General features: G+C 42.0%; 3 protein-coding genes across 6 annotated transcripts; 2 read left to right on the top strand and 1 right to left on the bottom strand.

Moving 5' to 3' along the window:
• The first annotated feature begins 5,660 nt into the window (after positions 1 to 5,660).
• Positions 5,661 to 30,875, top strand: ADSS1 (adenylosuccinate synthase 1). The gene is made up of 13 exons (XM_040066810.2): positions 5,661 to 5,950; positions 18,253 to 18,355; positions 19,759 to 19,821; positions 20,571 to 20,621; positions 20,962 to 21,028; positions 21,420 to 21,527; positions 21,882 to 21,963; positions 22,861 to 22,987; positions 23,917 to 24,071; positions 25,180 to 25,304; positions 27,039 to 27,136; positions 28,261 to 28,410; positions 29,836 to 30,875. Exons 1-13 carry the CDS (start codon positions 5,765 to 5,767, stop codon positions 29,886 to 29,888), a joined length of 1,368 nt encoding a protein of 455 aa, XP_039922744.1. The 5' UTR covers positions 5,661 to 5,764; the 3' UTR covers positions 29,889 to 30,875.
• Positions 30,876 to 43,918: 13,043 nt separating this feature from the next.
• Positions 43,919 to 46,217, top strand: SIVA1 (SIVA1 apoptosis inducing factor). 3 transcript variants are annotated; one of them, XM_040067458.2, is made up of 4 exons: positions 43,919 to 44,239; positions 44,345 to 44,521; positions 45,178 to 45,337; positions 45,810 to 46,039. In XM_040067458.2, exons 1-4 carry the CDS (start codon positions 44,122 to 44,124, stop codon positions 45,865 to 45,867), a joined length of 513 nt encoding a protein of 170 aa, XP_039923392.1. In that variant the 5' UTR covers positions 43,919 to 44,121; the 3' UTR covers positions 45,868 to 46,039. The 3 variants fall into 3 exon arrangements, with proteins under 3 accessions (XP_039923392.1, XP_039923391.1, XP_039923390.1); XM_040067457.2 differs by lacking the exon at positions 45,810 to 46,039 and adding an exon at positions 46,082 to 46,217 and having other exon boundaries at positions 44,093 to 44,239; XM_040067456.2 differs by having other exon boundaries at positions 44,093 to 44,239; positions 45,181 to 45,337.
• Positions 46,218 to 61,898: 15,681 nt separating this feature from the next.
• AKT1 (AKT serine/threonine kinase 1) lies at positions 61,899 to 139,051 on the bottom strand. 2 transcript variants are annotated; one of them, XM_040067082.2, is made up of 14 exons: positions 138,916 to 139,051; positions 132,266 to 132,442; positions 100,577 to 100,705; positions 93,791 to 93,902; positions 90,859 to 91,006; positions 84,474 to 84,605; positions 84,265 to 84,330; positions 82,361 to 82,429; positions 81,526 to 81,651; positions 80,142 to 80,270; positions 75,751 to 75,965; positions 68,476 to 68,563; positions 63,836 to 63,938; positions 61,899 to 63,259 (listed from the first exon to the last, which is right to left on the bottom strand). In XM_040067082.2, the coding sequence occupies exons 2-14, from the start codon at positions 132,309 to 132,311 to the stop codon at positions 63,180 to 63,182; spliced, it is 1,443 nt and encodes a 480-aa protein (XP_039923016.1). In that variant the 5' UTR covers positions 132,312 to 132,442; positions 138,916 to 139,051; the 3' UTR covers positions 61,899 to 63,179. The 2 variants fall into 2 exon arrangements, with proteins under 2 accessions (XP_039923016.1, XP_039923017.1); XM_040067083.2 differs by lacking the exons at positions 132,266 to 132,442; positions 138,916 to 139,051 and adding an exon at positions 127,535 to 127,677.
• Between the last annotated feature and the right edge of the window lie 2,010 nt (positions 139,052 to 141,061).

The raw sequence follows: 141,061 nt of genomic DNA, 5'->3' as shown, positions 1-141,061 counted from the left end.
ATTCAATGTCCATGAGGGAGGGATTTGGTAGCAAAGCTACCTGGTGTGAGAGCTTATAGCTCAATGAATACTCACAGACATGCAAGTGATTGCAGGTTTAGGTGACAGCTGAACAACTTCTCAAATGATGCTTAACTATTAGACAAGGGCATCAAAACAAGTGTACCTTTCAATGTATTTTTTGAGAGTTTAGGCCAAAGTCTTCAGAAAATACCTACAGCACTGGGATAGATACTGGATAGTTAGTAAAGTTGGTCTAACTCAAAGCAGTTAATGCTGAATCATTTCTGCCTAAACTCTTCTCAAAACTACCCAAGAACAGGAATCCTGGACAAGCTGCTGCTGTGCTCAAATATGATCTTTATGAGTAGTGTTGGAGCAAAGATGGTCTTATTCACAGCTTTTGTTTCAAGCTTACTAAAGTTTTACACACCTGTCCATGCTTATAAGATTAGTTTGTTAATCTAATAAAACATGCAAACACTTTTCATTTCAGCCTACTCACCACAGAGAAAATATGTTACCACTCCCTTGTAATTTGAAGCAGGCTTTGCATATTTGCTGGCTGTTATCATTTCACCTCTGGTCTTCTTTTTCCTAGACTAACACCTTTTCAGCTTAGGGCTTTCCTAGTATTTGCATCCTAAGATTTTCCACACCTGTGTTTATGTACTTGCAGATCTCTTCCTGATTTTTTTCAGCTGGTTCTCATCTGTGCAGTGATGGATCCCCAGCTGGGCAGTTCAGCAGGGCTCAGGACAGTGAAAGGACAACTGCCTGTGCTTTGCAGGTTGTTCTTCCATCTCAGGAAGATATTTGACTTCTGCAACTGTGTTACCATTTTGACCCTTATTCGGAGAGGCATCCTGCTCTCCAGCATGACAGTTGTTGCTTTCATCTTCCTTCACCCCTGCCCATTCAATAATGCATGTTTTTACATGCTTCAAGTCTTTGATGGAAACAGAAAATAAAATTGAACTGCAAACACAGCCTTTCTGATTTGATGTGTACTTTATCCAACTAACTTTATTTGCTCTTTATTACTCTCCAAGTATAGATCTTCATGTGCTTTTGCACCATTTTACTATTTTTATCAGGGATATGAACAAACAGGTGTTTGGTAAAAATGCAGTTCTGAAAAGAAACAGTATAGTTTGGGTTAATTTATTCTGAAGTAAATCTAAAGTGCACTGCTTTAATCATGTTGCTCTTATTAGTCACCCAAAAGTAAAAAGCACTGCATTTTTTAATCTGAAAAGGCAAATGCTTGTTTTGGTTTTTTTGGGTTTTTTTTCTGTGAAATTGCAAAGGTCAAGTGTTACCAGATGAATTGATTTAAATAGAGGAGCTCTGAGGAACAGGGAGCTAATCTGAGACACCAATTCTGATTGTCAAGCTAACAGCTCATTCCCTTCTTTATCAGTACCCAGCACCAGGTGACTCACAGGGGACAAGGCTGCTGCCTTCCTGTGGCCCTTACAAGTCTCATGGCACTCTGCATGACCTCACTGTTAATATCTTACTCAATTTAAAAGTCAAACATATTCTTTTAACTGAGTGTCTGATGTTAGGCAGCTTTAGACTGCCTGGTACCAGGGTAAGAAGCCCAAACAGTAAAGCCTATGCTCAAGTTGTGGCCAGACCATTTGGTGCATATTAGACCACAGGAATCAAATGTTTCAAAAGAATTTGCAGTAACTAATTCCTGTACTTGGTCTGGCTAAGATGGAATTAATTTTCCCCATAGCAGCCCTCCTAAAGCTGTGCTTAGCATTGGTAGCTGGAAGGGTGTTGATAACACATCAGTGTTTTGGCTACTGCTGAGCGGTGCTCGCACAGCATCAAGGTTGTCTCTCCAACTTTCCTCCCTACACAAGTAGGCTGTGGGAATGGACATAACCAGGACAGCTGACCCAAACTGCTCAGGGGGTCTACTCAGGTAAAGCAAAGAGAAAGCAGGAGGAAAGGGGGCCATTTTTTATTTATGACATTTGTCTTCAAGAGCAACCACTATGTGTGCTGAAGTCCTGCTTCCCAGGAAGTGGTCAAACACCATTTGCTGATGGCAAATAGAGAATTACATCTTTTAGGTTTTTCCTGTACTTGTGTGCACATGACCTTTGCTTTTGCTTCAGAAAACTGCCTTTATCTTGACCCATGATGGGTCCTATCATCTTATTTTCTCTGCTCCCATTCTGCTGAGGAGAGAAGCAATAGAGTAGCTCAGGGGGTAACTGGCTCCAGCCAAGGTCAACCCACCACACATCCTTCAAATTGAAATATTAGTCAAAATAAAAATAAAGGTTAAAATTCTATAACAAAAAATTCCAAAACCCAGGCTGGAGTCTCATCTCCCAGGCCACATTAGATCGCATATGGCATCTGGCTGTGAATATATACATGAAATGCCAAGTAACTGAATTGTACATGTGAAATGCCAATGGCAGAATGAAGCAGCAGTATTTCAGTGTGTGAGATACCAGCACTGCAGGGGGGTGTGGGAAAGGAGCTGACTCTCACCATATATGTGAAACTTGGCAAGTCCAGGAATGTCTTAGGTGAGACATTTCCATCTGAAAAGAGAATACTAATTGCCTGGTAGAAGGTAACAGGGGACTTGACATGGACCACAGTGTACAATTCTCTCTGCCCACATTCAAGAAACATGAGCAAAATTCAGAACAGGTGCAGGGCTGGCAGGTGAGAATGATCAGCAGTTTGAGAGTGTGCCTTGAGAGAAGAGCAAAAAATCTTGTCTTTTTCTGCTGAACAAAACAAAGTTGGAGACAGGATGTAATTCTGTCTATAAATAAACACATAGGGAAGGGATTGGAAGAAGTATTAAAACTAAATGGCAACATAAGAATAGAACATATGGATATAAATCGGCCAGAAGGTTGGAAATTAGCAGAGGTTTCTAACTAGAACAGCTCCGGAACTTATTCAATAGGAACAGCAAGGTGTGTATGATTTCACTGACTGCAGAAGCCAGAGAACTAGGCTCAAACATCAGGAGTTCCCTTTCTGTCTTCCATATTTATTACCTCCACTGTTCCCTGCTACACACTCAGCTGGAGCATACAGAGTGTTAAATCTTCTCTACCTATTTTTCCTAGAAAAAATGCTGCATATGCTAGAATTGAAGTAAAGCAAATGTCTTCTCCTTTTGCCATCATGAATCCCTACAAGGTGCTGGAGTCTGAATTATGTCCTATACATGCACATACATAAAAGCATCCACATATGTCTATAGGCATGGGTAGAACTTAACATGCACACATACAAGGTATATATGCATGTTTGAAGTGGGCTGTACACACTGGATATTTTTATTTCTCAGGAGATCGTCAGAGTATTCCAATAGTTTCTTTTCACCCTTCTGCCAAAGCAATAGGTTGTGGAACTACCCTTCTGCATTTTGACCACTGCACAAACCATGTGCTTGTGTGATCTCATAAAATATCACAGCATCTCAACTGAGTCAGTGTAAGAGAGGGAATGTGTCATTGGAAAATGCTGAATTTCTGTCCCTTGCTCTCTTGGTAGGGATCATATGTATGCAATTGCCAGGACGAGCACAGAAGCAGCAGCTGTGCAGCTCCCCTGCACTAAAGCTGCAGCCTGGTATGTTCTGCTGTTTTGCCTCTGTACATTTGTGTGTGTGTGTGTGTGTGTGCTGGTACATACATGCATTTATGCACCTCACACTAACACTGGTGCATGTGTCCCAGACTAGTCTGCTAACCTTACACATTTCAATTTGCTTTTATAAAGCACAGTACGCCAACACGCCTGGAGCTACAGGGCACGTGCTGTAGAAAAAGCCAAGCCTAGCCTGTGACTCGTGCGTGGGGAAGGGGTTATAGGTGACAGGCATGGTATGTTTGCCTGTCAAAACAGAGAAGTGGATGCTTAAATCTGTCCTTGTGACATAGCTCCCCATGCCTCGCTTATTTATCTGTCTCAAAGGGATGGCCCCGTGGGGATTTTTCAGGTCAGTGTGTGAGTGTATGTGTGGGTGTGCATGTGTGCCTCGCCAAAATAGTCTTGAGTGTCTCAGGCCATGGAACAGACTATGTATGTGCCTGTCAACAGGGTAAGTGCCAGTTCAGTAACAACAGTCATATGTATTTTAGGCTAGTGTGTGTGTCAGTCAAACCCAGAGTGCGCCTGCCCGTGTTTCTCAGGCCAGCGGGTGGATGTTTGTGTCTCATGATCCCCGTGTGCTGGAGCAGCTTGTGTGCTTGTCCATTCCCTTCTGATTGTCACGTATCACAGGGTACTCTGAGTGTACCTGTGCACGTTTCTGAGTGTGCAGTTCCCTGCATGTCTGACAGCAACAGTCCTAAATGCCTCGGGGCAACAACCATCTTGCAGTGACAGCGGCCTGTGTTCCTCGGGCCAGTATCTGTCTGTCTGTGGGTGACACAGGGTCATGCACCTCAGGACTCTGTGTGTGAGTGTGTGTGTGTGTCTCACAACAGCTCCTGTGCCTAAGACCCTGACACCTCGGTAACAGCGACAGTGCCTGTGAGTGTCACAGTGACAGTCTTGTACCTCAGCAGGACGTGACATGACCCCACAGGCCTCAGACCGCTCTGACAGCCACATGCCTTGAACCATGGTTCCTGTGCAGCCTCCTGGCAGAGTGACACATCTTCAGACCCCTGCATGAGAGCGCCTCACAGCCCGATGTCTGTCCATCTGTCTGTCCGTACCACAGGTTCATCTCAGACTCATGTCTGCCTGTGGGTGACACAGGCCTGCATCCCTCTGAGGTGCCCATTTACATGCGTGCCCTGGGGCTGTGCACGCCTCACAGTTCCACAGCCTCTATCAGCTGTGCCTGTGTGCAACAGCACCGTGAGTGTGAGGGGACTCCGCTTGTGTGGGGTGCTCCGTGTGCATGTGTGTGAGAAGACTGTCTGTGAGGCAGAACAGTGTGTGTGTGTGTGTGAAGGGATTGTGTCTGTGAGGCAGTACAGCGTGTGGTGTGTGTGGTGTGTGTGGTGTGTGTGAGGGGACTGTGTCTGTGCGGCAGTACAGTGTGTGGTGTGTGTGAGGGGATTGTGTCTGTGAGGCAGTACAGTGCGTGGTGTGTGTGTGTGTGAGGGGACTGTGTCTGTGCGGCAGTACAGTGTGTGGTGTGTGTGGTGTGTGTGAGGGGACTGTGTCTGTGAGGCAGTACAGTGCGTGGTGTGTGTGTGTGTGAGGGGACTGTGTCTGTGAGGCAGTACAGTGTGTGGTGTGTGTGAGGGGACTGTGTCTGTGAGGCAGTACAGTGCGTGGTGTGTGTGTGTGTGAGGGGACTGTGTCTGTGAGGCAGTACAGTGTGTGGTGTGTGTGAGGGGATTGTGTCTGTGAGGCAGTACAGTGTGTGCGTGTGTGTGAGGGGACTGTGAGTATGAGACAGTACAGTGTGTGGTGTGTTTGAAGGGACTGTGTCTGAGGCATTACAGTGTGTGGTGTGTGTGAGTGGACTGTGAGTGTGAGAGGTCCTGTGAGAGCGTGTGTGTCTGTGTGTCGGTCTGTGCGGACGGTGCGTGTGAGCGCGGCCGAGGCCGTGGCCGGGGGGCAGAGGCCCCTCACGTCAGCGCGGCGCAGGGCGGGCGGTGGCGGCGGCGCCCTTAAATGCGGGCGGCGGCGGCGCGGGCAGCGCGCAGGGCTCGGCGGCGGGGAGCGAGGCAGCGAGAGGCGGCGGTTGCTGCGGCGGCCACAGCTACCCTCCCACAGCTACCCTCCCACAGCTACCCTCCCACCCAGCATGTCGGGCACCCGGGCGTCCAACGACCGCAGCGGCCACCCCGCAGCTGGCGGGGTGAAGCGGGCGCGCAGCGAGCCGGGCGGTAACAAAGTGACGGTGGTGCTGGGGGCGCAGTGGGGGGACGAAGGCAAGGGCAAGGTGGTTGACCTGCTGGCCACCGAGTCGGACATTGTGTGCCGGTGCCAGGTGGGTGCCGGGCCGGCTCTATGAGCCACTCCCTCGGCTCTTCCCCACCCTGCGTTCCCTTCGGCTCCCGCTTTCCCCCAGCTCCCCTCGGCCTGGTGCCTTCCCCTTGCGGGTCCCCTCTGTCCCCCGCTGCTCCGCCTTTCCTCCCTCCAGCGCTCTTTCCCTCCAGCTGCCGCTCCTCTCTCCTGCGTCTTCTCCCTCCACGCTCCGTATTCCCGTTCTCTGTCCCTCTCCCGCAGCCAGCGGCGGGACGCGAACGTACCCGGGCGGGCAGTCGTGTGCCGCGCACACACACCCCGGCCCAACCCGTCTGCGCCTCCAAATGCCGCTCGGAAAGAAAAAAAGCCCTGAGCTATAAATATAAATAGCTGACCCTTCCCGATAAGCGACACTGGATCCCGAGGTGCCGGCGGGCGGGGGCCCGGGGCCGCCTGGCCGGGAGGAGCCGCTCCGGGTGCTTCCCAGCACTGCGCTGCCCGGGGAAGCCGAGCCCCGCGGCCCCGGGTGCGGTCAGCGCTTGCGGGGATGTTCCCCTGCCTGTGAGGGGGTTGCCGGGTGTCTCCGGGCGTGCGGCTGCTCCGGGGAAAAGCGCTGAGAGCCGGCCTGCGGGCCGGCCGTAATATACCTCAGTCTGCCAAAGTTTTACTGTAGGGGCTGTTTTGGACGGGCTGACTGTGTTTCCTGCAAAGTGCCTGGAAGTTTATTTTAGAAAAAAAATTTAAAGTTGAGCGTGAGTAAAGTAGGGGGGGAGAAAACCTCAAGTTATGTAAAAATAAGGATTTAGAGTTGCACGAAAACAGGAAACATCTTGCATGGCTTTGTTTATAGGTATTTTTGACTTGAATAGGTTGTAAGGATTCTCAAAACAATGTATTTGCATAATATAAGCCAAATTAGACACAAAGGTGATTCCAAATAGAATCGTAGAACGGGTTGGAAGGGATCTTAAAGATCATCCAGTTCCAATCTCCTTGCCATGGGCTGGGACATCCTCTACTAGACCAGGTTGTCTGAAAGCCTGGCCTTGGGCACCTCCAGGGATGGGGCATCAATAATGGTAATGGCTTCTAAAGAACGGTTTTCAAACATTAGTTATGAACGTATTAGACCAATACAGCTAATAATCTGTCAATTGTCCATTTAAAGTACATGAGCACATTAAAAAGTAGTCAGTTTAGTCCAGCTCAGCTGGTATGTACCATGAAATTTATTCTGCTTTATAATGCACGATAGCTATTAAAAAGCTACAGACATCCTTGAATCCAAGATAATAAATCCAAGGACATTTTTCTAATTAAGTATATTATGTAAACAAATGTTATCATGCAGGTTAAATATTAGAAAGTGGAGGAAGTATTTTCATTAGGGACATTAAACTCCCAAGATTTTGAATCACCTTGGGGAGAAGTTTTTCTGCAAAAGGTAGCTAATGAATATGCATTGCCAGGACCATAGCTTTATTTCCATATTTATTTCCCCCTTGCCTCTCCCAGTAATGTGTTGCTATGAATTTAAACTCAGGTCTTGGGATTGCTTTGAAAAACAAAATTTAAAGGTTTTAGCTGAGGAGGAGCATTTCATAAAGGCCCCTGTCAAACAGTGCATTCTCCTGGGGTTGCTGTTTCTGCTGCAGGGAGTCGTATTGGTTCTTTTTAGGCTCGATTTTGAGGGGTGCCCCAAAGCTGCTTTCAGGACAGATTTGCTGTCCATCCAGTGAGCCGCTTTGGAAGCGTGGCCCCCAGGTGCAGCCTCGGAATGCCCTCTGAAGGGTGCAGGAGTGTGTGTGTGAGCATGCCGGAAGGGTTAGTGTGTTAGCAACAGGCTGATGGTTTAATGTGCTGCTGGGCACGTTAGATCATCTTTCTGCAGCCTGATGAGACCGGGGTGGATGGAAGGCAGCTGGAGCTAGAAAAACACAGGGCTCTTTTTTGAAAAGAGTGCTCCCCAATACACAGTGTATGAGACTATAATGGGATTCCTGACATGCTGGTTAGAAGGAGATGTCTTCAGGATTAGAGTTCAGGGCTGACTATAAAGCATTTGAAATAGAAAATATGAGTCATGATTTACTTTTGAGTGGCAAATATTATGTAACTTTAAAGAGGAGTGGATTTTTTTAATATGTCGATGGGTGTTTTGTTCATTTGGTAATTTTGATTGTGCCATTTTAATAATTCAGTATTTCATCTTTTCAAAGCCCATCATGCAAGTAGATAATGGTGTATGATTTTTGCCTCAAAGTCTGTTAAGCTTTAGTAAAGATATGCACATATTTGAGCATGTGAACAGTACTGATGAGTTCTCTGTGTGATAATGGCAGGTCATTAACTTACAGGTGTAATCACTTTGAGGGGAACTTCATTAATGCTGTGTTGTGCCATGAAAAAGCTCAGTGTTTGGACCAGAACCTTGCTGCTTCACATTGCTCCTGGAAACTAAGAAGAACTTTCAGTGCCATAGCACTTGTGTATTAGAAGCAATTTCTTAAACAAGAAGCACTTGATTACTTGCTAGAGATTTCAGAGAGGATGTCAGAAAAAATCGCACCAGGCTTTTTTGTTAGAATATGGTGATTGGCAATGTTAATTATTACTTTGGATGTCTTGTCCACTCCATTTTCTGAGACATTGATGCAAATGATGTTGAACAGCTTGTTTTAGTCCTCAGTGGAGTGGAAGTAGGGAAAGCTTGAAAATTAATATCTGAAAAATTAATTTTAAGGTCTTCTGAAATAATGTCCCAGCTAGAGTAATTCTTCATCCCAGTAGGATATTCTTTGAGTTAACCTTTTTAAAAAGGTAGGGCTGCCCTCCTCTCTGTGTAGGGATTTAAATTCAGGACCAGATTTGCGTTTGAAGGGGTTTTAAAAAATAGTAATTCCCTAATGTTTCCATGAAAGGAAATAACTTTCATTAAATGTTTCTCCAATATTTTAGTGTGTTGGTTTCATGAGAATAATCTGTGACATCAGTTGCTGCAGAGGAATGAAATTCTATTTTCTGGGATACTAGAAAAAAGGGAAGCAGGTGAATGGCAACAGAAGTCCATCACAGGCACAAGGGAAAGTTTGAAGTATGTTAAGAGGAAATTTTGCATTAGAACTCCAGCCTCTGTAATTTTCCTGAGCATTCAGAATTTCACATTAATTGATGACTTAATTTGTTGACCAGTGCTTAGATTATACAGATTCTGAGTTCAAAATAATTAGGTACACACCATTCACTGACACTGAAGTATGTGAACATAATTTAAATATGAAATACTAGTCTGCCAGAAGTAATTGATTTCATTTCACCTCTATACTTATAGCATTCTTTGTGAAAGAGGATGTTTCAGAAAAGGTAAAAGATCTCTGAATGTTCTTATGGATGATGCTGTACAGAACTTTTCACAGGCTTTCATTAAAATACCAGATACACAGGTACACAAACCCATGTTAAAGAAGTAGGAAAGGTATTGCTACATAAACTAATGACAGCAGGCTGTTAAGGAACTGAGTAGGTTTAAGTTCAGGTTATTAATGGAGAACATCAAAAACGTTTTTTTTCCTCTAAACTGCTCTTTCAGCAAAGGCATTCAGAAGAAAAACACTGGAGGCCAGTATTTCTTTCTTATTGTGGCCTCCTGGGACATGGATCTGTCACATTATGCTATGCAATACTTTTGATCCCTGGTATATTTTTAGGAAAGAGTAAAAGCAAAGATTTCAATAGGAAATGTTTCATTTTGCTGTTTCTTTAAAAAAACAGGTTTTGTGTGTTTGCTTAAATCTTTTAACTGAGAGAATATTGGACATAAAGATGGGAGTTCACTTTTTATGTGGCCTCTTAGCATGTTGTCAGAGTATCAGATGAAGTCATTTGGATACATATAACGTAGGAAGAGAACTTTGGTGTTGTTCAAAACATTATCTCAGATTGTGACTTTATCTCATTCCAGATGTACATTTCTCACATCACCTCGTTCCTTGTTTTGTGTCTGCCTTCAAAGCTAGAACTGGTGGCTGCTGTTAGCTACCAGGGTTTTAATTAGCTGATTTCTCAGATCAGTTTTGGAGTATGATCAAGCAGTCACCTGTCACAAGTGCCAAGGTGCTGTGCTTCCAGAGGGCCTGCTTGGACTAGAGCTGTTCCTAAAAAGTCACACATCATAAGTTCTCAGTTAACTGAGGCCAGCTGGTTGTCATGCAGTTCTAGATGTTTCCTTAAGGTGCGATTACATAAGGTACACTGTACTAATAACTTTTCACTCAAAATGCCCCATAAACAATTTGATAAAAGATTTAAAGGAAAGGTTTTCCAAAAGTTTAACATGAAAGATAGGAAAGCTGTTGCTGCTAAGTGTGTAGAGGCCCTGTGATAATCACTTCTACTTGCCACAGGTCATATCATGGTTACTGAACAGATGTGTGAACCAGCTGCAACACAAGTGCTGCCTTTCTTCCCTTCACACCAACAGCAGTGGCAGTGATTCAGCAGCAGCAACCAGGCCAAGGCAGCTTTTAAGAAATTTTTCAAGCTGTCATTTGGCATTGCTGTTCCACTATGCCCATGACAATGCTGGATGTGTCAGTGCTGTGACAGTTCTGCCTTCTGGAAGTCTGGAAACAATCTGCCTGATGCTGTCTGCATTCCCTTAAGAACTGACATGAAACAAGCAACACTAAATAGTAAGAATGTGATTGCATTAAGAAGAGCTGTTATTAGATTTCTTAAGCTTCTCATATAAAAGTTTCTGGTTTGCATTAAATATGCAGTCACCTTTTTAAAATAATTTTTCTATCAAGTCTGTGCTTTCAAGTTAAGAATTGTTTTATTTTCAGACATAATTTGATCTTTTGAGGCACATGGACAAAAATTACAGTTGATGTTAAGAGTGAAGAGAAGCTGAGGAGGTTGAAAAGGGTACCAGAAAAACTGGCTGTTGTGGTCTTTTGTGGTTGAGTGGTTCACAGTTACTTGGCCTGAGAGGTTAAACCAAGGCTGTGGAGTGGCTTATGTTCTCTTTGTAGTGGATGTTAAATAAGTTTGAGAAGGTCTTACCAGTAAGAAAAGCCTTGCAAAGTTTAGGGTTTGAAGAAGCATTGCAACATTGGGGAACAGTTTAAGCAAGGGTGAAGGAATGTGCCCAGTGCTTCCATACAAGTAACTACTGTATATTATTGTAGGTGTCCCTATTTCCTTGTGCTAGTGTTTTCATGAATATTATGTAAATGTCGAATATTTTAGTAACAGTACTTTGAGGAATGCAACGGAAAATACAGTGGGCAAGCGATTGAATAATAAAACCCAAGCGTGGCAGAAATGCCAGACGAGTAGTTTCTCTGGGTGCTTTGGGTGTGAGATGGGGAGGTTTCCTTTGTTCCTCTGTTGCTGCTGACAGGGCATGGGAAGCAGCCACATGTTGTTGTGACTTGTCCCTATTGGTCATGGGCTACAGGAGCTTTTTGCAACAGGGATTAAATTAGGGCAGTTTTATGTGATTATGTGGAGTTACAGGGGCCTGTTGGCTACTGGTTTTTTCTCTCTGTCATGTGTTGCTCTCCTTTCAATGAGATTTAACTGTGATATTTAGTGTAATTTCTCCCTACAGGATAAAGTAGCATGGAAAGACTTTAATCTTCTAATGATTTAGTGCCTGATGATCTTCAGTGAAGAGATTGATGACCTTGAAGTCATGAGTGTGTAGTGACTGCAGGAGTGTTGTTTTTGATTTCTCAAATGTTTGGGAAGGTTGATAATCCCATGTACATACACACTCATAGAGGTTTTTGCAAGATTCCCTGCAAAAACACAAGTGGGTTTTATTTCACTATTCAACACAGCAGAGTTTTTAAGTGTGAGTTGTTTCTTTAGCGACAATGAAGTAGTCCACCTTGCCAAACTTGAAAAATTTTTTGTAGCGATGTGTCACTTCTGAGGTACTTTATCCCATTTTATTTTTTCATTATGCTTATACATACTTACATGCCACACTATATCATTTTAAGCTTTGGGACAACATGGTGACACTGCTATTTTAAACTAGCCTTTCCTTTGGGCATCAGCGAGATCATCTCAGGACCACCAGGATTATAAATACTGTATGAGAAGGTCAGGTTTAAAGTTTCCAAATCTCCATAAGAAAGCAAGCTTAATTTTCAATCCCCTTTATAAAGCCTGATGAATTTATTATCCTCTACAAGCATCAAAAGAAAACAGCTGAAAATTAAACTGAAATTACATCTGTTCTATTTAATTCCTGTTCTTAACTTGTTTACAGATATAAGAAAAGTTATGTTCATATCCTTGGATCATATTACTTCCCACAGGGACATGACTATGCTTCTTCAGCAGAGAGAATTAAAGACGAGCAGACTTTTTTCAGTTTTTTCATGTTTGGTTTCCTTTATTTTAGTATTCTGCTAGCATTAGAATATTTTTCCACTTTCTACCAATACACCTTGAATTTATATTCTTTGCATCTGTTGCTGGAGTAAAGATGTATTTTGTTATAGTGGTCTATTGTCATATGTTGTTTTGATGTGACTTGACAAAACAATTCAGTTTGAGAGAAAATAACTATAGTTTGAGTGTCTAGTTTCCCTATACTGATTGTTGTTTAAAACCTGAGTTGAATTAGACTTGGCTTTTCCAATTGCATTTTTCAGATGCTTAGGAAGACCAAGATATCTGTGTAAGTCAGGGTCATTTTTTTATAGTAAAGAAATAATACTATATTATGGGTATTTGATATTTGATAAAAGCTTCAGGTTTTTTATTTGTGCTGCAAGTAATTTTATGGCTCTTTAAAGGATAGAAAATCTTGCTCAGTTCTTCTCAAGAATGGTTATGTTTATAATCATACTAATTATCTCATGAGGTTTTAGAAGCTCTTCTCCAATAGGAATTTGGGAGTTTTTGAAGAGATCACTATTCTAGTTGGGAGAGTGGGATCATACGGATTTTGTTCCTTCTTTGAGACAGCAAAGGGGCACACTTGAACAGGGGCAGGAGTCAGAGCAGTTCTGTGTAGAGTTGTTTGTACTTGAAGTCATTGCAACGTAGTCTTGGGAAGGGAGAGACAAACTAGATTTGGCTGAAGGCAGTTGGTGTCTGGAGACAAACTTGCAACTCAGACCAGTTGTTTGTCGCTACCACAGCTTTAAAAATCACCGTTCCCTCAGTTCTTGTGGTCTTAAGGATTCTTCTGATTATCCCCAACCCACCTCTTCCCAATGGGTTGAGTTAAAAAAATAAAAAGCAAAGTTATGGTCCATCTCTTGAAACCTGAGTTGGAGTGAGTTAGATGTTTCTTGGCAATAGTTAAATTGGGGGGAAAAAAATAGCAAAAAAAAAACTTCCAGTGAGGGAAACTTACAAGCACCTATGGCAACAACCTTCCAGCTGGAATGTGCAGCACTTGCAGTCATTCACACACAGGTGGTTCAGTGACATCGTGTTGAGGGGTCTACATGTACAAAACACTTCATGTATTGTACTTGTCTGACTGGATTTTTTTAATACCATTGATGCTCTAACCTCATTTGCAATGTTGTAAACAACAAGAAATTCCGTGAAAGTCAATGGATCTATATTATAATAAAGTTCATGTCAGAACCAGTCATGCTGGTAGCACTTATTAGCTGCATTTATTCAAATTAGTTCCAATCAGTTGCTGATGTAAGTTAGAAGTAGCCGTTGTTAATTAAATTGTAAAGAGAAGAAACAGTTTATGTAATGATATTCCTTCTTGTTTATTCACATATAAAATGCTGTAATAAACTGAAGAAAATTACTCAATTTGGGTAACAAAACAAATATTTTGTAGCCTGCTTGATAGTGTCACTAGAGAGGTATTTAGCCTACAGATACAGTAGAATTTCAGAAAATGTTTTGCTCCATTGATGGATGGAATTAGTGTTATTAGGACACTTCTCATGAAGAGAGAGAGACAGAAGTCACAGCATTTGTTTTCAGATGAAGGCTTCCCAAACTGCTGGTTTGTGGCTGGTATTTCAATTCATAGATTATAAATTCATATAATAATGCCAGAGGGGGTCATCTTGTAATCTTGTCTCCGTACCAAGGACACAGTATTCTAGTAGCAGTTGCACGACTGCCAAAAGGAGAGGTAATACAATCTTTCTACTCCTACTTGATACTCCCATTTATACACACGAGGTTTGCCTCAGGCACATCAGCCAGTACTGAAACTGTGTTCAGATAGCTCCATGTGCTTCAGATATCACCTTGAACTATGTTTTTTTCTTTCTAATTTTTTTATTCAAAACCTGGTTGTGACATCTCATAGATTCACAGCATGTAGCAGTGGCTAAGGAGCTCTGTGTACTGCTGGTGTGTCACTCACTCCATGGTGATGTTGGCTGCAGATCTTCAGTAACCAGTCTGTTATTTCCCCATTGTTGACTGGAAGAGGGTGAGAACTCATCACTGTGGACCCATCAAAAATAAACCTGTTTCTTGTTCACACTCTAGTTAGTTTGAAACTATCATCTGCTTTTAAGGTTTTTTTGTATGTCATCTGATGATTTTTCATATCAATCTAATTAATCAAATTGTGTTTGGGCATTGTGAGGAGCACTGAGCAAATGAAGGATGTGCCAACCAGGAGAGCATCTGGTGACACTCCTCCACACTACCTGCCTGGCAAGAGCAGGTAGAAACACCTGTGAGCATCAGAACACAATTCCTTCCTGTTCAAACATGTATATTAGGCTAATTAGGAGAATCGAGTCCCTGCTGCAGGTACTGAACAACCTCACTGCTACTCTCAAAAGAAATTCTGTCTTGGGATGTTTTTGCTGCAGAAAATAAAGAGATTATTTTTAAAACAATACAGGCCAAAACATCAGCCTTTAAGCAGTTTGGGAAGCAGGGTTTCCTTCATGGCTTTTGTAAGTTCTACTATGAAGACAGTGACTGTCCTCTGGCAACTTGTCCATAATAATTATCTGTTCCCTGGTGCTGTTTATGCCAGCTAGAGTTGTTAACACCAGTAAAATATAGCTTCTCAGTTTAGTGTATTGATACAGTTCTGGTGTTCAAGCACTCTGGAATAGTAATCAGTGCACATCAGTGCATCAATCCAATACCACTAGTAGATCAGTACATAAAAAGCTTGGAAATGGATTTTCTTTTTAAACAAAGTGCCGTACTGAAAAAAGACCATACAGTGTTGCATGGGGTACTTTAGTTTCTCCAGCCTTTTCTAGTACTGGGACAATATGTAATTTTAAACTTGGATTATAAAATTTCAGAAAATATAGATTAAAATCTTAGAGAAAAAAAAATCAAATTTTTTCTGGGTACAGTATAGTAATTTTTTAAAATTATTTAAATAAACCCCAGACCCCACTGCATCTGTGAAAAGGACACACCCTGGAGCGGGGGAAGAGTGTGAGGAGTGTGTATGGATAGCACTGGAGCAGCTTCCCTCTTGGTGCCTTCCTGGGAGCAGCATTTCCTACAGCAGAGTGGTTTAATGGGGATGCCTAGACTACACAGCAACTTCTTTCTAGTCATACCATCATTTCACGGTACAGATCATGCCAAAATGGCACTGATGATGAATCTGTCAGAAGTTGTTGCCTTAACATTCCCTTTGTTAGAGACATTTTTTAAGAACTGCAGAAGATACCATCTCTAGGGCCCTAGGAAACTGCAAATGGTTGAAGATAAATTTCAGGTGGGCTTAGTGCTGTGTGGCAGAGTATGTATATTAAGTGGAAGTTCATGATGTTCATGTGTTTGAAACAAGGGCCAAGCAGAGGCTCCAAAAGCTTCTTGGTCCAAGAGGAAGCATCCTGAGGATCCAGAGAACAGTGTCACTCAGTGTTCAAATGTCTATTAATTATCAAATTAACTCCATATAAGATTTTAGGTTCGCTTGTGTTTTTTAGGAGAAGAAATGGCTCATGCAAGCTGTATATTGACTCTCAGAATTGGGGTGAAATTAGAAAAGGAATAGATGTCTTTAATGTTTCAGTTGTTAGGATGCCAATATGCTGTTAGAATATCTATGTAGTTGAACATGAGAAATACTGAGATGACTAGATAATAAACAGAAAATATCTCATCAGACCAGTGTAATGTTTTGCAAGTGTGGTCGTGTCTTTTGGGTAATTTAATGCTCTGCTATCGCTTCAATTATATTTTGTAAAAGTATAATTAGTTGAGCTGTAAAAATATACTTGGAAAACACTTGTTTAGGAAACATAGACCAACATCAGCAGTGCAAAATGTAGTTCCAAAGATACCAATATTAGTTTTTAATTGGAGAAATGCTGATTTAGGTGGTCTGTCACTGAATTATCTATCCAGAGGGACTGAAACTGTATCCGAGATTTTGGCCATTAAAAGATGCACAATATCTGATAATGTTTCTGTGCTGCAGCATTTTTTAGGTATGCCAGCTTTCACAAGCTGCTTGATTAACATCCCTTTTTAAGCATTTGCTAAAGAAAGAGCATTTGTCTGTGTGTCAGTTCAGGAAATTTTCCAAAAGCATAAGCATTCTCAAACTGATGTATCCCAACTTCTGAAATTTTAGGATACAAGAAAATACCTTTGACTATAATTTAGGAATGCTGTTATCTCAGATTATGAGTCCTCAAGCCTGATTTCATTTGTTCATATTCATGTTGATTAAGAAAAGCAGAGTATAACTACAGCATTGTGACAACAAATACTTTTGAAGCAGCCTGGTTCCCCATTTTCTGAGGAACAGAGGAAATTGTTAGTTGTAGTAGAGGTTAAATTGCTGTTAAATGATGGAGTTAATTCTTTTAAACTTTCCACCTTGCCATCTTCTATAGGTGAGCAGAAAAGGAAATCTGGGAGTCCCAGAAGAAGTTACTCGCTTCTTCTTCTCAGCCTGATAATACAATAAACCAGTGTTTCAACCAGTGCAATCCTCCAGAATCAGACCTCTTAAGTATCATGTAAAGTACTCTCCTGTCTGATTTACTAACCTTCTAGATAATTGAGTACTTTTAACTAGATCCAGATTCCTACAACTGGTTTATTATATCTGGGAGTCAAGCAAAATAGCCAGGATACTCTGGACAAGTTATAACTCTGCAGTAGAAAGACATTTGAGGGTTCTTCCCATCCCAAGGATGAGCTACCCAGCAGTTTTAAAGTCAAATGAAATTTGTGTGTACTATTTTTTCTGTTCTAGCTCCTCCTCAGCTTTCCCTTAGCAGGTTATCTGTTTAAAATTGATTTTTGAGCTCAAATGTTCCAAAACATGAAAATTATTTTTTGTGATGTTTGCAGACATATTTCTTAAGCTTCTCCATCATGTTGCTTAAAACACATTCTCTTTTTGTAACCCATAGTTTTTATTTTCTTAATGTTGTGTTTCAGCATTTACCTTATCAAACTTACATTGAGACACAGCAGGAAAAAAACCAGTAGACCTGTTGAGAAAACTGGACCTATAATTCTTAATCTTTCTGGTCAAATCAACTCATGACCTGATTTGATCACCTCTTTTCAAGTTTCTGTGTTGCCACATCATTCTCTTTTAAAGCTGTTTGTGGAAAAGCAGTTTAGTAAAGACAATACTAGCTCCTATTCTTGGTTCTGGTAGGTAGTCAGGTAAGTCATGAATTGTAGCAGACTCCATAAAGTGGTAACTGGGAAGATATCTCTAGACCATGTTCTGGAGTGGTCCTGTGTAGGGCCAGGAGTTGAACTTTGATGATCCTTGTGGGTCCCTTCAAAGTCAGGATATTCTGTGACTGACAAGGTCATTCAGTGAAGCTGCAAAGTCTGCAACGTGCTTCCAACCTGACAAAGAGCCTCTGTCTTGAACACCAAGAGAAGCAGTAGCTGTTTGTGGTTGGGCAAGTGGGAAGAGCTTCCATTCAAAGGGGAATACTGGGCTTAAATTCAAGGAAATGTCCATGTACAGAAGATGTTAAAAAGGATGGGCTTGTGTAGGCATGTCTGAGACAGGACTCCAGGGGCAGTTGTTAATTCCAGATTCTTTTCCCTGAAAGCTTCAGTTCTTGTCTAGCTTATGCCACCACTCCTGCAGTAACTCCTGCTCTGCCCCAGCCCTGCCTTGACTTCATGGTATCCTTCTGCTTCATAGTTCTGCATAGTCCTGATGAACTCCTTTAACCCTCTCATTGTCCTGTCTGAACCCTTTTTACAATGCTACAACATGTTAAGAAAGTGTAAGGTGGAGAAAGCAGTGACTGAAGAAGTGTATAAATTAAAAAAAGATGATCTTGCCAAATCATCTGCTGAGAGTTTAGACCATTATTCTTCACATGTTTCTTTCTCTTGCAGGGTGGGAATAATGCAGGTCATACTGTGGTTGTTGATGGGAAAGAATATGATTTTCACCTATTTCCTAGTGGCATCATTAATCCAAAGGCAATTTCTTTTATTGGTAAGACATTTTGGAACTTACTATGAAAAATGACATTGTGTGGTGGATAACTGCAACTGTACTTTGTAGTAACAAGGAAAGAAAAATATGACTCTCAGTTAGATTTACTTCAGCCGTTTGACTTTTATTTCATTGCTGCTTTAACATGAAGAGTTTCTCTACTGTCAGTGTCAGTTTAGTTTCCACGGCTAGAAAACTGAAAGCAAGAACATCTTATCATGTTCCTTCTTATGCTTTGTGGTAAAGTTTGGACCCCACCCTCTACTTGCACTCTCTTTTTATACTTTCAGAAATTTATGTGCTATTCTTTGAGCACACAAATGCCAGGACTTAGCTGAATAAATAATAAAAATTATTTCTCACATCTCTTTACTGACTTCCCAAAAACAGGCCCCAAAATGCAGGGCTCTGCTTAGGAGATCATCATCCAGTTCCCTTTTTGTTCACATCACCAGCTGTTGAGGGTGATGTTGTATTTTGCTGTAAAGGTACTTGGTGCAGAGTGCATCATAAAAAGATTTTCAGCATTGGACATTAAACTCATATTTAAATGGTAGGCAAATTTAAGCCTCTTGTCCAAAGTTTTGATTCTTTCTGAGAGAAATTATGTACTGACTGTTCAAGAAATGAGTGTAAGTTCAAGTGAGTCATGGAGTTTCAGTTTTGTTCCATTTAATAATTTCCAAGTGGATAACTGGACTCTATTAAACATATTTTTTTCTCTCAGCTAAATATGGTGTGTTGTCTTGCTTTCCTATTTGCTTCCTTGTCAATTAGTAACGACTATAACTTGAGTTATGCTAAATTTAGGCTGAGACAGGCTCTTGCCTATATTTCTGACATTCCTGAGAAGGAGGCAGCAGCTGTTTCCAGCCCACTGCATCGCTAATCCTCCATGTCTCGCCAGTACTGCTCTTTATCGCTTGTGGGTTCTATTTTGTGGCTCAAAAGCAGGGGGGAGGCATTGCTGATGTATCACAGCACTAGTTTGAGCTAAGTTTAAAACAAAAACCTGAATATTGAAGATGATTTAAATACTTTCACACAGGTTTGTCAGTGTGGAAAGGCCAGGGACTTCTTTGGGCTTTTCCCTGTGAACAATTGAGGCTGAAGTTGCAGGGCAAAGTCCACCATGAACAAAGACAAGAATCCGCTTACCTCAGCTGGCTGCGCAGCAGCCTGGCGTTCACGCCTGAAACAAGCCTGCTCCGGTTTTCCTGAGTTTAGCAGCCCAGTCGCTGCTTACCCCAAATCAGGGTTTATCCAAAAAGTTCTCAAGATCACTTTGTGTAAAATCTCATTTTATTTTTTAAATAAAATTTTAGACAGCAAGTGTTTACAGGCTTTAAATCCTAAAAATATTTTATTCCTTGCTTTAAAATAAATCATTTATGTTCCCAAAGGTAATGGAGTGGTTATACATTTACCAGGCCTGTTTGAAGAAGCTGAAAAGAATGAAAAGAAAGGTCTGTATCAAGTAATTTTTAACCCACCTTTATATTGGTAGCCAGATTGAGGGGTTTTGTATGCTGTTTTTTGTGACTGTAAGTATTCGGTGAAGTAATAACATTCTGGATTTTAAATGGGAAAACAGTATTTAAAATGTTGAAATGTGTGGTAATCTTTAGGTGCATTTTCAAAAGCAGTCTTTTCATGGGTTTCATGGCATTTTATGGCATTTGATGCCACATTCAATAGAAAATAAATCCTAAAGTGTGTGCTAAGCTTCTCTTGACCTCAAATACAGATGATTTAACCCAAAATTTCTGTGTCCAAATATAAACTCAGTTGGGTCTGCTTTGAACAAGGCTTTAGACCCTATGACCTTCCAAGATCCTCTACTTCTTAGAATATTTTATGTTTCTATATAGAAATTCTCTATTTTGGGGGGCACAAATGGAGTTTAAGTGTATTGTGTAACAAGTTAAACAAGAATATTTATTTAAAGAATATTGTGTAAGCCACATCATTCTGGAATTTAAGAAGTGTTTTTATCCATACCAAAATGAAAAGGCTGATAAGTCAAAAATGAGAAAAGTTTCTCAACAGAAATATTGCTGATATTTGATATTGTCTTGTGGTTTATGTATTTTGTCTATAGTTATCTTAACAAGAAGCCATGTAAACTAGCAAAAAGACAGAAAAAGTCAAAGCCAATGTCAAAGCTCGACCAATCAGCACAACTGAAATCCTACCTTTCTTTGTCTTTTCACAGGTTTGAAAGATTGGGAGAAAAGACTGATTATATCAGACAGAGCACATATAGGTAAGTGAAGATTGAAGGGGGGAAAAACCCTCACACCATGGCTTAGCTCATGATGCTAAATTAAATTATTATTCCTCAGAGCAGCTATGTATATGATCTAATGCAGCTTCTTCTGATGTTGTGTAATCTGAAGCATGATAGAATCTGTATCCACTGAAGAGTGATGTTTTTACATGTTTTCACAATGTTTAAGGAATACTCTCTCTGTTTTCACTTGGGGAGGCCTGTGCACTGTCAATGACAGTAGAGGCACTTTGTCTTGAAATTATGGATGTCTGTGATTTAAAGAATATTTTTCTCCTTTGTTCTCTCACTATATCCATTTGATTTTCCACTGCAGTGTTTGACTTTCACCAGGCAGTAGATGGGCTCCAGGAAGTGCAACGTCAAGCACAAGAAGGCAAAAAGTAAATATTTTTAACACCCTCCTTTCATTAATAGTTATGCAAATTTGGAAAGTCAGTGTTATTTTGGAAAACAGAAATGCTGTGTATCTCAAAAGAGCCTTGTTGATGTTACGAATTCTGCGCTTCTGTTCTGTTCCTACTTATGTTAGTGAATAAACTGTCAGCCAGGATCAAGGCCTCTTGCTTTACTGAATACCACAAATGTTAGCAGTATTTATGCAAAGCCTGAAAGGTGCTATATATTTATTATTATAGGACTTTAATATCCTTTTATGTCTCCGACATCCTGCCCAGTATATGATATAGTGATGAGCTTTGACAAAAATTACTTGGCATAAAGCATACGTTTGCATGTATTTTTACATACTGGGGGGTGTTTCTTTTTACTTAGTATTGGCACAACAAAAAAGGGCATTGGACCAACATATTCTTCCAAAGCTGCACGAACAGGCCTTCGGATTTGTGACCTCCTCTCTGACTTTGATGAATTTTCTTCAAGGTACAACTGTTTTCATTTCTAAATATTATGTGCATGAGTGATACATTTTGCCTGACAGATTTGCTTTTAAGGTGATGTTTTTAAACATGTGTCTGAATTTTGTATATAAATTGTCTAGAAGGAGAAGAAAAATGGAAAGCAAGTGTGTGCATTTCTTGTACTTCACAGGGTTTCTCATAATTTAAAATGTAATTTTGAACATTGGGAAATGCGCTGGTTGAGGTATCAGAGTCCTGGGTGTTTTCTCCCTATAGCTTTCAGTATATCCTGTGCATAATATAAACTGAGTTCTTGCCAAAGGTTCTGTGTTTCTGTGGCTATGGTCCTCATAGATACAACTTCAATATTTTACAGATTTAAGAATCTGGCACAACAGTACAAGTCAATGTTTCCCACATTGGAAATTGATACAGAAGGACAACTGAAAAAGCTAAAGGTGAGGATTTATCACTTGAAGTATTTATTTAAATTTTAAAAGGTAAAAATTAAGAGTATCAGACAAACCACTTATTGAGCTAATTTAGATGAAAAATGCATATGTTCATTATTATTTATTAGCTTACTATAAAAGCTAATAAATAGTAGCTATGCTTTGTAGTAGAATGTTCTCTTTTACTTTAGGCATTAATATAAGCCCTGTGGAGGATTTAATTCTCCTATAATATTTTACTGTTTTGAATGTTGTTTAAAATGACTGTTGTCTCAAACAGTCAAGAGAATGCAGAGTGATGACTTCAATTAGTGTCCAGTGTGTCGGTGGGACTTCCTTGCTTGCTGCAGAATTGTTTGTGGAAGCATGTTTCAAGATCCTGGTATTACAAGAAAATTGTGTTTTTACAAATAAATAAAGCTGGTAAAACAGCTTTCATGAATATGTAAGAAAAGAGGATGTTAAAAATATGTCTTACCTTTCCCATGTTTCTCCTTATACTTTTTCAGAGCTGGCACCCCGATATTTTAATATTCAGATAGAACTATATGTTTTTCTTTTGGTGCTTGGACTAGTTCTAAGTCCCTTTCTCAGTGTGGCTAGACTATGGACACACTATCTAAAGACTATAGCAACAAAATTCAGTAGGTATACCACATCTCTGTGAACAGAAATAATACAGAAATTATGGCATTCTAATGCCATAATAAATCATGTTTTCTTATATGAGTGTTTCAATAGATTGAAAGGAGTATAAGCTAATGGTTGTGTTTTTCAGGAAAACACAGTTATTGAGGCTGGAAGCTTAGTCTTATCTGTATGTTTTGTCTTTCAAAAATGAACACAGTGTTCCCTGCTTCCAGCTATTGTCTGGGGAAGCTGACATTTGTATTCTGTTTGCAGGGATATGCTGAAAAAATAAGACCCATGGTTCGAGATGGTGTGTATTTTATGTATGAAGCTCTTCATGGCTCCCCAAAGAAGATCCTTGTTGAAGGAGCCAATGCAGCATTACTTGATATTGACTTTGGTAAGTTATATTCTAAACTCAGCTTAACTCCTAAGAGATCAGTTTTATTATGATTAGTTTTATTTTGATTTGTGTTTATATTGACTTTGCAAACAGCAGGAAAATAGAGAAACGAAATAGTCTTTCCGTAATAGGAACAGATCTCCCAGAAGTAAAGCTCATTAAGACAGAGATTGTATCATTATCAGGATTAAGTGCTTAGGGTTTAAATATTGATTTTTACTGAAGTTTATTCCAGTGCAGCTGAAATTTCACTGCAGATATTCTTGTCTTGATTGCTTTTAAATGTGTGCGCACGTTTCCAAACAATCCAGGTACTCATTGAAGTGCTGCTTAGGTAATTCCTCTGCCATGGGAGAAGGATTAAACTGCTGCAGCAACCTCTAAGTCTTGCCACTACAGTTGGTCTCTGCTCTGCTTTCTTACCAAAAGTCTAATTAAATCAATGAAGAAACAATTAGGGACTGAAGAGATTCTCCAGTCCAAAGTCACAGTCTAGAGATCACGGATAACCTCTTAAGTCTTGGACAATTTGTGGTAGATGCTCAGAGGCACTTGTGCAGAGCATTGGGAATGCCAGACTGTGACCTTTATACCAGGTACTTCATGAATGTAATGGAAATAATTTCTGTGATACACAGAACATTGAAAAAAAGGTTTACACAGCAGAAGCATCATATAATAGATCCTGTGCCTAATGGAGGTAGTATTGAGATACTTTTGAATTTCTCCCTTGTGTGCAATTCTCAGTGAAAGTTGTAAAGGGTGAATGGCACATAATAAAACGAATTTCCTTCCCTCTTTGGTTGCTGTTCCAGTTTAGCTTTAAAGGCAAACGTAGAAGCAGAAACCTTCTTTGAGCTGATAAAGAAAGTCATTGTTCCTTACCATTGCTGACAGAGGGCCATGCTGCTGTGTTTTTCTGACAGGCACGTATCCCTTTGTGACCTCCTCGAACTGCACCGTGGGCGGTGTGTGCACCGGGCTGGGCATTCCTCCGCAGCACGTGGGGGATGTGTACGGCGTGGTGAAGGCTTACACCACCCGCGTGGGCATCGGTGCCTTCCCCACCGAGCAGATCAACGTAGGTTTGGTGTTACAAAATGTGCTCGGCCAGCGAGATGGGCTAAGGGTTATTCCACTGATAAATAAGCACGGTAATAATAATGCTGAGCAATCACACCCATGAAGAGAGGAGAATTCCATTGTGAACTTAAGATATTCGTTGTGAGAGGAGAGAAACACGAGTGTGATGATGCTGCATTGTAGTGACCACACTTCTGTTGTAATGATCAATGTGAAAACAGATGTCATCATCTTATATAACCATTAGGTGTGTTTCAGTAGCGAGAGTTTGTTGTGGAGAGTGCATCCCAGAAGAGCTTAAATTACAAGAACAACTTCTGTGCTTAACGGCCTGTGTTCTGTGTGATTTATAGAATGAATGTGCTGTGTGTGCCAGCCAGTCGTGCACAAATGGGTCGATAAAAAGAAGGGGAGAGATTTTGGTTATTTTAAACTCTCTGCTGTATTTTCATTAACAAGAAACTAGAAAGCTCAGGATATTGATTATGAGCTAGCACGCAGCAACCTCTAGGACAGTGTTCTGAGTCTAATTTAAGGATTTAGTCACTAAAATCCTTTCTCTAATGGCTCAGATGAGTTGACGGTATCCTTTGGGTTTATGAATCACGAACATAAAGTTTCTTCCTTCTTTATTTTTACCACAGTATAGACACTGCCAGTCTGAATGGAAGAGCTGGCAGTCTCACACTGTGGTAGAAGCAAGGAGCCCTAGGTGTTCTGGCCTAGGCATTGTACAAGCATTGGTCTTGTCCCAAGCAGTTATAGTCTTGTTGCCAAAACCAAAAGATGTCAAAAGACCAGATGAAGAAAGTAAATGCAAACAAAATTTTATAAAGGACTGAATTGACAAGGAAATTTCCCTGTTAGATGAAAGAAGAAAAGTCTCTCCGTGGAACACGAAGGTCATATTAAATACGTGATACAAAAACCCTGTGCACAAGGGGATTTGTTATCTGCCTTAGTCCTCTCCTAGTAGATTTTTTTTTTCCTGAAAAATAGCTTTCAAATTGGAACAGCTGTATTTTTCTTGCTGTTTGTCTGTGTTTGTATGTTTTCCAGCCATGTTTTCAGTGAATGCCATCAGCATTCTCTCTGTCTTACTCTAGGAAATCGGAGATCTTTTGCAGTCCCGTGGCCACGAATGGGGTGTAACTACGGGCAGAAAGAGACGCTGTGGCTGGTTAGATCTTGTCATTTTGAAATATGCTCATATGATCAACGGATTCACTGCGTAAGCATCAAAGATTTTGCGCTACATTTGGAAGTGATAATTTTGTGCTTCGCAGAATAAATATGTAGGTAACATTAATATAAGTCCAGTAAAGTGTCACATTTTAAGCAATACAACAATGCATAGCGGGCAACTGAGAATTGTTTTAATGCTAATAATAATCTAATTCCTTTGACTCTTTTTTCCTCAAATTAAGTGATTTTGCAACATGATAGCTGTGATGTTTTTTTTTTTTTTAGCATGTTTTCACTTTGCTTTCATCAGGTGGCCAGTGTAGATTGGATCAGTATATTGGTTTTCTAACAGTTTACTCTAGTGGTTTTGATCCAGTGCTTTCATACTGACTTGTGCCATGGTCTAAAACCTGTTGGGTCTGAGGTATGGTTGACTCTAATAGATCCTACTTGTAGGACCAATTCTGCATCATTTGGAACCGCTGCCTTGATAAGTGAAATTAATGGAATGATACAGGGTACAGCAACTGGCACAGCTTTCATTCCAGTTTCAACAGGTTCATTTATTTATAAAACTGTAATCAAATATTGTGTTACAAATTCTGCTTTTAATGGGTTAAGTTTTATTTTCTTTGGGACTGAGTGGCTTCCTTGGTTGATGCATTCAGGCAAACCTGTCTATATAAGCAAAAACATGACCCTGAGAATTTTTATATATTATAGACTGAAATGTAATTTAATATTGTTTATGCTACTAATGTTACACAGGAACAATGGTCTTGTTCATTAATTTATCAAAAGGGGTTTTTAGCTTTGGGGTTTGTTTTTTTTAATTGGATTTATATTTTGCTTTAACATATGCAGCTCTAGTTTATGTGGAAAATTTTAAGAAGGCATTAGGTTTCCTTCTGTTTCAGCTCTGTACAATTAGTGCACTCCTAGCAACAAAACTATATCCTCTCTGATAACTGTGATAGCTAAAAAAACATGGGGAGATTAAAAAAGTTGAAGAACTGGCTCTATGGTGCTTCTTTCTCAAAAAGTCTCTTCAATTAATCCTTTCATTCATCACATACTTACTGGGCACATATAGCCTGGGCTGTTATGCACATACCTGTCTAAATCCTTAGCTGCTCAGATTTTTGCCAGGCCACATCTAGAATATAGTTCTGGAGAATTTGATGAATTTTTAAATGCAGTTTTATTCAGATCAGTGAATTCTATAGGGCCTTCTTGAAGTTCCATTTTTGTCTCCTGATGTGTTCATTCACAAAATTAATACGGTCAGTCAAACTGACAGCACAGCCCAGGCCCTGAAAGTCAGGATGGGATCCCTCCTAATGAACTGCACTGCTTTTAGTAACCAGACTATGCTTGTTCAGTTATAAAAGTGTAATCAGTCAATAAGTCTGTCAGACAGTTGTGAATTAGTAGGAATAAGAGAAATAGTCCCTGTCAGTGATGTAAAGTGTCATATCCATCCGAAGCAGGCCCAGCAGGTGCCCCTTTCCACAGTCAGAGTGGATTTTCATGCACTAGGCTGAACACTGTGCACCTGTGTGAGCAGCCAAGCATTTGGAAATTTCTTGTAGTATCTCGGTCGAGTATTCATGCCAGAGGTGTGAATTCAGTTAACAATGTTCATAGTTTAGTACATTTGTGTATTTCTGCTGGCTGGGCTGCTTGAGCTGGATCTGTGAAAGGGGGGGAAAAAAAAAGATGGAAAGTATTAAAAAGGAGATTCATCATGTGTGTAAACTAACTGATGTTTTTTGTGCAGTTTGGCACTGACAAAACTGGATATTCTTGATGTCCTTGATGAAATTAAAATTGGTGTTGCCTACAAATTGGGTGGAAAAAGAATTCCTTATTTTCCAGGTAAGTTGTTAAATCTTTATATTCATTTTTATCTTTCCTGCCTGTTAAGTCAATTTTGCTTTTTAAAATCAGACTTGATTTTTTTTTTTTTTCACTAGGCGTTCTGTGGCAATTTATGGAGCTTTAGTCATAAAGATGGCTGTACCATTTTCCATTGGCATCTGTATACAATGGCAAGAATTTCAAATAAAATCTTGTGTTAGGGCCTCTATGTGCTGTCCCATTAGATTTTTTTTATTGGCAAAATCAGGGATCTGAAAGTCAGCAAGACTTGAGTCAGCGACTGTGTCGCTGTCATTGGCAGTAGCATTTAATGAAGCAAAATTGAAATAAAAGCTGTACAAAAATGAGATAGAAACAAGCAGAATAAAGCTACTTCTGGATAGCTTTATTAATCTTTATTAACAGCAACAACACTGTGGTTAATAAAAATATATATGGCTTCTTCAATAATGATTCATGTTAACACTTTTTAGATGCAATAATACATAATTTTTTTACATTAATGATGTTTTCAAGATACGTGTAACAGTCTCTGCCAAGAAAAGGAGTTTGTTCTGTTGAGGTATGGGAGATTCCAGAGGCACAGGGTGGACTGGCAGCAGCCAGCTTTCCACTCTTGTGGTTCCTGGCTGTGGACACAATGAGAATTCCAGTGGGGAAAAGCTTGTAGACATCAGAGTTTTTCACAAGACTGATTTAACCTTGTTCTGTAAAGATGAAACTCTCTGAGACAGTAATACCTTGTCTGCTGTTTTATTCTGTGCAAATCTGAACCAAAAAGCGGAAGTACTGTAAACCTCAAAAAGTCTTTATTTCCTCAAACCCCCCCCTCAAACTGTAGCATTGTTGCTGACTCCATGTTGACAGCATAGATTACATTCTACAGTTTTTGGAAGAGGAAACTACATTCCTGGATCCCCTTGACTCAGATTGAACTTCCTAAGTATCAGAATTTAACCTCAATTAAGAATAAAGGAGTGAATGATTGAATAAACCATTAAAAATACTATTTCCTCATATGTCAGATTTTAATTGCTGTCAAAAGACAACAAGAGCCACAGGTCTGTTCTCTTAAGGCAGAGCGGCTAAAATCAACTGTGACAAAAATTGTTCTTCCACAGCTAACCAGGAGATACTACAGAAGGTGGAAGTAGAGTATGAAACAATGCCTGGGTGGAAAACTGACACAACTGGAGCACGAAAATGGGAGGACCTCCCACCCAAGGCCCAGAATTACATCCGCTGCGTGGAAAACCATGTTGGCGTGCCAGGTAAATTTCTCTGTAGATGTCCATATGAGGGTGCCACAGCAGACAGACACAGCTCTGTGAAAGGGCTTGATTTATTAGCTGGAAGTCACTTTATTTGGGTAGGAGGGAATGAAAGTACCTGTGGTTGGGATGATGGGGGTAAATGACAGCTTGCCAAGAAGCAGCAAAGGGTGGTGTTCAGCAGGCAGGTCTGCAGTGCTGCAGGGAGCTCCAAGCTGCTGCTGGCAAGGATTTAACCAGAGGAAAGATAAACATGTGCTGTTCTTGGCAAATGGCCACCTTCTGTCAGTGAAAACTTTGGGGTCAGTGCACCATGCTTCAGCATGTAGTTATGCTGATGTCCTCATCTCCCCCTTTCTGCATCCTGTACTGCATCCCTGTTTGAACTTAGATGTCTTTGTTTTGTTTTGTTTTCAATTCTTACTCATATAAGGAGTTGTGTTGCATAACAGGTACAAGATTGCTTAGCCCAGTTCTTCCACTTTGGAAGAATGAGAATCTTAACATCATCAATCTGCAAAGGTCAAGCCACCCAGTTTTCTTCAAATATAACTGCTAGAGCACTAGATGTGCCAAGAGCTAGGTGTGGCATGAATGATGGAGTTTGCAAGGGAATTTGCACAGTAAACAAGCTTAGAAAGCTGGCTTCTGTGCTTTTGTTTTCCATAAAGCACCTCAAAGGTCACATCAGTGGAGTACAGGCTGGTTACAACCATGACAATTCCTGTATCAGTCACGGATCAGGAAACATCTGATAGCAGAGAATGAAACTCAGAGAATGGCCTGTGTGTGGTCAAGGACACCCAAGGGATGTGTAAATACAGCTCCCCTTACCTTTATTCCTCTGGTTTGCTGGGTAAAGTCAAACGGATGCCTTGCTACGTTTGATGGCTAAAGGAGACCCGACCACAGTCAATTCTATAGCAGCCATGGGCAATAAAACCGCAGTGGAACAGCTACAGTGTGGAATGTGGGGTGGCTGCTCACACTGGATAATGTTTATAGTTAGAGCCTTACATATAAAAATATTACAGTACGTAGGCATCGCTCTCTCCTGTTCCACATCATGCAGACTTCAGAGCCTGGCACAGCTCTGGCTTCCTCTCTGCAGGGATGTAAGTAAACATCCTGTCACTCAAAACAATGGCACTTAAACCTGCAACAAACATTCCTGACCTTCTATTAGGCATTCCATCTGCAATGTTTTGTGTTTATGGTGTAATTATTTCATGCTTTCAAACTTCAGTATACTGCACTTTTAGTCCAGTAGTGCAGCTGGAGTAGAGGGATTTTTGACAATGAAACTTCCTTCCTAAAATTGGTCAGTCTGTTGTGAGGCATGATGAAAGGTGAAAGTTACTCCAGTTCATTGATTATAGTATTTACTCTTGGTAATTGTTCTAACAGATGTGTTTTCCTTCCTAGTTAAATGGGTTGGAGTTGGGAAATCAAGAGAGTCGATGATCCAGCTGTTTTAAACAAATGAAGAACTTCAGTGATGAGAAGCACAACTTGGCGTTCATCAGTTCCTTACCGCTTCCTCTCTAAATGGAAATGCTATTTAAAACAAGCAAATTCTTCTAGGAATTAAATAGAAACACAACATATATTCTGTATTGTAACATTTTATTTAAGTTCTCAGTAAATTCAATGTAAAATCTCCTTGGTGTCTGTCATCAAAAGTCAAAAAGGTATTTCTAACAAAATAGGGAAATAATTTTTTTCAATTAATCTGTGTTACTATTTGAAAGTACTTTACACCTATATAGTATTGCTCTTTGATGAAACCAGTATTTATTCCAGGAATTATTGGGTAATGTTAGAATTGTGAAGCTTGGATTTTTTCTTCAAATATTAAAATATCTGTGTATTTGGGTTGGCAGTACTAGGACAGATACCATGCACTGAAATTGGTTGAATTATAAAGATTTTCAGTTTATAAAATAAGCAAAGTTAGGTGGGTATTTTTGACTGCACAAAGCAAAGCAAACACAATTATGTATAATTTTTATATTATGTTTTTTGATAGCCTACTAAAATGAATGGAGAGCAGCTAAAATGTAAAATGTATTTATCACAAAGCCTATCCTTGTAACTGAGATAACATCTGTAAAGGGGCCAAACTGGAGAAAGCTGACTGTGTAATAATTCTTTGAACTATTCTGTGTGCTAACAGGCTGGGGACAGTCAGGTGTGTGGCCTTTCTTTTGTGCAGTAGGAAAAGGAATGAGGGAAGGTGGAAGGAAGGGAGTTCTCAGGGTGCAAAACATACGAGGGGAGTGGAGCTGAGACAGCACGCTGCGTTTTCTCCATGAACCTGGGACATTTCTTCCTGCTAGTCCTGTGATTGAAGTTTCCCAAGTTCTGCTGTGCTACTCTGTTGAGGAACTTGGAACTTGTGGCTGTGTGAGGCACTTGCTTCCACAGCTCATAGGTTTCCAAGAATAAATCAATGCATGACTCAATGGTGACTGCTGCAGTATTTACACCCCTCACACATTTTGACCTTCCTCAGCAAAATGTAATGCCTATTTATAGAAGGGGATGACACGTGGCAGCCAGGGTTGGGACATGTAGAAGCTGTGGAGAGGTCTCAGAATCTTCAAGAACGTACTTCTTTGTGGATCTTTTAATTTGTAATGGTTATGCATCAAGAGCTCTCAAAAAAGGCCTGCCTCTTGTAGAGGAAAAAGATTATTCTAGAGATGGAGTTATTCCCTAATTGCAAAATTATCCAAGTAGATGTTCCTTTTTTATATACGTCTCAGAGAGCTATAACAATATTTTTGTATCATTCCCATGGGCTGTGGAAATGGCATCATATCCTCAGTGATGCCATTATGCAGTGTGTAGAAACAACCCTTTCCTGACATGGTAACTCCAAGGGTACAAAACAATGACACTTGGCATTAGAAATGGGGTAAAAAGGAAAACCTGTCAGGAGGATCTTGTGCCATACTCATCCCATTTGTCTCATCTCACTCAATAACAAATAGCAGATAATATTCAAAGCCATTTGTGTCAAGACATACTTTTAAAAGTACCAGTGCAAAGCACTAAATTTAACTGTTTATGGGTGTTTCGCTGCTTGTAAGGCAGAATTCTTAACGCCATCCAGCTCTGGTGCAGTCTCTCTGTGCCCCAGTTCGTTATAGTCTGGTGTAATGCACAAGGAAATACCCTTTTTCTCTGAGGGGAAAAAAAAAAATCCCAAAGCTGTGAATCCTTACTTCTGTTTTAACTTCTTTGTCCGCCATTGACGAATTGTTTAATCTCACTGCTGCTGGTTTTGCAATCTATAAAACTGCAATTCGTAATACATCCTCATCTCTTCAACACTGCCTTTTGGAGCTCCCTGGGTCAAGCCCTGCAGTCCTTGATCTGAATTGAGGAGGAAGCTCTCCCCATCGTATTTGTGGCTGTTCTGATGAAAGACCAATGAAACTTCTGACCTTATTTAATGTTTGTGAAGCGCTTCTGAAAGGTACTTGGTAAGTGCTAATTATTACAAGCACTGTGAAGTGTTCCTCATTTATATGAGGTACTTTAGGCATAAAGATGCTGGGAGATAGAGTAATTAAGTGCTGTTTTCACATGGCTTAACCTTGTGACATTTGCCTTCTGAATGATCTAGAGCTGCTCCTTTTCTTGGCCTCACCTTCCTCCGTGCATTTGTGCTGGGAGGTGGCTGCTATATTTCAGCTTTGGTCGCTTTATAGGCAAAGTCCGCAGTGGCTAACGAGCCACTTGGTGTGCTGAATAACTGGATTAAATGATCAGCTCTAAACTGAGTATTCGGCATATTGAAGACAGTAGCTTTTATAGCATAATTTTCACAGGATTACTTTGCACCTGATCTTTTTATTTTCCATTAAATATCCATTAGATCCACATGGCCTGTCCTTGCTTTCAAGGATTCATCAAAAAACCCAGTGATGTTGTCAGTGAGCATGATGTAATAGTCAATTATCCCATGACTTACTCTGTTACCATAAAAATAATATCATGCATTTCATTTCTTAGCATGGATATTTTAAATAAAAGTTCTTCTATTAAATTTTACATGTGCTGTCATCGAGTTAAATGTGAATAAGTTCAGGCTTTTATCAAAACACTCTTTAATCTACTGAGAGACACTGCTTAATAGGAACATTTTAACATAAATTTCCTTTCATTTTAGCTGTTTTCCATGTATGTTATTTTATATTGTTTGGAATTTCATTTAATAACAGTCACTGTGATGGATTTAACTACTTCTTTCTCCCCAGCAAAATTCAATAATAAGGGCTAAAACTGGCTGATGCATCATGCTGTTTGATATCTGGATGGAAGAATAAGGATAAATATTTATTGAAAGGTTTTCATTTGTAGTAAAGATTATAGTTTTTTAAAAGTAGCAATTACAGATTCACTCCTGCACAGTAATGTTTTTGAGATATTTTCTGACACTTACCCTTACGATATGGTTTTCCTAGTCAGATACACACTTCCTAACACATTCAGGATAGAATTTTGAAGCTTTTGTAATTTTTTAATTTGGCTTATATATGGTCTTACAGTTCTGGCATAATGCACTTTACAACAGGAACGAAAAAAATGAAGCATTTCCACAGTAATGTGCAATCTATACTTACACCTTATGCAGATTTTTTTCAGATGATTTTTGATCCGTACTTGTTTATTTTGTCCCTGAAGATGTATTAAAAGAGATTTAAAGTAACAGTGCTTGGTCTCTATTTCCCTCATTTTTTAACAAAGTAAACTTCATACACAAAAACTGGTTTAATGTTTCATTAATTTTAGAAAATAAGTAGCAGCATTAGTGAATGAAGGTATGTTTTCTCTCAGTCTACAGATTTTCAGTGTTTGGCCTTTTTCACAAATCCCACAAACTTTGTCTCCCTTTCCCATTTGCAAACCGAGCAGGGATCGACCTTTACCACTGGGATTTGTGGTTAGTTATCTGAGTGACCAATGGTTTTATGAAGGAAAAATACATTTTCTAAGTGATGCAGAAATTCCTGCATAAAAGTTGGTTCAGAACAACTGATGTGAACTCCATGAAGCTCTTTATCAGCAACACTGAGAGAAAGCAAAGGTCGATAGTGCCTCAGATAAACAATTATCACCTCTAAAACTGACTGGGTGTCAGACAAGTGCTTTTAGAGCTTCCAGAAGCCTCCATGGAAGATGCTCCTTTTCTCATCTGTTTTAGAAGAAGCCAGAAACAGCAGGTAAGTGACCCTTCCAGTAAATGACAGCAGGTCAATGCCTCATACACTACTCAGGGCAATGGCTGAGACCTGTATGAGAATTGATCTGCTAATTAATTAGTATTTCTTCATTTCCTTTGCATCAGTTATATATATATATATATATATATATGCACATACACCTATGTGTAATTTCACATAGAATGGTCTTTGGTAGCTGAAGCATCTGAGGTAGTGTCATCTAAATCCATGTCAGGCTGGCAAGGCCCAAGCCAAAACACAAAACAACCCTCAAAAAACCACACACGCAAATTTAAAAAAAACCTCCAAACCCAAGCTGGAGAGCTGTGCCTGATGATTGGGATGGAGGACAAGAAAGAGACATTCCTGCCTCTCACCTCTGACAGTAATACTTTACATGGGGTCAAGCTCTAGCCCACTCATTATTCCCTGTGGAAGTGGCCTTGCACCCTGTATAGTAGCATGTCATGTCCCTCAGAGAGCTGGTTTGAAGTGTCAGATGTTGGCAAAAAGGATCAGCTCACATCACCCTTTTAATTGGGCATCAGGCAAGAAAGGAAATCCAGCTCCAGCTATCTTCTTTCTAGAAGTGCCTGTTTGTGGCATCCCATCAGGGGTGTGAGCTGGCGGTTTCTTGGTCACTAATGAGTGTGGCAGTGCTTGCTTTGTCTCTTTATTAGATCCAGATTGCCAATGACAAAGAGGATGCCTGAAGCATGGAGCATGCTCAGCTGCCACGGTGCTACGTGGATCCATGGCATGAGAGAAGAGGGATTGGACAGCTTGCTTCAGGGAGGTAGGGAACTGGGTCCTTTTCTTCCCAAAGCACTAGTCCATCACAAATGAGCTTTGATAATGAGCATGTTTTACAGAATGATTCCAAGATTTTGCCATTTAATCTCTTACATACTTACAGGAAATTAGTTGTTCTAAAATACCTTAATGTGTTATTAATATCTGCGGATTTCTGGAGCAGACACTGTTTATTAAATATTTGCCCATCAGCTCTATGCGATGGTAAGAAAAACAAAACAGGAGAGATGGTCTTTTGTAAGCACATACACTTCATATCTTCCATTAATGCAAAAAAATTTTGGCCAACATCTGCATTTTTTCAGTGGTTGAAAGCAGTACAAAATTTGAACACTGTCTAAATAAATGTGTTTGGCAAGAAAATGTCTTTGTCAGAAAAAAAAAACAAAAACAAAAACAAAAATCCCACCAAACACTTTTTTATTTTAATGTTTTCACAGTCTCAAGATAATGCATCCTTCCTGTGACAGGCATTACCTTTCAGGAGCTGAGCATAGATACCAGAGTTTACATTGCAGGGCTGTAAATAGTGCCTCAGACAGCAGTGTTGGGTTTCAGGTGATACCTTTACAGTGCCTGAGGAGTGGCAGAGCACTTCAGACAGTTTAGGTGGCTGCTGAAATCCTTAAAATACTCTGGGCTGAGTCACTGGAGAAAACTTTTCTTAAGGACTGCAGACTATATAGATGACTGTCTTAAGGAGAGTCAACTACATGGGCCCTTCCAGCAGAGTTGTCAGTGTCCATTTTTCCCCACAGAAGACAAAACCTTTCCTGCTAACTGGGCCTAATTCCTGAAATGTGAGGAAATGGTGTTTGCTACTGAGGTTTGTGATCCTGGCTGGCCTGTAAGTAGAAAATATCCCAAGCAAGTGGTCCTGGAATCACCAGATTCACTTTTGGTGAGTCTGACAAAATGACAAGCATGGAAATACAGTGTGTTAGCAGTCGCGATCACAAAGAGGTGTTTCACAGTGTTCTTTGCTTCTGAAGAGGAAACTCACTGTGTCAAACCTATAGTAGTTGGAGTTGTGTTTCCATTGAGATTCTTAAAATAGTGCAGCCCTCTACCACGAATGGAAACCTGCTCTTTGGGCTCTGAATTCCAGAGTGGCTGAAAAATGGCAAAGACATTGATAAGTTTGGGGGCTGGGCTATGGAAAGCTCCTGAAGCTCAGGAAGAGGCCCAGGGTTCCTCATGTCTTAGTACAGGCTGGGAAGCCCCTGCTTAAGGAGCAGCTCTGCCAAGAACAACCTGGGGTTTAAATGAGATGTCAGGATGAGCATGAGCCAACAGTGCACGTGCATCTTGAATAAAGCAGATGATCTGTTGGGCTAGACTGGCTGGGACAATGGCCAGGAGAGGGAGGGAAGGTGTTTACTCCGGTTGATGAGTAGTACCACAGATTCTTGCTACATATCCACTGTATGTCCACCATCCATTGTAATGGCATGTTTTGCATCCGTAGCAAATGGGTGAAGAAGAAAGGGAGAATTACCAAGATGATGTGATATTCTAGTTTGAAGACTCTGCCTTGCTGCAGATAAGGCTCGTTTTGCTCCCAGTGTACAGTCACAGATCTGCTGCTCAGTTACCACCCCATAGCGCTGAAAACAGTTCAGATTTTGTAATCCAATTTTCTTCTGCTTTGTTTCTCCCAGCCATTGAGGCTGTGCCCTTGTGGTGACCTTGGCAATGACTCTTATCACTGTTTCATGCTTTGTTGGAAGCTGGGTTCTTTCAGAATTCAGGAATGCAGTTTGCAGCTGTACCCACGGGGCCTCAATCATGTCATTCTGAGATAAAATATAGCTTGAAGACATTGACTAAGCTTGCAAAAGGTTTACCTTGTCACTCTGAAACAGCATTAAGTTTCTATCTACAGCTTCTAAAGGAGATTATTGGGAAAGGGGACTAAAACATCAAACCCATTCCCTGAGTATTTGGTCCACTGATTCTTAGTACTGTATGTCCTGCAAAAAAAAAATAAAGTTTTCAGTGATCTCTACTTGCATATATTGGGTACTGGAATAAGTAGCATCTCCAACTTTGCCAGAAGAACTGAAGTTGGAATAAAATGGCAGGAAGCTCATGTGCTGGATGCTGGACCTGGTCTGAAGAACAACCCATGCCTGGGGCAAATTGTGTGGGAGCTGTGAATTTTGAAGAGCTGGGAGGAATGTCAGGATTCTCTTCTTCATTGTTCAACTAGTTATTCAATAGCAGTATCACAGTTTTGCATTAGAACCAGGTGAAGTGGTGATACATTTGTATGTTTAAGTAGCCCTTCCTACAGTTTAGGAGTAATAATGGATCAGTATTAGAAACAGGCAATACTGAACACCTTCATCAACAATCAGGGGATCTTCTAAATCTTACAGATAGGAAAGAAAAGAAGGACAGGATTGTGCCATACCAATATCTTCTCTGAAATCCTCATGCAGAAAATAAAATCAAAAACATTAACACATATACATGATGAGAAGCTTCTGAGCATAAATACAAAGAATAAGTTATAATAGATTCTAATATACATGGAAAAGAAGTCAAGTGAAAGAAATAAAACAAGTTAGCTAGTTAAGGCATTACAAATAGGATAAGGCATTTTGTCTATTAGAGATTGATTTGCCCCACACTATGTAATTAAAATGCTAAAGCTGGTACTGATGAAAATCTGAGCCCTATGCAAAATGCATTGATAATTTCCATGCAGAGGAAACATGCCAGCAGCACAAAAATGTCTCATTCTATTAATTGGCACCCTGGATGGTAGGCCTGGGATTGAGCATTACTTTTATAGCCAGTACCTCACCACTCATGCAAACTGCTCAGCAGAGAGCAAAGAGAATGAGTGCCTTCAAGACTTCCCTGCATAAATGATTACATCTGCAAAGGCTGTGCTCAGGAAATTTCCACATTAGTGCTTGTGATGGTCCCTGTAGCTGTGGCATGTTATCCTGGCAACGTTCAGGGAATCTCCTTGACTCTGTGCAGCTTCTGTTCTCTGCACAGAGATTTTCTCTGTGCGGGGCTGACAACACAGCCACACATTTTTAAAATAAACACACTTTGTGGGCTGCTGCTGGGAATGGTTTGTTAGACGTGGTGAGTGCAGAGCTGGGTTCTTGGCCAGCCTGCAGTGACACAGCCCCTTTGAGCTGAGCAGATGCACCCTGAGTTATTCCAGCTGAACGGCTGCTCTGGGGAATGGAGAGAGGAGAGCATATGAGGAACAACATATAAAGCTGTCTGGAAGCAAGGATTCACTTCTACAGCAAAATAATAAGAGCAGGGCTGGATGCAGCTGCAATGTGGAGAGGGGAAGGTTTTGCCCATCCCTTCCCAAGCCATGTGTGGGAGAGGATGTTTGTACTGTGCAGGGATAGTGAAAGGGCAGAGTTACTTCTCAGAGCCTCTCCCACGTAAATCCACACTGAATAACGGATAGCACTACTTGGACAAAGATTTTAAAAATTCTTAGGACAGCCACCTAGCATTAAATCAAAAGCATTGTAGCCTGCAGAGAAAGAAAACAGAACACTTGGCACTATGTTAGGTCAGCAATAGCAGTTCTCACTGCCACAGCTCATATTCCCTTTTTCATGACAGATTAAAATAATCTGGAAAGAAGCAAACTGAAAGGAAAGAGTGCAACAGAAAGGAAAGCACATTATGGAAGGGCCAGGAACAACAACAACCATGATTAAAATGGGGAAAGCAGCCCTTTTGTAAACCCCTGTCAGCAGAACAATAACGTCTTTGTAACAGCAAAAATAATTTATAGTTTTGAGGGTGCCCTCTAGTGAGTGGGACCCTCGGGTGCTCTGATCTGCTGAGCAGCACTGGTACATCTCAGGGCTGGCAGGAACAAAACACGCTCTGAAACTCAACCATGCTGTGCTAATTTAAGAGCAAGCACTGGCTGGGGTGACAGGGTGGCAGAGCCTTCTCTTAACAGCAGCATGTCTCAAGAGCCAGCCCTTAATTCCACATATCACTGGCTTATCAAATATTTTTTGGATGCATGAACCACATCAAGAGCTCATCAAGATGCTCATCTGCTATCAAGTCCTCATGAAACAACATGCTTTTGTGAACACATTATGTCTGAACCAGGTGTAGCCCTCTGATCCCAGCTGTAAATACGTTGTCTGTTAAGGCTGATGTACTAAGAAAAGGACACAGAAGAAAGAGAACGGCCCCTAGCCCTTGCAGTAAAAGCAGTTTTATTCAAGGAAGGGGTTTTTTTATCTTCAGATCCATATTGCAGAGCAGAGAAAGGACTGCAGTGCAGTGGGACTGAGCACATGGGAGGTGGTGCTTTACCCTAGGCCCAACAGGGGATGTGTGCCCATCCTGATAGTGCATCCCACGTAACACAGTCTGCAGGCTGGCACATGGCCAACTATGTGAGTTACTATCAAATAATTTCCAATTGAAAGAATTTCCAGATAATTTCTTTAACCGTTTTAGCATGAAAACATTAAAGAAGAACCAGTGAGTTGGCCAAAAGCCACTCATTTTATAACAATTTGACTAAGGAGACTCCCTATTTAAAGAGGTATAGGAAGCAGAGACCCACCTCTTTGTGATGTGCTTTGATATCTTTCTGAATGGCCTAGTAATGAAGGAATAGAAAAATTGGGAAGTTTTACTACAAGCACATGGAGAGGAGGGCTTTGGTATAAGTGAAGCTGAAGGAATAAAGTATTGTAAGGCCTGGATCACTATTATCTGCCATGTATTTCTGAAATGGAACACTTTGACTTTTGCAAAATGTGACATAGAGGGAAAGAAGTAAGGATGACAAATACTTAGATTCACAAAGCCATATCAGCTATCCTGTATATTTTCTCTGAGCCTGCTTAAAACAGAAGGATGAATTTTCTTCAGTTTGCTGAGCTTGTAAGTTCTTTTCCTTTTAAGAAAGCTTTCAGTATTGAATTGCAATGTCTGTGACTTACACTGTGATTTTTATCTGGCTGTTTATTTCTCATTGTATTTTGGAGTTGTTGGAAACATTGAGTGACAGGTAAACATTTATGATGATTTTCTCAGATGAATCAGATGAATCAGAAACAAAAAAATAATCTCTAAATCTGTAATTGCTTATTGGAGTATAAAAATCTAAATCTATTCATTTTCTGGGCAAAGTCTATAGTAGTTCAGGTCAGAATGTGATATGGTTAATTAAACTGGTCTCAGTGCAAAAGGAATGTGAAGACAACTGTTACAAAGGGATAACTGTGATCCCAGTATATTGGTAAAACTGAGGAATCTTCTGCCCATTCAATGTATTACTAAGTACTCTGAAGAAGGGACACAAGCAGTGATGTATCAGAGAGGTGTCTGTGCAGAGCTCTTGTCATACCCAGGGCTCCCTCCCTTCCCACACAGTTTTCAGTGCCATGAACTTAGATGTGGCACAGAACACTCTGCAAAGAAGTGCTTCAATATGAACAAAATATTTCAGCTTGAATAAAAAGTAGAGAAGGATGATAGACATCTTTATAGTCATGGATGTTATTCAGAGAATCAATAGGGAATGGTAATTCATTGTTTTCCATAAATCAGACAGAGGAGACACCCAGAGTTGTTCTGTGTCTGTCCTGAATTTCTTGAAACACTGGTAGGAATAGAAAAGGAAAGACAGGCTTAACAACACCACTCCATTTTGTGCACTAGACTTGCTTACTGGAAATGGAAACTGTTGAAAATACGTGAAATGGCATTTTTCTTTGTGCTGTAAGTGACCAAACTATCAGCCAGGCAATTTGTCTGTAATATTCACACAGGCACAGGAAAAGCAAAGTAGCAAGAAAAATACTGTAATTTTTATTCTCTGGGTTTTTTGGTGGTTTTTTTGTGTGTGTGTTTTGTTGTTGTTGTTGTTGTTGTTTTGCTGTTGTTTTGTTTGTTTGTGAGGTTTGTTTGTTTAGGTTTTTTTTGGGGGGGGGGGGGGTTGTGTGATTTTTTGGGGGGGTGGGCAGTGGTTCAAAAAAAGGTTTTCAAGGATAAACCAAAATCATGGCATTTCACAGTTACCTTCACTGTGTTTGAGCTGCTTTTTCACATTCAGAATCTCATTAAGTAACCTGAAATATCACCAGCACTAATTTTCAGAAACACTCAATGCCAGCAAGCTTTGCCAAGTCAGGTCTCATCCTTTCTGCTACTTCTAAATCACCAGTGGATCTTCCTCAAGGCTCACTGCTCTGGAACTAATAAAACACTCAGCACCATTCTGCTGGGTAACAATTCAGAAGACAGGCAGGTGAACCAATTCCCTCCCTGCAGGGTGCTCAGGCCTGCTGGTACAGAGCAGACAGAATTATTCTGCCTTCATAACTTGCAAAGAGAAGAGAGCTGGTCAGTAGCAGATGTTGGTGAAGGTGAATCTTACAAAGCAATTAAGAGATGTCACCACCGGAGGCTGACTCAGAGAGCTGCAACAGAAGATTTCCTGCAGTGGGGTAGTGGTGGCAATGTGTCAAATGTAATCAGCCCTCAGCAAAAGCTGGACTTGATGATCCCTGTGATTCCCTTCCAACTCAGAACATCCTGTGATTCTGCAAAAGTTCCCTTAAATTTACTTTTCAGTGACAGCACCAGCAGCACTGTTGCAGCATGAGCTGCTTCCCCTTCAAATCTACTTCATATTTGAGATCAGCATTTCAGAGCACTGCTTCCCCACAAGTGAAATAGTGCTTTTAGTTCTTTCTTTGTATTTCATCCAGTTCTCAGACAGCTGAGTTCCATCCACATTTATCCCATGCCACATTAGTGAAACGTGTGATCCACTGTCCTCTATCCTGATAGGGCTCTTTCCAACTGGAATTACATTCTGATTAACCGATATTCCCAAGAGAACTTCAGGAACATCAGAATGTCTAGCTTGTGAATATTTACAGAGTAGCTCCCTTTGACAGAAAGAAAAGGCCATGACTTTTCAATATACAGTTGGAAAAGTCTGCTGAACATCCTTAAGCCTGCATTTGCAACTGCGTGCAGAAAAAGCCAAAGCAGAAATCCTTACAGATAAAGCAAGAGTGGCAGGAGCAAGATCAGAAGTGATTTTTGGGAATTGCTGTGAATTACAACCATGACTTCTGCTCCACAGACCAGAAGGCTGGGCTGATGAGCTCTACAGAAAAATAAAGAAAAACAAACAAACAAACAAACAAATTTAAAAATCACATTAACCTGTATGAAACCAGAGTGGTTGTACCTGCAAACAATTAGAAGTTCAGCAACTCATCATTTTGGTGTTTGGACAATGCTCTCAGGCATTGGTGTGATTTTTAGGGCTGTCCTGGGCAGAGCCAGGATGCAGAGCTTGATGATCCGTGTGGGTCTCTTCCATCTCAGGATAGCCTGTGATTCTATAGCCATAGTTAGGCACTGTGCTCGGTACTGCTGGTCCTGGGATTTTGGTAGTTTTGGAAGAACTCAACCAATGAAACCAGACCAGAGTTAGTCCATTAGGTATTGTGGTCCATTTGTAGCACACTGATCAATGTTGCATGTCTCGCATAATTGTATTTTCGTGTAAATGATAGCTGTTCTAAATCTTGTGCTAGTCTTGAAAATGTACATTGATGTTTTTATGAGTTTCTGAATGAAAGAAAGCCTTTTAAAAAAATACTGATTCTGTCACTACTTTTTGAGGATGTTGTTATAGTTTGGTTTTTGGTGTTTAGAGGTTTTGTTTGTTTCTTTGTTTCTTTGGTTTTTTTTCAGGAAGAAACGTAAGTCTTTACTTGATAACTTGTTTTTGACCAGAACAAAATAAAGAAACCAGGAACAAGTCTTTCACCCTTATCAGACTGTATGTTCATTCATGGAAAAAATTGCTCCTGTATTTGGTTGTGATTCTGTTCACAGTACATGTAGGGGAAGTTTTGAATTCAGAGACCTCTGGAGGAGACAAAACTGGAAGAAATAAAACTGTCTTGACAGATGACCTTCAAGTGACACAAAACATAGCTCCTCCCAAACCTAAACTCCAACATCAGTTTTAAACTTGTTTGCCCTGAGGAAAACAATGTATTTTCAGAATATACATAGTACCCAGACTGGCTGCCATTTGGAATGGCGTCTGAAACTTTTAATCCGGGAAACCCATACAGCCCACTTGTAAATAGCAAATTAATTGCAGTCATTCCCTTTCAGAGCACAAGGTCTTGGAGAACTCCAGATTTAGCTGAAACTGGGTGTCAGTCTCCAAAAACTCATTGTGCCTACGAGTGGTGAACCCACTCCTGATGTTGGCTGATGCTGAGAAGCCCACCAGAGCCCCCTGGCCAGACAGGGATTCTCCAGCCTCCTTGGTGGTCTTTCAAAAGAGAAATTCTCAAGCTTGTGCACATTTTTGTTGGTTCCACAGCATTCTGACAGCCCAAACCTGGGCAGGGGATTTAGGCTGCACAAAGAGCTCCATGAGCCCAGCGTAACGTGGGGGCCTGCCAAAAAGGGAAAAGAGGGTTCATAAACAAGACGGATGCAGGACTGGAAAGGATACTAAGTTTACAGGTAAAACAAAATTGGGAGGAGCTGTTGATTCCCTGGATGGCAGAGGCCTTGCAGTTAGACCTCAACAAATTAGAGGGCTGTATGAAGTTTGAAAAGGACAAGTACCGGTTTCTGCATCTGGAGCACGGCAACCCTAAATGTAGAGACAGACTGGGGAACTAGAAAAGAGACCTGGGGGTCGTGGTTGATGGGAAGCTGGATATGAGCCGGCAGTGCCCTGGCAGCCAGGAGGGATAATCCTGTCCTGGGGGACATCAGGCACAGCATGGCCAGCCGGGCAAGGGAGGGGATTGTCCCGCTCTGCTCTGCGCTGGGGCGGCCTCACCGCCAGTGCTGGGGGCAGTTTGGGGTGCCACAAAATAAACAAGGATTCAAGCTATGAGAGAGCTTCCAAAAAAGCGCCACGAGGAGGGCGAAGGGTCTGGTGGGGAAGCTGTATGAGCAGCAGCTGAGATCACTTGGTTTGTTCAGCCTGGAGGAGACTGAGGGGAAACCTCGCCGCAGGTACAAGTTCCTCGTGAGGGGCAGACATTGATCTCCTCTCCGGTGACCAGCGACAGGACGTGAGGGAATGGGCGGAAGCTGTATCAGGGGAGGTTTAGGAAAAGGTTCTTCCCCAAAGGGTGGCTGGGCACTGGAACAGGCACCGCAGGGAACCGGTCACAACCCCAACCCTGAGAGAGTTCCAGAAGCGTTTGGACAACGCTCTCAGGCACACGGTGCGAGCCTTGGGCTGTCCTGTGCAGGGCTAAGAGCTGGACTCGGTGATCCTCGAGGGTCCTTCCCAACTCAGCACATTCCGTGGTTCTAGTTTACGGACTAACGCCAGCCCCAAAGCTGCTTTCGCTTCGCCCCGCCGGGGCCCCGGCGCCGCTCCGGGCGCACAGCGGTGACGCCTGAGGGGCGGTGCAGCGGGCGGGGCGGCGGGGCCGGGCCGGCGCCTCTGCCAACCCAGCCCGAGCTTTCGGGACGCGGCGGGAAGAGAAATTTTCCGCTGCGGACGAAACTTTCCGCTTCCCTGCGGAAAGAAAGGAGCGATCGCGGTTCCCGAGCGCCCGGGCCGGGATGTGAGGGGGGCGGTGGCGCGGCCGTGACGCGGCGCGGGGCGGGGCGGGCGCTGGTCGGTCCGGCCATGCCGAAGCGCTCCTGCCCCTTCGGGGACGCGGCCCCGCTCCAGCTGAAGACCCGCGTGGGGCTGCGGGAGCTGAGCCGCGGCGTGCGGGGCGAGGAGTACCGGCGAGAGGTGTTCGGTGAGCGGGGAGCGCCGGGGGGAGCGCCGGGGTGTGTGCCGGCCCGCCGCGGGCCGCGGCCATGGGGAACCCGCCCCTAACTCTGCTCTCCTCTCCCGCCGGCAGAGAAGACCCGGCGGCTGCTCTTCAGGGGTGCCCAGGCGTACATGGAGGGCGCGGCGGCCGCCGCCCGTCCGGCGGAGCCGGGGCCGGCCGGGGAGGCGCAGAGCGAGGAACCCCGCTGGAGCGGGCAGCTCCTCATCGGCCACGACGGGAAACTGCGGCGGCGGCCCTTGGACAGGGGTGAGTGCTCGGGACGTGAGAACCGCGCTGGAATACCCTCAGCTGGAAGGGACCCATCGAAGTGCGACTCCTGTCCCGCCCAGGACACCCCCGACGTTCCCACCATGAGCCTGAGAGTTGTCGGAATTATTCTTAAACTCTAGTAGGGTTGGGGCCGTGACCGCTTCCCTGGGGCGCGTGTTGCAGTGCCTGACCACCCTCCGGGTGAAGAACCTTTTCCTAATATCCAACCTCAGCGTCCCTTGACACGACTTGAGGCCATTCCCTCTGTTCCTGAGCCTGGTCGCTACAGAGACCGGTGCTGCCCCTTGGCTTCCCCTCCCGAGGAGTACATCTGTACTATGATGAGTAGTTTTGTGCTGTGTAGCTCTTTATTGACTTTCCCTAAAGGAAGTGTTAGATTTGAGCTGACGGATTTCGGAACCGCAGCGTGTATGTTGTGCTTTAGCATCCCTTAGCGTCTTGCCACTGAGCAGAAAAAGAGCCAAGAAAGTTCCAGCGGCGCTCCCTGTCCCTTTGCACGCCCGGGCGTCCTGCGAAGTGCTGCCACCTGTAGCTGTGCGCGGACGCGCCGCTCTCCGCAGCTCCTGGGGCTTCCAGCTGCTTTCTCTGCCTTGCTGTGGGGCTCATCCTTTCTTTACCGTGTCTTTGCGCAGCAGTTCCGCCGGTGGGAGCGTCCAGAGCCTGCTCGTCGTGTGTGAGAGCGGCCGATGTGAAGGACGCGTGTGCGCAGTGTGACCGGTTCGTCTGCCAGAACTGCAGCAGGCTCTGCAGCTGCTGTAACGCCGTTACCTGCTCCTTGTGCTCCTCCCTTGAGTAAGTGCCTTTCCACTTTGGAAGCTTGTTTTAATTACACGTGCCCTAATATTGGGTGCAGCAGATATCTAGCTCATACACGTAAAGGAGTTAAACTCTTCCCATGCTTTAGCAGCAGTAAAACTGTCTGAAGCATGTGAACCAAGATGCCTGTGTGAAGCACTCAAATCAACTGTAGTGCAAGTCAGTTTCTTAATTAAAAATGCTGTAGGAGGCAAAAATTTCTCTTGCTTTCCCACCAGCAGTATAGCTTGCTGGCCTGTGCTGAATGCATGCACTTCCAAGGAATAACCTTAATTTTTTTCCCTCATTGTTAACAGTTCTGTGGTATAAAGAAATACTGAGTGTGCTGTGTGGGAGTCCCATGGTTGCAGTTGATAATGGAATAGTATGCCATTGCCATGTTCCAGAAACAGTAGGCACACTGACTTTTGTTTCTTCTGTTTTTTTGGTTTTTTATTTTTTCCCCCAGTTATGGTGATGTGGGAGAGCAAGTTCTCTGCAATGGTTGTTCAGTGTTTCAACTCTGAAACTTGATGAAATAACACTTGTGGCTAAACGTCCATGAATTTCATGAAGTCTTCTCCTTACAGCTGGTCAATTAATCCTTTTAGCATGTGAATTAGTGATGGAATTTCTATGTTTTATATCTTTATATTGTACTTTTAAATATTGTAGCTAAATAAACATTTATATTTTAAATCTTTTTAGATCATTTTGAGTCGGCTTTCTCCTTTTCCCTAGTTGTGATATGCCTGTCTGGAAGGGACCACTCTGTGCTCTTACCTGGTGTTCCTGATGTGATACAGGATTCAGAATATTATCTCCGTGTGTGGGTCATGTTAGGACACACTTTTGTGGGATCAGAATAGAAATCAGTTGCTCCTTCTGTGCTTTCAGGTGAATGTGAATCCATTCTGGACACACAACATTTTGTTTGTGAGATAACTAGGAAGATCAGCCAGGCCTGAAGGCTTTTCCAAATAAGAGAATTTGCTGATTCTGGTTAAGTGTTTTTTTTTTTTTTTTTCCTTTTTTAAGCTTATCACAAACATTTTATGATTACTGACAGCTTGAATGGTTTTAATCTTTCGAAGGTAACTTTGATAGAAAGAGCAATAGAGCACCAGGCTTGGAGCAGAAAAGTTCTTCTCATTAGTAAATTTTCCAGTACATTCACTGAAAGGTCTTTCTTGAAAAGCAACTTATCTGTATGAGTTGATCACCTACACTGTAAACATCAAATTGTCTGGAATACCTGCTCAGAAATAGCTCATGGAGCGGTCTGAAAAATGGTCAGCACGCAGGGGTACCTCTCCATAAACTAGCTCATTCCTCATTTTCTTTTCAAATCACTGCAGAGGCTTAGTATTGTTTGTGCTGTAAGAGTGAAGTACTACTGGACTGCCTCTCAAAGCAGTTTTTACGGATTTTGCCATGTTTCATTAAAAAAAGACTTTTCACCTGGCAAAACAACTATGCCTAAGAGAAAACTACAGTGGTCTTTGCCTCAGGAAAAGGCTGATTTGAGTGGCTGATTTCAGACTGTAGGATAAAAGGAATAGATTTGACACACACACAAGAAAAGAAATCCTTGTGGCACAGCTAATAGTCTGTTTCTCAAATTCTTTGCCCTGGATTCGTGAAGCAAAGCCTGCCACTCATGCTTCTCAGTCTTCTCAACTGTAATTAGCGTGTTTTGGGTGGAGTAACCTTGTTTTACCTGTTTTGCTCTACTTTAGCCATTTCTGTTTGAAGAGATGGAAAGGCCATTGCAGTGCAGTTTGAGAGCCTGACTTCTCCCTCGTGGGGACACCTTTATTTGACATTCTCTTGGAGGCATTCTGGATATTTGCCTGTCAGAATACTGCAGCTACCCAGAGAGAATGGTAAATGCTTTAGCAAAGGGTGAGGGTGGCTGTTGCTGGAGAGCAGCTCGTCTTCATAGCTGCACTGGCATGGCTTTGGGTGTATCAGCCACAGTGAGGTGCTGGGTGACACCCTCTCTAGCCTCTGTAGCACTTTGTGTAGCTGTGCAGACACACTTTAAAAGCATTTGTGCCCTTCAGGGTTTCTTGGGGGGTGTCACTTCATTCTCAACCATCTGTGCCAGCTTAGACTGACCATCTGTGCCAGCCTAGACATGCAATGGATCTGTTTAGTTTTCCTGTTCTGCGTGTTGTGGAGCCAGTTAAAATGGGAGACTTTACTGGTTCTTACTCCAATCTTCATTCTGAGCAACTGTGAAATGTGTCTTATCTTTATTCCTATAACAAACAAGAAAAAAGTCTCAAGTCGGGTGAATTACTAGTGAAAGATTTAGTTGGAATGTGCAGGAATTCCACAGCATTCTCTATCTTTTCAAAGCTCTAATAGATGAAGTCAGGATGGTGGCAGATCTCTGGTGCAGTTCCTAGCTGTCACAGGGCAGATAAAAATGTTGCACCTGTGGCAATCATTTTAAAACACAAAGCTGAGTTTTATGGATGGGAAGAACTTGTGGTTTACTGCATTTAGGTGTTCGTTTTAGGAAGGAGTTTTAAAATTTGGCTTTGTTTCATTTGACGCTTTAAGCAGTGAACTAAAGTGTTTTTCAGTCAAACATATTTTTCAAAATGAAACTTTTAAGTATGTGTCTGCTTTTTCTTATTCTCTCCTGAGGGTGAGAGACTGAAAAATAATGTTTTGTTTCTAGGCTCTGGGAGAGATGAGACATGTTGTTTACAAATGATTTGTGCTTCAAACTAGTGATAGAAATGGTTTTTTGGCTCATTTAGTCACTGCTGTATTTCATAGAAAGCTGTCCTCTGTAAACAATGACATGGATTTCATGGCTTAATGTTCTTATTTGTTATCCTCTAGCTGCTTGAAAGATGATTGTGCATTAGGATAGATACTCAATGCAGCATGAAGAGCTGGGAGAAGAAAAGTAGGAGGGCTGGAAGAAGGTTAGAGGCTGGGAGGAGCAGGGCAGAGGAGCACAGAACAGCATGGCCAACGCTTGCATAAGGGTGGTGCTTCATAATGTGAGAGATGGAATTTAGTGGTTACCACATCTGCTTCTCTGGCTTCAGAAGGTGAGAAAACTGCCTGTGTCTACCGATAGACTCAAATATTATTCAGGAAAGTTCTTTCTCTAGTCCTGCAGTTCTCAGATAAACAATGGGAGGTAAGACTGGGGACTGTTTGTAAATCTTTATCATGCCTACAGAAAAAAACCAAAAAAACCCAACAACAACAGTGTGAAAAGAAAAATCTTTGGGTGAAAGGTAGAAAGATTTTTTTCTTTGCCTAATTAACTCCTCCTCACAATGGCTTGTTTGTTGCCACTGACCATTTTGTTTGTTGCCACTGACCATTGAGCTGTAATAGAGTTACAATACAATGCATAGGGTACCCCTAGGACTGTAAAAGAGAGCCAGAGAAATTGTCTGGTTTATTAACTGAGCAGGAAATTCGGTTTAATGCTGTGCTTTTTTGTTGTTATTGTATGTTCTTCCCCTCCCACTCAAGTGTAAAGTGTCAAAAATCAAAGTTTGCCTGCAGTTCCAAAAGAAGGAGATCCCCTGAGGAGCCAGTGTATTGATGGGTAACAATATCCTGCAGTAATGATTTTACAGATGGATGAGAAACTTCTGAGGCCTGTGTATCAGTGCTGGTGACATATGTCTGAAAAAACAGACCTTTATGTCTAAAGGGAAGTCTGCTGATCTGATCAGGATAAAGTGGTTTCTTTTAAGACTAATAACCGAGTAAATTCTAGAAATGTGTGGTTTCATAGACACCAGGTATTTAGGGACAGTGTAAGGTGGTAAATGGCTGCAGTAGTCTCCAGTATCTCCAGACTATTAGAACAAACCCACAACATTGTAAAAAAGCTCACAGAGAAGAACAAATACGCTTGGGTTGTCTCCTTCAATAGCATTTGTGCTGTGCACATAGGCATTCCCAAATATTTTGCAGTTCAGTCCAGATGTCTGCTTTTCTTTCGAAGAGAAAAGTGAGCCATTCTACAGGTGATGCAGACAACGTGAAGATTAAAAATAAATAAATGTTAGCGCTCCATTCTGTGATTGATGTGTCTTTTGTTTAATACAGCCAGCACCTCAGCCTCTACCCCTCCTTTTTGTTTTAGTGTCCTACACATTTGGGCCCTGACTTGTAGCCAGTTCATAGGCTTTTTTTGGTATTCCTTTCTGAACAGATGCAGTTGTATTTTATCTCATGACAGGGCATAAACCCCAGATAATGCAGGTGAAAGTGAAAGACAATGTCCTTTTTTTCTTTACGAATGTGGGTGAGGCATTTATGCTTTGTTTCTGTGCTGCATTTGCTGCCATCAGCTGTGGCACTCAGAAGTGGCAGCAATGTGCAAAGGGCTTGAATCTTTGAATCTTGCTTTGAAGAGGTGCAGCCAAGAAGTAGAAATGGAAACAGTATCTTTGTCAGCGGGTTTGTTGGGGCTGTTTTCTTTTGAAAACACTCAGCTGGCCTCTGGCTGGATTGGTTGGACAACAGCAAATGCCAGCACCATGCAAGGAATAAATACTTCTCTCTTTCACCATGCTCCCTACCAGTCATTGCCTGATGGCATTGGGTTTTGACAGGATCAAACTGGATTAAAAAATTGAATCCCAGCAAAATTTACCTGTCATTTAGCTCCCACGTATGGAGTATGTGTACAAACTTGCATCTACTGCTGCAGTGTAACTTTTGCTTAGCTGTGATACTGTTTCATCACAGCAAATTCTGCAACCAAAAGCTATCTGTGCTGCCTTTACCACCCATCTGGATTCCAGGAGTGCTGCCTACATGGACGTGAAGCCCTCTGTGCTTGGAGAAGCTCCAGCTGGGACAGAGTGTGACAGAGTATCTCCACAGTTTGTTCTGTGTCTGTCCAGCCTTGTCCTCTGTTCCTTGCGGTGGTTACCATGGATGGTCAGACCAAGCTTAGATCCCAGGCTACTGCAGGAACATGTGGGGTTGTCCAAGCAGAGGGAGGAAGACCTCAACCCACCCAAGAGCAGCACTCAGACATGTGCACAACACAACTGCTGCTGCAGCACAGGGACTCCAGAGCCGAACTCTGCAGCACAACCTCGGCTGTGGCAGCTTGGAAAAGGAGAGGGATGTGGAGGGGCTCTTCCCAGAGAGGATCCTTCTCCCAGCAGGCTTTTAAATGAGGACAGGTAAGGCTGAGAAAGACCACCTGTACCCCCATGTTGAGTTACCTGCTGCTCTCTTTAGGGCACTCTTTAGTTACCCTCCACTCTCTTTAGGGCTTTTCACTACTGAAAAGGGGAAGGTAGCAAAGCTTTGAACGTTGTTTTTAGTGAAGTAAATTGGTTCACCTATTAAAAGTAGCCAAGAGGCCTCAGAAAATGTTGATGATTCCTCAAGAAATAAGTAGGAGCTATGTAATTTAAAGACAAATACTTCTTGCGGATGGAAAATTGGAAGAAAATTCTTCCAAACTACTTTTTATTTTACATTGTTAAAATTGCAATAGGGTGAAAGTGATCAGACAATCTGTTGTATATTTTAATGGCTAGTACACATGCACACACATGTAGTTTGATTTGTATACAATTTTTTTGTATAGATATTTTATATTGACAGATACTAAAATACCATACCTTTTACAGTTCATTGCATTTTGAACTGCTACAATTGTGATACAAGCTTTAATATTTGCTGGTGGTGTGTATTCTGGGCTTTTGTTATTTTGTTTTTTTTCCTCTGGGAAAAAACTCAGCTGGAATCAAATTATTATGTCTTACAGTTCTATTGAAAGTTTTTAGTTCTCATGGTTGTGATTTGCATTAAAACCCTGTGATAGATGTTAAGTTACTTATCTCTTGCAGAGATATTATTATTGCTCGAACATTTTGTGGTTATAGGATTTACTATAAATTTTAGGATTTAATTGTATTTTCTTACATCGTTTTGCTCAAGTGTAATGGTTTAAGTCATGATCCCTTTCTAATTTATTTGTTCTGTAAATGCAGATGTTTTTCTGTTTTTTCTTTCTCTGACAAAGACCCAATTGAAGGTTTTGAGGGCAGGTGTCCCCTTGGTACCCTGCACAGCCACGTCAGAACCCCGATGGTGTCACCAGGTACTGTCCTCATCTGTTCTGTATGATTTTTCTTAAACTTACACTGAATTCCAACAGCTGCCAGCTCCTTGTGCAGAAGTGCTGTTTAATCTGCTTAGAGGCTTAAGATAAAACATAATTCCTCCTCCAACCCTTCGCAGTAGAAGTTTCGTCTTCAAGCCACAGGGTGGCAGCGCGACGTTGGGTTTATGTCTAATGTTACCTAAATTCTTGGGGCTTTTTTTTCTCAAGTCCTCGCTGCTCAATTGATACTGTAATAATTGGGCTGCTAGTTTGGGGAGGAAGTGTTTTAAAATATTCCCCTCATAAATCTGTAGGTCAAATGTTCCCAAAAGAGTTTTTGTTTTGTTTTGTTTTGTTTTGTTTTTAATATCCCAGATACTTTGCACCATTCGTAAAATATGGCCTGAAATTCAGAACAGATCATTTTGCTGCCTGCAAAGACAAGAGCAAAATGTAAATCAAATGCAAAAGCATAAATTGATCCCTTTTTTCCACTTTGAATTCTAATGTATCAGGATGACAAATAAGGGTGTTTATATGCCAAGATGTAAGTTGTCATACTTTTCTAAAAAAAAAAAACAAAAAAACAAACCCAACAACAACAAAACCTACAAAAAAAATTTCCCATTACACATTTCTTTGCCTTTAATTAGCTACTCAAGTTGCTTCTTGTAAAGATGTGAAAGAGTACAGTGATGTCTATGCCAGGAGTAGGAGTGAATCTGGACCAGGAAATGTACAGTGGGGTGCAGACTGGCGCTGGCACCTGAGGGATCATCCTGGTGGTGATGGAAAAAAAGGTGAGAGTTGTGCCAGAACAATTTGAGGAATGATGGGCTGGTCAGTCTGACCTCAGTCCACAGGAATGTTACAGTGTGAATCCTCACAAAAGCTGTGTCCAGCTCGACATCCAGGCACAGGAAGGGTGGGAACCTAATTGGGAGCAGTCACACAGATTTATCAGGGATCTATTACATGTGACCAGGCTCACTGGCTTTTCTGATGCAATGAGCAGCACTGGCTGAGAGATGAAAGTGCCCTTGCCAGGGGAAAGGAAACCTTGTTGTGCTGCAGGAGCAGGGGCAGCACAGACCCCCTTGTACCAGAGATCCAGAGCTGCTGCTGCACATGAGGCTTTAGTGCCCATGGGGACCCTGCACTGCAAAGAAACAACACAGGGGAACAAGAAGCTTGGTGACTTCCAGGTCACACATGGGGCACATCTGTGCTCTTCAGAGTCTGCCAAAAGCACAAGGATTTCGTGATTTCTTGAGGACTGCAAGGCTGTGTATTGAGGTGTGGTGCTTTTGGATACGCTTAGGAGATTATAGTACCATTAAAACTCTTCAGCTCTGCTGCTTTCTTATGTTCTGAGCATTGATTTCTGCTGTCAGAAAGGAGGAACTGGTAAAAGGCTGTGTGGTCTGAGTATGTCCATTCTTACATCCTGTTTACTCTGCTAGAACCACCGATATGATCAAACTTACTCATATCCTTAGGTGTTTTGGTGGGATGTGCTGTAGAGTGCAGCACTTTGCTGAGTATGGATTTCTGAACCTAAAGAAATGATTCAATTTTCAACCAAGTAGTTTACATACAGAATTTAATGCACTTTTATGTATTTTGTCCCAGTGAGTTTCATTTTTGGAGCTTTGTTCTCCCACGCTTTCTTGCACTGAGTAATACCTCCTCAAATGAGTAATCTGATTGTTCTGATTTTGCTTTCCATGATAGCAAGATTATTTACTGCCCCAAAATAGATTTTTACATATTTTTAAACGCGGTAAAAACAAGCTTTCCTAAGAAACTTGGGACTGTGTCAGTTGGGATAACCAGTAAGGAGTTAAGGTACAGTAAAATGTAAAGTTGAAAATATGTAGTCAATGTGCCTATTTTCATGGTCTCCTCCCAAAAATGTTAAAAGAAGAAAGCCAGCTCGAATATTTTCTTCATAAATTGTTTCCTCTTCCGTTGAGTGGTTTCACTCCAGGTTGTTCTGGAAGTCCTCACTTCTCTAAAAATGAGAGAACTTGGTTTCAGTTGGGTGTAGTTGCCTGTACTGCTGCTTACAGATCTGGTGTGAAGAAATTTGTGTACTTAGATGGGTCACAAGAATGCAGGAGATTTCTTGCTCAGGCAGGGCCTGGAGTAAAGAAGTATTATAGAAAACTGCTTTATTCCTGTGACTTTGGGTCAGCACTGCTGAACACAAACTTCTGTAAGTCCTGAAAACCCCTTTTGTTCCCCACCTAGCTGATACTGGTGACAGCAAGAACTAGAAGTTATTGAACATCGAGTGAGAGGGCCTTCCTTTCTTCGCTGGTACAAGACTTCATTCTGTCCACTCTCCTGTACCCCCTCTGTCATGTTTGGGATCATTGCTGGAGCAGTTTTTGTTACATCTTGCACTGACTTTGTCCCCTTTGTGCTGATGCTGCTGATAAGGACACAGTGAGAGCCTGTGCGCTTCTGTTCCTCTTAGCACTAACAAGTTTCCCATTTGTGAACTGCAGTGCTGTCCTTGTTGTGCTGCAGAAATCATCAGTGCTCTAATCTACTGCAAAACAGCATGACTTGGGGTTCTTTCATCTTTTCCTTAGTGCCAGGCATTGTGGCGAGTGCAGCTTCATGTGCAGGGGTCGTGGCTTCGAGCTGTACCTGAAATATCTGTGATATTAATCCCACATGTGGTCGCTTCTGCCCGAGTTAAATGAAGGCTTCCACCATAATGAGTGCTGCCAGAAATGAGAGTACCCTTTAAAGTTTAGTGGCATACATCACTTGGACATGGAAACTAGTTCAAACCTCAACACTTGTTCTCTGTATTTTCTCAAGAATTTCAGTTCTTGTGAGGCCTTTAACTTTGAATATTTTCTTAGTTTGCTTAACTCCTGCTACCATCTGTTGTTCAGTAACAACTCGGAGCCAAGGCGGCTGATGGAGATCTGAGTTCTCCTAGATCAGCACTTGGCACCAGAAGCTTTTTCACAACCCAACAAGCAGTTCCAACAGCTGCATGCATGAATCACTTAAGTTATAGTACCCTGCAGCACCCTGTAAGAATGGGTTTTGACAATCTGGTCAGATGCCACACAAGCAAAAGTGCGATGAACTGAGCTCCTTGGAAAGTGTAAAATAAATTTAAGATGATTATTTTGATACATATTTTAATGTAATATGCTCCACAGTTTCATTACTGTTCAGAAAGTTTTGGGACTACCTAGATTGCATGTAAGAGTTTATAATTACTGAAAAAATTCAGTGGGCTGGGGTGTGTGTGTTTGTTTGTTGTAGCAAACTATTCTGACATATTCCCTGTGGCATTTCACATTACTGAGAGACAGTTTGCCCCAGCAGTAGAACAGCTCTTCACGTACTTTCGAGTCAGTCTATATTTAAACCTGTCTCCAGCAGTATTTTATTTCAGTTGTTTTACTCTGGTTTGCCTAGCTGTGGATGCATTCTTGATTATGATCTGTGTTCATTGAAAATTTGCTGTCACAGAACCATAGAATCATTTAGGTTGTAAAAAACATCAAATCCAACCATTAACCCAGCACTGCAAAGCCCAGCACTAAACCCTGTCCCACATCTGCACAGCTTTGGAATACCCCCACGATGATGAGCGACTCCACCATTCCCTGGGCAGCCTGTCCCGGTGTTCACGTCCTGCTCTCCCACAAATGCTGCAGAACATCCTTTCATTCAGTCTGGCACTGCAAGGGCACCTCTTAAAGCTTTGCAGGAGGATTGTGTGGATTCCAGGTTGGTTTCCTAGCAGGCAGCTGACTGCACCAACACCGAGCCCAGGGGACCGGTGTCAATGAGCCTGGTGTCACTGGGCAAACTGGGCTGCACAGCTGAGGATCTGCCCCTGTGTGTAATTTGTGTTCTGCTCTAGTGGTGTCATTATTTGTTTAATGATAACCATTGCTTTGGCTGAGTGTTTAACACGAGGCCATTTACAATGAATTTATGGAGTCCATATGTTTGGATTTCATGTAACTGCCCAAATAAGGGGGGAGGGAGCAGAATGGAGGTTGATTTTATTTTGAACCTGCATCTGCAGACTAGCTGGAGCCAAGCAGGGTAACTATAGGATGGGACAGTGTCATCCAGGAATAGGGTGTTAAAACTTCTTGGGCAACTTCCACAGAGCTGCCTGGCAGGAATTCCCCCTCAGTTCCTCTTAGAAGATGAGATCAGTGGGTACCCAGGGGATAATGTGGGCTGGGTGCCAGAGGGGAAGCTTTCTGTGGTTCTGCAGTAGGATGGGAAATGACATGATTAAGTCTTGAGTTCCAGGAGTTTTATCAATATTGTTGAGTTGGACTTGAAAGCCTTTCACACCACTAGAAAAGGGAGTAAATTGATCTCAGGATGTACAGGCTGCAGACTGAGGCAGTGAACTCGAGGATGCTGAAGTAGCTTGGGTTTAGTTTCCCACATTTTAAAGAGTTCTTAAGTGATTGTAAGAGTTTTAAAGAGAAGATGTAAATATTTTCCATCAGCAATTTTTAGTTAGTGTCTTATCAGGTACTTAACTCTACATTTTTAGAGAACCCTAGATAGGTTAAACTTGATAGTTCATACCACAAAGTGAGATAAAGGGTAAACAAATTTTCTGTTGTTTTCCCCGGTTTTTTTACATTTATCAGCTGGAAATCCACACAAATTTAGGCAAGTCCTGTAACAAAAATAGATGTCAGACATTAAGATGTAACCAAATTTTTTTAAAGCAATTAATTCCCCTCTAACTCTACTAAAAGAGAAAAAGTGTGTGACAAAAGGCACTGGGCACTTATCTCCTCTTCTTATCTGTAGCAGAATTTATATTAAAACTATCAATAGGAATAGGAAATCACTTTTAAACTCAATGGGAAACTTGCTGTTTTCTTTGTGTAGGCCAGTATTTCATGCCAAAATACACCAGTCAAGAGCCTACAAGAAACTCGAGGACATGGGTCTGTACAGACAGTGTAAATGTTCCTATGGATTAGGGTCAGATGAAATCTCCACAGTGACCCAAGGAGCATCCAGCATGAGGGAGATAATTATTTAAAGAGATACTCTGTCAGTTGATAACACACCCTCTAGAAGGGACTGCAGAAGATGTGAGTCAGGGTAAGGCACAAAGAATGAAAGCAAGAGAGAAGAGGAAGAAGGAATCCATTGTTGCTTGTCTGTAGGGAATAGACTGGAGAATGATGTCATAAGGCAAAAGGCAAATAAAGAGAACTAGAATTCTGAAAAAAAAAAAAAAAAAAAAAAAAAAAAAAAAAAAAAAAAAAAAAAAAACCCAACTGAAAAAAAGGAAAAGGAACTCAATAGTGCAGGCTGGTCTCTACAGGTACCACCCAGCAATCTGCATCCAACCTCCACGCAGCAGGGAACTGAAAGCCCACCTCCATGTGCCAGCTTTTTCCCTGCTCCCAGGAGAGGAGATCTACTCAGCAGAAGACAGATGGCATTGCCATTGCCTGTGCTCCTGTGGGGGCTTTTTCCAGATGGGGAGTTGGAAGCTTCTTTGTGCTGCTCCAGCCTTCCTGTGCAGCAGCCCTCGGGTGCTCGGGGCTCCACCAGCCTGCGCGCCTGCATCCAGTGCTGCTCAGAGAAAACTGCAGCTGAACCTTTTAGGAAAAGAAATGGATTTATACCCAGGGTTTTCTTCCTGTTTGAGGTGTCCTTGTTGACTTCTCCTTTCTTGTAAGGAGATATTATTGAGTGATTGCTAATAAAAGCTGAGTTATTGCCAGTGATCTGAAAAGCAAGTTGACATGACTGTTCTGCACAGGGGAACCCCAGACAGCCCTGTGCCATTCACACACTGACCTCCAGGCAAACTCGGTGCTTTCCTGCATTGCTGGGATGCCTCTCCTACCTCAAGCAAGGCACAGCTATGACATGTTTCTCAAAGTTACCTGAAAACCCACTGGGCAGTCCAGGAAGCATCATCCTCATTACAACTCATTTGGCTGCTTACGGGAATTAAAAAAAAAAAAAAAAAAGAGAGAGAGAACTTTAAATACCAAGCAACCACCTTTGATCTCCACTTCCTTCACACTGAGCGAGTCACCACAGAAAGTAAAACTTTGGAGAGGTAACCTGATTCTAAGTTTTACAATCAAGTAAAGGGAGATAGTAAGCTTAATCCCTTTATCTTAGTTACACATTACATTGATGACCTCACCTGTGTAAATAAGTACATTTTGTTCTGCTCTCTTCCACTTCCTTTCCTCTGCAACTTTCCAGTCTGCAGTTGCTCCAAGAGATTTTATTCTGTTTTTACTCAGTTTCATTCTACACTCATTACTGGATGGGCACCAGGTATTCCCGTCTTCCTGTTTAGTTTCATTTCTCCCATTAATATCGAAATAAGGAAAAATCACAGCACCTAAACATACCACACAGAAAAATTACTATGTGCTGCAACCATCTTAATAATAGCATTCCATTTTTTGTTCTTGAAGTTCATTGAAGGGTTTATGTTTTGATCTTTCTGCACATCCACAAAGCCTTTAAAAGTCACTGGAGCAATTTATCAAGTATGTGAGAAAAGTCCATTAGCTATTTAGGAAAACAGAAGAATATGTATCACTCAAATGCTGTATCGACTCCAGCCCTCTGTGTGGGAGAAGGTGTTGGAATTGTTCTCCAAAGTCAGATTTGTGCCCCACTAAATTAAAATAAAAAGCCAATTTCAGAATAAGGAGCCTCTAAAGGGCAGCAAGTCCCAACGCAGAGCAGGATCACAGAATCACAGAATAAGCTGAGCTGGAAAGGACCCACAAGGAGCATCGAGTCCAGCGTGTTTAAGAATGGATTTCATGCTCATTTTAATCCAATTTTGATGAACTCTCAGGCACTCTGCTGAAGATCACAATCACTATTTTTGTTCTGATACAGACTTTTTCAGCACTACACAACTTCCTGGCTAACAGAATCAGTGCTGTAAGGACACAGCAGCACAAAGAAATAGATACAGGGAGCTTACCAATAACTAAAGATCTCAGCGTTTGAGGAAGGGTTTGCGTGTCCTCTGTGAAGACTTTTCACACCAGCATAAAAATAATTCTATCTTCTGCAGGGTGAATATATTAATATGTGGAGAATTTGAGAGACCTTCAGAATCCAGAAAATACAGCAAATACAGTCTGTGTTGCAATTTATCCTCTTGAAACAAACTCAAAGCCCCGATGAAATGCAGCATACATGCAGTTACAGTAACCTGACAGGAGATATGAAGAAAATGTGGAAAACAGGGTTGCATTTAACACAAACCCCATCCTTGGTGGAAGGCAAAAAAACCCAGTTACAAGCAAAAAAAACCCCATGTGAAGCAGCACTTCAGCAAAGGGGAAACAGAATTTAGCTATGTGCAGGCTGAAAAACCACAGAGGGAAGTAGAGTTTTTACACATGAAGACCTTAATTTGGTCCTTAAGAACCCGCTACGCTCACAAAACCAGGGTGGTGACCATCAGTTAGAGGAATTTTAAGTGTCAAGCAGGAACTACTGTAACAAACTGCATTTGTTTAAAATTATTTTGGACAGAGAGCAAGCAGTCATCACCTGATTAGGATGCAGCATATGCTGCAGCAGACAGCGGGCACACGGCTGCACACTCAGCTGCAGGGGAATAATAACCTCCCGCTCGCTATAGGCACTGTGTGTTCCTTGCGTGTTACTCCTCGTGGCAACCAACCTCCCTGTTATTAAAAAAACTGAGCTCAAAACAGAAGACAAACACTCATTTGCAATGCTGAAGAAACAAGATCCTTCACAGTCTCCTGTTTCTTCAACTGTGTTTTTACCTCTGAAGCTCTTCTAGATATAGTGAAATAAAACCAACCTGCTAAATTATAATTTCCCCAACTTCTCAGGCAGATCTGTACAACTTACACAGACACTTGCCATGTGCAGGCTCCTCTTCTGCACCTCTGTCTCCTTGGAGTTTGCACTCCAACTGTGGGCTGTGACCTCTGATCTGAGACCACCATCCTACAGCCAACTACTGGAGATAAAAATCTATTTTGGCATGTGCTCTCTAAGAAGTAAAGTGTGTTTTTCCTGACAAAGACTGAAAAGGCCTCACAAACACTCAGGAGTATGAGAACACAGTGCTCGTGTACTGAGCACTTCAATACATGGGCACAATCCAAAGCAACAGAAAAAATTTCCCACTAGTTAAAGCAAGGACCATCCAATTCAAACAATCCAGGCAAGTTTTTGCCCTCAAACTTCCAAAAACTATCATTTGTTTCTCAGGTGGAAAACTGAACAAATTAAAAAACCAACTAGGACTTGAGGCCAGTATGAGAGCTGGAGAACAGGTGGAGGTCAACTGCTAAAGACGTGAAGATGCAGAAAGAAAAATGAAGAAAAAGCTGCTTTATTGGGGGGATGGGGGGTAGAGGTCACAAGGCAGTTTGTGCCAAGTTTGGAATGCTATCAACCAGTTATCTTCATGCACTTTAAAGGGAGAACAGCCTGTCATATCCTAATGGGATTGTACTGGATGTCATAGTTACACCAGGGAATACAGAATGGAATTTGCAGGATTACCTGGCTCCAGCCCATGTCTCAACCCCAAGCATCACTCAGAGTGTATCTGTTTTCAACCACGGCCCAGCTGACCTCAATTCAGACTGCAGTCACAGGCACACACACAACTTACTCACGTGCTCCTGCCAAGGGGTTTTTCTCCAAGTCCAAATTTACAGTGAAGTTCCTGGGCTGTAGCACAGATCCACTACTGGTGTTCAGAGCCTGGGATGCACCATCTTTGCTGCAATGTGCAACACCAGAGCAAGATGACATTTTTCAGTGCCAGAAGGAAGAATGGGGCGGTTTTGGCTGTAGAGACTGTTAGAAAAATTTTGAGGTTTCAAATCAAAGAGCTAAAGAAACATGCAAGATTTAAGCAGTCTCTGCATATACGGTACAAAAAGAATCTGAGGTGGATGACACTCAGGTCACAGGTTATTGCAATAAGATTTTCTGTGCTAAATCAAAATGTATTGACCACATTTTATGTTTGCAGATACACAGCTGTAACAGCTGTAACTATTCCATTATGGACAAGTAAGGTATTTAGAACAATCACTAGCAAAATGAGGGACTGTGTCCAGAAGACCCAGTATTCAGGTGTGTCCCCCACAGCTCTCACTTGCTAACAGTACTAAGATTCAGAGATTTTTGGCAGGTTGTTTTTTTTAATGAGTTCCATTTTATATAAAGGAATTAAAACAATCCATTAGCAACAACAGGCAGAAAAACACTGAGACATAATCAGCCTCAACGAAACAACCTGATCCATGCCTGCTCCTGCATTTGACAGAGCAGATTTTCCTGGGGCAGATTACGGTAACCTCTGCTCACTCGTGTTGCCTATATTTGGATGCACGAAGTTGTGTTAGTTCAGAACTTGTCAAGACTTGTAGACTTGCAGAAGTTTCCTTGGACTTCGTCCCTGGGCTGGCTGGAGACATATATGAAGGCTTGGAAGCAAAGGAAGGAGAGCAGTTAGACCAGACTTGCTAAACGGGACAGGCTGTCCAGCACCAGACTCTACAGAGACACAGATCTCTTCTTCCCCCTTCCCTCCTTGCATACAACACACAGTAAACCACACTGGGAATTACAGCTTATTCTTTGAACCAAAAAGTTGCTGGATTTTTAATGGCTTACCACAGTTGCAACTCCTGTTGCTCAGTCTGAGGCACACTGCAGTTGCTCTTGGATGTTTGTATCTTGTTCTTTGTATTCTTGTTTGAAAAAGGACATTCCAGCCTTCTGCAACCACCTCCCAGCTGTGATTAAGATTAGTGCCTGGAGAGTGTTAGAGATTGTGCAGCACAGACTGGCCCCAGTGGTGGAACAGAAATACCTTTGCAGATCAGGGCCTTTTGCCAGCACCAGGAGGGCAGCAAAACAAGGCCAATCCTCATTCACCTCAAGACAATTTATTCCTGGCACAGGGTGCATTTCTCTGAACAAGCGTTTTCCAAAATTATCTTTGCATAATGATCAGCACAGAGATGATACAACTGAGGAGGAACAGAACAACCTGAATCCCTCAGTGATACACACATCAAACTTGAGAAACTGGAGCACTTGTTGCATCTCTACAAATTCAGAAGGCTCCTACCACAAGAAATAAGAACCTAACTGGTTAAAGCAATTTTATTTAAGTATTTGGAGGGAAACTTTTATATCATGAGTAAAAATACTAAAGTTGAATGCTGTTAAAAAAAAAGTCAAGATGATAAGCGCTCTGTGCAAGCACAGCAGTGTCTGATGAAGAGGAGAAGAGTTTTCATAATACACTTCCTTTAAATAAAAATATTAGATGCTACTTAACTGGAATACATGTCGTCATTTTTTATACAGTCAAGAGAATGAAAAAAAAAACCAAAACAGAACAAAAAAAGAGCGCAATTTAAAGAACGCAACCTACAATGGAATAACTTTATTTGCAGCAGAGACAGAATAAGACTGCTTTTATGAAAATTACAAAGAAACATGATACAACAAAAATAGGGCGTGGGGAATTTCCCACTAAGATTAAAAATGAAAAACAAAAAAAAAAAAAGTTCACTTTTTGAACACCATTATTATTCAAACACATATGAAGTTTCAACCTAGTTGCTTTTTATACATGGGAAACACTGTTAAACTGAATCTTCAAGAGTGAGAAGGCACCATGAACTGTTGGTTGATACCTTTAATGCACACTCAAGAAAGAAGAAATGATCTGGCATGATGCAAAAAATCATTAAGTGTTTATATATATTCATATATCTTTTCATTAAAAAAAAAAAAAAAAGGCGGCAACAAGTCATTACTTCAGTGCCAAAGGTACTCGTGTCTGGCTGACTTGCTCATGAGGATGATTTCTCACTTAGACCTGTGTGGTATTTCTGTACAGTGGTGGAAGTGGGTGATTTTGTGTTGTTGCCTTTCATATTAGATTGGTAAATCAAGTGTTTTCTAGGTTCTGAGAAGCCAATCCTATGAAGTATTCCTAAATTCTACGCAAATGGAATAATTAAATGCATTTGTCTAGAATGAAATACTCATCTGTACGGCGTGGCAATCCCACCGGATTCAGTTTGATATGTAATGTCTTGTAGCAGATGTTATAACAAAAATAACTTTTGCTTTTTGATTTACCTCACTGAGGCCATTAATGCTGTTCCTATAGTTGGTTTTCTGGAGTTGGATGACATTTCACTGCTGTCCAAAATGAGTTTGAACCTTAACCCTCCAGAGTTTGTTCACTTTGTTGCTTATATTATTGCACTAGCTACTAAAGTCTTATATCTTCCTATATAAATCTAATTGTTCAGAATGCAGATTCTGTATTTAGATAATGAACTGTATGAAATAAATAAAATAAGGGGATTTTCTGGTCAGAGTTGCTGATATGTTGAATACCTTAATTATTTCTAAAGTAAACAGTTTTGGTGTATATTCTTAAAAACCTATGGTCATTCAGCATAAAAGCCTTGACATAATACTTAAAAGAATGGATTTGTTCTCCTTCTCAAAAATTCATCAAAGAATTGTTTTAAATACAGAATCTGTGAGGCTTCCTACAAATTCACCTAAGTCGTAATACAAACACAGTTTGTAACTTGATAATATAGAAAGTTCTCTAGTGTCCATTGAAGTAAGGTCCCCAAAATGCAGTCTGTTTTGTTTCTGAATGGCAAAACATTAAGCGGTTCCACTGGCTGAGTAGGAGAACTGAGGAAAATGAGGTCTTCTCTCGTTATCTACACAATCCATGCTGTCATCTGAAAGAGGGGAAAAAAAACCCCATTAGCTAACATTTGCTACCTTTTTTAATTTTCAGCAAATCAACAGTAAGATAATGCATGGTAAAGTTATTTCAGAAAATAGATGTTCAGATGTCCATTTAAAATTGCTAGGAGCTGCATTGCTTAAATCCACATTCACTGTTCTGAATTTCTGGCAATTGCTATTGAGTGTATCAAACATGCATATCACAAAAATACAATATTTTGATTGAATATGGACATTAGCCCATGCTCAACTGACTGCCTGCATATACACAGTGCATGTGGATATGGACATGAGCAAAACTCATTATTATCACTGATTTCTAGGGGGAATGCGCAGATTTGTAAAAGACAACAGTACAAATAATTTCACTCTTACTAAACAGGTTTTTTGTTGCCAAAACTGGGCAGATGTGGAAAGTTTCATGTCAATTTACCAATTTCTTGGTCAAATACATATAGAAAACGCTCAAGTTTAAACTGATGCTTTTTCATATGGGCTGAAGAGACCCATCCAATTATTTCTGGTGGTGTGGAGAACACACTGAGAATCATTTTGAAAAACTTTACCTTGGTCAGGAGGAGTGATTGTTATCATCTGTGCTGTAAATTCTTCATCAAAGTATCTTGTATCTGTTTCAGATGTAACTTGTGGCTTGAATGGAGGTACAAGCTATAAAAAGAAACAAAAAAAGTGTCCATTTACAGATTCTTGCAGTGCTGGTTGAAACAATTTGACATACTTACAAGCTACAGTGCCTTTTTCTAGAAGTTCCTAAAATGTCTAAAAAACACCAGTTCACAAAGAAGGAAGCATATATAGTAAAAAATACTTATTTAGGTGTGCACTTCCTATTTATGGGGCATTTAAGGCATTTTTTCCCCCAGGATTTAACTGCACAAAAAACCCCCTTAGAATCCTAAAATTTCTTCAAGTAATAACACGCTGACCAATGTTTAAAAATAACAACACATACTAGTTCCCCACATAATTATATGGAAATTGTCAACCTCATCTAGTCAGATTTATGCTTAAGGATGGAAATGAGTAAGAAAGATGCCAGTGATAAGAAACTTAGCAGCTAATGCTGTGTATCACCACAAGGGTTGTAACATTCACTGAAGAGTTTCAGCTACAGCGCTACTGTGCCCTTGCAGCTCACATTGGAGGTCTGATCAACCCAGCAGAATCTAGGCCAAGGCAGCAGCAACACTAAGCTTTAATACTCCTGGTCCTCAAAAGCAGTCTGATGTCAACTCTGAACTTTGAAAACCTGGAGTGCTTACAAAAACCTGATCCCAGCCAGCAGTGAACATCCTCCTCTTGCTACACCAGGAGCTGCACTTGTTGGGGTTTATTCCTGAGACTCACTTGGGCAGACAGGCTGGAAATCATCCATGTGTACCTAGGCGAGCTCTGGCAAGAGCAGCTCCAGATGGAGCGGAGCTGCCTGACTGGGGCTGGAGGAGGAGAGCGCCTGGGAAGCGGGATGGGGAGCTGCCTGCATACAGATGCACACACTTGGAACAAGGACAACTCTAGAGGGCAATGGAGCTGGGATTCAGACCTTGCACACCTTCCCCTGCACGGGGCAGCAGAACCAGGATGTAAACACGGCTCTGAGCCCTGCCGAGCACAGGGAACAGCGCTGGGATCCCGCTCACTCACTGCCGCGGTTACACGTGGCCGTCTTTTAACAGCACACAGCCACAGCGGGCAGCAGGTGTGACTGAGGAAGCATCCAGCTTCCAATCCAAAACTGCAGGGAGAGGTTTAGCAAGGTGGATGGTAAATTGCTCCAACTGGAATTGTGCAGTGACCCCAAAACATGCACTTCTGCACTTGTACAAACAAGAATGACACCAACACAAATCACTACCTGGAAAACATCAGCAAATCTTTGAATACCACCACCCCTGACTTTGCCTCCTCCTTAGATGCAAAGAATCATTTGTCTGTCAAGTTGGCAAATAGGAAAAACATTGGTTTTAAGCTCCCTATCACCAGGATGGTCTTTCTGATCTGTTTTGAGGGCACCTAACAGTGTCCTGTCTTACTAACAGCAATCCAATCAAATGTGTTCATTTTCAATGTAAAGACAGTAAGGAATGTAATGTATACATATGGCAGTGTTCCCACATACAAAGAAACATTTTAATGTTTAAAATCAATCTCTAAAAATTCAGGGGCATAAAATCTGTTTATTATAAGAGAGCACTATTATAGTTTATATTCATCATCTTTTTTTCCCAATTACTCACAATTCTCTGTGCCCAAGAATGGCTTAAAGGAGGTGGGTACATTAACCTCACAAAAAAATATGAGGGCCTTAGAAACGGTCTTTATGTCCTGAATTTAAAAAGGAAAAGGAAATAGGATATCCCAAAGTCAGGAGTCACTGTGAGCCTTGCAGACCCTGAAGCTATTCAAGAGCTAATGTTTCACATTATAATGTTAATAACAGTTCTCAATCAAATCACACATATTACATATACATATTACATATAAAAGCCCTGTGGAGCATGAAGATTCTTCCTCATGTAACTATTCTCTCTCTCCTTGTAGCAGTTTCTGCCTACTTTCCAAAGCAACCCTGGGTTTGTTTTTGACAGGCTGTGCATGTGTGTGTGAAGCTCTCTCTGTCCTTTTAAGCTAATGGTGGTTTTGGCACTGACAGTGCCCCCAGTTGCTCTGCTTGCTGTGCACAGCACAGAGTGATTTAGCACTTGGGCACTGCAGCAGACACCTGAACTGAGCACATTGGAGCGACTCGGAGCAGCAATCCCAAGCCAGCACACATGTGGAATGGGCTAGCATTGCCTGTATCATTTTCCTTTTTATTTTACTATCTGTTAAAAGCAATTTGAGACAGATTATTATGCACCCACAAGACACCTTTTCCCTCTAGCTGTCAAATTCTGAGTGCTAAGCTGGAAACAGAGGGGAAGCCGCAGAAAGCTCCAACGCTGGCTTTAACAAGCAAATATGTCACTTTACTGAAAAGCTGTCACTGCAATAGCTCTGCAGTTCAACTGGCAGGGAGGTGCCACCTGTAGCCTCCCACGGCTGCAGACCAGCATTGGTACCCGCAGGCTCCTGCCGATTTAAGAGAGGAAAAGGACCACAAAGAACCCCCCATGTGATTAAAATCTCTTTGCGTAAGTTTAGCTTACGGCTGGGCTAAATACTGCAAATTAAACGGCATCTTTCTCTGCACCAGAGACAGACAGCACCCTTCCAAGTGAGCCTAATAAACATTTTAAATTTGGGGGACAACCCCAGTTATTCAAAGCTCCTTGTAATTTAAAGCAAAGCTGTGTTTCCAAAAAGCTTAATTACAAAGCAAATGTTTGGGATTACCCAAGCCCATATTCATACGCATCTCCAGCATTACTGGAGATGGTGGGGAACCAACCTCAGCACACAAACACCTCTCAGCAGCTGATGAAATCCAGCTTCAATCCATGGGACTGCACTTCAGGCAAATGCTGCAAGACCCTCTTTGGACCACCCAGAATGTAGGCAGCAATTACTCACAGGCTCTCCATTTACACAGCATGCCTAGCTCAGACGCAAACACTAATGGAACACAAGCAAAGCCAGATCTAGATATCCTTGGAATCTACCCTATCCTTGGACAGGCCAAGGTCAGGAGTAGTCTCAATTAGCACACAGTTTTCTCTAAAAGATGCAAGTATTTGGAATTTCCTGGTAGTTTTCAGAATACTCTGAATCAGTACCACTATGGGACAATTTATGAAGGCTTTTTCAGTCCTATGGATAAACATTGCCTCCAGCTTGTGTGATTTCTCTTCTATTCAGGGAACTGAGACTATTACCAAATGACAAATAACTTTACTCAAAACATTTGAGCCCAGCTTTTTACCTTAAACTGCATGAAACCGGCAAACCCTCAAGCATTCAGCTTGTCAGCTGGGTGAAAATGGGACAAATTCCTGTTTAGAATAGGAATTCAGATCTACTTTTCACATTATATTGAATAAACACCATGGAACTCTCTCCTGCCCTCATGACTGCATGCAGCTCTCCCTCAAGGGATGCTTTAAAAGAGCTGAGGTCTAACGTCTTATCCATACTTTCAAGGCACAAAAACTTGTTTTATGATTTTTCAGTTCCTTTAGACACTGATCTGTGAGGAAGTGAAGGAAGAGAAGGAAACAGAGCCCTCTCTGTAGCTGTATACAGGCACTGGACAATGCTCTGCTACAATATGGGAACTCAGTTTCTACCAGGTTTCCCACCTGCTCCCACCAACTGGAGGGAAAAACAAACTGTATTTAGAGATCAAATGAGATCTGGTATCATGAGGGAGTGCTGGGGTAAGGAGGGAAATCAGGAAAGGCTGGGATTGAGCAAGATCATGTGGCACCAGTAGACCCACGTTTTAACTGGCTGCATTTCACGAGTTTTATGAAAATGCGGCTGTTGAGAATCAAACGTGAGAGGACAACAGCACACCACCCTTAGAGCACAAAGCAGGGCATCTTGGAGGAGTGAAATAGTTATCCAAGAAGGAAGGGGCAGTGAGGCACAGACAACTGATGAAACACATTCTTACAGGAAGGGCTGGGGCTCTTAGACCCACTGCAAAGCCAACAAATCCAGCAAGTGTCAAGGAAAACCCATGAGAAATACCATGAAGTGCAGACACTTTGTATCGGTCCTTTGCCACACACAAAAAACAGTATTAGGCTTGGACTGATGTAAGAACCTACACTTGTATGGACTTGTCTTAAACGCTGACATTAGATTGAAAAGACAGGAAAAATGCAATGGGAAAGAAGAGCCCATCTTCTGCTGCTGCTTCTAGGAAGTTTGGCTTCAGATGCTTGGGAGCCAGCAGTAACTCTGGGCTTGCAAGGGATGCATCAGTCAACAGCAAGAAATGGCAGCAAGAGTTCGCAGGAAAAGCCATTTTGAAAGCCTATATACTCTCTAAATTTGGAAGCTATTTTGATTACATACTATTTATTCACCCATAAAACCATGTATCTAATTAAGAGACACTCCTATCATTGCAAAATAAAAATCCAGAAGTAATCTGATTACAGTATTTTTAGTGGTAGCTAAAAACAACTACAAACCTTTCTATGGAGGGTTTCTCTGCACCTTTAGAGAGCAACAAAATTTGGCACATTTGATACATCCACAGCTACAATTCACCTTTGGAGAACAGTTGTATAAATACCTTTTTCTCGTATACATCTTGCCAAACAATGCCAGCAAAGAATTTGTGCTGCATAATCTCCTTGGCATCATCAGGACCGCCACCTAACCTGTAGGAGGCAAAATAAGTAATTAAATGTTTGAGTACAGTTATTTTTTCTAATACAATTTTTATTGCAGTGTACTGAAGAAATTCAGAGTTTATATAATGCATTTGGGAGCAGTTCTAGCATTTGCTATGTGTTTGGTTTATTGTGCAAGGCCTATTTTAGGCTTCAATGCAGTTCCACTGAAATGTTTAAAATCAGGCTATGAAACAGAATTAGAAAAAATGTCTCTCTTAGACAAAGAAAAAATTAATAACTGCAATTCAAAAGACCTGCCCTTCAGAAAAGATGCTGGCTGGGGACCACAGCAGATCCTGTAAAGTAAAAGGTCTGAGGCACAGATCCTTCTCTCTACATTAACATGCAACTACCCCTTACAGTTTTCTAGAGCACAGTGATGCCTGCAGTAAAGCTGAATTTGAAGTAAAAGAGAGACAAGGCTTTTTAAGGCAAACTGATTTATGCAACCTGATTTAAATTTCCATTAAAGAAAACAGTTGACAAGTGCAGTGATAATATCCATAGCATATGCAAATCTTTCCTCCTCCTTGGCTTCAGGAAAGCACAAAGGGTTTTTTATTGACTTGAGGTGTATCAAGATAAAGCACTTTTATTCCAAAATAAAACTGTCCACACAGCTTATAGATGCAATCAGTTTAGCTGCACTGTTGAGCTAACTGATGCTTAAATTTTGCTATGGAGGTTAAAATGTTCTCTAAAAGACTGAACCACGTCTGCAAGCAAAGGCAGGCATCGAGAAAACAAAACAGATACTGGGTAATCAGCAGGAGACTCAGGTAAAAAGGTTAAAACAAAGCTCAGGTGTTATCATGTTCACCCAGGCCAATCTCTGCCTGTTCTCCCATACCTGGTGACACTGGCAAACTGAGATATTGACCCCATTTCAAGAGCTTGAGGCAATGACTCTGTGAGACCCAGGCTAAAGTTAGACTGTTACAGACATCAGGGGCAAGGCCTGTTCTCTGGGCCTGAAGCCAAGACCTGGCCAGGCCTCATCCACTGCTGCACACCTGGCCCTGAATGTCCTCTGGCCCATGTGTGCTAACCCAGTTCATGATTACCTGGGGATAGAGGGGTTTGGTTCAACATATCAGAGAAAATATGCTAAACCCCATTGAAGTGGTATTTTTACAGCTTGAGCATGCTCTGGAATGCAGAGTGAAGGCACAATGCTGTTGGGACACCACTGGATGACAGTTCAGCGTGGAAGAGTCAAACACGGCGACACTTTGTTCTCAGTGCTGACTGGGAGTGGATCCTGATGCATTCAAGCCCTCGGCCATGCCCGAGCACCATGTGCAGAGAAGGCAAACTGGCAGAGGCCACAGCTGTACCACAGACACCAGCAGCAGAGGTGCCTGACAGCCCAGAGGCTGTGCTGGCTTCCCTGCAGTGCCACAGTGACCTAAGGGGTTTGTTCCTTATCATCCTTTAGGAAATGTGCAGTGGAACAGCTCCCCAGCCTTCCAGTACCTGGGTGACTCTCTCCTCCCCTGGTGAGCTCTAAGACCGACCCAAGTCCACCCCAGAGCCCCAAGGCCAAACCCAGCTGGAGGAGGGCTCTCCCATCTGCCTGGCAGCACTTTCTACAGCTGCACAGCAGCCTGGAACAGAGACAAACTCCAGGGCAGCCTGGGAACAGAAACAAACTCTGTGAGTAATCATTTCTCCGCTGGTTCCCCCCAGGTCTAGCAGCTTTGCCAAGTCTCTACCAGACTCCTTGTTGCTTCCACAGCACAGTGATGATGGTTGATGACAAGGGTGGAGTCAATCCTCTTCATCCACAGATGTCAACAGACTGCGCAGGAGTTCAGCAGCGACTCTGAGCTGAGAAGCTCCTGAACGGTGCTCTGCAGAGCAGCAGGCAGGAAGGCTGGCTGCAGCCATGTACAAGTGCTTTGCAGAATATGTTATCTAATATGAGCCTGTGTTCCATGAAGGGCAAACACATATTCAGGGAAATGACAAGAAAGACTCCAGATGTTTTACTTAGCTTTTAAAAATTACACAAGTCCAGTCAAAGTGAATGGCGAAACAACAGAAACCTCGTATTTTGGATATGGATTTATTCCAAAATACAGTTTTGTTCTCCAGAATTATTATGAAAGGTCCCTCTCAAGGAGAACAAAATCAAATTGGCAACTAACAAAAAAATCATGGTTAAGTACCAGTGAGAACGTAAAGGGCAGCAGGTTTGCCTTTCATAGGGACATGCAATAAATGAAGAAGAATACAGCAGAAATAAGAGCTCGGAAGAGATTCCTGGACAATAAAGATAAATTCTGCACATTGAAGTCCTCAGACAGAACCAAAAATAGTATATATAGGACTTGAAAACCAAAATCTACAGAAATTTACAGTATACAAGGAAATATAATAGAATGTATAGAGGCCAAAAAGGAATTTAAAGTAAAACAACTGAAAACATCCCTCAAAACCTAACCGCCAAACAATCCTGGTTATTCACTCTACTTCTATCCACTTGAGAGACTTTCTTTAGTTAAATCCGAAAGTGAAAATTATTAATAAAGTGCAACATCAATATTAAAATGAAATTATATTCATATTTTAAAGTTTTATGGAACTGCATATTGCTTTTAAGTACCTTTAACCATTTAATGACAAATGTCTGTGCTCCATAAACTGAGGGCAATCAGCGATCATTCCACAGATGTATCACGTAGAAATAATTTCAAAAATTTGCTGTACTGTATTTTTTAACATATATATATAAATACAGTCTATGAACACATAGGAAGATTGCAATTAGTGGATTACATGAAAAATAATGTACCTCTATTTGCCCATGAAGAATAAACAGTGCTCAGCTCCCAGGCCCATTCCCAGCACTTGAAAAAGAAACCTGCACATTTCTAGTTTTCCAGCCCTGTCTTCACATGATTTCTCTGAGTCACCCCTGCCCCCAAACCAGGTTCTACAACAGCACAAACAACTCCACCAGGCTCAAGAACAACAGCCCAGCAAACGCTGTTGGTGTTCACCAGCTCCAAGCACACAGATTCCCATTTCTCCTCTGATACAGTCAAGATGGGCACTGGTAACTTATTTTACTATGGTCTTACCTTCAAGGCTTCCCATAGCCACAGGGAAGGATTTGGGAGCTGTATCCACATCAGTTTCCTGTGACTGGCACAATCAGCATGGCTTTGAAGACTCCGGATTTGGAAGGAAAAGGCCACATTCTTCCCAAAGCCCTGTACACAGAGTCTTTGGGTGCTTTCCTGCTCAGAGATTAAAACTCTTGGGAAGCCTAATGCAGCTAACTCCCAGCTCTTTGCTGAGCTTTACTTCCCCACTTCTTCCTTAACCACATGCACGTGACACAAACATGGTAGATCAAAAAGCACTGAAAAAGCTCCCACTTTGCAACATTAGTAATCGAGAGGAGTCATGTTTGAGGTTGGTGAAGCTTGGGAAGTCTCTAAAATAAAGTGGTTTCTGGAAAGCTGGGAGGACAAAAATCTTTAAACTTGCTTTTTATGTTTTTCTCACCTTCAATTTAGATCTCTGTGGGTGAACTGTTTGAGTTTGTCTAAATTGCTGTGGACAGAACTGATTTAGACTAAAATTGTCATGCACAACAGCTAAATCTCAGCCTGTCTCAAAACACCTGGTGAAACATGAAGACTTCAGCATTTTGCACTTCAGCTGATGCACAGGACACTTGAGCTGTCTGGAGCACTCTCCTACTAAAGGCACACACATTTTGGAGCAAACACAAGTCACCTCTCATGTGTGGCTCCAAAACTCTGCATGTCCATGGCATCCAAGTGTGCTGTCCAAGAGGACAGCTCCTCAGTATTACCTCCTCCTGCTGGCCACCAGCTTGTTTGGGACAACCTCCAGGCCCCTGAAGTCCCTACAAGTGTCATCTCTAACTCTTCCAACTCCAGCAGAGCAGCTCTCACACATTCCTGTGCCTGAGAGCAAGGGTGCTCAAGAGCCATATAACCTTCCTGTAGTAGAGCAGCAGAGAGGACACACACACAGAGCTAAACTACAAATCTCCTTTCACTAGGAAAAAAAACCAAGGAGTTTGGCTTTCATACAAGTAAGGGCTTGATTGACTGACACTCCTGAACATCTGTGGCCAAAGTTTCATGTGGATATGGAAAGAACCATCATGGCTAGGGAAGAATGAAGTACCAGATCTCCGTGTGACTGCAAGAACTGACCATCAGGTCCCAGGGAGCATCTTCAGCTCTCCAAAGCCACACCACAAATCTGTGAAGTCAGCAGATCTTTAAGCAGGTGTTTTTGAAATGCTGCATCACCTTCCTCTCATTTTTGCTGAATGGCAAGGTCCAACAGCACCACAGAGGCAGGAGAAGCAGCCTGTGACAAACCCCATCTGAGAAAGGCTGAACAATCCTGGCCTATGACAGGGATTAAGGCACATAGTGAAATCCGATGATCAAAATTCAAATTAAAGCATCCTGAAGTTCTCTCAAGTTAAAAACCTGCCAAGATCCAGAGCTGGCAAGACACTGATTACAAACCCACCCACATATCTAAACTTCACTCATTTACATGGGGAGCTCTGATCCATGCCCACTTGTACAGACTCCACAGCCAGAGGAACAATAACAGGTAAAAACTCTGATTACCTTCCTTCATTTGATCCATGTCACAAAGCAGCAAAGGGGAATTTCAGGTCACATTAACAGGAAGTATTTACAGAATAGATTTTTTCCTTCTTAGGAAAATTAGGGCTCACATTACAAGATTAATAAACTTCTATCAATCCCAAAAGAAACTTCAAAATTCCTTTTCTCTTACAAAATGGATTTCATATGACCAAATTTAGAAAACAGCCATGATTAAAAGCAGAATGCAATTTATTGCTCTTCACATTTTCTCCATATGCCTGGGAGCTTGAGACTGAACTGGTATTACTGAACACAGAGTGCCAACACTGCCTCTAACAAATCCAGCTCAGGTACAAGACGTCGTTTTTCAGATTTGATTCACTGACACAGACCACAGTTCTGTAGCTCCTTGATATTTAACTTCAACTATCTTTGGCACTGAGCTTCATATTGTTGGGTTGGTTGTATTTGTTTTGATGATTTTAGGGGACGTGACAACATCTCCCAGTTTCCTTTTTCTCATGGTTTTGGCTGCCTCCTCCATCTCACTCTGATGTTCATCCAAAGTTATGCTTCCAATTCTGACGCTTTCTGCCACAAACATTACAATGATACCAACTTCTGTGCACCACTGGGCTTAAAGGAAGAGGGGATTTCTGCTGAATTACACAGTGGCTCCCCAAAGAACCAGACTATCACAAATTATGTAACTTTTCACTGAATGTATTTCAGTAGCTCTCTGGCTGTTTTTTGTCCATATGGCTCCATGAGCTCACTGTGAGTCAACTACCAAGTATGCCAGGCGCCCACCCCAGCACCCAGACCACCCAGAAAAAAGAACATAACACTACAAGGGCAGGATTCAGGACTTCTGCCTCTAGTGCTTCCAGATCCGTTCGCCATGCTGCCTGAAATGTCGCAAAGTGCAGGGGGCTTGCCGAACCACAACTTCAGTTAAAAAGTTATAGGAACAATGACTAGGGAGAAACCAATATTTAAAACCAGCTCATGATCCAAAAAAGCCAGGGAAGCACCAGTGTAATTAGGCATAATTACAATAAGGATGTGTGCAGGCTTGTCTAGTCAACAGTTATTTTCTATCAGCAGCATGAAAATCATCTGTCCACCAGATCAGAGCAGCGCTGCTTCCAAGCCTGCAGAAGATACATGTGAAGAAGTGGCTATTTGTATGAAGTGAGCATATTGTGGAGTAATTATTGGCATTGGGAAAATCTCGTAATTAGAAACAAGTGGGTGTTCTTTGTTTGTAAACAAATTGCATTTTGGTTCATCAGAGATGCTCCTTTAAGAACAAACTGCAGCAGATGCTGCTTGTGTTCCCAGTGATTGAAAGGCCCCACCTGAATAAGCTATGAAAGGGTCACAATTGCATTTAACCCAGCGCTTTACTGGACAGGAATGCTGTTGGCAGGGGCTGCAGCCAGGCTGGCAGAGCACAGAGCCTGGGGGCTGCTCATCAATTACACAACCTTCTCCTGGAGGTCCCCTCACAGGGGCGGGTTCAGGAGGGGGTGCAGCTGCTGCCACCTTGCACAGGGCTGGCCACGTTCTGGGCTGCAGCTCCCCACAGCACCACCAAGATGAATCCTCCAATATTACAAACTGTGGATTTGCATTACGAGACCTCCCAACAGGATTTTCCATCAAAAGATAGTGATGGAAATAGCCTGCAGTGATGAGACACAAACTACAAGTATCCAAGTAGTGGCAAATCCCATTTTCCTGCTATGTGCACACACATGCACGGAGACTAAACAAACACCAGAAAGCAAACAGGAATTCTCTGCTTGCACCTCACATGAAAGGCTTCCTATTTGGGGACTATTTAACAGTGGAAGGTTTGGGACAGGAGATCGGGGGCAGAGTCACAATATTATTTGTTTTAAAAATGTCTGGGTTGACAAGATGGCAGGTTTTTAAACTGATGTTTATCTCTGTGTGAAGGTCAACATCCTTTTTGGATCTCGTTCTATTTTCTGTTTGTTAGCCATTAGGAGCTTTTTTGTGTTTTTGAATGAAGGGTTATTTTTTAGAAAGTACAGCAATAAAAGAAAAACAAAAACAAAAGGAGGAAATAGGAAAAGTCAGCTGAGCACGGTATAAACTCCACCACAGACATGGTACAAACACCACCACCTACTGTCCAAAGCAGGATGCTAAACCACTGGCACAGATCTAGATAAAAATTCAGGAAAGGGACAGCAGTCTCAACTGCAACAGAAGGTAAAAGCATTTGATGTAGAGCATCTTATAACTCACAGCAGCCACTGGATTCAATTACAGCCAAAGGTAGGGTTAACTTGCTTTTTCCCAGGCTATAGTTTTGCTTTAATGGCAGACACCATACTCTGAAATTCAGCACCAAAGCAGCTTCATGTCCCTATTTACATTCCCAGCTCATATAAAAAAGTTAAAAATGAATTAGTAGATCCACCGACTGCATCTTGTTGGATAATCATTTTGAATGGATTAAAAATTAAATTACAATTTTGTCTCAAATACCTTAAAAAAAGTGCAACTATTAAGCAAAAGCCTCACCTTTGCTTAGGATCTTTCTTCAGCAAACCTGACAGGAGGGATTTTGCTTCAGGTGACAGTGTGCGTGGAAATCTGATCTCCTCCATAAGGATAAGTTCAAAAAGCTTTTCATGGTCCTGATTGTAGAAAGGGAGCCGGCCACACATCATTTCATACATCACAACTCCTAAACCCCACCAGTCCACTGCACGGCCGTAATCGTTATCCTCCAGAACCTGCAGAATGTAAGGAAAAGGCTTTAGAAGATACCCCCAAACAAGGCATGAAGACACAACTTAAGAAGCAAAAGTTACCCCAGCAAATCCATCTTCCACGACACAGCCAAATCTACCAACAGAGTATTTGCAGAAGAACCATGTGGAAAGAACTGGCACCCATGCTCACCATCATAGGTGAGCAGAGGGGGAAAAGGAGGCAGCAGGTATGTTACAGCAGCCTCCTTGTCTACCTTCTCCCAACCCTCCCTCACATTATGGTCATGATAAGCAAAACCTTCGAAAGTCCAAAGGCCAAGAACTGTTCTCACATTACAGAGCCAGCTGTTAAACTCTCACTTATATATCACAAACTGTTCCAAACGGGATCCAAGTTTTTAGAAAAACCCCAACCCACCAAGGAGCCAGTACAGGGAGAAAAGGCCATCAACCTGTTCCTTCACAAGCAAAAAGCCAAACATATCCATCATCTTCTTATCAACCTGCATCCCAAGGGGGGGCTCTGCACATCCCAAAAGACCACCCACAAATACTCAATGACTAATCTACATTAAATACTAAGAGCCAGAACACCACTCCTAACATTTGACTGGCTCTAAGGCTGTAAAATGGCAGCCAAATGTTTCCCCTCCGACCCTTTGCCCCGCTCCAAAGGCACTTCTGCCTCTGCTTAGAGGGCTGCAAAGACAGGAACAGTCAGTGGGGTGGATTTCTGCCAGGTCCCACAGCAAAAGGAGCCCAGCACAGATCATTCTTCCCTTCCCCTGGGCATTTCTACCTAGCAAGGCAGCAGCTGGTGCAGGGACTTGGGACCCCAGCAGCACTTTCCATCTCTCCCACTCGCTCCAGAGAAGCCCCACAGTGCATTTCTGATCTTCTGCATAGTGGGTTGCTGAAGGGAGCGGGGAAAGTTTTGTGGCTCATGCAGTGGATGTTACAAGGACTTCTCTAGACTCTGTGTCTCCTATGCAGTTGTCTGTAGCTGACACCAACATCTCATGTTCCAGACCCTGTCCTCAGGTTTTAGTTATCATCTTTACTCCTTGCACGGGCCTGCACTGAGTTGCTTACTCCTGCTAAGAGCACAAACCACAACTGCACCACCATCCTGTTTTCCTGCTGTACAGTGTCCATGTGAGCTCTATATTCCTGCGATTCAGAATAAAAAGGTAAAAGAGCCAAAGTCAGTGTAAGATTAACAAAAGCAAGATCTTAACCCCTTACAAATCCTGATAGAAAGGTTTTGCACATAAAAAAGAAGCACCGAGGCACTTCATGTAACAACTGTTTGCACTCTGCCTCTCTTTATTCACTAATTATTCCCCTTAATTATCCGAACCCGGGAGAGGGCCTGCAGTAAAAATCAAAAGGCTGCCAGGTATTAGATTACCCCGCGTCGGTCTATTTACAGCATCCCCGGCCGTATGATTCACAGCAAACGACAGCTGGCTGTGCAGCTGCCCCCTCCATGTCCAGGCCGGCACAGCTGCCGGCCGGCCGGGATTCCAGGAGCCGGCCCCGTCCTTGTGAGGCTCAGGGAGATTGTGTGACAATGCAGTTCCCGCTCTGAGTCACCCCGCTCAACCAGCGCTTCCTGTTCACACTCCCCTACACTTGGCTTACCTAAAATAAAACGCTCACACGGCCTCCCGTTTGTATTTTTATTTTTTAAACCGCTGCAAGATGCAGCAATATGCAAGGCGCAATAGGAGAGGCTGAAATAAAAAGAAAACCGCAGAGACCTTTGTTGCGCACGCAGCTGCTTTCGAAATGCAGTAAACACTTCAGATGTTACTTTAAAGAGTGTATCAATACTCTGTATTGTAAGATAGATTACTAACTACAACGATTTCCTTCATCTCCGTTAATTTTAAACGGGATATAAAATGCTTATTTCTTCGAAGTTCTTTAGCACAATGAGCATATCCTCATATTAGTGATTGCGTAGAGGACGGCAATGGTGTGGGTATCAAAAATATACCGTAAAAAAAAAAGATACTGCATTCATCCATGATTTTTTGCAACACACTGGATAGCTGGGGAGCAGTAAAAAGGTCATTTCACTTAAATTTAGGGATCATGATTTCCTAATGAGCAGCTCTAGACTGTTGTGAGATGGAATTCGAAAGAGAAGGCAAGAACAGCTGTAAACATCACAGCCATTGATGCATCTGACACATCAAAGTTGACACGGTTCAGTCACTGTCATCCATGCATGAGATTCCAGTATGAACCTAAAAACAACGATGCAACAACTGTACAGACACACTGCTGTGCTGGGCTCGAGTTACAAACGCAGACAGGAGCATCGACACCCCTGCTTTTAAGGATGCATGACCTTAAACACATGGAAGATCACTTGCACGCAATTTCTAGATTTTTGCATGCTATCAACCAGATGACAAAAGCCTCCCCAGAATTTAACACTCTGACTCACAGATGGGATTTGCAAGTAAGGGAGAGAATTGAGTTAAGCAAAACGATTTGTCCTTCAGGGTTTCTGGGTGAGCCAACTCACCATAAATATTAAAAAGAAAAAAATAATGGCAAAAAACAGAACAGAAAGAATAGCCCAACTGCCTGAACAGGGAATCCCCACATTCCAAGTTAGGAAAAACCAAAACAATAAATATTTTTAGCGTCCTCATAAAATCCTTGATGAGAAATTGAAGTTCAGCAATTGATTTTAAGAGGGAAGCTAAAATAAAAGCCATGTTTATGAATAATAAACACTCTGTCATGCTGCTAATTACTCTCTGCATCAGTAAATCTCAAATTGTGGTGCATGGACCCCAATTTAGATTCACTGAAGACTTCTGGTGATCCATGGAAAAGCTGGCAGTCATCATGAGAGTGGCTCCGCCTCTTTGTTGCAAGCTACTTCGACAGGTGCCCATGTTCTTCATTATCACAAAGGACTCGAGGCCCTTGAAAGCAGCTGGGAGTTAAAAAAAAAAAGCCAACAAAAACCAAACAAAACCCAAGAGCACGCTGCCACCGCTATGAAAGCGGGGAGCACAAAAGCGTTGATCAGCAAAGACATCAGCTCTCAGCAGAAATATTCCTCCTCCACGCTGTTTTCCCATCCTTTGTTACTTTTGCACAGTTCAATTCAAGGCAGGTTTACAACGCTCAAGTCTCCCAACTCAGAGGAAAGCTGTGCGAACAATCTATAACTTGCCGGCAGCCCAAGGCTCGCTTCTGCGTGTGCTCCGTGCAGGATGGAAACGTAAATGCCATGGGAAGCCAAGCCTCACTGCAAGGGAAGCAGCCCTTGTGCAAGGCACACAAGTTGGCTCAGGCTCTGTGCCCTCTGAGTGCAGGAGTTTGCTTCCACACAGCTCGGAGCGTGGGCAGAGAAATCAGCATCTGCCCGCGGAGCACCAAGCGAACGCATCCCCGACATCCTGACTTCACTTCTCATCTGCCCCTTACTCACTCCCAGCAGTAACACCACCTCTGTTGCACAACTCACAGTGTTTCCAGGAACAAACCTGCAAACATACATTTGCATTTTGCACTTGACAAGGGAAAAAAAAAAAAAAATTTGCACCAAAAAAAATTCCCCAAAACTGTTTGGGAACTGAGATCCCCTGCCTGGATTTATTTCCTCTGAAACTGGAGTGCTGAATTCAACACTGAGAAACATCTTGTGCTTTTACAGTCATAAAACCGTCAGCACTTTTAATGCATGCCATGCTAAATAATGCAGTAAAAGCTTGGTCTGTCCTGTTTCTGAAAGCATGTCACCTTTTACTGTCCTCAAATAGTAACAGAATTGGACAATACTTTTACTTCTTAAGTCCTATTGATACCTTTCAAATAGGACAGCATACGCAAAGCTGCAGAAAAGGTAATCTATCACAAAATATTTGAAGTGATCAAAAAGGAGATTTTTTAAAATTATGTACCTGATACAAGAAACAAGCACTGTTCCAGTAAAATGTACGTATTCTGTCAAGTGGAAGAAACTACCCTGCCAAAAAATTATCACGTATCATTATGCTAAAGATGTGTTCCAGATCATGATGAATAAAGGAGTCTCAGTATGTGTAATTATATAACAGCAGTTAGTGCATGAGCACATCATGGCACAGGAATTTATTCTGTACTCCTACTGCTACCATGGAAGGCACATAAGAAGGTAATTTAACACAACAGCCAACATAAACATACCTCTGGTGCAAGATACTCTGGAGTGCCACAGAAAGTCTTCATTGTTGCTCCATCCTTGATGCCTTCTTTACATAGTCCAAAGTCTGTTATTTTTATGTGTCCATCTTTATCCAGCATAAGATTTTCCAGCTGGGAAGAAAAGCCAAATTAAGAGACATGATTACATACACTGGTCCTGAGCGGGATAATCAAAGAAACGAATTTTGCAGATCAGTTTTGAACATGGGGTCAGAGCCACAGCAGCTGCCAGAGCATGTAAAATGTAAATATACGTTTGTAACATTTTCCTCAGTTCTTTAGGGACCATTAAGAAACTAATTTGTAGTCTTGGGGTCACCAACCATATATACAGAAAGAATGCAGAACATGAAGATTGTATTTATGCTTCTACAATATCATCATCCATAGAACACCAGTTCTTTAGAAAGTATTAAGTATCCCCCCTCACACAAATTCATCCCTGCTTTTATTCCGATTTTATGAAATAATCTATACTAGTAAGTTATAGCATAAAATAAATAAAACAGAAATCATATGCAAGGTTAAAGAACCACCTCCAGACAGACTCAAAGTGAGAATCACTATATACATTTACTCAGCACATGGTGTTCATCCCATCCTGAGTCTCTAATTTTTGAGAAAAAATTGCCCAGGTATTAGGACAGTTTTCTCAGTGTATCAATGAAGTGCATTACAGGGGAATCATGGTGATATGGGAGACAAAATCCCAGCAGAGATCCCAAAATTACTCTGACATAGTCTGAAAACTTTACAGAGCATGCTTCATTTTAGACTGCCCCTAAATAAACTAGCAGGATCCCTTCATCCTGTCCTGAAAACTTTTCTCAGGAAGAAAGAAAATGCTATAGTTGCATTTTTCTCAAGAATTTCTCAAGTTTGTTTGCACTGAGATACCTTGTTTGGTTGGGCTTTCTTTTCCCCTTCTGTGTTCCCCAAACAAATGAGTAACTTGAAGCTTAGGCAGTTACTGAGAAGATGATGTGAGCACACTGCTAGGAAGCACAACATCCACACAGTGTGAACTTCCATCTCTTTGGTAAGACCAGGATTATGTTCCACTGTGCAGAAGCACCAGCAAAGTCTCTCTCAGAACATAAGCAGGCAAGTGAAAATGAAACCCCTGTAGCCCAGTAACCCTTCATGTTCTCTGAAATGCTGCCAGAGTCACAATAAATGCCTCATGCAGCTTCTTAGACTATCAAAGGGTTTAGACATCCTGTAAAGTCCAGCCCAACAGCTGCAACAACAGTTTGGATAAAGTTCAGTCAGGAAAGGATTTCTTAATAGTTCAGGATCATTTGCTTTTTTTAACAACAAACAAAAAGCCAAACCCCAAAAGCCTGAAAATGATTTTCCTACGTACCTTCAAATCTCTGTAAACCACATTCTTCTCGGAATGCAGGTAATCCAGCGCTGAAACAATCTCAGCCCCATAAAATCGAGCTCGGTCTTCAGAGAAGACACGCTCTCTTGACAGATGGAAAAACAACTACAAGAATAACAGTTTTCAACTTTAAATGGTTCTGAATTATGTCTTGCAGTTCACAGGCTATCCTGCTTGGAAGATGCTATTACCTAAGACCCCTTTCCCGGCCTCACCCAGCTGTGTTCCCAAATGTGTCAAAGGCATCATGAATTAAATGATGAGATAATTATGTCTCATATTCACAGACGCACACTGATAAAACAGTTCATGTACTACAGTCTTCCAGGTTCAGAAAATTGTAAAAATATTTTTGACTGAACCGCAATTACATATTAAAACTACAGCCCAATGAATGATTTAGAGAAATGTTAATATTCCAACTTTTCCTTCCTGACTGTAATAGTAGTTAACAGTTTCTAGTTCTCCTGCCAAGTATACTCCCAATATTAATTTAAGTGTTAAAACTTGTCTGGCAACTAGAGCAACTAGAAAGCAACCTTGCCTTCTTGAACTTCTAAATGTCAGATTACAATATACTGCTGTCATGTAAAATATGAACCAATGCCCAAAACCTCTATGTTCTAAAAATGGAGTTGAAAAAATTAAGAGTCTTACTTCTTCATGTTAGTTAAACTGTGAACAGCTCTGTTTAACTGGGACAACTTGGATTAATTAGAATTGCAAAAATGGACCTTAGCTAAATAATGTCAAGCAAAACTAGCAGCAGAACAGGAAAATCCTAAAGTATTAAACATTATTGTATTTCCCTTACCTCCCCTCCATTAGCGTACTCCATAACGAAACACAAGCGATCATGTGTCTGAAAGGAATACTTTAAAGCCTGAAACAGATATAAACCAAAACTTAGATCACAGTCACAGTTAGAAAAGCATTTTTAATAGGTTTTCAAAAGCAGACATGAAATTTTCTACTTTAGTGAACTTTTTGTGCTTAAATCTTATACAATACTTGTATTTTCCTGTTGCAGCTGAAGACTCATTCACTGTCAACTTATCATTACATAAATTTAATAAAACATCGAGCTAATTCCTTGCATAAGCCATCATAACCTAAAATACTGGGAAACAAAGTCCTAGCCCATTAACAGGGCCTCCAAGTGTACTGACAGTGACTGTGAAGTTTCCTCCTCTGGCCACAGGTTCAACTGACAGGTAAGAGGCCACAACCAAACCCTGGAGCACAAGGTTTCACCACACTGGCTACAGGACCTCTTATATGAAACATTCAAGTATTTTCACACACCAGTCCCCTGGCCTCTGCCCTGCTGCCTGCAACTGCTCCCTACTGACAGCCTGCCAGGGGATTGGCCAACACTGGCAATATCAATTTTGGAGCAATTCACAAAAACAGGCCAAATGGAGGCTGTGATGGAGAGTCACAAGATGCTTGTGTGTAGTCCTGTCACGTGCATTCTTGTGGCAGGAGTAACACCAACTCCTCTGCCTAGTATTAAGATTTTTCATCACAGAGTATGTTGAGCTGGAAGGGGCCCAAAAGGATCAAGACCAGCTCCTGGCCCTGCACAGCATCACCCCAAGAATACCACCAGGGGCCTCAGAGTGTTGTCCAAATTCTTCTTGAACTCTGTCAGGCTGGTGCTGTGACCACTTCTCTGGGGAGCCTATTCCAGAGACCAGCTCTGGGTAAGAACCTTTGCCTAATATCCAAGCTGAACCCAGTCTTGTAACTAATGTCTCAAGATAGCCCTTGTTCTGGATATTTGGGTTTATAAAAGCATTAAAAATAAAATACTGCATATGATATTGTTATCTCCATTACAAAGGGCGACACTTTTAAACCAATCATCTTTTTCCTGGAAAAATGAAGGACCAGGTTTTAGACATGTCAACATTATTGATTTTACCCAACAGAGGCAATATTTACTTCCAGAGGTCATGCTTAAAAGGTCTGAATTCCAGCTAAGCCCTTGTACCTGGCCAAAGAAAACAACCAGGATCCTACAGAGTCTCTTAAGAGGATTTAAACAATTGTAAACAATGCAGAGGCAACTTGTAATAAATATTAGAAACAAAATCCTGAGATGGAACTTGGATATCTGAACTCAGCCTAGAGAGACTGCTGGTACTGGAGGTCTAAAATGAGAATATGGTTTAATTTTACAATCCAAAAGGAAAGCTGCAGATAGAGCACAGTCCTGCTCTTCCCCTCCCCATTCCACATGCTCCTCCCACTATCCTTTGGCTGGTATTACCAGTGCCCTGATTCCACAGTGAACTGGTTTTGGGAGCTTAAAAAAACAACAAAGACAATTTTTTCCCCCTATTATATCCTCCTGAATTTGTCACAAGATCAGGATCACCCTGATCTCTGCTACAAAGAGGAGACCAAACATTTGAAGGGCAAGGAAAGCAGATACTCCTCTCAGAGATAGCAACTCATTAAATGGGTGAGCCCTAATGCCAAACCACACCCTGAAACACTGTCTTCAAGAGGTGCTAAGGACCTGCTCTGCAAGAATCAGAAAACCTGAAAAAGCATTTTCATTTGGGCATCCCAAAAATGGAAGGGTAAAAAACTACACAGCCACTCTGAAAACACAGATCTCAGATGCATTATGTAAGTTAAAAAAAAAAGTAAGGACAGTCTTGGTAGTGCTGATGTCAAGTTACACTGTGCAGAGGCAGAAATTCTTACTGTTAGGAACGGGTGCCGAGAGTTCTGTAAAACCCGGTTTTCTGTCAGCGTGTGCGCTACTTCATCCTGAAACACAAGCAGAAGGATCAGGGGTCCATTTCAAACATGAACAGAGCAATTATTTACAGCTACTCTGAGAATCCTTCCCATGACTTTGACAAAAGCTGTATCAGGGCTGAACCACAACCCTATGTTTCCCATCCACTCACCTTTGCTACAATAACTTCCTTCTTCAGAATTTTCATAGCGTAATACCGTCCAGTTGCTTTTTCTTTAACTAAAATGACCTTTCCAAAAGTGCCTTTTCCCAGTAGTTTAAGGTATTCAAACTCATTCATGGTCTGTTAACGATACAGATAAAGAAGAACTAAATTACATGATCTAAGAAGAAGTGTATTATTCTCAAACCAGAATTCTTCATTCACGTGAGAATGCATTGCATATGTTGCACACGTGGGTTTTTTAATCCTTTTGTTTAGTAGAATTCAGGAGCAGAAACTATTCTTCCCCAAAAATGAATGCCAGTGTACTCCCAAAGATAATCAATCAAACTATTTACAGAAAACCATAAGCTTTCAATTAACTGAATGATCTTTTGCATGACTCAACACTCAACTGTACAAGTAACACTGAACATATTAATCCATAGCCATTTTGACCTCTTGGCCAGTGCAGACATTCATTAAAAGGCACAATGCTGCTCTGATTCCAGGGATTAAACTCACACCTTTTTTCTGATGTTCCCCACCTCTCTAGAAGACCAGTTTTCTTGTACTTCATTAAACAGCACCAAAAACCAGGGACTCTGTAAGGTCTCTATCTACTCGCTCAATAGGACTCTTGAAAAGGCTTTCCAGTGGTTCACACACTCTTTTCAGTTGGAGACACGGGAGAAACAGCAACCAAACATTCTCATGAGGTCAAAACAACACAAAATGCTTACTGGCAAACTTTAGAAGCTCAGGCAACTTTGGCTAAAGGTTTACTACAACATCCAATCAACTTAAAACACTTCTCACAGCATTAACCTGGACCATTCAGCTTAGCAAACTTTAAATCCATTTGATGGTAAGTTACTCAAAATAACATGAGGGAATGAGGAGAAAAAGAAAGAAAAGATACAGAAAAGCACACATACAGCTACCAACTCCTGGATTCCAGCTGTGTTCAGATAGAAACTCCAAGAAGAGGTAGGGTCCAGTCAAGGTGATGGCCTTGTGTTCGGTTCTAAATACCCCTTGGCCTTCATGGGTCTTTCCCTTGTGGTCATTTGGGCATTCAGCAGCTGGGTTAGGGGAGAATGGAGCACTGCCTCTGGTGTGCCAGTGACTGGCAGCTCTGGCAGACTGGGATACAGGCTCTAGGGGGATGTGGGGCAGTTCAGTGTCTCACCAGGACAAGGCCAGTCTGTCCCCTTCCCCCACACACATGCACCCCAAAATGTCGAGACATCATATCTTTCCAGTCTCTGACAGCCACCCCATGCCTCAAGACAGGACCACAGTAATGATACCTTTTTCCCCTGTGGTCTGATCTAGCAGACAGAGCAAAAAGGAAAGAAGAGGAAAGTACACTGTAACTCACATAACGGGCAATTGCTATTCCAATAACCAAAACGTAAGTCTAGTTAATATCCTCCTATGCAGTTCATTGCTCCCCACTCCCTGAGTCTCTAAATCTGCAGGTGAGGTGCGATGCAAATCAGGATCTGGGGATTGAGCTCATGAACCACTCTTTCAGCTGCAGTGCCTGAAGAGTCCAGCAGTGTGGCCCATGATTTCCTGTGTGTTCCTTGAGACAGCACTCCTTTTCCATGAGGTTTGGCATTCTTGACCATTAGACAATTTTATACAATTACTTCTGATACTTGATGGACCTGTAATATGGGCTTTGAAATAGCCTGCTGAGTTCAATTTAGGATTCTCTATCACTTATTGATAGTGCACTCCTCGCACTCCTTGTCAAACTCTGCAAGGATCAATAGTTAGGCTGTTTTGCCTTTTGGAGTCTATTATCTTGCAGGTCCAGGTATCAGCACAACCTAAACAAATACGCATGTCCTAAATTGCCACCATTATCCCTCCCACCAAGAGGTTTCAGATTACCAGAACCTGTACCCAGGGAAAGAGGAAGAGGTCAGTGGGTACCATGGGAAACAACATTCAGTAAAATTCTACTACCTAATAGTCCGAATTGCTTCACGGGTGGGGTCCAATATAAAACAACACTCCATCACTCCAACCTCCTCAGCACATAATTTGTCCTGAGTTTGGACAAAATACTTTCCAACTTTACCAGACTCTTGAGCAGTTCTCAAACTCGAAATCTTTTTTCTCTTAATCACTTATGCCCTCTTCATCTACAGCTGGAACTTCCCAGCTCCACTTCAGTTCCACTGTCAGCCCCTTTTCTCCTTCCTTCCAGGTCCACCAACAGTTCAACATCCCCTTCTTCTGTACAATCATGCCTCACACATTGCTTACCATTACTACACACGCTTCCCTCAATACAGTAATTTTATACTCTGCACTGAGGAGGAGATAGGAAAAGGTACACAAACTTGTTTCCATCATCATATGAAATCCTATACATGAGCTCCCAAAACTAAACCGGAGGGAGGAATCTTTTCCACTCACTCTGGCAACTAGAGGGGAAATATGAACATCTCAAAATATTGCAGGAACAGATTTATATAAACATATATGAACATAAATATCTTAAAGCCTTTCAAGATAAAAACATGTCAACACTTGATACAGCAACTCCTCTGTCCTATCACCACTTCATACTCTCATGGAACACTTCTAGAAGGAGAAAACTCAGTCCCACTCAGACCTACTTCAAAAACAGGAAGCATCTACTTGGCAATCTTTTGCGCTCTCTGCTATAGAAAGTTTCATTGAATTAACAGTCTGTGAAAACAACCCTAGAACACAACAAAAATGCAACCATCACTAATGAAACTTAAGTTATCTAGTACCGTAACAATACCGATGAGCATTCTTAGCACCATGGAGGCCAACCTGAGTTAGAGTAGCCAGCCATCCTTTTGAGACCATTTCACTTTAGCCAAAACAATTTTCATTGGATTAACATAATCTGTAACATCCAATTTTGGAAATTTGGACTCCAGTCCAAAAGCCAACCAATAATATACATTTATTCTATGTGCGTCAGATGTTAAGAGTGGTCCTTAGGGAAAAGGACACCACTCTCTTTTCCTTCTTGCTCAGCCCTTTGAAACCATATTTGCTATTACAATTGTTAGGTACAAGGTCCTCTTAGGATGGTCGTCTAATCCAGGAGCAAACAATTGTGCTGGCATACTGTTCAGAAAATACAAAATGATAAACCATTTAACATACTGCATTTTAGATTTCAGATTTCATTGCAGCTTTATCTCTAACGGATTTACGCTTTACTATATTGTCCAATATGGCCCCTTTGTGCTCCTTTTTGTCCAGAGCTGACTTTATTCACATAATTTAGATGTCTCCAGCTGCAGATCCCACAGTTCTGTGTCTAGTTAAAGTCCTTTTCACTTCTGCTTAAGCAGCTCCTTATTCCACTTCCAGACATACACTCAGTCTTCTGGCTGGTCAGGATACACTTAAACATGCAGAGTTATTACCAAGACTAACACAACAAACTTGCACAATGATAAAAGTATTTTCTCCTCAAGAGGTTACGGATTCTGCAGTTCCACCTCTGGCCTCCAGCGGCAAGCAAGGCTCAGTACCCACTGCTGCCAGGAGGAGGCAGTGTAAGAGGAGTTTGCAAAGCTTCACTGCAAATACAGGGAAACTTTGAGGATATTTGAATTCACTGCCCTCTCCCACTTTTTGGAGTTGGGGCAGAGAGTTGCTTTGTCTCAGTCTTAATCCTTAAAATTTGCAATAAATAACAATAACACTGGAGAAGGCCAAGAGGGCACCATGTGTTCCCCATGCATTGGCTGGAAGCCCACTGCCTCCCACACTCTCCCAGTAATTTTACATATTGGAATGGGGAGAGGGATGAGTTTTTCCCCCTCCAACAGGTTTAAACTTTTCACATTACAGATCGCTCCCTCCTCAAAAGGCTTTATTTCACTCCCCATCAGTGAAATTTTCAAAACATTATCAGTTTTATTTTCTTTAGGGTGACTGCTAATCTTCCCTTGCAAATTAACCAAATCTGTTCCAGAGTACAATATCATCACCATCGGTTCTGTATCCTGATAGCAGGGCTTGGGGTGGGGTGCAGTGGAGGTTGGCTTTGCTGAGTCAAACCCTCCTCCAAGGAGTGGAGGGAGGTGACATCATGCTCAGGGAGTCCCACCTCCTCATTTTTTACCGATAGGCAGAGTTTATGGATTGGGGGTTGGCTTTGTTACATCAAACATCTCCAAAGAGCTGAAGGGGTTGAAATCACCTTCAAGCCCAACCTCTCTTCCCTAGGCTGGAAGACCCTGGCTCATCCTCCACACCTTCCTCAATAGTGTTAATTTGCAACTCTAAAGCTCTTCGGTTCCCAACCAAGTTGTTGAACAGGTTTCTCAGGTTTGGGGCTAGTTGCTTCTGGCCTGTTAATTCTCACTCCGCCCTGAGGGGAGCTATTGTTTCAGCCTCCAAGGCAATTTGCAATTTCATCAGCTCTTTCCCCGGCCCTTCCAACACATGGTTCTTTATCTTTCTGGACAGCCATTAAAGTCTCCTCCCAAGTGGAACCCTTACCAGGCGTTTTTTCACTGCTTTTAACAAAATTCCAATATTCTCTGCAATTATCTGCATTTTCTGCTAGTTTTTCTCAGACTACATGTCTGTGTCTGATCAAGCTTCTACACCTGGGATTCCATGACCTTTTGCCAGCAAACACTGGTTTTGACCAAAAACTACCTTCTCCTTATTCTGAGCTGGACGTATGGGAGAAATACCAACCAGATATTCTCATGAGGTTAAAACAACACAAAACATTTACTAGCAAACTAGAAAATCAGGCAAACTTGGCCAAAGGTTTACTATCAACATAAAACACTTCTCACAGCATTAACCTGGACCATACAGCTTAGCAAACTTTAAATCCATTTGATGGTTAAGTTACCCAAATATCCCAACAAGAGGGAATGAGGAGAAAAAGAAAGAGAGAAAAGATACAGAAAAGCACACATATAGCTACCAACTCCCAGATTCCAGCTATGTTCAGAAAGAAACTCCAAGAAGAGGCAGGGTCCAGACAAGGTGATGGCCTTGTGTTTGGCCCTAAATACCCCTCAGCCTTCATGGGTCTTTCTTCCAGGTGAGGCTTGTGGTAATTTGGACATTTAGCAGCTGGGTTAGGGGAGAATGGAGCACTGCCTCTGGTGTGCCCACAACTGGCAGCTCTGGCAGGCTGCATGCACCCAAATTTATCCACCCGAAGGCTGCTGCAGCCTCAGTTCGGGAAAAATTTTAAGATGCCCCCAACAGCAAACTTTTCCATATTCTTCCCTAGAGCTGGCTGGGGAGATTTTCTGCTAAATTGCTCAATAGAGTTGATGCCAGGATACCAATAATCATTTTGGTTATCTTCACTAATATGTCCCAGAAGAGACAGTCCCTGTTTCAGAAGACTGTATCGATTTGATGAATGAGGTGGTTCTTGCACTTCTATAAAGGACTGCTCAGCAAGAGCAGGATCTGTTCAGCCAAAGACCCAGAAGCCTACTGGCCAGCTCTGACTCAGAGTGGCATGAAAGTAGCCACCCACATCACTCTGAAAGCACCAACATGACACAAGGTAACACACAAGCCGAGTGAAGACACTGGCAGATGGCCATCTTTTTATAGAAAAACTTCAATGGTTTTCCCAAAACTGAAACAAACTTATGAAAGCAGGTAAGATGACAATGGTGAGATGAAGACACAAGGAAGTGCCCACCTAAAATCCACAGACAATGCATTTGCATGGGGAAAGGTTCTATCAATTCTCTCTCGCAGGAACAGGAGGGAACACTTTCGAAAAGAGAAGTAAGAAGAGAAGAACACAATGGGGTAGAAGGAAATAAAGGGAAGTTGAAGACAGATACCTAAAAAGGTTCAAGAGGGCAAAGATCTCCTTCCATGACTCATGTCATGGAAGGCCAGTCCTTAGCTGGCCCTCTGCATTCGGATTATGTAGTGCCTAATGCAAAACTCCAAGTTGTAGGAGAACTATGGACAGACACTGCAGTGGCTGGCTGAAGTTAGGCTAAACCCATAATCCACACAGCAATTAAATCCATGGACCCACCCGAAATCCTGCAAATCCACCAGAATACCTTTGCACCAGCCTGCAAGGAGTTTACAGAGTCACAAGGTCCAGCAGGAGCTTTGGTTTCAGGCGCTGTATCACAGGAAAATAGGCAAACCAAACCCAGACCTGTGCTGGCCTTGAAAGCCATCCAGTAAGGACATGTGAAGGCAGAACTCTGGCACACCCAGACAGGCTCTGCTCAGCTGAGACAACTGTTTCCTCCAGAAGCTGCACCGACAGCCAATCATGTAATTGTCAGAGGAACAGACATGGCTTGATGGCTATTTCTTGTCTATATTTGAGAAGACCTAAAAATCAGTCATTCCTGCTATACTCACTTACCACTTTGTGTTTTGGCTTTGTCATAGAAACTTCCATTTCTTCGGCACCTGAATTATCACTGGGAGAGCCAGATCTAAAATCCATCATCTCTTCCTCTTGTTTCTTCAGGCTGTCTGCTACTGTTTGGATGGCTTTTGTCCATTCTTCCCTAGCAAAATATAGGCAAAGATATTAATTACTTGTGGCTTCAGATTACCATCTGCCATGGCAAGGATCACCAAGGAATACACAGCCACTAATACTCTCTGATGAATCAATGGAAGATACGATGAATTATGTGCATTTTCAAGCACTGTAAAAACGCAGTTTTAAAATCTTTATTAGCCATACTATAAACAAGAGACAACTCAAGTCCTCCCAGTCTGGACATAATACAAGGCTTTTCAGATAACAGAATTTCTAAATGGACATTCAGTCAACAGCTCACGATACGACCTGGTGATGCAGAGATTAACGTAACCAAAATAGACTTGACAAAACCAAAAAGCAAAAGGCTTACATGAAGCACAAAGCAAGTAAAGACAGCTTCTGCATTTCTGTGCTGCACTGAAATACACATCCAACTCCCGGGGACACTATGGCACCTCTTAACACACATATCCCAATTTTAGTGGCTGTAGTGGCAAGAGATACTCCTGGAGAAGTTATTACAGCTCAGGACACTAAGGTTAATCTTCTGTTGTAAAGATGATGACATTAGTACAGCAATTGCTGTGTAAACTTTAGCAGAATGTCAGCAAAAGCAGTGACATTTCATCTTAGGCACAGGTCTTGGTTACGATAAAGTTTCCACAGCTGTTTCAGCCACCAGTGCTCTAATAATGACCCCTTCAACTCCCATGGAGTCCACTTCCACTCCAGTGTCCTTTGGGAGATTTCACACCTTTGGAAGCTACTGAAGTGAAAGTTCTTGGCCTTCACTCAATTTCACTGCAAATTTATTGAACATAAAGAATACAACTCATAAGGGCTTCCAGGGTCTCGGGACAGGCTTTAAAGATGCACACGGGGGCTGAAGACACATCCAGTGGACTATCTGAACTTAACGTGTTTACTGTCTTTTGTATATGCAGGGAACAGGATGTGGTGGTTTAGTTGGTGTTTGCTAGGGACTGATTATATTCTTCTCCTAAGGACATCCCAAGTAAAACATTTCATTACTACAGCAGGATCAGCAGCAGCCAATGCTGAACAACTCTGTGCACAATCTGCAGTGCAGCTGTGCCATCCTTATCAATGTCCAGTTTTTCACTGGTCCTATGAAGTTGTTTTTTTGTTGTTGTTGTGGTTTTTTTTTTAAATCATATCTGAACATGTGAGTTTTCATTTATAATGGATGCATGAGACAGATCATTCCCCCGAAGAAGCGAAGTCCATGAGAAAAAGTATCCAACACAAGATTTTAATAAAAACTGCACCACATAAGGTCCTTCCTGCCTTGTACATTTTTTATTCTGGATTTTGCTGGAATTGTGCATGATTCATCCAGCCCTGTCTGAGGCAGCAAGGTAATGCCAAACATTCAGAACATCCTCCCTATACTCCCAGCACAGACTGCTCTATTCACCATCACTAACACATTCCCTTATTTGCTACTCATATTTTTATATTCCAAATGATTACAGAAAGAACTTCTGCACTTTTCTCTCTCCATTTCTTTCAAAGAAGCAAACATTGGTTCTAAAGGCATATAGAAAGCTAAAGGCATATTGACCTTCATATGTCTTTTGTTACTGACTTGATTGAGATCTCAGCCCTCCTGAAGTGAGTATCTTTGATTTCTGGGAGAACAGAATTTCACCCTCAGCTTTTATGTCTCAAGTGTACACAACAGAGGTGACTAACACCCTGAGCCCTGAAGTGTCACAAAGCTGACTTAATTGGCTAGGAGGGAACAAAACAAGACTGAAATACAATCTTCCCCCAAGTGGAAATTGCTATTCACTCCCTTGAGGGTCACTGACCACAAAGTTCCTAAAAGAAAAAAAGGACCAGTTTCTTTTTCTTTGCTTTTAATTTGACTTAACTGTCTTCTGATCATTGAAACAGAATCAAAAGCAGTAATAAGGAGCATACAAAGTGCATGCAAAGGCTATGAAAGAAGTAAGTGAGTAATACTGGGTAGAATTTAATGGTCTTCAAAATAAACATGTGCCAGTATCATATCGAGGGAGGACCAGGGTCCATACCCACCCCCTAAGGGCAATGATACTGGAATAATTTAAGTTCAGTTTCTGAAGAGCAAGTAAATATTTAAATACTCAGTAGTTCTATTACAGCTGTGCTGGAAAACTGTTCTCCCTGGAGGTAAGAGATCAATTCTCCAATGATGAGAGCACAGGATGTAACTCTTAGCTTTGTTTCCTAAAGATGAAACAGAAATCTGCACCTGCAGCAGATAACTATCACCTTTATTATCTAATTTGCATAAAACATTAGCAATCAGCAATGATACAACTAACTTTTCCTTTAGAAACAGGGTGCCTAAATAGACTTTAAAAGGTCACTATTTTGATGCAACTCAACTCTGTCTGAATCTATTTCACTTGCGCTCATCCTTCCAGAAACTCCCAGGTCAGAAACCCTTCATTTTACATCCCACAACATTTCCAGGGAGAAATGAACCTTATGTTCCCAGAAATAACTACCTGTGTGCTGGTACACACCTGCACCCGTCCATTTGGATACCCAACCTAGCAACAACTGACTTACAAACACTGCTCAGAATCCACTCTCTGAAACCCCACTTTAGGATTGCTTTTATACTGGAAAATGCACTAGAACTGAGGCACTCGAAAATTATTTGTCACTTTTCAGTACAGACGTACATCATCTGATAAATAAAAGCTTCAGCAGAGGACACACTATTAATGCTGAACACTTGCATCTGCTTTTGCAAGGAGTTTATGCATTAAATATGAATGAAACATACCGCTCCTCTGGAGTCTCCACATGAAATGTTCTTTCAATTACTGTGGTCCACTGGAGGCATCTAATGATAAATGTGTTTGGTTTAGGTCGCTCTGTCTTCATCAGCTGGCACTCTACCACAATCAAGGAAGAAAGAGTCATGGTACATAAGCAGGTTTAAATAATCATTTGTCTTTATTCTTATCTAGCAAACTGTAGCAATTAATCAGCCACAGAAATCTCTGTAAGTACTTCTTTAGAAGACTTGAGACAATTTACTGTGTTGATGAAACCAATAAATAGCTTGGGAGATAGCCATCTAAGCAGCTCTGAAATCAAATTCCGCTTTGAAAGGCTCCACATTTGGTCTGCCCATAGAGCTAAGAGAAATGTGATGTGATTACACAGAAGCCATTCAGACTCAGGTCCCATACTCTAAAGGTCATCCAGAGCATAGCACATGGTCAAAGTCATTTGATAATGCAGCAATTACATATACCGAAACTGAAGTCAAGCCCCCACATTTCCTCCTACTGACCTTCCCACATAAAACCCCGTCCATGGGTTCCAGGGAGCTGCAAGAGAACACCCTGAACATTTTGCAGCAACCTGATGAAGATCAGAGTCAGCATTTCCAGTCTTCAAACACTAGAGGGAACATCAAACTGCAAAGGCACCCCCTGAGAAGACCCCGTTCCCAAAGCCTTTGGGACAGCTGCCGCAGTGGGATGCTGCACAGACACGCAGTGAGCAGCTTCCATTACTGCCAGGGTTTAAGCACAGCCTAAAAAGGCTACAGAAGTACAGCTACATGCTAAGCCACCACTTCCTTCATCAAAATGTTCTGCTGACAGCTGAGTTCGTAATTTTTTTTTTTTTTATTTTTGAATCACATCTACTACTTTAAGCTTCTTAGGATGTTACAAATGTTTATCCTTCAAATTTGGGTCAGAAAATGCTCCTGATAAAGGGTACACTTTAGCTCTATTAAGAGATCTGAAAAACAAAAGAAAATCAATTAAATAACAATAGGAGCCAAACCACCACATTTTTAAAATAAACATTAATAGAAAAGTTAATTAATTAAACAGATCCTACTAGGGGAAAGTCAAATTAAGAAACCAAGTGAGCACAGGGAAAATAAAATATAATTATGCAAGTTTTTTTCTTGCATTAAACTCTTTGCCATGCAGTTATTGAAACCACAAGCTGCTGTTATTTGGTCTTCAGTTTTTAAATGGACTTCTAAATAAACAAAAGGGCACTATGAAGACAAAAAGAAATTTCTGTTTTCTGCTAGAGCTATGAACTTCCTCCGCCATCAGCAACGTCCAAGTGGAGGACAGAATCCACCAGAATAATAGTACAAATTACTAAAGCTACACTGGCACCATTAGGTTAATTTAATTATTGTGTAAATTTAGAATGCTCAGTTTTAAGTTCAAGCTCTTAATTAGCACCAAGATAAAATATTTACTGCCAGTGTTTTTGGGCGCTGTATTTTTGGCAATATATTTCATGCCTCATTTGCTGCTGGAATTATAAGCTTTTCAATTAGTAACTCTGCGTTTTTCATGACAAGAAATATAATTTTTCTGTAACAGCACGCTGAGGTTATACTGCGTCCTACTAAAGCACTCCAATTAGATAAGAGAAAGTTTATTAATGAGTCATGCGAAGGCTTTAGCGCAATAAACGGCACTCCTTCATTCAGATTAAACAACTTCCACGCAGCGATGCAGCCGCGCTGGACTCGGCCTTCAGCCACCTCTGTCCTCTCACAGCCCCGTGAGCCTGGTGCTGATAAATTCTGCTCCAAAGATCTCACTCCTGCTCCCAGACCTCCCACCTCCGTTTAGCTGCCCTTCTTTTTTTTTGTTGTTTGTTTGTTTGTTTGTTCTGCCTCCCATTTTTATCTGCTTAACGTGATTAGATTAAGGCTGGGGTTGTCCTCCAGGAGCCTACACAATGCAGCCCTAAAACATCAAATCTGGCTGAAGACTCTGAAGAACAACATCAGACTATTTCCTAATCTTGTGCTAATGCAGAGCTGTTCTCCCATACTTATCCCGAAGTACATTATAAAGAAAATAACAGAGAGGCTTTGCTTAGATTTTAAAAACACTTTAGAGTCACGTTCTGAAGTAGCTGCATAGATATTTAAACTAGCCATGAACTCTAGTTTAACAATTTAATTTCAGCACCACACAAGGCTTTCCTCGCCATAGACGGGGACCAAATAAATGTCACTCTTCCCCTCAATCAGCACTGTCCATTGATATTTGTTAAGCTTGCTGATCTAGCAATTTTTAAGGCATACAGCAAGATGAATAATAGAGATTTGTCAGTTAATAACCACTATAATTCAAGAATGTCACCCAGAATTGTTTTGTTTAGTGAACAATATGCTGTCTAATTACGCTGCTCAATCATAACAACACGTATCAAGAAATACAGAAGGCTTTACTTTTAAATTGCTTTACCAAAGTGCTGTACCACATAGGTTCTAGAAGTAGTTTGAATGGCCACTTATTTCTCACCATATATGACAATCACGTGGATTTTATCAATGAAACAAAAGAACAGTAGTTTTTTTTCTTACTTTCAAACGCAACTGTGTGCTCCTCACTGTAGCTGAAAACTTAGAGAAGCACCAAATCCACCTTCTCTAATCATGTACTGCGACATGCACCACTCCAGCAGAGTATAGACAGAGATGCTGTGTAGTGTTAGGTCTGATTTACAGTATGTTGGAGGTTCTGCTATAAAAACATTCAATTTCAAATAGGGGCTGAGGGTCACTTACCCACTTCGAACCAAGTTTTTCCTGTGAAACAGGCCAACCTAAGTATTCCCCATTTGCAACAAAGTACTACAAACAGCAGCCTGTTAAAATTATTTAAACTGCTCTAAAGAACCTCTTGATTCTTTCCTGGCGTTTGGTCTTTTAAACTAAGTAGGACAGAGAAATTGTTCCTAACAGGAATAGACACCAAGGCATTCAAATGTAAATTACCATTTTGTATTTGAAAGACACTTAGTATTATCCCAGTGACTTTCTAAAATGTCACAATATTTGCTTTCCCAGCACTTAAGCTAAAAGGCAGATTACTTTCCATGAAAGTGTCAAACTCTTCTCCCTATATAATGACATCACACTTAAAACAATAATGTCAAGGAAGAATCCTTCCTATTCCTGCTTTGGTTTCTTTAAGGAAGCGTACGGAGAGACAGAAAAAAGAAAACAGAAAAAAAAAAAAGAAAGAAAAAAGAAAAAGGTAAATAAGGAAAAGAGAATGATGAAGAAATAAAACTTCTGGAAGACAAACACAAATATTATGTTGAATACTGCGTTTTCTGTTAGCACCACTGGATAGATTCAACTCTGAACTGTTGAGCACGGCAAAGTGAGGGCCAGGAGCACCAAGTTACAAACCTGCACAAAGGTGGCTCTTAGTAACAGCAGACAAAAAATCCAACCACTAATCTGGCCATCCTGTGCCCTCTGAAAAATGCTTGACTGCAGACATACAGCCTTGTCCCAAAAGGAGCTCTCGGGCTGTTGAGCAATTATGTTTTCAGCAGTACAACAAAACCACCACAGTACATCTTCCTTTTTGACAGCTGGGAGAAATAATCCCTTTCCAACAGGAACAGCCTCTCTCTCCATGTGGTTTTTCACAATATACTGCTTTTCTCAGCTATATGGTTTTAAAGGCTTATAATCTAATAGGGAGACATACATGATAATCTGAGATTACAATTGGAATGAAGGCTACTTATCCCACAGATTAACAACTCAGGCTCTGTTGGTTATTCATCTGCAGGAGCTCTGGAGCAGAACATTTACGTACACAGTTTTTTATTCCTTCTGCCTTATTAGTGGTAAAGTACAGAACACAAACACAAATAAGATTCAAAAATCTCAGTTAAACACTCAGGCACCATGTTTCGTGAGCGCTACTTTGGGTTCTTTTGTATTTATTTTTTGTTTGTTTGTTGTTGCCTTTTTAATAGATCTTCAACAGGTTAATTCCAGAGAAAATAAACTCCTTAAATTCAGCAAACATTTGTATATGGCTATGTTAAAAGGAAAATTAGGTGGAGAAAATAAATAGTAAGCCTCTCTTTAGCTAGAGGGGCCTTGAAGCAAGTTTCCAAAAATGTAATATCAAAACCGTCACAGACCGAAAGGAAAAAGCTAGTGCAGGAGAAAGAAAAGACTGTCAAGCACATGGAAATCACACACCATTTATTGCTAATACTTTCTTCATACCTGTTAAAGGAAAAAACAGGTGACCATTAGTTGTTACCTTCCGTCATAGCTTTCTCATGATTATTTCCCACTTCTTATGCGCTGACAAAATCACTCAATATGAATTTTACACTACAAATAATAAAATTCCCCTTTTAAAAAAACCCTCCTTTTACTTGCAAAGATAAAAAAGCCTGTATTTTTGCACAGCAGAAGAGGGTAAAGATTTTAATCAGAAACATGGGATCACTTCCAAAGAACAGACTGACAGAGACAGCCTGCCATCTCATTAAAAAAAAAAAAAAAAAATCTGGTTCACTAATTAACAAAAAAAGTCAGGGCTATCGGGGTCTCTTGGAGGAAGAGAAAACAGAAGGATTAATTTTTACAAAATATTTAATCTAAACACCATTTAATCTAAACTCCCCCCCACTGACAGGAGGCTTCTACAGGCCTGTGCTCTGGCCTGAGCCTTTCTCCAGAGACAGCTCAAATTCATCCACACTAACTCAACTTGTTAACTTAAATGAAAGGATCAGGCAAGCAGGTTCAAAGGGAAGGCCTGTGGTGCAAAATACATCCAAAAATTATCCCTGAGCTCAGCTGGTTAGAGCCTGGTGCTAATAACATCAAGTTTTGGGTTCAATACCCATATGGGCCATTTGCTCGAAGAGTTGGACTTTGTGATCTTTGTGGGTCCCGTCCAACTCAGAATATTCTGTGAATCTGTGGAAGTGTGGCGGGCACCCAGAAGGGACAGAAGTGCTGGCAGCAATGCCTGCTACTGCCTACGTGAGAAATTAAATCCTGGTGGGAGAACAGCTGCTTCTGTGGGCCCAAATCCACAATAATGACTTCTAGTAAGGAGGCCCCACTCCAATCTTCAAGGCCTTTCTGACCTGCCACCAGGCAAGAGACTGGCAATAGCCTACTTGTTCACCAGGCCAGAGCCACTGCTAGGAACATCCTCCCACCCATCACCCAGCCTACAATGCCTCTTACAGGGACTACAACTCATCTATGGGCACGTGCTGTGCGTTCTCCAACAATGCTCCGATGCCATGGTAACAAACCTGTTTATCTACAAATGCTGAGACTGATGGGCTCAATCTGCCAAAAAAGCACCATATTCCTGTTGTGAAAACTGAGTTAAGTTAATCCATTTTAAAGGCAACTTGGACAAAGAAAAGGCGATGGACACATTTTTAGTCCTTAGCACTGAGCTGCCCAAGTAATGCAGTTAGCAGGAAGAGGATGGAAGTGTCCTCCAGAAAGTGCATTTGTTAAAAGCCTCTGGCTATAGACCAAGTACTGAATTAATTTATGAATTAATGGCTTTCTGCTGCTTTGCTTTACCTTCTTGATCTGTAAGAAGATACCAGTCTAAAGAGGAAAGTACCGTGTCATTACTGAAATGAAAACACTATAACAATTCTGCCTCTCAAACGAGACAAAAACCCCCAAAGCACTCTTGGAATCCTGCACAGAGGCACCTGGCAACAGCAAGTCCATCATTATCACTCAGAACAGGTATACACTGCTACTGGAGGAAAAATAATGAACATTTCCATTAATTCCTACTGCTGCCCGGCCCTCTTCCAGGAGCAGAGTGTTTCAAAATAAATACCTGCTTAATGATCAGCTACAAAGATAAACCCCCTGTATTTTGAGCTACCTTGTAATGAAGAGGGAAAGCCCCTACCCTTCTCTCTAGAGAGCACTGCTTCCAGGAGTCACCAGGAACATGGAACAGATCACTGTTAATAACAGGTGCCACAATGATCTATTTTTAAGTGGTGGAACGAGACACAGGCAGATCATGAGACAGGAAAGACTAACAACAGGAGAAAATAAAAGCTGGAAGTATACAGTGAAAGGTTAAAAACGTGAGCAAGAGAAGGAAATTATCTTCAGAGTCCTCTATCACATCCTGTGCTGCAGCACCTGAGCAAAGTCGGAAATGTTTGCATAGCAGAGAGTGCAAAAGTTAGGAGATGTTATTATTTCCAAACCCTTTTGATGGCTTTGATAGAAGAAATATGAGTTTGTGTTCAAAATTAAGAAAATCTAAGTGTGCTTCATTAAAACAAGCTCGCTCTGCATTCTCCTATGCTAACCATTAAATAACTCCAACCTATGTCAATGCCACTGGAATCCAGGTCCGGTGGCAGAAATGCTTTTGCTGTACCTACCTGCCAAGTACATGCACCTGGGTGAATTTTCACTTTAAAGCAATTTGCTGACTAACATACATACAAAATATTAACAAATAAACTCATTTTATTCAATTACCAGAAATGGTAAATTACTAAAAAATGTTAAAAAAAAAAAAAAAAAAAAAACACCAACAAAAAAAGCAGAGCATCCAACCTCCACATTACAATCACTCTTGAGAAACAGTGGGATTTATCAGCTCAAATAAACACGCTTAGGGTCTAGATATGTTGCTCTGGGCAGATCTGAATGTCTGCATGATCTGACGCAGCTTACCAGCTAGGTTACAAGAAGACATCAACCTCCAGACTGGACAAGGGAGCAACTAGAAACACTTACGAGCTACTGAAAAGTTATTTAAAGGTGATTCCCGCTGGTCAACATCCTGTGGCCGTTCCTTGTAGCCAATGAAGGTGCCATCGTTCTTCAACAGAAAATACCGCGGCCTCCATGTTTTGATGTATTCTCCTGGAAAGAGAGAATGGGCAAAGGGAAACATCAGAAAACACCCCAAAATACTGATACACTAATAATTTCTGTTAATATTAGAACTATATGTCATCCTGACAGCAGCAGTTTTAAGAACATTCAGTTCAGTCTGATACAAACAGTGGAAAAATACAGACACTGAGTCACATACTGATAGCGACGTTAGCCATAAAAATGGGACTTCATAGAAGGTAAACAGCTATGTTTTGTTCTTCCATCTCCTTCGATTTCCATTCAAATTCTGCAACATCTGCCTTAAACGCATTTTAAATTTTAAAAAAATCAGAGCAGATGTCCTATGTATTATTTTTGCTATTGTCATTTTTCATACTGACAAGTGGAGAAATTTTTTTCATTTACATTTTGCAGCGCAAGTATTTTAAACAACAATGGGTAATTTACTAATTAGTCAACTGCTTTATCAAACCAACAGTCACTTTCAGACCGTAAGAAGATAATTCTCTGCTTATGTTACATAACATCACTCACTTCTCTCACAACATCTCAAGCATGAAACACAAGATGATATATCACAATATGAAGGGGAAAACACTGGATGATGTATAGCCACCACAAAGTCGAAAACAAACATCTACTCTAAAAGATATGCCACCTTTCTTTGTCTGAGGAAACACCCATTGCTCACACCACACTACTGCTCATCTGAGTAACCTGCACAGGTGACACTCATGTGCTTGTGTTACAGTCACACTCAAAATGTTCAACAGTACAATAAGAGAGGTAATCAAAACTTCAGTTATTTACTGGATTTATTAAGCTGGTCTTCAGGGAAGGAAGACAGAAATCCCACCGATGGCTCTTCTGGATAACTGTCAGTATGCCCCAGTTTTTTGCTTATTGACCAGATCGTTGTTTTCTGAGGCAAACTCTCGAGATTCTCAAATAGCTGTTCATGGTGCCAAGCTGCCCCTCTAGGTCCTACAAGGTCCTGCAGTAATGTTTCTACTCAACTGAGTCACAAAAACCTCATTTAAGGTGTTATTCTAAACACAGTACAGACCACACTTTTCCAATTCTGCTCACACCAACAACCAATTTAAAAATTTTGAAAGCAAATGGTCAGCTACAAAGCACCCACAGCCATACATCAACCATACCCTCCTCCCTTCTGTGTGGTTTCTCACTGATTTGTTTAACACTGGGGGGGAAGATGAGAGAGCGCACCAGGAGCTGAAATCCTTTCCAGCCTGCCACAGCAGGATGACGCCTGTGCACCCTGTAATGCTGCCCTGCAGTGGCTGGTGCCCAGTGCCCACAGGTTTACCTGGTGGCCAGCTCTTCAAAGGACCAAGAACAGTGGGAGGAGAAGGCTCACCAGTTTTATTGGGTCTGGCAACCTTGAGCTGTTTTCCTGTTCTCTCAGGCTCCTCTCACCCTTTCCTGCTGCTCAACTTTCCTCTGCTGGTGATTTCTCTCCCAGCGAAGTGCACCCTGCCCCAGGAACTCCCTTGCAGCTGCTTTGTCTCCTTCCTCTCCCCATAGAGCTCCTCTCCGTCTGTGGTGCAGTTTCAACCTGCTTTGGGCAGCAGCTGTGTCACTTCTCCGTTCACACTCACCCTTCTCCCTCCTGCACACAGAAGCAGAAGCAACCCTGACACCCACACAACACAGACACGGGTGTGCACAGCCCCCACCAGCTACTTTCACCTCTTTAGTCCTCACTAGGCTTTCCATTTCCTAATCTAAAGCAATAAACTAAGAGCTACTGAACTGTTAGAGGGAGTCACACAGAGCCACCTTCGCAGTGGCCATGTCTGCAGAAAACAACCATTTGAACTGAAGAAACAGGTATGGGGCAAGAAAGAGGAGAGGAGAAGGAGCACAAATCTTCTCGTTGTTTCATTTAGAGATGGCTATTACTGCTCTAAGTGTTACACCAACCTATAAGGCATTTACGAAAGTGTCATCATCACTCCAGGAATTTCAGAAGAACTCACCTGTCATGGCTTAACATTTATAGGCAAGGAGGTAAATGTAGGAGGTTTTGTTGTCATCATCTTTTAAATTCGCACCTTAATTAAATGCTGAAAACTTTCTGGGATCAGCGGGAGATTATGAAGCCTTTCACATTTAAATTATCAGTCCAACTCGGCCCAGATCAGTGAGATTACTCCAATCTCATTACAATTACACCACAGATGTGACTACAGGGATGAGAAGGTACATGGCACGCTCAGCCCAACTCCTGACTAGAGGTTTGCCAGGTAAGCAGGTTGGGGAGGTGGCTGCCCAGACTATCAGGATTTTGGAACATGCTGTTACATACCTGACTCATTGGTATTTTCTTCTCTTGCATAAAGCACACCCAGGAGACCTAATGACCACCACATACCCCTTATCGTATCGCACTTAGGACTAAATCCAGATTGGACAGGACAAAAAATATCTGAACAGGGACAAGACTGAGAGTTTCTACTTCCCTTACTCTCTAATTTATGCTACATATCTTCTCCACTGGCATTTACAAAGGGGACATTAATTTTTTGCAGATTCTGAAATTATTACCTCGTTATTTGCAGTGAAGTATACATAATTTTAAACAGAATTACACTGCACTGTCACAGGAGACTTTCTGAGAGATTAGGTGCTTATGTTTGGCTCTCATACTTTCTTACAGCTTTATCCCACTGATTTGCCTCTCTTTTAGAATCACATCCTCTAACAAGATTAATCACACAGTCTTTAAAATGGTGCATTCCATACATATATAGCATCCTCCTCCACACTCTCTGCTTCTGTGTGAAAAATCAAGGATTTCATTACCACCAGTCTTTCTGCAGGGATTATTCTACTTGGATCTTCCTTTAAGCATTGCTTTAGCTGGTTACAGTTCCTGTTCCACCTTTTTAATTTGTAAATAAGTAATACGGTTTTATTTATTTTTTTCCCCCACATGTCTGGAGATAATGAATACTGTAATATGGCAATCCAACATATTATTGATTATTGTTCTTGCCTAGGAGAGTATGAGGCACAGTGCAGCACCTCACACACACAACAAATTTTTATTGTAATAACACACTTCTGCATCCTGCAAAAAAGTGGCAAGACACTGCCTGGTGTGTGACTTCCCAAAGAGATGATCTCCAAGTATAATTTTACATCCAAGCCTGAGCAAGCCGTCATTCCCCTGCAGAAGCTCGGACACACAGATTCACCAACAGTCATCAAAAAGATGTACAAAGTGCATATTCTTAAGAAACAAGTTTGTATTTTTAAGGTTAGCTAAAGACTATAAATGGCCTACAGCCCACGAGGACCACATCAAAAGACAGCAAATCTGAGTACTGGAGGCACAAAAGGAGTTTGTCAATACAGACAAAAAAATAATTATGTGGAACTGCTGGGACAAAGCTGTCTGAAAAACATCAACACCTTTTCCTTCCTCCGATATACTCAGCAAGCTGTCATGCCTCAAGAGTGAACTGAGCTGTTTCAATTTTTGTCCTGTGTTCTTTGTTCCTGTTGCGGTTTTGTTTTTAAGAATCACAAGAAGAAGTTACTTTAAGTCACTAATATTAGCAGTAGTAGAGTCACACTAGAAAGAATAGTACTGAGTACAGTAAATGCAAGCATGTGTGGCAAATTCTATCAGACAACACTAAAAAAAAAAATAACGATCCACCATGGAAAAGTGAACAATTTACAAAGCAAAACATTTTTTCCTCTGTGATTCATTGCTTGTGTAATGCCCTGGCAGAGCCTTCTTTGTTTTCAGTAACAGAATGCTAACACTGCAGAGACAGGAAAGCAAAAGCATGGGTTATAAATCCTACATATAAAATCCTGGAACCAAACAGACTCCTCTGTAGCTTGCTAGCTTTATTATTTAAAATCTTTATGTACCATTCTGTTTACTCCAAGCAATTTCCAAATTGCAAAGATTCCCAAGCTGTATATATCTGGAAACATACACAAAGATTGTTATAGACTGATTTCCCTTTATTGCCTTGTGTCTGCCCCCACACACTGCACATTAAAATACTTAACACACACTCAGAATGTAAATCCATCTCATGCCAGAAAAGCTTTTTCGCTGTAACACGTACTGCAAAGCACACTTATGCCTGAATATTTCAGAGAAAGTTAAACACAAAACTCCTTTGGTTCATGAAAAGTTAATTCTACTGAGGATTTACAATAATGCAGGGTTAGATGATTTTCCTCTCCTCCCCACAACAGTATCTCACCGAATCTGGAGCTGTCTACCACTGATAGAGTGTCTAACATCAGAAACAGCTGCCACTCCCTGGGAAGCTCACGGGGTAAGTGGAGAATAATGAGCAGCAAGCACCAGCAGAACAAAAGAAAATCCATCTTTATTTACCAACTGCTGCATGCTTGTTGCTGCATCAAGCTCACTCAAAGCCAACACCACACCCTTTAATTCGGAACAGACTATATTTAAGAAGCCTCTACTTTTTTTTTTTTAATCAACTCATACATACCAATGGTTTGGAAAAAAAAAAATCATTATGTTAACCAAGTCAGCATCCAATGCTACCCTTGATACTTACAAAAGCACCCGACCATTAACTTTCTTATGGCCCAAAATAGCCAAGTAACAAGCCCAGGAGCACTGACTGAAAACAAAGTCTCAGTTATATGAGATGCAGTCAAGCGGCTACCACAAATCTACCAATAAATAATGCATTAAACTTTCTGCTCTGAGCATCAGAGGCAGCACCTTTAACTGCATTTAAGCGTAACACTCGAAAAATTAGAGCTTTTGAGTTATGCAAGCCCTCTCTACGTTCCCACACGCTCTGATGATGTACGTGGGCACTCCCTGCTCGAACAGCCCCAGTTCCTGTCCGAGGGAACATGAAAGTTATGCCAATGGCAGCGCTAATGTGGCACCCATCAAAGGCGGAGTGACTCATTTCCGAGCCTCCGTGGCCATGAGAAGTGGTCTGCATCCTGTCGGCCTAATAAGGGCTCGGAAAACAGATGCCAATTTCCTTAAAGACGTGAGGCTTTCAGGAGTTGCCACCTCGGCTCGTGCTGAGGAGTGGGATGGGAATTTAAAGTTAGTTCTTACTGCTTGAGTAAACTGAGCAAGTGTCCACTCACTACAAAACCAGCTGAAATCAAAACAGATTTGGAAAAAGAAAGCAGGGCTTGAACACTTGCCTTTGCATTTCTAAAGCACTCAGAAGCAAGCCCTTTCCAAGCGCAGGGAGCTAATTCTGGATCTTAACGACCTGACACCAAACAATTAAGTCTAGGGTGACCCGAATGAAAACTCTCAGCTCAAATGCGTTTTGTGTTTTTTGTAAAAATAGCTGCACAGACACCCACCAGGCCGGTGCACCACTCTTCTCTCCCCTCAGCAAACTGTCAGAACCAGACATTTAAACACAGCAGATTTTCGGTAGCTTGGGGAAATCAAAAAGAAAAGGGAAAAAAAAAAAAAAAAAAGAGGTTATGTTAATGCCTTTCCCAACACGCTGGCGGAGGAGGACCTCTGGTTTGTCTGCCTATTCAGAGGCGCAGCGAAGGGGCCGGTTCTTTGATGATTTTTTTGGGGCCCCTCTCTGGACGCCTCCTTGGCCAGCGCCTCCGGCGTACAGCTGCAGAGGCGCTCCCTGTGCCTGGAATCTCAATGAGGCGGCCGGGCCTGCCGGCGGGGAGGTCACCCGCAGCCCCACGGCCTCTGCGCCGGGCCAGCGCCGCGGCAACAGCCCGGCTCCTCTGAGCGCGGCCCCCACCGCACAGCTCGGCTCCTCCGTGCCTGCCACGGGCCTAACGTGGGGTCCCGCCGGCCCAATGGGCTGATCCGGAGCACGATGAATCGGCCGCCCACCTTCTTCCCCCGCGGGCAGTGGGGTGCGTGGCCCCGACCGATGCGACTGCCAACAGGTTCGGGAGACGCGCCGCCTCCTCCTCCGTGGTTTCAGCTTTTCTGAACCTCCTGCCGTTTCTCAAGCTCAGGGAGAGTTGCAATACAGGGCACCTGCTTCATTATCATATCTTGGGGGAATATGGGGAGGGAGGGAAGGAAGGAGGGAGGTGGGCACCGGAGGTGGGGCGAAGGGTGATGGCCGTCTGGCCTTTGAGTGACAATGGGAGCTGTGGGAGGACAACTCCTGGTCACCTGGCACCCCACATCTGTAAATTAACTTCAGAAAGCAGAACACTGCCTTGGCTTAGGGCTTCCCACAAAGCTGTGTAGAAAAGTAAATGTATTGGAAGCTGCCCCTCTCTTTAGTTACACAACAGAGCAGGTGGGAAACACCTAAGGAAGGCAAGAGGTGCTCTGATTCACAAAACTGGCCATGGGAGAGATGAGAAGCCAGATTACAGAGAAAGAAAAACAGATTCTCACCAAATACTTTCTCTGTGCAGGGGACGGACAACTACCAAGATCTCAGATTCTATCTCTGCCAAAAGGTTTGAGATCCTCAGCCAACAGCACCGCTGCAGAAAGTGGACACCTCGGTATTTTTTACCACTATTCTTCAACTGTACAGTTATGTAAAACTGAAACTTGGAGGTTTTAATTTTTCTTTTCTTTTTTTTTATTTTTTTTTCTTTTTTTTTTTTTTTTTGCTGAATTTCAGTTTAGAAGGTCAAAAATGTTGCCATATTGCTTACAGCAATCAATTTAAGCAATACCAGATATTCCCAAAGGAGCAAAAGAGAATTAATCAGCACGTAAAAAACTCCTTACTCCTACCTTTGGCACAGCTTAGTCAGGCTAGTCCTAACCTACAGCTGTCTCCAGTGGGAGAAGATGTAAATGAAATTTCATTAAAAACAGCAGTTTTAAGGATACCTACATAAATTACAGGAAAATATAAAGTGATTTCTTAAGCTATACTGAAAACAATCTCAGAGTGAATTGCATCTTCACAACCTCATGGTGCAAACAAAAGGACTTAAAACTACCATGAGGTGTCCAACACGATTCGAGAAATCTTTCCTGCAATAAACTTGCAAGCAGCTACAGGATTTTAACAAATAAAACATTCCTGTAACAGAAAGTGCTATCGTGTATTTCTCTGCTTCTGACAGGTGCCCAATTCTCTCCCATTTTTATAAATAAATAAAAATGACAGAGGAGGTGTCAGATTCACTGAACTGAATTAAGCATACTTAGAACAATTATTTCTCCCCAAGTAATTTTTACCTTGACACTATGATGGAAAATAGCACAAGCAGCTAACAAGGCACTTAAGCTAATAAGCCTCTGCAAGTTTTTAAATATCTTCCCTTAGAGGAAGAACATAGCTGCAACTATTCCTCAAGTTCAATCTGCATACAGTCAATATTGCAATAATGCAAATCACGCTCTTAAATACACCCCATGTACTTATAAAAACAGTGACTTAGTCCGCCAAAGATTTTATGTCTACTACAAATACAAAGAAAAATAAAAACTAAACCAGAAACAGCAAATACACCACACCCTGGTGTATTTGAACAAGGATGGGCTTTTCTAGACAGCATCTGAAAGTTGATTAAATTATTTTACCTTTTCACCTAAAAATCCTTAGGCATGACTCTTGTGTTTATCTGAACATGCCTGATTTGAATATCACAAACCCAGTTTTGTTCTTCAGTAAATCTCATCCAGAGACTGGCAGAGTGTCGGAGGGGACAAAGCAAAAAAACACACACAAACCAAAACTGTTCCAGAATAAAGTAGAACTGAAATCACAGTTTTTAAATTGTATTCCTCAAGCAACCTAAACATAGGGGATGTTCAGGAATAGCATAATTAATTGATTAAAAATTATTTTAGGTCCCTTCCCTCACTTTGCCTCATTTAAAAAAAAAATAGGTGAGAAAAAGACTTGGGCAAGAGTGATTTTTATGATGCATTTATCTGCTTTACGAATATTAAACCTGGAAAGTGCCCAGCAGAGGATCCTCATTAAAATCCCAAAGTTGGTGAGGCTGAGAGATAACCTGGTAGCTTGGGGGGTAGAAGCCCACAGCAAAGCAAGAGCAAGGGAAAGAAAAAGCCGGACACAGCCACGAAGAAAACAGAATACATCCACATTGGGGATGTCTTCATCCACCACTCCTTGAGTCCCTGGCTTGCTCTTCTAGGCTCCCATTACCACATCATTGTGTCAATTCACAAAGTGACTCAAAACCTCAGAGAAAGAAATGGAGGAAAAAAAAAAAAAGCTAAAGGACATTAGGGGAGATTTATAGAAACAGCAGCATTTCCAAAATAGATATGAACTAACTTCAGAGGCCATTTGAAGAGGGGGGGTGGGGAAAGCACTCTCTTTGTAAAAACTAAGTTGAAGAATGTGGATTTTAATAAATAAGCAATTTATGGAGAGTAAGAAATTAACACATTGTACTGTTTGTTATCCTTTAGCTTCCGGGTTTGAGTCCTAATTTTCAACAAAAACGCACAGAGTTGTTTTCGGTCACTTACAATAAAAGCTCTACCAGTAATTGTGTAATCATGCTGTGCATCAGGAAATTTCTTAAAAGTGCCAAGAAAATAAAATCAATGTAGAATTTTAAACATGTTTATACAAACTGATAAATATTTCGTAGAAAGATGAATGAATGCTAAGTTAAGCAAACATTTCAATGGAAAATATAAGAAGCAACATTAAAAAAGAGGTAGTATCTTTATAGGGCTGGGACTAATTTGGATTTTCCTTTTTCATTCTGTCACTAGCAAGTCTACAAAATCCTGGAGGAGCACAAGGAGACCATGTTAGTTCTAATAAAAAATTTCATTTATCTTAAGGCATTTAATGGCCATCAATGGAAAAATTAGCAGCACTTCCCAGAAAGCAAGTCCTAATATTTGTTATCATGGCAACCTCCTGGTTACGCCTCCAAATTTAGTATTCCACAGATAAGTTTTACTGAGTCACTACCCCAAACTCAGCAATGAAAATCTCCTCCAGATAACAGGAGTGCTGCCTCACTTTGGAGGAATTTTGCAAAGTAATTCAATTGCATGCTGAGAATTTATTAAAGCAACTTCACCACTGAGTAGCGTAAGAGCAGACCACAGCTCTGGTGCTAAGCTTAGCTGAGTAACACAGGCGTAAGAAACTCTGCCAAGGATTTCCGTGCCTTGGACTAAGGTGCGTTGTCACTGTAAAGCACAGCACAATCCACACCACTGCTTTAAGCTCAATCAGACACACTATTACAACTCATTTATTTTTACAATAGAGAGTAAAAATTTTGAGTCTTAATATAATCAAACAGCAGAATTCCTGCTTGATTTCAATCGTACCACAATTTAGCCCTGTGACATTGAAACGTGTCTAAAATACAACTAAAATCATGCACATATAATCACAACTACTTTTTAACCCCCAAGTTATCTATTATACTAAGCTCATTATACTTCTCCATAACAGCTCCAAGCTCCAGGAGAAATGCACTTCAGTACAATGAAGCTCTGTTTCTTACACAAGGAAGAATGAAAAAGACCAACATGAAAAAAAACAGAATAAAGACCCACCTACCTTGACACCGCTACCACAAATTAATTTCCTTGTTGCCAACAGCATCTTGCTACACTAAAGTAACTTTTCATTTTAAAAATAGCATAAAATATGAACAGTATATCCCACACAGAAGTGGGCAGCACATGGACACACAAGATGGGACCTTGAATTACAGTTTCCAGTCTGTGGTGCCCCATACTTTTGTTTTGTGAAGACATAGCAAAAATTCCAATCTTTTCTATTCAAACTGCTCCTATAAGCAATGAAAAAACAAACATCACCTCCAGCCTGCCCTAAACTCGCACCAGTTTCTGTGGGCATCAAATCTGGCACTTGCCTCACTGGATCTTTTGAGGTCAGGGACTGCTGCATTGGCCCCACCTTTTCTCCATACCTGGTTTTCCAAGCACAGCACAGCACACGACTGCTCCTCACCACACACATTCCTTCATCCACTCGACTCCTTAAAGCCCCATCCCATAACTGAGCACAGTTCACTCTCTGTAGTTCCATCTTCCCACTCTCACCAGGATGTCCCTAAAGAACAGAAGCAAAACAAACTCCAGAACACATCCCTTGCCTAACCACATTACAGATAACCCATCAGGTGCAGAACTTGCAACAACTACAACAGCTCTCCAGTAAAGTAATACTGCCACAGTTTGAGAACACCAGAAAACCATAAATAAAGCTTTGAACTCATATGACAGCTGTTTGCTTTTTCTTGGTTGTTTTTTCTTTTTCTTTTTTTTTTTAAGGAGAGAGAAAAAGCCCTGCAGGTCACATGGGGTAACATTCCTGAAGGCCATCTGGGGCTATGCTCATGCCTCAGGGACTTCTGGCAAGGAAGGTACAGACACACCTACAGAAAAGCCTGCATGCAAGCACTGCTCTATGCTGAGCACACCCTCTGTTTTACAGCATTTCCTGCCACTGGTCCCTGAGCTGATGTTTCCAGCTCAGGTGGCAGCTGCTGGGGGCTCCTCTGCTGCTCCAGGGGTCAAGCCAACCAAGGCCACCCTGCAAACCCTGCTGCTGCCAGTAAGGTGGGAAGGGAGCAGGAGGAGAAAAGGGGTGGGGGGGGGCACCTTTGGGAGGCAGAAAACTGTGCTAGACATGAGTTAAGATGTGGCTACAATTCTGGCTGAAATAGCCGCATCAGACAAAGTTGGACAAGCTGGGTCTCTGACAGGCAGAAGGGAAGGTGCTGACTGGGCTGAGAGCACAGGCAGGGCAGGGAGAGGCCGTGGCCTCATCCCCACCCCAGATTATGCCAGTTGTGCCTGTGGCCATCACCAGTCTCCTGCTCCTGGCCCAGCACCAATGCAGGCAGCTGGAAGCGCAGGTAGTACCCAGTCAGCGGGGAGAGTACGCTCCTCACTTAGTACCTCGTTCTTGATCGCAGCCGAATCCAGCAAGTTGAAATATCAAAGCGATAGCCTTTAGATACACACAGACATGTAGGTATGTTCCAGAGAGCTAACCTGGAGCCTGGCTGTGAGCACAGTATCGCTGCACTGACCCTGCTCCTTCACAAGCACAGCCAACACTCACAGGAAAATCTTCCAGTGTCTCACTGGCCACCAAAACTGTATCACCCTCTGGTGTGAGGAAGCTATAAGGTTTAGATTATTCCCCTATTAATGCTTCTGCACATTTATTTCCCCATCCCTTGCGAGAAAACCTTTTTAACTTCAGGATTACAGCCTGAGTATCAAACTAAGAGACAAAAATGTTTCCAAAAAGCAGTCACTGAACACTTGCAATTTTCATTTATCCACCGCACACTAAATGAACCTTGGCTGTGGGCAGACTTATTGCAAATTATGGTTTTCTAAATGAAGACACATTTGGCTATAGAAATTGGACAGTACAGGTAACACCCTCTTCTTTAAAAAAATGCAAAAAGAAGAAGAAGAGAGAGAACAAAGGACCCAAATGAAAATAACTGTCCTAGTATTATATTTGGTGTTAAAGTTGTAGCTCAACTACAAAATTAACTAAGCACAAATCCACTACTGGATCACTATCACTGGTTTGAGAAAATGTTTTTTCTATAAGATTTTCTTCCCCTCATCAGAGAATCCAAATTTCCTAATTTAATCATTTTCCCATTTCTAAACAATGAAGACATCTACGATGGAGAGAACAGTGCTTATGGCATTTCATCAGGTATGCCTCCATGTCCTTATCTTCAAAAAGGAAACTGTAAACAGTAAGCTGGAAAAAGGATGATGACGAAAAAGCAAAAAAGATAGGGCTGAGGGAAATAAAAGGAATTTTTTAGAAATAGAATTCAGGATTATAAACATCAATCCTTTTTAGAAAGAGATCCATGCATATTCACCCTTTCTTTGTACTGAAGTTTCATAACATTCTTTCCATGTTACCAATTTTGAGAAAATCACTGGATAAACACTTGTGTTAACCCAGCTACATGGCTCAGTGCCAAATGTAATGCCAAACTTCCCAGTTGCAAAACGAGCTGTTTTTACACACCAAAGTAACCACGCAGCAGGCCTGCCGAGCCTGAAGACAGCTGACAGAGATGACTGTTGCTGTCCCCCCATTGCACCGACATCCATCCAAATACCAACATCTGCTGTGCTACAATTTACTTTTTACACAACATTTAGCAAAACAGTGCCTCTGACTGCAACATCATTAAGGAAGTAACAACAAATAAATCGCAAAGTCCCATCAGACAATTGTAAAATTAAAGCATAGTTTGCCTTGCATACGCTGAGCTTTAGTTCAGACGTGCCGGACTTCAGAAATAATAAGCATTAGGAAGTGTTTTCTTTTATTAAACACACAACACAAAATTCTGTAAACCATGACAAGGGTAATCCATCATTACAGTGTAAATTACAGTTTTGAGGACATTGACTTGACTCGATTGGCAGAGCAGCAGATGCCTGCGAGGTAGCACGGCCTGCCCAGGACCATCGCAGCAGCCCCGAGTCCTAACAGGATTACACCGTGCCTGGGAGTGTAAGCTCTCAATTCGGGGCCCACTCCTTTCCAAACACACAGAGCGCGTATTTGTGCTTGCAAAGTAAGGAATTAACATTCCTAGAAACTCAAGTGCCCTTTGCTTTCAAAGCAGGACTGAGCATGGGGGCCAAGGCAATCGGACACCACCGCACAGAGGGGCGGTGGGCTCTGGTACTGAGCCCTATTACAAATTCACAGCGTGGACGTTCAAAGCAGGATTTTCGCTCCTGAGCGCAAGCAAGGTCTGGTGAGTGGTTCCACTGTACTGCCTGACACAGTTCACACCAAAGAAGACCCTACATGATCAGTGTCCTCCAATCAGTTGTCCACACCTCAGTCACTCAGGGTGCAAGTCAAAATCGGGCTGCACTGCAACTCTGACACTGCCACACAGCTCAGGCTTTCATTGGCACACAGGCAAAAGAGGAGGAAAAGCAAAGAATTTTAATCTTTAAAATTGTAACCAATTTTCAAAACCAACTCTTTCTTCGTCCTGTCCTGCAGCAAGTCTATGAATGCAAAAATAAGGAAAAAAAAAAAAAAAGGAAAATTTCTCACGGTCTTGCAAAGCAGTTACTGAAATTAAAAATTTTAAAAATTTAATGAAAAAGCAACTTGAATTTTATTAGCCATCAATTAAAGGGTTTTCCCTCAATCTTTCTGCTCTACATCACCCTCATTTTTAACATCTTTAATAAAAAAAATGCTTGAGTCAAAAAAGAAACATTTTTTGTCAGAACAATCAGTCCCCTCTGCATCTCCAGACAACGTGTCTGTCAGGAACAACATACCCAACACTCAGCTCAAGATACAAGAACTTGGCAGGCTGCATTTCAAAGCAGTTTCACCAAAACAATACTGTTTCCCTTAAATCCCTATCAGCTTAATAGTGGAAGACAATAGTATTTCAGATAACATAGACAGCAAGTGTTTTGGTAAATTCAGTGGACATTCTTCATCCAATCCAAAAATAGCCAATGTCCACAGTCAGATTAACAGATGCTACTTCACCTTAATTCATGCTAAAGGCAAGGGGTTATGACTTAAATACTTCTCGGGGTTTGGCCAGTGATGACCTGTGTTACACTGTGTATACATGCACACACACACAAATATATATATATGTCCATTGTGGGACACAGGAGAAGCCATGCAAAGCACAGCCTGTGCCCAGATCCTCTCCCAGGCAGGGTTTTAGAGGACAGACTCCTCTGTGGTAGCTACTACGTATTTGCACAACCCAAGTCAAGGTCCAATTGGAAATTATCTGAAGGGCTGCTCCTGCGCAAACTTTAAGTCCTGAACCTCTGAGTTCAGAACTGAAACACTGTTTGTTTGTCCATTTATCCCCTGGCACGGTTGGCTTTTTGTCAGACAGATGTATGCCACATGCAAGGCATTTCCCAACCTCTCTGCTCCACCTCCCTCCACACACTCTGCACACACTCTGACCCCTCAGCAAATGTTGTAAGAGAGGAGGAAGTGTTCCTGACAGTTTGCATACTCCTCACAACAATTTTATGCCAGAGTATAAATGTTTTCTCCAGCCCTCCAACCCTACTCGTAAGGAAACAAAGCAAAACAAACACCACTTCCCAAACAACTGAATGCCCTAAACCTAGCAGCAGGAAAGGAAAGGGGAGGGAAGGGGTGGAGAGGAAAGGACAGAGAGGATGGATTACACTAAAGTTATTTTTGTCCTGTTCAAGTGGATGGGCAGAGACAGCTAAATATAGAATTTATCAAGGCAGGTGAACAAGAAAGATGACATGAGCCCCATATTCCAAGGAGCAAGGAATAAATGAAGTATGCTTCTACCTCCTGGCCTAAAAAGCTTCCAAAACCAAACACATTTGCATGAGCAAGATTCAATTGAACAAATATTCAACTCACCACCTCCTTCCTTTCAGACACGTCACAACATACATATTAAGCAGATAGGTTTCCTGTCTCTTACCTGTTTGTAGTGTATATAAACAAGACTATAAAGTCCACAATAAAATGGAAAAAGCTTCACTCTGGGGTGACTCTGAACAGAAATTCTTTAGAAGTACGCTTGCATGTACAGCTGGGTAATAAAGCTTTTCTTGAAATCAAACATTAAGGAATGTTATGTTGTCAGTGGCAACACAAAGGATGTGGTTTCTATGAAATTTAACCAGTTATGTCGGGGACAATTGCTTTCTTCTGGTCATACTCCAGTCCAGGGTTTGCTCAGAGTAATTGCTACAGTAGTCTGGATTTCGCAAGTGAAAATCCATTCATACGTATTTTTAACTCCTTCCAGGGTGTGAGTTAGTCTGTGAAATACCCTGGGTGGCTGGTGCCAGAAGCACACACCCCATTCAGTAACTGTGAGCAGGCCAGGCTGGAAAACAGACAGCAAGACTCACCCAGGCTCTTGGGCTCTCAGAGCCTGCAGCCAAGGACCCAAAACCTCACATCCAGAAGGATGTTAAGGGCTTTCCCTGTTGGCACACAGAAGTGAGCAAGGAAACCTTTGGAAGAAGGAAGAAGGACATGGCGCCAATCAACCCATGACTTCAGTGGAAGCCACACTCACATCAGAGCCATAATCTACCATTGGGCTCAAAGAACAGAAAGCTTTTATGTGGAACACTTCCCTTCTTCCATCTGTGCTCCCAGTTATCACAATATCCAAGAGCCCCACAGCTTGAGCTGCATTTGTCCTCCAACATCCCCATGAAGTAAGGAAGTGCTGTTATCACCACTTTACAGATAGGGAACTGGGGCACAGAGAGAGAAAAATAACCCTGTCTGAGGTGATTGTATAAGGAGGAAGTTGGTGGCAGAGCAGGGGAAGACTGGCTTCGATTCTCAGTTCCAGGACGGTATCCTCAAGCACCAGACACCTTTTCAGCTCCTAGATGCTGTGCCTTTATTTGACTGACCCACCAAGCTCCCCACAGCCACAAGGAACAGGTAATGGATATGCCTTTTAGCAACAGCATTTCCAGCCCAAGAAAAATGGCAGAGGGTATCAGATGTAAGGGCTGTTTGCATTCAGAAGTCCAAACCTGAACAAGGAAAACAATTTCCAAAATAACCACCACTATCCTGGTATTGTGGGAAAAGGAAGGAAGACGTATCAAGTTTTCAAAGCAGAAAATAAAAAACAACCACAGCAGATTCTAAGTACAATTTTTAAATGATTAGTGAAAGTTTAATAGGAACTGGTATTAGACATGCATCCTTCAAGAATCTCCCTGTTCTACAGAGTTTAGGTTACACAATAAGAAATTTTAAAAGTCCCTTTGGTACTACAGCTATCTCATTTCATACACAGATCCAAACACTGGTCTAACACTGTCGTTTCATATGGAGATCCTGGCTCCAGACTTCACACAACAATATTGTCACAGATAAAACAAATTCCAGAGATTGCACACTGCTCAAGGTTTCCCATTCTGGGCTGAGCCAGGCTTCAACCCTGCCCTCAAAGGCTTTCTTTTCTAAGTGAAATAGCACATCAGGTCCAAAATTTACTCTGTCCTTTGGGACTCTAGTTGCAACCATCCAGAGCACCTGTTATGAAATAATCTACAACTTATGGGCATTCATAAAGCAGCATTTAAAGTCAACTGTTTGAGGTGACTATTACCCTGGAACAAACAGCAGAGATCCATCCCACTATGGATCATTTGGTTTATTGAATTTGACTCCAAAAGGTGACTGCTCATCTCAATGGTCAAAAAATGGCAAGACTGCTAAACCATCACAAACTGGCCTTGATGAATGACACAGCCACTAAGAAGCAATCTGTGAGTTGGTGGTAGCTGAGGACACCAGATCAGCCATGATGGAACTTCCAGGCCACCTCTGCTATCCATGAACTATTCTGTCAATTGCTGCTGATAAGCTGGACCTCACGGCCCAGGCCTCGACTTCCACAACAGGCTGTAGCTGTAAACTCCATCCACCAGCAATAAAATGTGCATCTAACGCACACCTCCTCTGCCACAGTGTCTGAAGGAGCTGCAGCCAACCTCTGCCAGAGTCTGAAGGAGCTGTAGCCAACCAGCTTCTTCTGAAGGCAGCACCATCAGGCACCTAATTTGACTTCTATCAGCCACAAAACAGAATCCCTGCTTGAAGGTGAACAGAAAGAACGGAGCTAGTTCCACCACACATCCTGCTATTCCCAAATTTCTCCCCTTTCTTTTATACCAGGACTATAAAAAAGTGAAGGAGAAAAGCTGGGATGAGGTTAGAAACATTTCTACTTTCTGACAGCAAGCCTCACAGCAACAACAGCCAAATAAACAAATGAAAGCAAAACTTCCGGCAGCTTCACAGCTACACAGCAATCTTAATAAACTAGACAACTTAGCAATTAAAGCAAAAAGCAACTTTTGGGTTCAGACCCAGAACACTTACAAAAAGTAGTAAATAAGCAACATTTGTTTATTATTTCAAGTTTTGAACCTTTCCCTTGAAAAATCCCAACTTCTGTATTTGAACAGACCAGCCTACACTGAAAAATGAAAAGGCCTGCTGACAACTAAGGAACTGCTATTTATTTTCTGTTTGATGGCCATCACAAGGAATATGAAAAATAAAGCCTAACACCTCTACAAATGGAGTTGTTATTCTCCTTCAAAATCAAGGTGGGTTTTGCATGAGATTCCCAATATCCCAGTATTAAACCGGTCAAGAATCACAGAATATGTTAAAAAGAGCCATTTAAGGCGATCTGGTCTGATCACCCTTCCCAAAGTGGGGACACTCAGAATGTTATTAGAAAATTCCTAAGACTAATAGTGCATGTAGGTAATTCAGAACTAAAAAAACATACAAACACAAGAAATATAGCAAATGCAATTTCACCAAACTGCAATTTTCCAATCAAATTTGAGGAATAAAATCTCAAGCCTGCTTGGCCATGTGCCCTCATTTTTATCTCCTTACCTCCAATAACTGGTCTGAGCATTTTAAGAGTCAACAGAAAGATGAGTATCAATACATTCTCTGTGCGTTCTGGGCATAAAAAAGAGAAATTAATCCACTGTTCCTCCACTGTTTATTTCACCACATGAACGATGAGAGAAAAAAGCACAGGATTGTACATGGTCACAAAGGTATGCATGGCTCCTGAAGCGTGAACATGTATCTACAACTACACATCCTGTTGTGTGCCATTCCCTTTCTAAAATAATGCCTGAAAAGAGGAAAGTCTCCAGAAACATGAGGTTTTGCCATAAGCACACCCACTTCTATTCACAGGAATAAACAAACCTCTCCAAGAAACCAACGAGAGCTGTTGTGAAGTAGCCTGCTCCTGGTAGCCTGGAGCAGCTCACGAGAAGAAAGCCTTCCTCTGGCCATAGGAAAGTTTTCTTAAAATGTGAAGAGAAGTTAAATATTCATTTTCTGCATAATCCTACCAGTAACATCTCAGAGGATTAATTAAAAAAAAAAAACAAAATACCAACCCCCAAACCTTAAAAGTGCATAAAACTCATTACAGTGTATCTGATTTTTTTTCCTCCCATTTTAGATGCAGCTTTTCTGTAACATAATGATTTGTGTTACAGCAGTACACAGCAGCTTCAGATACACATCTGGATCTGAGCCACCTGCTGTACACATGGAACAATGAGACAGTCCCTGTTCTGCAGAGTTGACTGTCACAGGACAGGGACAATGGAAAGCCAGACAGACACACACAAAAAGGGGGACCGATACTGGGCATCACTGGGAACAGCAGTCTCAGTACACACACATTACAAGTTCATTGGGGCCTTTATAAGCAACACAAGGAGCCAGAGCTTTTGAAGAGGATAATAAAGCAGCACTGCAGCTGTTTACAGGGACCATTTCCCAAGTGTGAAAGGGTAGCACAAGAGAAAGCATGTAAGTGCTTGCTTGCTTCTACGTTGTAGTCACAGTATAGACGCATGCTACGCTAACAGGAGGCAGAAGTTAACATCTTAATAGCAAATTAGAGATGGTAAAAATAGGTATGAAAAGCAAAAGCAGCTGGTTTTGTAGCTCAATGCAACAGAGGAACTAGTGGTAGGGACAAAGCAGCAGCCTAAAGAACGAGCTCTGCCCTGTTCAGAGCAGCACTCTGAATGGGACACGGTTACATGCCAAGCATACAAAAATGCAAGATGATGCAAACCTTAGAAAAGTATATTCACCCCCTCCATGTTTAGCTTTTGTTTTCCATTTTCAAGAATAACAGTATAGTCCAACAACTACAGGAACTTTGAAAAAAATCAACTTTGAAGATTAAAAAAGTCTCTGCAGCTGATCTGCTTAGAGCTGCTGTAGAGCTGAGACAAGTCACTGTTTTTCAGAAAGAAATCTGGCCACCTGCTGCTCTAAGCAGAGAAGGCGGGATACATGTAAAATCATGCTTTCTCTGAAATTACAACTGATATTACCCAGGAAACACAGACTAGATTGGGAAAAATATGCATTAATTCCAAACGGTGCAGTGTGCTGAACTGAACTGTACATGGCTGGCTAGCAGTCTTCACTCTGTTCTCACAGGTTTGCTCATCTTAAAATCATTTTATATTATTCCTTATGAACAATCTTCTACAAACACTTCAGACTCGTGGCTTCTGCTCAAGTCAGAGAGTAGACATTGGTAAGACTGGGGTATCACAAAACCTCAGGCATTAGCAAAAAGAGAGTTACGTGAGTTATTACAGAAGGATGAAACACCTACAGAACAAAGAGTTCCTACTGCAGCAAGAACAGCACCTTCTAACCCAATAAAAGCAATCACCAAGTCTAGTCACAGAGCACACTAGAAATCAGATCAGTCTATGCCAATTACAAGGTTTAAGTTTTAAGCAACTGCTCTTAATGCAGCTGAGCCACCATGGCTGAAGGGAAGACACTGCTCCACTGCATGTCTTCAACAGGGCTGTCCCCACTGTGTTCAAAATGTGACCTCACATTTGGCTGCCACATCTTTGCAACCTCACTGCATAAAGGGTGAAAATTAACCCAGCTTGTAAAAGCAACAGTCTAGAGGAAAAATGTCTCATTTTACCTGAATGTGCTGAATCTGGCAAGAGCTGACAGCCAGGGAACACACAGAACCCTTTAAAAACACACAGCATCATTTATTACACTCGGACAGTACTTTGTGTTGCACAATCCAAGCTTTTGTTTCAAGCAAGAAAATGTTTTCTAAATATTTTGTCACCATGACAGTCCAGCCTTGGACTCTAATTCTGCCCTTGGTTGCTCCAGAAAACCCCTGTGAAGTCAACTGTGCTGCACAGCTTGTCACTGCATCCCAGGCTGCTGGGAAGGCTCACCTGGCAGTGCAGCCACCAGCGTCCTCTTAGGCCTGTGTGCTCTGCACAGCTCTTTCAGCCTGAGTTACTGCCTGCCACAAACTAAGATCTGTGTGAAGAAACAACATCGTACGTAAGAGGAAGAAAGGCTTGCAACTGTGAAGTACCAAACACCTTCCCTAGCTTTAACCAAGACAAAACCTACTCCCAAGACAGCAGAATGAAAAATTTTAAACACAGAGAGAAAATGAGACATAGAAAAACATCCCAACTTCAAGGGCCTTGTTCCAAGTAAAAACATATCTTTCAGGGATGTTAATTTGGAAACTAAATCTGAGCAGATACAGCCCAAGTCCACAGCACAGGCCCAAGAAGAGCAGTAGAGCGTTTCTGTATGACTCAGGAAGCCCAACAAACACTTCTGCAGAACAAGATCAACAGGGCGTTTATATACAGCAGCAGCGTCATGTGGACAGGCGGTTTAGTTTGTGAAATGAATGTCTGCATTGTCATTTAAAAAAAAAAAATCAAACCAAAAAACACCCCCCATTCCCCACTTACAAGCTCTGAACATAAAAACATAGCAGGAGAAGGAAGTACTTCAGCAGCCAAAATTTACAAATTCTTACCATAACTTTGGCACAGTAAACTTCTCCAGTGTCACAAAGGCCTATTCTTCAGGGGGCTTCGTTGCCTTTTTTTTCAGAAGGACTAATCCACATGTGAAGGCTATTAAAGAACACACAAAATGCCAAAAGAGGCATAAACACGCACATTTTGTGTCTGTTTTCCAAGTTATATCTGTTTTTCCTTACAGAGATACCTAAGAACAGCCTGGAGGCAGGTACTCCTGCTTTCTCGCCTTTTTTTTTATGAAGCTCAGTGAGCTTTTTCTTATCCCAAAATGACAATGCTGCTTTATTTTAATTCATTCAAATCAGTGAGAGAGATTCACCGTCTTGAGCTGCACTCAAGCAGACAGGCTTCAGGAATTTAATAAAGAATGAAGATTTTAGTACAGAGGGGTTTTGCTTGTTAGTTTGACTAGAAAAGAAATTCCTCACAGTAACCTTTTAATTGTTTGAGAGGCACCTTACTAGAACCTCAAAGAAAATGCTTAATACTCTAAGTTACACTTGGCATTTCTGCATAGCAAAACAAATTCAAGCTCTGAAAGTCAGCATTTTTTGTCCTCTTATTATCTGAAGCTACATAAAAGCCCTAACATAGATCTGAAAGCAATATAACGAAAATTCTGCCTGAACTAAGTACATACCAGCTAAATTTATCCTCGAGTTTCCAAAACACCACTTGGAGATTGGGCATTTAGAGTTCTATTCACTGGCTAGAAAAAAGCCAAATGGTACATTTTAAAAAAGTGACTTTGAAATATTGTTATGAGAACAGGGACAAGCTATGTAAACCCTAAAATTCTGTGGGTCTTTGTATTCACAATTATTGTCACAAACTAAAAGGCTCATATTCCCTACTAAGCAAACATTTACAATTAAATCCATTCTGCACAAAGCATTTGCATTTTGAGATAGAACAGTCAGTTGTTCAGCTGCTGTGATTTAGATGGATTGGTTCATTATTGCTGCAGTTCGTTTTCAGCTACACTGTATAACAAAGGGGTGCCAATGTAGTTGTGAATGGCTTTAAAGCTAAGTATGCTGCTATTCTTCCATCATGATGTAATTTAAACAATCTTCCCATCTCTCAGATCAAGATATCTTGACTTTACAGGCTAAACTTCAGCAGAAACAACAGAAACAAGCTGTCACAAAAGTGTTCAATAGGCATTATAGAGATACTGCAAGTCAGCTGGAGGTTGTTGCCAGCAAGTTTGCAGCGGTTTTCCACAAACGAAAATGCAGTTTTTTCCCTAGTTCTTATATGGAATAAATGCTTTTCTTATCACGCAAGTGATAAGAAGTGATAAGGCAACTTTGACTTCTACATGAGGAGATACACCAGTTATATATACCTTTCAAATGTTCTTGCCATAGTAAAAACATACCTACACCAGGAAAGAAGACCAGATTTACAACTATCCCTGATGCAAAGAAAATTTCAAATTGAAAATGTCAGATAGTATCCTACTCTTTCACTGTCTGAAAAATAACACCCAAGTCACCGATTTTATTCTTTAAGAAGGATTAAAGAGAGAGTGACTTCTTACACAGGCAGACAGTGACAGAGAATGGTTTCAGACTAAGAGAAAAGATTTAGACTAGATTAGGTTAGAAATTCCTCACGCTGAGGGTGGTGAGGTGCTAGGACAAGCTGCCCAGAGAAGCTGTGAATATTCCATCCCTAGAAGTGTTTAAGACTAGTTTGGATGTGGCTTTGAGCAACGTGGTCTAGTGGAAGGTGTCCACGACAGGAGGCTTGAACTAGATGATCTGTAGGGTCCATTCCAACTCAATCCATTCTATGATTAAAGCAGGTAAGCTGTTTTTTTAGTAAAAGCCATGTAAAAAAGGCAGGGTATCTTAAAAAAAAAAAAAATGGAAAAACCCCATGATGATCTAAACTGTGGTACTGTCAATACACTGCCCCAGAATCATGAAGAGCACTTCCCATAGAATGACCTGATCAGTGAATTTACAGTGGCATAGGACTTCATATCCTTTGTCCAGAAATCAGTCCACCTAGAAAACTACTTCCAAATCCTGTCACCACAGACAATCACAACTGGATTCCAGACTGCATAAACTTCCAGTAGAATAATAAACATTTAATACAGCTAAATCTGTGCAACTACACATTTGAGTCTTGAATTATTCCTTGGTGATCCCAAATTTATATTCTACTTAATGAGCATAGGAAGGCAAGGAGACTGCATGATCAGAAGTTAAAAATAATAAAACAAGACAAAGAAACAATCTGCATTACAAAGAAAACACTTTCAATTAGTTAAATGATAGTTTATAGATGGTTTATTGACCACAGAGAGGTGCAGGGATACCTGTGATGTGTAAAAAAACACCAGTCCAGACAATTTATGCCTGGAAGCCCCTGAAGAGCAACCAGCAAATAAAAGGCTGTATTCCCACTCTGCAGAGGCCTGGCAATGGATTTTGAGCTGCTTAACAGGTTGTTCAAGGGTGTAACTATTTACTAATACTCCAACTGAGAAGCCCCAACACAAGCATAAAACCAAAAACATACAGAACTGTGTGTAGCTTTGCAATATTGGGCATAAGCCCTACTAAGTGTAAATATTTTCCACACCAGTCTAACTACATCTGTCTGCACAAAGCAGTCATTTGTAACATGGCACATACTAAGGCTTGTATGGGACGACATGGAAAAAACTTTAACTAAAGATTTTTTTCTCTTAAATCTGAAGATTTGTTTTAGGGAAGTCTGATAAATTAAAAAGCAGTTCAAATACAGTTTCATTTCTTTGTTTCTATTAACAATTAGACCTGTCAAGATAATCAGAAATTAATTTTTTCATATTGCCTGCTTTCTGAAGTGTAATCAGGATGTGTTCTGTGATCCCCAGATGCTCTGACTCAATTGCAGAAATAGCAGGGTACTAATACTGGTAAGGTTAGGAGGCTAAAAAAACTAAAACACACACTACAAATTATTTCAAATCTTCTATCTTTTTGAGCTTTTTTGTGACAAGCAATTAAACAGCTCTTTTTGTTCTGCTTAGTCTAAACCATGAAACAGGCACCTGGGTTATCTTTTCCAATTCTTCTCAACATCACGAGGACTAGCAAGCTTGTCTGCTTCAGGAAGAAAAACAAGCAAAACTTTCAAAATCTTGTGACTTCTACAGGTGGGAAGTGATTTATAAAACCAACATAAACATACAGGCTGCATTTAAAATTTGAGAATTAGCAGCAATTGCTGTAAGCAGCCTGACCTCCACCAGCACCTGAAGTTCACTTCAAGGCACACCAGCATTGACCTCTTGAGTCTCCATCAGCAAATAATGCTTGTCTTGAGGACCTCTCCTATGGAGACAGGCTGAGAGAGTTTGGGGCTGTTGAGCCTGAAAAGAGGAGGCTCTGGAGAGACCTTACTGCTCACGTTTTATACATAATGAGGGCTTTTATGAAAGACTGACAAAGGCTTTTGATTGGGGCCTATTGTGACAGGTTATGGTTTTAAAATACAGAAGAGCAGATTTAGACTACATAATATTTAAGGAAGAAATTCTTCACTCTGAAGATGGTGAGGCACTGGCACAAGCAGTCCAGTGAAGTTGAGGATGTCCCATCCCTAGAACTGTCCAAGGCCAGGTTGGATAGGGCTTTGAGCAACATGGTCTAGACTTAGTGCAAGGTGTGCCTGGCTATGACAAAGGGGTTGGACTAGATGATCTTTGAAGGTCTCTTCCAACCCCAACCACTCTATGGCTGGGGCTCCCTCCCAAAACAGGTATCTCCTGCGAAGGCTGTGGTTCACCATCAACACAAAGCCCACTTCTCTGGCATGCTCATCCTGTGGTTCTCATTAGGAGTCCATTGGTAAAGTGCAGGCAGAGGAGACTGATTTGACAGCCCCAAGAATGACTCAGATGCTGCACTCAGTCTCAATATAAGCAAGAAATACCACTGCATGCACAGAACCACTGACTCCAAAGTGTATTTCTACATGCAGTACACCAAAGGCCTGGGTTTTGGACAGCACTTCAAAACACGCTCTCCCAGCTTACCCAAGAGACTTGGGGAAACAGTAACTGACTTGCCCACAGTCTGTGATGATTGTTTACCTCGGATGTCCTCAAATATGACCATGCACTTTTGAATAAACTGACAAATTTCACAATGTTATTTGACCAGCTATCTTTTTCACATTTTTGGCTCGACTGGAAGAGGTGGGAGAATAACTGCAGAGGTCTGTAGCATGCTTACCAACTGCACTCAAAGTCAGTCTTCATTATTTCCCCCTTTCAGTTGCAGTAAATATTTCTCACAAAAACACACTACTTCACACCTAATATGGTGCTTTTCTTTCTCCATTATTTTTCTTCCTCTTTCCTCACATAGTTTCCTGGTTTTTGTTCCCTCTTTAAGAAGCACATTGTACCTACAACATAATACATATGAAAATAATAATCTCTCCTCTGTCTTCCCCCATGAGAGATGACTTTTAAATAAGACTTAACTAACTTTTTTCTCAGTAAATTGACTCCTCCAATATGTAAAAGGGGAAAATCCCTACACGGCTGACAGATATTTGGTTTTTACAATGCTCTCTCTTTTAAAATACATTAAAATTAGATGCTGAGATATTAAGCAAATCCTTTTTTTTTCCCCAACAGGTATCAAGGTCTGTTTCCCAAATGAATCTGGCACCAACCACCATCCCAATTTTTAACAGAATTATTAGTAACACAGAAAGTGTATGAAAGGAGAGACACCACATGTCACCATGTACTGCTCTAAGAGCATCAAAGTCCTCACCAGCTTTTCCAGATGGCAAAGTGCAGGCTATGAAGGATAACCAGGAGCAAGTTTGGGCAGGGGCAGCCACAGGCACAGACAGGGAGTGCAACTGATGGTGCTTACACAGTGGCAGCAGCACCAGCTGGAAGGGAAGGAACCTTCTGGCATCCACACAGGGGCTGCAGGGGAAGACATTTCCAGGCGAGGACAAGGCGCCAAATTTTAATTGCACACCACAGCACCTTGCCTAAAACCTCCCCTGCAAGAACAACAAGCAAGCTTTATTCTCTCGCTCTCTCTTTACCCCAGAATAGCATACTCACTCAGTACTTCTTTCTTCCTACATCCAAACCTGATGACTTCTCAACATGCCTACTGAGAGAAAAAAGAACAGAAAACATGGACAGCTTTTTCTCTTTTTTTTCAGAGGCCTGCCTTTCCCTTTTTGAAAAGGAAGGAACCATGAAAAAGAAAATCAAAGCCAATACAGGCACTTTCTGCATGATCCACTGTATCAAGCGTTCCCAGGCTCGCTTTTACAGGGCTTGCAACGTCCTAGATCCCTCATTCTCAAATCCCTTTTAATAATAAGTTACATTAATTTATGACGTTACTCCACTTTTGGAGATAAAATTGAGACCTAGTTTGTTAAGCTTCTGATGTGCAATGAAACAGAATATGAAAGTAAACTTCCAGGACAGATATAAATAACGTGGGCATCAACATCCCAGCTCTTCTTCTTTGCCATTCAAAGCGAGAGTGTTCAGTGTCACTTGCACGTGAGTTCCAGTCAGTTTACAATCAATGAGAAACACATCTAACCCAGCATCACTTCCCTAAAGAACTGAAAGTATTATGTGAAAGTATTGGAATAAAGAGTTTTTGGAAGTAATTTTTACTGAAGAAAGAAACATTTGGATGTCACCCTTCAAAAATGTGAAGCTGTAGATTAAAGAATGGGTTTCATGCAAAAATGTTCTGGAAAAAAAATTTTCTGAAAGAATGCTGGAAAGTAACAAAAACACTCAAAGAGAAGTAGTCTGCTCTGTGAAAAGAAGATGAGCCATTTCTAGGCTACACCAGCTCTTCCAAACATGAAGTACAGTACAGTTACACTGCACCAGCTGATTCTCAGTTTCTGACTTCCCCTGTCATCCAGAGCAAGTTTTTTACAATGCATTGGATCCAGCTTGTTTCCTATGATCTCGCCACAAATAATTCCATCAGATGAGAGAACCCTCCAAAAGTCTAGATGACTAGCCATTATCAGCTCATATTTCTCCAGATGTTTTGTGATCTCATCCTTTCTTAATGTTTCTAGCATCTTGCCTACCACCAAGGTCAGATTTATTGGTTGACAATTTCCTGGTTCCTCCCCAGTCCCCTTTTCCCAGAAGAGGACAAGCAAAATGAAAGCAACCAAGAGCTGGAATTGCAAAACTATTGCCCCTTGTGTTGAAAAAGAGACACACAAGGAAAACCACAAACTGACACAGCTTATCTTTTGTTTCCAACAAGAAGAGCAACAGATTTCCCTATAAACCCAACCCTTCAGCTCTAGAAACAGCATCAGCTTCTCTCCCTCTGTCACAACTTCCCCACTCCATTCTTCATTCAGCCCCACTCTGTTTTTTGTTCAGCCCCTATCTTGTTTCTTACCTTTCCATTCCCCCCAGCTTTTCCTCTGAAGCAGCTGTGCCCTCTATAGCTGGCATCTTCAGAGTTCAGATGGCTCTTAGGATCCTTTGCATCAAGTGCCACAGCCATTCTTTGAAATACCATGAAAGCCAGACGATCCTTCAACTAATCTGAACCTCAAAGGTTCTGACTACACAGGTCACCAAGACAGTGCATCACTACATCCCAGGGACAGACACAAGCCAAGGTAAGAACAAAAAAACACCCCAAAATAAAACACACACACATACATACACACAGAAAAAGAGGTAGGGAACATGGTGAGAACAGAAAAGAGAGAAGAAAGAAGAGGTGAAGAAAAACAGCAACACCAGAGACTCCCTGGCTTAAAAATCTATCTGGTCATATCTTGTAAAATCCTCTTTTGATTCACACTAACAGAATACTGGAAGTATGAACCTGTGCTCAAAATAACAAAGCTAAAGTTCACCATCTGTGCTACTCTGCCAGACAAAGTTAAAAGAGCAACAATCAGCATTTTAGTCCTGGTTTGTATTTTACACATGGATCTTGCACCCATTTTATGCAATGAAGCTATAGCAAGAGAAATCACAACAGGCCACTTGTAATTTATTAGGTTGTCTGCATCACTCCATTCATTACAGAAATAATTCTTCAACCAAGAAAAAAAAGGTACTATATCCAGAAGTGGAGTAGGTATCTTATGTATTATTTCTCATTTAAGGGCCTCTATTAGTTTTCATTAGCTTGTAAACCAGAGACTCCATCAGTCAAATAGTTTTACCTGCCTTAAGTCCATAAAAATTGGCATTTGGAGGACATGTTATGGTTTTCATGGTTAAAATTACTATGTGGTGTCAATATACTATTTAAAAACAAAATAGCTCTGCATTTCATGCTAAATATTAATGGATGAATGCACAGGTCACTCTAGCTCCTTTATAATTGCTTCAGATTTCTCAGACTGAGAAATGGAGATTTTTGTATTTCCTTTTTCAAATGTCAGTATATTTTTCCCTCCCCCTCTTTCACTGCCTCCAAAAGACTCCTTTTTTTCATACAAAAGTTTATGCCCTCATAAGAAAACCGGACATACTAGGGAGGACAGAGATGACAGAGTATCAAAATGCACAATCCCCTCTTTGTTAGCCATGCAGAAAGACTTAAAAAAAAAAAACAAAACCAAAAAAACCAGGATGAAGACTGAAAACAATAGAAGGACCTTTATAAACAGGGAGAAGAAAGATCCAAGAAATCTAATGAGATCTTTAAAATGGAACAGTAAAGCAAGTAAAATACACTTGGGCACACCTCTGCTCTCCAAAAAGTTACCCACACACAACCAAAATTAAGCATCCTCATGACATACATTCAGAAAACCTATAATCTCGCAGCTCAACAAGCAGCAATTTGGGCAGATAATTGTCTCCTTCTCCCCTCATATTCAATCACAGTTATAGCACCTCTGCATCGAGCCATTTCCCCCATCCTTTCCCACTAAACAGAACCTTCAGCACCACACAAGCAGGGACTGCACACCCTGAATGTACACACGCCGTGCACCAAGCCTGAGCTCCTTCACACCTCCTCCTTGCGTGTTGGAATGGTCCAGCCATGCAGTTACACAAAGAGTGGTCACAAGAGCCTGTCCTTGCTGGGATTTGAATAACAGCACCAAGCACTGCCAATGGGGAAAGGGACGGGGAGGGGAAAGTTCATTCATGAATTCTTCTATTTCTGCCTGGTTGAGGTTAGAATGTCATGGACATGACTGGCCCCTGCACAAACAAACATCTGCACTACTGGAAGTAGAGCTTCCTTTAGTGACTGACTTAGAGAACTGCCAAGAGCTCTCGGTCAGGCAGCAATGTTTAATTTCATTTCTCCATTTGTATTTTTAATCTTGGAAACAAAAAACATAAACGTAAAGCATGCTGACAGAAGAAAACAACTCCACGCTTCTAGAAAGCCCTGCTACTTCCCTGCCAGGCCGAAACACCTGCTCCTGCTAATGATGGCTTTATGCTTACTTACACCTGCCATCCAGAAGGGCTCCAGAGCACTCTGCAACCTGATTTATACATATACAAATCATTAAACCCACCAAAATTAAGCCACTGCTGGGGTGAGATGTAGCAACTGTTTAACTGCACGCAGCCGTGCTGTTCAACTGCTCAGGACAGGAACTATAAGAGACAGCAAATCCAACCAAAGCTATGGGGAACGTTAGGTTGAGAGAACATCATTGCTCAATCTGGATTTTGGCCAGTCACTACCTAAAATATTTGCATGTGGAAAGCCCTAGGATCTTTAAAGAACACATGCAGTGCAACCTTTGGTTTTACAAATGATCGAAAAGACAAACTATGTATGTTTCTTACATCTCAAATCCCCCCTTTAGCAGTCCCTCCCTGCACTAATTATTGTTTATGCCTTGACTTCAGAAGCTCACCGTATCAGACATCAGTTTTGGAAACATCCTGTGGTTGAAGCACTTGATCTAGCAGAGCCAGCAAACTGATACTGTCTGACAATAAATGCAGATTGTTAAAAAAAGATACTTAACAAAACACACGCACACACAGAGTGGATTAGCTACTCTCCAGCAAAGACAGAGCCGAACAAACTGAAGAGCTACAAAACCCAAGAGATTCCCAGGGCTGACACCAGCAGGCTGAAAGGAAGATAGAACATTGCTTCCTAAAAACCTCCTCACGAGGACAACACCAAATTAACAGTTGTAAAGCCAATGGGGTGAAATGAAATAGTTGTCACCACACACACCAAGAGGGCAAAAAGGCATTGGGAAACAGGTTAAAAGGATTAGGAAACCCGGCATCCAAAAAATGCCAATGTACGTTTAACAGTTTAGGGAGTTTGGGCACAAATTCGCAGCATCAAATGTGCGGAACATGCAGAGTAACATTTTGAAAATGGGAATGTGTTCAGCATATAATCTCACCATAATATTATCAGCAAACCATCAGAGATAATAATCTGTTTCTCCAAGGCAATTTTTAAACAACTAAAAAAAAAATCAGATCAGGAGATCTGGGCATCTTTTACTAAGGCATCCTCCAGAGGTCTCTTTACTTGAAAGCAGTTTATCATAATCCCAGAAACAACAAAAATTCAGATCCCAAAACTAAACACAGGCAAACCTGAAATACAACGTGACTGTTTAAAAGTTTCAGACACATGTGCCTCTGAATCATCCTAACAATGCCTTTTCCATACAGTTTAAAATAAATGTTTCCCCCTCAGATTTTTGTGCAGTGCTCCTCAAACTAACAGAATCCTTTTAAAATTACAGGTAAGTGCAGGAAGAATTGCAACAACAAATGGTTAAAAACCCTCAGCCTGAAAATATTGTTTAAAACCAAAAAATTATCTCTTATTTGAAGAGCTTCTAGATTCATAAATGGGAATGGGAAGTACAATCCTGTATTTCTTTCTTCTATTTAATACAAACACAGAATAGTTCTCAAATACTTTGTCAGAACAAAGCAGCCTGGGTACAGCAGAATTACTGAATGAACTAGTTAAGCTAATGAGTGTAAAGGTGTTTCCAGCTGAAATAAACCGGAACAAAAAAACCCACACGCTCTCCTAAAAAAACTTGAACAAAACATCTCTACACCAAGCATCAATCTACTAAACTACACTGCACATCCAACTGTTAGAAATATACACTTCCACCCTTTTAAAATACACATTATCAACATGTTTTCTAAATTCCTAGAAATTTCTTACTGTTGCTGAAGAACCATCAGCCTTTACCAAGGTTACAATAATGCATTTCAAATTTCTTCCATAAATAATTATGCTACACCCTTTGCACCTTCAGGCAAGTTGTTGCAAACCCTCTAGAAAAATCCTGAGTCTGCAGAACTATGTAAGCTTCCCTGCTGCTGGAGCACAGATTCTGGTTTTAGTCCAAAAAAATGACACTTTTCATGGAAAGTACCGAACACTGCTCTCTCCTTTCCAAGAAACAATAGTAGAATACAAAGAAACAGGTAAATCAAGTACCCTATAGGATCAATGCTGGGGTACTTGAAAATAAACATCTCCCCAAAAAAGAACAAACCCACAGTTTTGGGAAGAAAACGTGTAAAAAGGCAAAAAGCCTAATGATACATGTGACTGCCTTTTCAGTTTTGCCACTCTGTCAAGAATAGACTTTTTATAAAAATCAAATGTCATTGGTGGTACAATCAAAATGCACAGAGTTCACAAACTCGAGGCTGTTCTTCCCGTCCAGGACACTGGTGCCCAGAGACACAAACAGAATAGCACATTTTCCAGCAAGTCTCTGCAAGAGCACAGCATTGCTCACAAAATACAAGCATATTTTTCACTGTTCAAAAATAGTCATCTTAATTCTCCCTTCTAGCACGAAAAGGAAAGGTACAGATCTATATACAACCCAAAATTATTTACTACAGTTTAACCTCTAACACTCTAAGTAGCATCTCCTTCACTTGCTACCTTTATCATCATTTTCAATGCAGTTGACACCAATTTTTGGTGAACACATGGCACACACACACACGAAAACTCATTACACATAGACGTTATAAAGCTTGCAAAAAAGTCAGGCATCTTCCCTATGTGCTGTTTCCACTAGGACAAACAGAAAAATAATGGATTATTTGAAGACATGCTGCTAAACACCAGATTAGAGAGAGATGGAGTCTATTTACTGTCCAGAAGGGAGGAGTCACTTACCTCGTTTGTGAAGCCAGCCTTCCTTCACTATCGCTACTTCATTCATAATGGCAGGAATGTCTCTTGAAAAACCAGTTTATGGCAAAAGATCACTCTGCTAAAATTCTTGAACTCCAGCAAAAGGCTCCACAAGAGGGATGAGGGGTTTTTCTCCGATTTCCTCCTTCCCAGCTATTTCTACAAGGATCAAAAGAAGAGTATATCATCATCTCAAAGCATGTCACAGATACACAGCAACAGATACAACAGGGAAGAGTTTTCATTGCTGCACTGTTGGTTTGGGATTTTTCTGTTCTGTTATTATTACAAATCTTAAACAAGGGCTTAACTCTCCACAAGAATTTATCTTGGCAGGTGGAGGTGCCAAAATACAGGCCTGCTAAAGTCCTGCTTCTTCACTGAGTAGGCTGATCATGGGCAGACTCACACCACTACCAGGTACTGTCAATTACAGGTGAATTCAAGACTTTACCAAGCAGACCTCCATCTCTGCAACACCACCTCCTTCTCTGCAACAATAAAAATTCTGAAATATCACAAAAAACAGTCTTCAATGTTCCCTGGTAAGGAAGATTTCTACAACATGTCCTAGAAGGTTTCTTTACAGTCTGATAAAAGTCTATTAACCAGCACACAGTGTGTCTTAGAGATAAACCTCTGTTAGTAAATATTCCTATCCTGCTTCAGATTTTTCTACCTTCAACATTATCCCCTTAATCCCACTCAGACCTCCTTGACTCCCCAAAAACTGTCTTCTCTACCTCTGATATTTCTAACTTTTACCTGTCCTAGAGGTATACAAACAACCATAGATAAGCTCATGTACCTTACTGTTATCCCAAATCAACCCTTATAGCACCCTGATGAATTTTACTGCTCTTCCTTAAATGCAGTGCAGTTTGCTGGTGCCTTTCTCACAATGAAATACACCGAAGCACAACTTGGGATTTTTACCCCTCTGCTTTATGAGACAAAGTCCCTCTCTAAATAGCTGAAGATTGCCATTTCTTATTGAAAATGTGCCTTGCTCATGGCTGACTATCACAGAAACAATCTGTGCATTTCTCTCCCTCACTGAATGTAATCTCTTCCCAAATGCATTAACTTTTATTATTTTAGTAAATTGATTCTGGGTATTTTTTTCTGCTTGTGGTACAGATATTCCCCGTTTTTCTTTAATTCTTCTGTACTCTCTGAAGTGTCCATGCTGCCATTCAATTTGGTATTACTTGAGTGATCAAAAAACCTAATTGGTGACAAATTCCCAGCAGCAAACAACAAGTTTAATAAAACAAAACCCAGCAGCATTTGTAAAGTGCCACCAAAGACCTGGCTTTTACTGGAGTCTCCCACCTACCACAGAGACATCCCATTCCCACCTGACAAATATATACCATCTCTGCATGCACTTGGCACGCGTGCAACAATTATCTCTGAGCATGCAGGTGATAGCCATCCATCAGAAACTAGATTAAAAAGCAACTAATTCCCCATAACTCACTAAGACACAACACTGGATGGAAGAAAACAGGTGGTCAAAATGAATCCAACCTAGACCTGAAACCCCAGCAGGGGCAGGGGGCTTCATACCACATCAGAGCGATCTGAAACAGGCAGCATTCAAAGCACAAAGCGCGAATTTGAACAAGTTCCATCACTGCCAGCAGAAATGGACGGAGAAAGGAGGTCACTCCCCTGATACTCTGCCCACAAACCTACACTGTTTGTTACTCTTCCTCAGCTTTTCCAGTTAACAGTTTATGTTGAACTTCTGCTCAGAAACAAGGTGAGTTGGGTTTTTTTTTCCAAATTATACATCTGCCAATCTCACTATTTAGAACTATCAACTCCATGAAACAGATGTTTGCCCGAGGGAGGGAAGAAACACAAAAAATTACCCTGGAACAAGTGACATGTAAGAATTCCTAATTTCATAAATAAATTTGAATTTATTGAAATTATAAAAACATGAACCGTATGCTGCAGAATAGAGACCAGTTATCCACATCTGCTAGAGATACCTTGGAACAAACTGTGAGCTCCAGAGTAATTAGGATGGAACCTGACAAACGTAGCAGGCTTTTTCCTTTCAAAATGGCCATGCACAACGCACAACAGCCATGCAAGCCAGACTTGCTTGCTGATGTCAAGAGGAGACTAGACCTCACTTAGAAGCTTTGAGCAATTTGCGAAGTGTTGAACAAAACCCCCAAGATTATCACAGCTTGAGTATGGAAATGCAACACCCAGGTGTGAAAGTTAACACTTCTAACTTTGTGTCATACAGAGTGCAGGGACTGTGCAATCCTACCTCTGCATTCAACCATTTAGAGGCACTGAGCAATCAATATTCTTCCCAACAACCATACATAAAAAAGGAAGCTACAAGACAAATTAGTCTGTAGACAGGGCAATACTGTTATTAAAAACATAAAAAAGCATGAAGGACCAGAATTCTCCAATCTGCAGCTAACTTACTCCAGGTTTTCCTGAGTTAACACTTGCCAGGATTACCACATGGCAGCTTCCTGCTTGTCATCAACTAAACTGTCATTTAATAATCCAAATTTGAATGACAACAGAGCCAAAAAAAGCAGATCAACAAAGAAATGCAAAGTTCAGAGGGACTATTTTTTCTACTCTCTGGTGTCCAAGGAGCTTGGCGTGCCTTTTCCTTACCATTTCTACCCAAGAAACATTTCCCACTTGCTATTGCAGCTGTGCTCTCAGGGATGTGTCTTTACCTGCCCACCTCCTTTCCGGGGAGAGGGGTGGTGAAGGGGGTGGAGGGTTTTGTAAAGAAGCCATGGCACAACAAAGTGGAAAAACATTAAACATTTCCTGACACCAACCTGCAGCACAGGCCCCACCTCAGTCCTTCAGTCAGCCACGTTAGAGTACTTACTACACATGGAGAAATTTAAGCTATTTTTAATTTGCAATGCAAGAGCTGGGGATCCCTTCTCACTGTCTAATGAGATGTCCATAGACATAGCTCCCACAGCAGTAAACGTGCTCTATCTAGTGTATTTTAAAACACACATTCAAGCTGTGCCTAATACATCTATTTTAGTAAGAGACATTATTGAAGACAGTGGCAGCAAGCAAAAGTAATTTCTCGGAATAGTAGAGCAAGTTAACTATAGGTCAATGTACTACTGAAGATGTGTAAACCAGAAAATTTCCTTTTCCATAAAATTCTTAGAGGGGAAAAAAAAAAAAAAAAAAAAAAAAAAGAGGAATGATTACAGTCCTCATTTATGGTCATCTAGGAATGGTTCCCAGTGAAGAGAGGGCATCTGAGGTAAGTATGACCTGGCTGCTCCAGTCTGTGCCTGCACAGGACTGAATACTGTCAAAAGCTAAACAACTTGGCCTTTCTCTTAGTCTTCTCTTTGCTTGTTTTTCAATACACCTTTCTGTAATACTTTTTTTAACACTGAAATAGTCCTCACACGGCTGAAGCGCTGTAAATCATGAATGGCATGACATCAGCACTGTGTCATGGTGACACCGGTTTTGCGTACATATTAATTCCTTAAAGGTTATTAATTTCTTCATAAATAATGAGATAACTCATTTCCCTAGGCACTGCAGCAGCGAAACCTGCTTTAAGTAGTTAGCCAAACCAACTATCCAACAGAAGGTGGAGCAGAACCATCTTTTCCGTATTTGGAGAGTTCACATTAGAGCTCCTTCTCTCATTCTCCTCTATACAGTATCCTCACCTTCTTTTTTCTCTAAGAAAGCAGAAATATTCATCTGTACTTCCTGTCCTCTTTCCAATGCAAAGTTTTATATTTGTTTCTGCTCACACCCTAGAGCAGATCAGGAAGAAAAGGAAGCCGTCCGTAATGCTGAAGCTTAAGCTTATGGGATGCAGGAGCACCTATGGTAATCACCTCATCCTCAGGAGGGAGGGTAAGCAAGTGACTAAAAGGCGACTCTGACCCACTACCCTCAATCCTGGCATGTCAGACTGTGTCCAGGCTGCACTCCTTAGCCCAGATCAGAAAGCAAATCACAAAATAGCGTTCCCCTGGGCTAACACTTTGCCCTGTCACACCACCAGTTACCGATGCCCACTGCCCTGGCGTGGCACATTCCTGATTCTCCCAGGACACCTTGAGCCCAACGTGCATCACATCCTTACATGCAAATGCAAAGCAGCAGGACCAGGCAAAACAGGATCCAGCTGCCCAAGTTTGCCTACTGCAGCCACACGACACTGTCAGGAGAGCAGATGAGCTACACGGGAACTGGACTGGACCAGGGCACTGCGTTCGGGCCCGTTACATGGGATGCCACGAGCAACCTCTGCTCTCTTCCCAGTGCAAGCTCCCAGCTGACAGCCAACTGCACCCAAACTGCACAGACACAACAAAGTTGGGCTCCAGCCAACGATTCAAGCGGAGCGTACAGATAGATGTTCCCACCAGGCTTTGACCAGCCGAGTACATCTCCTGCGTTACGCAAATCCTGCCCTGGGTGTTTCATGGGAGCAGCAGTGATTCCACTGTGCTCAAGGCCCTCTGAGCCTGCAGCAGCTTCGCACCATGACCCAGTTACCAAATCTGGGCAGACAGCTTTCAAGGAAGCTTAGAAGGACCAGGTTGTTCCACCATCTTAGCTTCCCTTACAAAAAAGGCATTGTGGGCCACGACTTAGGTGTGGTCACCAGTATTTGCTATTATGTGCTGTGTGTGGAGTGACACCACATCTAAACCGGAATTTCATGGCAGCAAGTGCAGCTGATCACAAGGTTCACAAAGGATTCTCAGATGCTAAGTTATGGGGAAAATGGGAACTGGAAAACAAAAATCTCTACAGTTACATCTCCTTTTTTTTTTTTTTTTTTTTTTAATCTGTTAGCCTAATGTAGGTTTACAAAACTATAATTTGAAATATTTGTCCTCTCCTGCCTTTGCTGATCAATAGACATGAGGTTAATGCTGTTCAGGTGAGGGGCCACAGTTACGACATCCAACTGTCCACGCTGCAAACACAACAAGAGTTTGATAGGACAAACTAAGCTACCTATTTCAAAACTGAGTGATGGCAGAAAAGCGACTTCTCCATAACCTCCTCTGCAGCCCAGATAAAATCTTTATGTTCCCAAACAAGAACAAGTCCTTTTACAGTTTACGCTCATATAATTTAAGAACTGTGCTGCTGTTGGAACTTCAGTACCAACCTGAGATGTATTTAATCAAATTCCATTTTAAAGTATTTGTAACAGAAGTTTTGTTCTGTCCCCAAAGAAATCAAGACAATTGTGAAACTATTTAATTGCTAATGTAATCACTTATAGGGCATTTTTATAAAACTGTAAGTGAATACTGGAGCTGAAAGTGACTTGTGGACACTGGATCAATTCTTAAATTTGATTTACCACTGCTGCACACCAAAAACAGTTCTATAGACAACCCCAAAACAAAAACCCTACTATTTTTTAAAAAATCAAAGGTAGTTCCACAGTGTTTTTAAATCTGCTAACTCAGACAAATGGTGCGGCTGTCACCATGAAACTAACTACCACATGAAAGTAATTACTAGTCACGCAGTATGTCAAATTTATTTACCTGCAAACAAATATTCTTCAGCATTAAGTGTTAGCAACTCCCTTTTATAACTGTATTTTGAAATGTACATCCCTCCCGTGGTATAAATAAAACAAACAAGCGCAAATCATGGATTTGTTTCTAACATGTTAAGAGGTGGTAGGAAAACAAAGCAAAACACTTAAATATCTCCCACGGGGGGGCCGGGGCTGGGGGGAAACACACCACCGATAAGGTGCAAGCTGTATCTGCATCAGTAGCGTCCTGTCAGTAAAATACATTAAAAGTACCAGAACGTTTATATGCTTGATTATGTGTTTTACAAAGAAACAGACACCAGTCCTACAAGTCTCTAAGAACATTTCGGTAACTGCAGAATTTCACCTGGGGGCGGGGGGAGGGGGGCATCTGCAGACAGCTCCCTACACCTCTGCAAAACACGACTGCAAAAAAAAAAAAAAAAAAAAATCAAGTCCGTAAGCGCTGCACAGCCACCTACACACGCCAAATGCCCACGGAGAGAATCACACCCCCGTCGGCAAACACTCAGTGGTCCGCAAAGCGGAGCTGGGCTGAACAACGCGGCCGCAGAAGACAAGGGGAGAAAATGGGGGCGGGGGAGGTGGGAAAATGGGGGGCCCTCGGCTACTTTGCTCGCCGCTGTTTCAGAAATATCACAAACCACCCCCAGCCGCCCCCACCGCCGTTTCCCCAGGGGATGCTCGCTCAGGGGCCGGGGCAGGCCCGAGAGGAGACCCCCGCCCCGCCGCCCTCTCACCCACCGCATCCCCGGGGAGCCAACAGCTTCCTGTCCGCTCCGGGCCCGCCGGCAGGACGGACCGACCGGCCGGGGCCGCCTGCAGCCCGGGCCTCCTCGCCCCCCACCCGGCCCGGGCCGTGCCCGGGGGCCGCCGGGGAAGCCCACGCCCGGGGAAGCCCACGCCAGGGGAAGGCGAAGGGAGAGCGGCCGCCCCCTTTCCCGTCCCTTGCTTTCCCTCCCGGCCCCGCACAATGCGGCCGCGCCGAGCAGGCCCCGGCCCCGGCGCTTCCTTCCCCCAGCCCTTCCCAACCGGGGAGCGGGTCACTTACATGGCTGGAACCCGGGGAGGAGGCGGCGGCGGCGGCGGCAGGGGAAGGGAGCCGGGGAGGGAGTCAGGGGAAGGGGAGGGAAGGGGCTAGCGAGCCAGCGAGCGAGCGGGGGAAGGGGGCGGCCGGCGAGGCGGGCGGGCTCTGCGGCGGGCGCCGAGCGAAGGCCTCACTGGGCTCCCGGCAGCCGCCGCCTCCTCCTCACCATCCCCGGGCGGCGGGGCGGCTCCTCCTCCCCCTCTCGTAGGCGCTCGGCCCGTGGGGTTCGTACGCCCGCTCCGGCTGCCGGCTCGCCTTCCCCGCCGCTCCGCCCTGCGAGGCCGCCCCTCGCCTCGCTCCGCCGCCGCCTCCCCCCGCACCCCCGGGCCGCGCTCCCGCCGCCCGGGCCGGGCTCGTCCCGCACGCGTCTCCGCGGCGCTCGCTCACACCCTCCGCGGAGCGGCCGCCGGGTCCCGCCGCCGCTTCCCGCCCGTGCCGAGGGGCCGCCCCGCTCCGCTCCGCGCCGCTCCCCGGACGGGGTTGGTGGCCTCGCTGCCCTCCGAGCTCCCACAGCGCGACGGAGCAGCGCCCGCCGGCCCGGCCCCCTCCTCCCACCCGCCGGCCCGGCCCCAGGCCCCGGGGGCGGCGTTTCCTGGCCCTGGGCGGCCCGGCGTTCCCCCTTCCCCTGGCGCCGTCCCGGCCTTGGACCGGAGCGCTGGGGACGCTGTGCCTCTCCTGACTCGGCCTAAGAACCGGCTGCCTGGAGCATGGACAATTTCACAGAATCGCAAAACCAATTAGGTTGGAAAAGACAAGTCATCGAGTCCAGCCTATGACCGAACACCACCATGTCAACTGGACCGTGGCACTAAGTACCACATCCAGTCTTTCCTTAAACACCTCCAGGGACAGTGACCCCGCCACCCCCCATTGAAAAGGACAGCCCATTCCAATGTCATAACACGCTTCCTGTGAAGAATTTCTTGCTAATGTCCAACCTAAACCTTTCCCGGTGCAGCATAAGACCATGTTCTCTGGCCCTGTCACTGGGAAGAGAGGCCAAGCTCCACCTGACTACACCCTCCCATCAGGGAGTTCTAGAGAATTATAAGGTCCTCCTTGAGCTTCATTTTTTTCCAGGCTAAACTCCCTTAGTTCCTTCAGCAGTTCCTTGTAAGATTTGTTCTCCAGTCCCTTCACCAGATTAGTTGCCCTTCCCTAGTCAACCCCAAAAAAGAGGGACCCAACCCTACACAGGTGAGAGGCCTAGGCAGCCCCAGCATTTCTAGGAAGGGACAGGCTCCTTTAAACCACTTGGGGTGCTTCCAGCAAGCTCCCGTAAAAGCATGGGGTGCCAGTCCTGCTTCTCTGCCCTCAGAGCTTTCCCTTACAGTCCTGTAAAATACCAGATGATTAGATGAGGTACCACAGTACCTTGGAGGATGCTCCAATATCCCCTTACACATTGGACAGGCTGTGTTAAGGAATTGCCCATGGGTGGGCCGAGGTAGTTATTCTGGATGTTGCACTTGAGGCCATCCTGCTCTCACAGCAGGAATGGCTCAAAACATCACAGATTGCTTCAACTATTGCTTACAGCATGGCAATATTTTTGGTAAGGTTTTTGAGAGCCATTCTGTTCTGAAAAACAATGTTGTGGAAACACCTTATGACAAATTAACGTTTCTCCGCCCTTCCACTATCAAAATTTGTCTTCTTCGGTCATTAAGGGATCTTGCTTATTCTCAAATTGACAGTGCCATAAACGTTAAATGGGTTGTAAGAACTGATTGGATTTCTTCAGAAACATACGATCACTGATGATCACATTTCTGCAATGGGAAGCTGGCTGGAATTTAGGAAACAGCACATCTTCCCACAGCTTTGCACTGTTGGCAACATAAAAGTGTATAAAACGTATTTGCAGCAGTAAAGCTGGGGAATACAGCTCTGCCTTTACAAACCTATTGGATATAATAAGAGGCTTTTTTACCACATCATTTTGATGATTGTAAACATTTACTGAAATTCACTTTCTTCTGTTTTGATCAGCTAGGTCTGACTGATCATATCTGTCATCAGGGTTCCCAAGCGTCAAATGCATTCCTGGATTTTGGGTATCCCTCTGTGCTAGAAGAGCCAACAATGAGGCAGAGGAGAAAATGCTTCA

This window comes from Hirundo rustica, chromosome 6 (assembly GCF_015227805.2).
Source record: "Hirundo rustica isolate bHirRus1 chromosome 6, bHirRus1.pri.v3, whole genome shotgun sequence".
Classification (NCBI taxonomy): domain Eukaryota; kingdom Metazoa; phylum Chordata; class Aves; order Passeriformes; family Hirundinidae; genus Hirundo; species Hirundo rustica.
The sequence above is the reverse complement of the archived record's forward strand: the minus strand, read 5'-3'. Positions and strand labels throughout refer to the sequence as shown.

Bases quoted from the DNA above. Each gene is read 5' to 3' on its own strand.
- ADSS1 (XM_040066810.2), top strand. From the start codon at position 5,765: ATGTCGGGCACCCGGGCGTCCAACGACCGCAGCGGCCACCCCGCAGCT. The intron at 5,951-18,252 runs GTGGGTGCCGGG...TTTCTCTTGCAG, and splicing joins ACATTGTGTGCCGGTGCCAG to GGTGGGAATAATGCAGGTCA. The intron at 21,964-22,860 runs GTGAGGATTTAT...TTCTGTTTGCAG, and splicing joins GACAACTGAAAAAGCTAAAG to GGATATGCTGAAAAAATAAG.
- AKT1 (XM_040067082.2), bottom strand. From the start codon at position 132,311: ATGAATGAAGTAGCGATAGTGAAGGAAGGCTGGCTTCACAAACGAG. The intron at 84,331-84,473 runs GTGAGTGGATGG...CTTGTGTTTCAG, and splicing joins AGGAAGTTATTGTAGCAAAG to GATGAAGTAGCGCACACGCT. The intron at 63,939-68,475 runs GTATTTATACAA...TTCTTTTTATAG, and splicing joins AAGATGTATACGAGAAAAAG to CTTGTACCTCCATTCAAGCC.
- SIVA1 (XM_040067458.2), top strand. From the start codon at position 44,122: ATGCCGAAGCGCTCCTGCCCCTTCGGGGACGCGGCCCCGCTCCAGCTG. The intron at 44,240-44,344 runs GTGAGCGGGGAG...TCCCGCCGGCAG, and splicing joins GTACCGGCGAGAGGTGTTCG to AGAAGACCCGGCGGCTGCTC. The intron at 45,338-45,809 runs GTAAGTGCCTTT...TTTTTCCCCCAG, and splicing joins TCCTTGTGCTCCTCCCTTGA to TTATGGTGATGTGGGAGAGC.